This window comes from Rousettus aegyptiacus, unplaced genomic scaffold (assembly GCF_014176215.1).
Source record: "Rousettus aegyptiacus isolate mRouAeg1 unplaced genomic scaffold, mRouAeg1.p scaffold_m13_p_6, whole genome shotgun sequence".
In the NCBI taxonomy this organism is placed as follows: domain Eukaryota; kingdom Metazoa; phylum Chordata; class Mammalia; order Chiroptera; family Pteropodidae; genus Rousettus; species Rousettus aegyptiacus.
This window is the reverse complement of record NW_023416309.1, coordinates 108,959,727-109,102,722: the sequence shown is the minus strand read 5'-3', so window position 1 is coordinate 109,102,722 and position 142,996 is coordinate 108,959,727. Positions and strand designations below refer to the sequence as shown.

General features: G+C 49.0%; 1 protein-coding gene and 1 long non-coding RNA gene across 2 annotated transcripts; one reads left to right on the top strand and one right to left on the bottom strand.

Annotated features, from left to right (window-relative positions):
• Positions 1 to 48,845: 48,845 nt before the first annotated feature.
• SOX9 (SRY-box transcription factor 9) lies at positions 48,846 to 53,408 on the bottom strand. Its single transcript, XM_016143630.2, has 3 exons — positions 52,850 to 53,408; positions 51,644 to 51,897; positions 48,846 to 51,092 (listed from the first exon to the last, which is right to left on the bottom strand). Exons 1-3 carry the CDS (start codon positions 53,278 to 53,280, stop codon positions 50,248 to 50,250), a joined length of 1,530 nt encoding a protein of 509 aa, XP_015999116.2. The 5' UTR covers positions 53,281 to 53,408; the 3' UTR covers positions 48,846 to 50,247.
• Positions 53,409 to 53,871: 463 nt separating this feature from the next.
• On the top strand, positions 53,872 to 125,773 carry LOC107510274. The gene is made up of 4 exons (XR_004951492.1): positions 53,872 to 53,908; positions 93,144 to 97,403; positions 121,050 to 121,389; positions 125,171 to 125,773. It is a non-coding gene; the product is annotated as an uncharacterized LOC107510274 (long non-coding RNA).
• Positions 125,774 to 142,996: the final 17,223 nt, after the last annotated feature.

The window sequence follows — 142,996 nt, the reverse complement described above, 5'->3', positions numbered from 1 at the left end:
CCTCATCTCACCTCCGGTCTGTCTCAAAGACGTGTTTTCAGAACTAAGGAGCTGACACACCCTTGGTGAGTGCCGGGGAGCGGGGAGCGGGAAGTCTGTTTGACACATGCTCACGCAGAGGGCACGGAGGGCTCTCAGCAGGACACAATTAATGGTCGAGGAGGAGGAGGCGATTACAACAATGTGGGTTATTTTTCTCCCTCCCCATATCCCTAGTTCCCAGACTTGGGCAACAGTTCATGCCGGAGAGAAGAGCATCCTGGAAATCTATAGATAAACAGCCAGAGGAGCATCGATCTCAGGCATCAGCGGACGGGGGCTTAAGGGGCCCTCGCTTCTGCTGCAGTGGAAACTCAAGGGTATCAGAGAAAAAGTGAGTTTTAAACTGGAAACCAGAGAAAAGGCACTGGGACGTTTTCCTCGAGTTTAATCTTTTGAGCCTCCAGGTTAATTTTGAAAACGAAAAATAGAACAGAGACGTGAAACAAGATAAGGTGATTAGAAACGATTTAAAGTTGGCCGGAGTAATCCACAGACACCTACGCTTCAGAAACAAGAACAGGACTTTCTGTTCCACATCTCGAAAGCGTAAGTTTGGTTCCCAGGCATCCGAAGGCCACGGGGTGCCAAAACCTTACTCCCTTCGAGAAAATCCTCTTTATTTTAGAGTCTCCGGATCACAAAGCCTTTTTTTTTTTTTTCCCCCCAGCTATAAGGTAATTCTGAGCTAGAGGGAGTTGCTGATAGCGCTGCTCACACGTGGGCCAGGCACGTGCGCCCTGCCAGCTGCCGAGGAAGCCAATGGCTAGAAAAGGCACCAGGAATTCTTAGCTTCTCTGAAGCTAAAGAGGAAGCCAATGGCTAGAAAAGGCACCAGGAATTCTTAGCTTCTCTGAAGCTCCTCCAGGAAAGAAAAAAAAAAAAAAAAGGAAATTAAAGAAAACGAAACTGATTAGAAATTTGCTTAGGGGAAATCATATTTAAGATGATTGGAATAACTATCTGTGGAGAGTAGGAAAAATATTTAAATATTTTAGGAACATCTGTTTTTCTGGGGGAAATAACAGAATCTGACGCCTGTCTGACCCACGAGCACCTGCGTGAGTTCCTTTGCGGTTCTCGGCCCTCCTACGGGGATAAGCGGGGCAGATTTTTTGTTTGTTTGACTCCAGTCCAGCTTTCTTCCCTCTTCGTCATGATGGTTAGGAGCAGGGAGATGGGTTACGTGCCTTTATAGAGAGCAGGTAGGTGGTGCTTAGATGAGGCCAAGCTGGGGGGAAAAGGTCTGAGGGTCTGAGTTCTGCCCCGTTCACTGCCCTTCCCCCACCTCTTCTCTAGATGGGACCTTCCTGGACGCTGGGCGCCTCGGGCGTTCGGTTGCAAGTAATGCTTTTTGTACGACTCAAGGAAGTTGGGGGGAAAGAGACAGAGACCTTGGGCATCCCCCCTGCCACCCCGCTCCACGAGCGTCCTGTGGGTTTGCCCGATCTGCTCTTGAAGGTTGTTCGTTGTGTCTGCGACAGCCCAGCTGGCTCCGTGATCTTGCTCAGAGATCTTTCTTGGCACGACGCGAAAGCTAAGTAGGTAGGGATATCTGGGTGTGGACCCAGGAGAGCTTGGGCCAAGACGACTCTCTCCAAGCCAGGAAGACATGGGAAATGTCAAGGCTCAGCGCCGGGAGAGCCAGCTGTGGGCAGGAGGGTCTGTGTGGAGGGGCCCCGGGTCGACCCTGACATTGGGAGTTGGAGAGCGACTCTTGACCTTTGCCACCCAGCATGTCTATGATCTTGTTTCTCATTCGCGGACAAGGTGGACGACTTGAGGGCCGGCAGTTGAGAGAGGTTTGTAATCGGGAGGCTTTCGTAAGGCCTATCGCTGCTTAGCGGCTATCGCAGAGCTGCGGAGGTCGAGCTGAGGGAAGAGTTCCACATTCCTGCTTGCCCATCCCTCCCCTCGGCCAATCGAGTCGCAGCTCCGCCCTTTCCCCACGTGACATTGGCTGTCACAGAAAAACCTTCAACAAATATTAGCTCAACCTGGATCTGGCCGCAGTACAAGGCCTCCCGGTATCATCCCAGGGTTTGGCGAGGCCAGCCCTTGGGTGCCTGGCACCCTGCAGAGATTGATCGAATTCCAGAACTAGAAGCAACTTTTAAAATTCTTGCTGTTCAACCTCCCGTCCTGGGAGACAGAAATGGGTTACTGCACCCCCGGCCCGCACCCCTCGAGTCCCCTCTGGTCCTCCAGCATGTCCTTTTCACCTCGGCCAGTGCATAAAGAGCTATTTTAGGTGTCCCCAAGCGTCTAAACACTGCAAGTTGAACAGAACTACTGTGGGTAGGACAAATCCTCAACCTAATCTTGGCCCTTGAAGTGAAGGCTGCTTGAATACAATGTGCTGTTTATGCAAATCCCATGCAAATCAGGGCGACTGGATTAACTGAGGGGAAAAAAAAATCCCATGGTCTTTCTGAGCCTTCCCAGCACTGTGTTGGCCTCAGAAAAGGTGATTTTTTTTTTTTTTTAAGTACTGTTTTCTGTTAGAAACTTTTCTGCCCGCATAGCCTCGGCCAGTATGAAGTGGGTCTCCCGGCCCGGCTCTTTCCTTCTGCCCGGCCTTGTGTGAACAGGGAGGTTTGTTTTAAGCTCTGTCAACGGGGCCTCGTTGGAAGTCACCACACCTTAGACAGGCTTGCCAAAGTCTCTGTAGGCGCCGAGCGTGGGGAAGTGGCTGGCGGTGGCCGGGGAGGAAGGAGGGCCCAGTCAAGGGACATATTTGCTCAGCCAGGGTCTGAGTGTTGCACCGTACATAACCAGGAGAGAAAAGGGACCTTCTTTGGGGTGGGAATCTTCTGTTTGTAGGATCCTGAATATCCTATTTGAAAACACAGTCGGTTGCCATTTGACACCCTTGGAGACACCAGCTCAGCCACTCGGCTTGCATATTTATGCAAAACAAAATGCAAATGAGCCCGTTGAACCTTTTGTCTCTATCCAGCCAAGCTGGGAACCTGGGTCTCCTGACAAACTCCTCCTCCCAGCCTTTATCCTCTCCAGAAAAGCTTTTCTAATTAGGACATGGAGCCTCTGAAACTCCTCTTGTTCAGTGAAATTCAACTCAACAAATATGTTTACTGAACTACTAAGTGCAAAGTACGGTGTTAAGCTTTTAGTGGGCTGCAAAGAAGAAGAAGAAGAAGAAAAAAACTAGTTCTTGCCCTTGAACAGATTACGATTTCTTTGAATGAGATTTCCAGTCCTGGTGAGTTTTTAATTTAATTATTCATGCAGCTCAGGTATTGAGCACCTACTATGTGTCAAGCCGTCAGCTCGGCGCTGGAGATACGGCATTGAGCACGTGTAAGAACATTGCTGCCCCTGTGAGCTCACCTCCCAAAATGGAGGGGACGGGCAAAAAGAGGCGGGTAACACACGAAATAACAAGGGAGTGACGGACGGGGCTCAGGGCAGAAATAAAATGAGCGGGCGATGCTTTATTATGACAGACATGCACTATGTTCCAGCGTGGTAAGAGATCACGACGGAGACTTGTTTTTAAGTGAATGGAACACAGTGAGGCAGGAGGTATTTTTGCTTATCACCCGCATCCTCACTGGCTTTTGTTGGAATAATGATATTGCATTTACCGATGAGCTCAGTAAAGATTCATCGGGTGCCTACATGGGCACCGGGATTCGTTGTTGAACAGCACGTGCTCTCGAGGGCACGTGGTGCTGACATTAAGGAAGCCATGCGGGGGTAGGAGGATGGAAGGGAGCAGATGGGACATGAGAATGGGTGGGGGCGGCAGGTAGGGGGCGAAAGTGGCCTTTAAGGGAAGTGCAGCCCAGGTGAGAAGAACAGCAGGCGTAAAAGGTCTATATGTGAAGGACAGCGAAATGCCTCTTGTGGCCGGCGCGCCATCATCAGTAAGGGAGAAAGTGGCGTGAGGGCAGATGGTCAGGTCAGCAGAGGAAGAGGAAGCGCTGAGGCGAGATGTTGGGAATTTATCGTAAGCGTGGTGGGCATCTCTTGGCGGATTTCGAAGAGGAGAGCGACCTGGTCCGATTTATGGCTTTAAAGAGATTCTTCAGAGGTTGCTAAGGGGCGATGAGACGGGAAGAGGGCGGACGTGGAAGATGCAAGCACGGGAGACGTTTGCAGGTGTTCGCGCAGGTTTCAGCAAAGGGGCCGTAGTGGAGCTGTCGTGACGGGAGCCAGCTCGGTACTGTTTTGAAGGTCAAGCTTACCTGACTCAGGAATGGACTGGACGTGGGGTGTGGCCAAACTGGAAGGATCAAGAATGACTCCTGGGCTTTTGTCTTGAGCAACTGGGTGAACAGTGGTGTGCTTTATGATTCGGGGAAGGCTGGGGGGTGGGGAGTGGTGGTTTGAGGAGCATCACGAGTTGCGCGTTTGAGACATAATGCAATTCGAGATGCCTCTTGGGCAGCCGATGGGGACATCGAGGAGGCAGCTAATGTGTAGGCCTCAAGCCCAGAGCTCACAGCTAATTCCGAGCCCCTATCTTAACTCTTACTCCGACCTATCTCCCACCACTTTGTGAAAATCCTGGATGAAGAGAAGGGAGGCCGTCACAGTCCTTAGAGGGGCAGAGGGTCTGTCCGCAAGCGTGAGTGATGGGGGGCTACCTGGAGGCCAAGGGCCGTGTGTACCACTTGTGCTTTTTCGGGACAGGAGAAGGTCATAGCCCACCCTTAAAGTCTTCTCATTGCCAGTATCTTGATTTCCACTGATTTCTCAGGCTTGTGCCAGAGAGGTGACTTTCTGGAGACGAAGCAAGGAAATTCCAATTCTAATCTGAGGGAGTGCTCGGAGCCTCCCAGGTATTCACTCCTGGGAGAGTCTGAAATGAGGCCAGCCAAGAAGAAAGTGGCCTTGCCTTTTAGGCCATAGCAGCTCTGGGAGTTGCCAGTGGGGGATCAGAGGCCTGGAGAAGAGATATGCTTTGATCAGGTCCTCCTGTTCCATTGTGTGCAGAGCTGGCCTTGATACTGGGTCTGCCTTTGCTCTCCCCACCCCCCCTAAAATTCCTTCGAGTGAGGCTTTGTGACAGGACCGTCGTGAATGCGCAGTTGAAGTCCGGGGCCTGAGAGGGGAGCGGGCTCCCCGACATCCGCCCTCTGATCGTACACCTCGAGATGGGCTCAGGAGGGATGGCGGCAGGTGCGCTCAGGGATCGCAGCCTTAGTGCCGAATGGCGAGGTCCGACATCTGAGCAGATCATCGTCTGTGCCAGTGATTCTATCAACCTACCCGCGAATGCTCCCGAAGCGTAATAACAAACCAGACCATAAAAAAAACAAAGGAAAACGAAAGGAAGCATAGTTTGCGGTGACGATGAACTTTTTCTCGTTTGTAAGGCTAAATCCATTGGTGAGGCTGTGGCTGTCTGTGCTGGTTCTCTGTGGACAAGCCCACTGCCACCCCAAACAGGGCTGTGTGTCACGGCTTACGCTGATACTGCATTTGAAAACTTGAATTTTCTGAGTACGACCTGGTTATACATGTGGTTCAAGGACACTAAATACTCAAAAGACTTAATAAGCAGGTGCAATGCCTGCATGACACTTGATCAACTCCCAGTTAGGGTCACTGACTTTTGGTCCTAAAACTGAGACACATGTGGGCTCACCGGGACAGTTGTCACCTGACTTCTAATTCTGAATTTTTAAAAAAAAAAAAAAAGACACAAAATCAAAAACACATAGTTCTAAAAGACATTTCTAAGGCGATTGGGGGATTTTAATATGCGTGGGGTAGCAGATAACAATGGGCGACTGTGAGTTTTTCCTCGGTCCGTTAGTGGTAGGTGGTTATGAGGGAGAGTGCCAGCATTCTGGGCTTTCGAGACATGGGGTGTCTCGAAGTTTGCAAAGTTATCCTCAAATAATTCAGCAACAAAACGAAAATCAAAAACCACACACACACACACACACACACACACTCTCTCTCTCTCTCTCTCTCTTAATCTCTCTCTCTCTCACATATACACATAGACTCACCCAGACAAAACAAATATGGCCAAAATGTTATCAGTCACCCAGGCTAGGGACTAACTATATGGATGTTCCCTGTACTAGTCTTTCAAATTTCTTCGGTTTGATTGAAAATGTGTGGACCAGAAAGTCTAGGAAATGCTTTTGAGTGAAAAGGCCACTCACCGTCATGTCCTTTTAAAGGATATAGTGTCTTGCATCAGTTGAGATTTCATAACTCAGTTCTTTGTCACAATTTGGTCGTAAAGATTGCTAGATGCCAAGAGAATGCACACAGCCGTATTTCAGTAAGCGAAGGGCTGCTGAAGTTATTGATCAGAAGCAAAGGGAAAGTAAGACAAACCTCCAAAGGGCTAGATGTTTGGAGGTAACTAAGGGCAGATGACCTTTCTGGGCTCATGCACCAGGCGAAGATACCCAACACAATACTTTCTCTTCATCCTTCTTCCATGTGGAAGAGGAAGGAGGGCATCTGAGAAAGGACCTCCACGTGGAGAAATAAAACCATCCCAGAGGGGGTGCGATGGAAGGGGTTGGTGAGCGGCCCCGAGAATGATTCTCTTCTTTGAAGTAACTGAAGATAGTTATAGGTTTAGAGCAACTGCAATGCTCTTGAATGCCTGACCCTGAATGGGAACTAAAAAAATAATAATAATAAAATAACTAAAATCTTTAATCAACCTGACTTGAATTTCAGAGGTGCACAAGAGAGGTGTTCGGCTTTGCTAGACAAAATTGCAGAGAAATATTCTTATTAAGTCTGGGCCCTTAAGTCTGATCAGCTTGGCGACCCAGGAATAAAGCATTAATGTGAAAGTTTCCAAATGATATTTATTTAGATGTTTCTTTCGAGAGATGTGTTTCATCCTTTATTATTATTCTTTGCAGCTGTTGTGTACAATTTTCACTTTAATTTTAAAAGATAAAGAGTAAAACTATCTTATTCTGATGCTGGTTTCAGATTTAAATCAAAGGACCTGCGAAATAAATCTTGTTTTGGTTTTCTTGGGTCGTGGACAGAGTAGTCAAGAGACCAAGGCACTTTTGATCATGTCATTTGCAGTTAGGCCAAGAGCTCTGAAGAGGGACCGTCTATGAACTTGGTTCAGAACCTGAGCTCAGGATCGGACAGGCCCTTGGAAGAATCTCAACTCCATCTGCTCGCTGCTTGTGTAATCTTAAACCAGCTACGTAACCTCTCTAACATTTCAGTTATCTGTAAAATGAGAGAATAATAGAACATTCTTCAGGAACCTGTAGGGCTTAGAAGTATCCAGGCAGGTAAAGTAATTAGCATAATGTCCAAACTACAGTAAGCTTTCAATAAATATCTCCTGTTATTATGTCACTTACTGGGAAAGAGGTCTGATCAACTGTCTTAAACGTACAACCGTAGACATATCTCCCTGCACAGGAAGATGCCCTCAGGACATCCAGGATGCCCCCAGGCTAAATCCAGGAAGACTCCTTTGGAGGACCACTCTTCTCTGAGAACTTGTTTAGACTCATGCAGTGTTCTTCCGGGACAATGACCTTGGCTCTCGACACACAGGTTTGTTTTTGTTTTTGTTTTTGTTTTGTTTTTTCCTGGAACCACATGTTCTCATTTAGAAGGACTCGAAGAAGTCTACAGTCTTGGAATTAGGGGTTAAGTCCTGGGAATGAGGGGAATGAGAGAGTACGACGGGATTTGGGGGAGTACAGTATGAGGAAAACAGGGAAGTCTGGTTCTGGCCCAGCTGGGGGATGCCTGGCCCCAGCTCTCACGACGAAGGACAGGTGAGCAGGGAGGAAGGGTGCTGGGACACTTTATGGCACATAATAACCTCCGCAGCTGTGCAAGCAGAGATCAAAGATCAAATCAAATTTCAAACTGCAGGGACCTCAATCCAATCACCTGCAGAGGTCAGGGAAAGGAATTTTTCTTCCCCGAAGAGCCCCAAGATTGGCCGAATTCCCAACAGGGGGTTCGGTGCTGCCCTGAAGGATCGCATTACTGGCTACTGCCCAGAAGCAAGGGGACATGGCCTCGGCCTCGGGGTGGCTGGGACCGGCGGGGCCTCGCTATTGTTTCCTGGCAGAGTGTCTGCCAAGCGGATTGGAGACACCCAGGGAAAAGCCCAGGGACTCAGCACTCAGGGGTCCAGTGCGGTCAGTGCTCAAAAGCCTCCCTTTGAGAATCCACTCTCAAGGTAGGTGCCCGGAATGCCAAGTGTTGCCATTTCGTGGATGTGGGCCTCCATCTCATCCTCTGGGGACAGAAAGCGTATGGCTGCTGAGCCCAGGGCGAGATGGGACTTTTGCCAGGGGGAGGATGGGCAGTTGACTGCAGGGCCATCTGCACCGTTCACACGTCCTCCTGTTCCGCCCCCCAACCCCAACACACACACACACACACACACACACACACACACACACAGAAAAGCCGCTGGAGCCGGGCAGCTCAGGCCCGTGCCCAGCCCTGCGGTCCTCGCTCAGTGTGCCCCGCTGGAGACAGTGCCATCTGGTTGAAAGGGACACTCCGGCATCTCTGTGCAGCCGGAGAGATGCAGGTGGCCCCGGCTTCAGCTCTGAAAGGCTCCATGGAATGACCTTCAACTCCAGCTCTCTCTCCTTGCCTTGCCTTTTCCCCCATTCCCGCTTGATGACATTCCATGTTGGGAGAGAAATTAGGAAGATTTATTGCAATGGCGGGGAGAGGATTTCATTCGATGATAGAGAACAAAATTTAGTTCTCGAGAGATTTCCTAGATGGTTTTTTAAATATCACCCCAACGGTATTTCGATGGTCTTCATCCGAGAGTGTCCTTCAGGGTGACCAGGAGGCCTGTGTACGGCACGGTGCGGGGAGGGGAGGGCACGGAATGAAACCTACCACCAAGTGAACGTGGGGAACCGGGTGAGAGTGAACTTGGCCGCTGGACTGTGGATGTCAATCAAACTAATGTGTTGGGGGGAGGGGGGAGGAAGTTTGTCACCCGTTTTAATATCAGAAATTCCTTTACGTGGGTGGTAACTGGGGAACAGCTGCAGGTAGCTGAATCACAGCCCAAATCCTTGCAAAAACGCTGGCGGGCCCCCTGCCAACAACCGAGCAATGGCTTTTCAAGCTGGAAGGGAGCAAGTCAGACTAAGTGTGTGTGTGTTGGGGGGCGGGGGTGGAGGGTGGGGGTGGGGAAGCAAGTTTTGAAAAAGCTGAGTTTGGAAGCCGGTGCATATTTAATAGGATTAGAACACATGAGTTGGAGGCTGAAAATTCTCAACCCGCCTCGTTAAACAGCCGGCCTGCAGGAAGGCCCAGCTCCCCAGCAATGGCGGGAGAGCGGGGTGGGAGGGAGCAGGAACACCTGGGTTTCTGCCAGGGGCGCCGAGGCTGGAGGAGACGCTGTGGACGTCCTTTCTCTCCTACACTCTCTCTCTCTCTGTGGCCTCAGAGCGTCCCTCTGTCCCTCGCTGGGATGCATTCATGCACCCAGTTTGTCGTGATGGCGTCGGGAGCCCTGACCCTGTTTGGCTTGGCCCCAGCTGGTCCGCCCTCTGCCGCGGCCGGTCCTCCTCGGGAGGGAGGCTCTGCCTTCTGCCTCCTCCTGTGGGCGTGTGGGTCCAGCCGGCCTCCAAAGTCTATTCAGACGTGGCTCTGAGTCTGGGGTTTTGGGGTGAAGGATGGCAGGAGAGGATTAGGGCGAGCTGGAACGATTTCCTTCCTCTAAATATGGATCCTTATGTGCTGCGTGGTGACCTGAGCTCCTGGACTAGAAGGTCGTTCTAGTTCCCGGGTTCCTGAGCGCTCAGCTGGTTGGCCCCTGACGCCGGGAGTTGGCTGGGCTCTCCCTGACTTCAGGCTCTTGCGCTAACTTGGGAGGGGACCTCACACGCGACCTCTCTCCCCCTTGGCTTCTCGTTTCCTTACCTATAGACAGAGGTCATAGGTCATTCGAGCCTTTCATATGGTGGTTTCAACGCCACCGAAATGAGAAGCAAGTCTCAGCATGGCTACAAATATTTCATCCGAGACAGTCTGCAGATCACGTGATGAGGGTCGAGGTTCACCGAGGCGACCGTGTTTACGACCCTGAGGACCCGCTGGGCACCTCCTGCAAAGGCGCCTCTTCTCGACCACCGCTTGTTCTTCACGGCATCCTGGGTACCGCGGCTGGCAGCCGCAAGGCAGAGAAGAATTACTAGAAGGCGCGAAGGCTTAGCGACATGCATGTCGTCCTGGCTCGATATTGCACAAACTGTCCCCTTGCCAGCATTCGGAATTCGGGAACTCTTTCTTTAGTTTTATCCCTCGAACGTCGGTAGAGAGTAGCACAAAGCCACGGGGAGCCCACGTTTTAGGACTGGACGGTCTTGGGTTCAAATGCTGGCCGCCACTTATTAAGAGGGAGAACCCGTGAGTTGTGTCGAACCTTTCTGAACCTCAGTGTTCTGGCCCTTAAAACGGGTCAAAGTTAGAGAAGATCGGCCAACCGTGTGTGACAAACTAGGCACGCAGGTACATCCTCCATGTCCCCGGAGCAGAGTTGGAGCGGTGATTATTTTTAATAGCTGGCATTCAACAAGCTTACGCCACGGGTCACGCACTGCGGTCGACATGCTGGGCGGCTCGTTCGTTTGTCATCCTGAGCCCGGCGGCCCGCTCGGCGGGCTTGTCTCCCTTTCTTGGTTGGGGCGATGACTTCCCAAGCCCTCCTTCCCGACTTGACGCCCAGGCCCAGGACCTGGTCTCAATTAAGATCTGAACCTGGCCCGGGGAGGCCCCGGAGGCCCCGGCCTTTGGCCGACCCAAGGGGATGCTTGCAGCCCTGTGAGGGGCGAGGCTCCAGCTCCCGGATGCGGACGGACGCGGGGGCCTCAGGAATCTGGGGAAGCAGGGACATTCCGACAGCTCTGGGGAGCCCCGAGCGAACAGTGTGTGTCCTGCCGGCTGTGTAAACACAGTAACTCAATACGCTGATGGCTTCCAGGGCCCACCAGATGGCAGCGAGGACAGTGGGCGATGCGGTTTCTGCTGCTCTCCTCCCTTCTTATTTTTATTTGCTCCTTACGCCTCAGGGCAGGACAGCGTGCGAGACGCCCAGGAAGCCCTGCTATCATCCCGAATCTTTGCTTGATGGGTCTGTACCCGTCCTCACGTGGTTCTGCGGGGCGTTGCTCAAATGTCACCTTCTCAGGTTTGCTCAAATGTCACCTTCTCGGGTGCAGCTTTCTTTTTCCTCAGCATTCACTATCCTCCCGGTCTTAAATTTTCTTATTCTCTTTCCCCCAACAGAAAAAAATAAATTCCTAGAGTGTAAGCATTTGGGGGTTTTGTGTGTATATTATCACATCTCAGAGCCTATAACAGTGACTGTATTTTTTCCAATGAAAGAATCTACATATGTGTCCTTCCTGGGCCAGGCTGGACATAAAGTGAGTCCCGCTAAAATATGTTCTGGTGTCTTAGGGACATCACATGCCACATTTCCAGACTTTTCTAGGAGACCTGGGCAATAGAGGTCCAAACCGATGTCCTCACACTCGAGTTTCTAAGACAGAGAAGAGTTCCCAGCTCAAATGCAAGGAACAGTGACTACACTAGAGTCAAGTCAGTGTGATCACCCTAGTGTTTCTCTTTGGGGGTCTCAGCCCCAAACATCCCCTCCCCTGATCTCACCAGAGGCTATAGCTTCATCCTTCAGTAAACGATGCTCCAATCCGGACTCCCCTTGAAAGCTTTAATCCACCCCCCCCTTTTTTTCCCCTTTGCACAAGAATGAAATGTATCTTTATATTTTATTTTACGTATATTGTTTTTACTACTTTGGGTGGTGAGAGCCAAGGTAATAATAGTGTCTCGTGTCCCTGGACGTTAATCAATAGTCAGTATTCCCAGCTCACTCTCTCCACTCCGTGAGAGCTCAGCAAAAACAAAACAAAACAAAACAAACAAACAAAAATGACAGTAAAGAAAAGGAAACTGGTCTTGGGACAGATGGAGTCATTTAATAGGAAAGGTAGACGGAAGAGGAGAGGAGAGGAAGGGGAGGGGAGGAGGGGAGGGGAGAGGGGGGAGGGGAAGGGAGGAGGGGAGAGGAGGGGGCAGCTAAAGTAGGGTTCACAGTGGGCTCGCCTGCCTCGGCTTGGGAGACGGGTGACATAGCCTGGACTGGATTTGAGGCATCGTGACCTCCTAGCTAAGTCTTCCTGTCAATCCGAAAAAATAAAAATCAAGGCCTCAAGTGATGTTCAGTCCAATCGCAGACTCTTGCCATTCTCATTCATGGCGGGCGCGGCAATTTCGCCAAGTTCTCTGTCATCTGAGTTCGGGTTTCAGTTATGTAATCACCGTAATGTAAAGGCAAAAGCCGTCGATTTTTTTTTTTTCCTCTCACTTGGCTGAAAATGTCATCTCTCACTACTCTTTATTTTCCTTTCTTGTCCTCTTTCTGATTTCCATGTACTTTTTTTTTTTTTTCCTGCATAAATAAGAGATTGCAGGAGCGAGGGTTGAGGGATTTAAAGATTTTTTTTCTATATCTCTCTTTTTTTTTTCACAGTCTTTGTTTTATTTTATAAGAAATGCTCAGCTGAAAGATAAATGTGCCAATGCTAAAAACATGGAGCGTCTGCCAAAATATGGCGACATTAGGCTCCTCGCTTCCAGACTAGGGAAGGATACAAAGACACAAGCCCACCCTCTATACTCTGCAAGGGTCTGTAACCTATAACAGATGTGTGTTTGGCACAAGGTGCATCAGGAGACCAGGAGGGGAGGTGGGTGGAGGAGGGATGGCATTCCTGAGTTCGCCCAGCAGTCAAAGGGAAGATGGTCATCGTAGGCTCAGAAAATAGTCCTTTTGAAGGTATTGAAGGCAGACAGAGGATGGCATGTTCGGGGACCCCTCAGTCATGGCACACGGATGACATGTTGGGTGGGGGAGGCCTGGGCAGTTGCAGGTGGGTAGGGGGCGATGAGCCTGTGTAAGTGACAGGGCCAGGACCCGGCACACTGCGGTTGCCATGAGGCATGGCGGACTTGTTCCATGGGGCACTGGAAGGCATGGGAGCATTTGTCGTGGTCGAGTCTGAATTTCAGAAAGCGAGTCTCCTCCATGCCGAGAACGGACTGGAGGGACGTGTGAGAATGGCAAGAAGGATGCCTGTTTGTTCATTCGCTGAGCAAGTATAGAGTTCCTTCTGTATACCAGGCATCATTCCAAGTATACGATACGTCAATCCATGACATACAACTACATGATACACACGTACGCATGTGTGTACGTGGGATGTGGTGAGCGGTGTGACTCGGGTCTGTTAAGGAAAATGAAATGGGTAAGGATGAAGAGCGGCGGGGCATCCCACCGCAGACGCGGCGGCCAGAGAAAGGCTCTCGGGGCAGGTGCCCTGGGAGAAGAAACACCAGCCGCGCCAGTCTTGGTGGAAATCACGATAACCTTTTGGCAAGGGCAAGCGCGGCCCAAGTCGGATGGCGAGGACAGGGAGAGACGGCAGAAAATTTCAGGCGAAACTGAAAGGACGTCTCGCTTCGGAAAGTGAGAGGGAAGTCTCCAGACGGGGCCTGGTTTTCTGATTTGGTCATCTGGATGGGCGGCAGCATTATTAACGAAGGCGGAGAAAGAAGCGGGGTGGGGGGGGGAGGAATTATTTCTTTTAGAGGAAAAATAACAAATATGTTGCCTTTCAGTGGCTGACAGCATGTCCTAGACTCCTTTCACGTTTCTGGCTTTATTCTTAATGAGGAGTCACCCCAGACCTTGAGAAAAGTCAACGTAACATTCGTTCTCCTTTAAGGAAATGCTGGAAGATCTCGGTCCCAAACGTCGGGCGTTTAGGGACCGACCTGAAGTTGACTTGATTTGTTTCCTATTGTTCTTCCTTCTCCCTTTTTCTTTTTGATCCCAGCCAACGGGACCGCTTACTAGACAAAGTCAAATCTTTGTACGCTTTACAGGAATGACATTCAGACGGTATGTGAAAATAAGACCATCTACTTCTCGGGTCGGCCTGGGTCCCTCAGGGAGGAGCGGTGTGGAGACCCATACTCCAGCCACCAACCTCGCTTTAAACTGTTCTAAGCAGAGCCTACATTCTGAGAACCAGATGACACGCGATGACAAGGAGCTGGGTTCTTGAAGAAGTTTTCAAGCTCAAGGCTTGCCACTGTCCAGAGGTTTCTGAAAGACATTTGCACAAGCGCGCGGTCGGGTCAGACGCGGACACTTTCCTGGCCCCCGGGGCCCTGAGTGGCGTTCGTGTGTTCATTTAAGGGAATGCTGATGGCACTTGAACATTTACCTATTTTCCCATCATTTTGCTGGTTATACGGTGACTTACTTTGCTTCCTGTGCACTTACTAAGCTGGAAGGGGTGGCTGTTAGCAAAGCCACTTTTCCGTGGGGCGGGGGACCCACGGCCTGTGTCAGGGAGCGGCGGGCTCACCTGTGGCCTTGCCTGCCTGAGTGAGCATGCGCGGGCCCGGGATGGGCGGGTCAGCGACCCATCTCGGCTTCTAAAGAGTAATGTTGCGGCATCTTGACGGGCTTCCAAACAGCGGAGGGGAGGCTGGCGAGCTTTCGCTTTGATCACCTGTACACTTGTTTTCCAGCCGGGCTGAAATTCCAGTCCCGGCTGGGAGCCCTGACTCTTTCAAGCCTCCTCATGGGTGACGGTCAGACTTTAAACGCCCGCTCTACCTTCTTTGTGCAGGGCGTGAGGCGCCAGGGGCTGCTGTGGGTGGCATAATGTGAAAGGCGCGCTCTGGCTTGGGGGAAAGACTTCTAGAGGGGATGGAAAGAAAATTTTAGCTCAAACATGAAGGATGTGTCCCCCCTCCCCCCACCCAAGAGCAAGAGGAGGAGGAGGTGGAAGGCGTGACCTCCCACTGTCCCCAGGCTGAACAATAAAACCCTTTGCAGCCTCCTGTCCCTGGGGAATGGACCCTTAATGCCTCCCAGATCCATCGCGTACCCTTTCTTTCCTTGGCACTAAGCGCCATCGATGTTGGCCTTTGGTCATTGTCTGTCTCCTTGACTAAGCTGTGAGCGCTGAGAGGTCAGGGGTCATGTTTATGTGCTCACTATGTTTGATGGTTGAATGAATGAATGAATGAATGAATGCATGACTCGAGGAGCTTGAAGTTGGACAACTACCCTGGCACCGTGTTCGACAGCTCAAGCTTTCCAACTGGGGCTCAAGGAAAGATCCGTCTCTCATAAACTACCTAGGAAAAGGTTAAAAGGTTAAACATTCCTTTCATAAGGAAGATGATGCCTTAGACACCCGAATGACTTAATCTTGTGGAGACCGGGTAACCAGGGGTCTCGCACTCTGGGAGAGGCGTCACTGGGAAGAGCATGTGGGTCTGAGTCTCAGGCTGTGACTACACCATGCTTCCATGTCAATGTGTCCCGCACACAAGGTCCGGAAAAACATTTAGTGTCATGCCGGTCACCAGAACGGAACCCTGACAATGGTTTGGCCGTTCATCTTGTGAAGCATGACATGGGCTTCGCTTTGAAGCTTCGAGATGAGTAAACTCAAAAAGGGCAGGAAAATTAAAAACCGAACTCACCACGACTTCTGCAAAAGGAAAGGAGGAGTGGAAGCCGGCCAGAGGTTAAGCCCGCGTCACCTTGACAGAGCGCGCTTGACGTGTCCGTAGGCGACCGTGGTTTTAGGGTTTCGGGCCAGGAGGCTGCACCTGATCTGTGCTGGGAGGCGGCCAAGCCCCAGGATGGGTGGGAAAGACGACTCTGCTGAGTTCTCCAGAGAGGGAGGAGCCAGGTGTGCAACCCCGTAAAGGACGGCTTATCAACACCCACTTCCTCTCAGCAACTTTCATCTTTTTATGCTATTTGTCTTGCAGCCCTTTAAACCTTAAAAGGACCTTGGAGTTGAAAAGCAAATTTTCCGAAAGATAGGGTGTGTTTGAGTCTGAATTGCAGAAGCCGGGGGTGGGAGTGGTACCCGGCTGGCGGAAGAGCCCGGATCAGACCTGGCCTCTTAGTCGGTTTCGTAGACTCTTCAGCAGTGATTAGAACAGACACCGCGTGTTTGGCTGCCAGAACCTTGCATTTCGCCTCTGCTTCCCACTTGGATCTGTCTTGAGGTCGTCATTGCTGTTTATTCAGGATCCGCCCGCTATACATCCACCTGCGAGAATCCCATATAGGAGACAGGGGCTCTGATGGGGAGGGCGTGTGGCTGCAGTGGCTGGAGGTACTGGACGCTGGCCAGCCATCTGGGAATGTGTGTGGTAGAAAAGGCGCTGGGCTGGGACCAACCCCTGGAATTCAAGTCCTGCCACCCCCCTGAGCCCGCAGTGTGACTGACTGATTAGGACACTTCTTCTTTCTGGGCCCCAGGTTGGTGATCTATAAAAGGAGGCAACCGGATGGGAGGAGTTATCAATTTCAGAGCCCACGAGATGTCCCTGTCTGCCCTGGGGAGGTGGTCCCATGCGAAGGCTGCAGAGAGCTTCGATTCTGCCGGATCTACTGTCTAATGTGAGATCCTGATCAAGAAAAAGCCATACGATCCTGGTGTACGGGGACGCTCTGCGCCGTAGGCAGAGGTGTGTGTGTGTGTGTGTGTGTGTGTGTGTGTGTGTGTCCGTGTGTGCCTGTCCCCTTGTAAACAGTGCGTGTGCCGCAGATGTAGAGCTTTGAGTCTGAGCCTATGTTTGTTTCATTATATCACCAGGTAATCGTGAGAATTGCTGTGCAACCTAACACAGTCAGAGGGGCAGGAATTCAAAGGCAGGGCTTCTATGATGGCTGTTCGGGAGCTCCTGTTAGGTTTGTATCCAATGACTGAAACCGGCGGATCCGAGCTTGGGTGACAGCGGAATGCCGTGGGCGGAAGGGCGTGTGGTCCAAGGGGAGAGCGCCTGTTAGCTAACCCTTCGGCGGCTTCTGCTCCCTGTCTGTTCCCTCCCCTACTTCCTGTTGTGTGTTCCGCCCACATCCCACCGCTGTGGTTTAAGTTATCTTACCTGTGGCGAGAGCGCCCGGAGCTTCTGAGCATGGCCTTGCTCACTGCCACCAGCTCTGTGGTCGCTCTGGCCTTGGTGAAGCCAGCAGGCCTGAATTAAAGGCTGTTACTGAAGCCAGAAGGTTGCAATCAAGAGCTGGCTGGCGAAGCCATGGGTCATCAGAAGGGTCACCCCTGACTTATTTCCGTGTCCCTCAGTCCTGTCAGGAGGTCCGTGGGGGCACAGAAAGCAAACATAGTAGAGGCCCCCAATCAGAAACAGCCCGTGACCTTCTCTGGCCCGGAGCAGTCACTGGGGGTACTCTCCTGCAGCTCCCTGAGGACTTAAGTGGAAGCCCAAAGCTCGCCTGTCAGTGTCTAAGGACACGTCTTTGCACTTCACACACTTCCGCAGATGCACGCAAATCTGGACCGAGCACGCCTCTGCTGCCGTGAGCACGTGAGACCCGCGGGGAGAGAGCTCTCGGGGGATACAAAAGCATGCGAAAGGCTCGCGCGGGGTGCCAGCGAGTTCCAAGTGACCAGCCTCACGGGCTAGCTCCGCGTCCCTTGCTCTTTTGTTAGAAGGCTCGACGGAGCCATCTGAATAGCACGGCTGCTGGGCGAGCCAGTCAGACTGCCTCCCTGGTACTCGGTGGATCTGACCAGTCGATCAGTATCAGGTCCGATCGGTATGGGAAGACGAAGAAGGAGAACTCTCCCTGAATACAGCGATGAAAGGGATGGGCGAGGAGACGGACGAGGCGGCAGTTCCCATTTCTGTTTCTCCCTCCGTTAAGGCCTCGCTGTCCCTGCTTCGGGCTGGGTGACATTCTTTAGCAGCAATGTTCTCTCTTTGGCCATCAGCTTCCTTTTGGAATGGAGGGTCCCCAGCGAGGATTATGGGCCTCTGATGGGTCCTTTGGAGCTGTCCAGTCCTGTACTTTTAATATGCATAGTACCTCACCTATTGACTTCATATAATGGGTCCAATTTACATGTTGCTTTGCATGCGATTTGCATCACATTAGGTCCATTCCCCCTTCAATGAATATTTATCAACGGTCGCATACCATGGAAGATGCTGTATAATGAGGAGGAGGGCCGAGGATTCAAAATCCTCTGCTCTCAATCTTTGCTGCTTTTCACCAGCAGCCTCTAGCCCCTTTCCAGTCCGCTAATCCATCTCGCCGTCTATTTCCCTTTGACAGCTTCTTAATAAAAGTTGATCTTCTGGGGATAATCACTAGTTTGGCTTCTCAGAGCTTAGCCAAGGATGGAATGAGTACCCGAAGAGTCAGACAGAGAGAGTACTGAAATAATACACGCCCGCAGTTCTTGAAATCCTTCCTGCCCGTAATGCCATGGATTTCCTGGGTTCTTTTCCATTTAGAGCGACCAAGTGTGCGCCCGAGAACCTTTCAGAAGGAGAGTCCTGGGCCTGGTTCCACTGACACTGAAAAAAGGAGGAAACCGAGACACGAACCGTAGGAGACGCTTATCAAGGGCTATCACAGCAAGTTCAAGCCCAACCTGTGGCTACGCTAGATCAGAGTCAACGTGCGTCTTCTGGATTCTGTTACGTCTGGGTACTATGTCAGGTGAAGCGGGAGACACGCAAGAAAATTATATCTTAGAGAGTTCGTGATACATAGTGTGCAATGCTTCCGAACTCGTTTTGGGGGTCGTTTGACTTGCTTCCCTGTTATACTGGGCATAATGGACCTGTGTCATATTCAGGTCCAGTTGCTTCAAAGGTTCCTCCATGAGTCCATGGAGTAGTATGTTCCAGACCCTCTTTGAAGTAGGACCTTGGTGTAAGGCAGAGTAGAGATCGCACTTCAGCAACAAGTAACAAGTAAACGTAAAAATAGCAAGTTGCAACCCCGAGAGATGACCCAGCCACGTTGGAGTCTTTCGCTGCCAGTCACGGGAGCAACAATGTGTGCAAGACGGCTTGGGGGGTCCAGCCGTGCAGGGGCGTGCATCGCTCCTGTCCACACTCCAGAACTCGGTAACACGCTCGACACACTGGCAAGGAAGACCGGAAAATGGGGGTAAACACTAATGATCGCTGCCATACACACTCGACTGTAGGTCTTAGACACATCATCTGTCCTGTCCGAATCTTTCTTCCTTGTCCATAAAACAGGGACAATTTCAAGCTTCTGGAATTCTCATGAGGCTCAAATGAGATAACACTTAGGAAGGTACCTACTAGCACAGGGCCAGGCACAGGGCAGAGGCTACAGCAATGTCCACCCCCTCTTTTCGGTCCCATCCCTCCTCCCTACCAATTCGTTCTGAGAGCTTACAGTAAAGGGGTCCGGATGGTCTCGGTATGGTTGTCACTGGATAAATCAGGATGTGAAGAGATGTCATTTGCATTCTTTGCTGGTCGTATCCAAGTGAATGAGTAATATCTAGCTGTTTGGAAGGAAGAGGTCTTCCTGGCCCATTTCAAGTCCTTGCTGACACTTTGGTGGCTGTCTCCAGGCTCCGTTGGAAAGGATGTGATACAGTCTGACGCTGCTCACGAGCACAAGGGCACAGCAGCTTGCTAGGTTGTTCTTGTGAGCTGTGCCCAGAGAAACGCAGGCCGCGTGCCCTCCCAGTTATGAACACAGATGCTGGGGGCTGCCTCAGTCATACTCTGCTGACCGGAGAAGCCAAAGGTGGGTGGAAGTTGTATGTACAGATGGTCTTTCTCTCTGACTCAAGTCTCAAAGGCTTTGACACCTAGGGCACAGCTCTGGGAAATGATCTGTTTAGGACGGGCTGACAGGTGGCCTACGCTATGTTCTCATCATCGAGAAGATGCTAGACAAGTCAAGCAGACTGAAATTCTGGCCGCCTCCTTCCCATAGACCCCGAGCTCCTCCTCTCCAAGCCCCCGTTAGTGCCAGCCGGCATGGCACACATTTCCTCTTTGACCTCTTGGCAATTTAGATTTCTATATTTAGCATTTTTTTTTTTTTAAAGAATCAATGTAAGACAGTCATGGAAATCAGTATGGATACAATGCCTAAAAATACCAAATTATAGTATTGATATAAATAGTTGTATAGAAATATTTTCAGCTGCAAATAATAAAACTTTAATAAGAGTGTTTTAAAAATTAAAGGCATTTAACTGCCTCACCAGGAAGTCTGGAAAATGGTAGTTCAAGGCTAGTTCAGCATTCAGCGATGACCCCCAAATCTATGCTTTCTCCTATCTTTCTACATTTCCTTCCTTAGCTTACCTTGCTGGCCTTTCACGCTCGGGGATGTTGCCTCATAGTCACAAAACAGCTTCCGTAACTCCAGGCATCACATCTGCATTCAAGGCAAGAAGAGAAAAGGAATTAATAGTATTAGCTGTATCTTTTCCTTTAATCAGGAGAGCAAAAGTCGATCTTACGATCTAGCTTCAGTTCTAAATTCTGGGTTTGTTCATGTTTCTGAATCTCTCACTTTTCCCTTATTTCCTTGTAGAGGGAAACCTGGGCTATCTTTCAGGGTTATGGTCTCCTTCTTTCCTTTGGCATAGCTCTTAAAGATAAAGAGAGAGACTTCCAAAGACATAGAGACAGAGACAGAAAGACAGAGAGACAGAGAGACAGAGAGAGAGAGAGAGAGAGAGAGATCGAGAGAGAGAGAGAGAGAGAATTATTGAATTATCCAGGACATAGAGAGAGGTATTTAGATCTATTTCAGTCAATGTAAACTAACATTATGTCCCTGCAGCCACACCTTATATGTCACCTGCTGTGAATTTACCTGCTTCTCCAGTGAGGCCCTGCACCTCTGTCTTTCATAGTAAAGTTCCAGATTCGAGTGGGTGGTACAAGAATGCACATTGATAGGGAGGTGGCTGGATAGTCAATCGTACCCATAAATTAATTTAGGGAGGCGAAAAAATTAAGTCCGTTACAGATGTAGAAATCAATTTTTACTAAACTGTCTAGGACTGGACCTCGTATTTGGATAGGAAGGTTTCCACACCTGCTTTAACACTTATAAGTAAAAATTGACTTCAGACACCAGTTCCTTCAAACATCAAAAAATCATAATTCTTCCTTCTCCTGTTTCTTTTATAGTCTCAGAAAAACAAAAATGCAGGCCCAAGGATTTTAATAAATTGTTTAAAGACTCTTTGGAATGATCCTATTTAAAAAAAAAAAACAAAACAAAACAAGAATTTTATTTTGTATTATCCACGGCACACAGCCAAGGCCACCACTTAAGGCAGGCATTGCTAACCTATCACAGTTGACTTTCTCCCACACACATGGCAGACATTGCTAATCCATCACAGCCAACGTCATGCTGGTTTATGGTTTCACAATCCATCTTAGCAGAGTGCTTCAGGAATCTACTATGAAACCATCGGGGTTAGTTGCTGAGATGTGATGAAACCCACTGGCCAAAACTTTCTTTGAACAGATCTAAAAACCAGAACACCATTTCATTCATTCAGTTAAAATGTGTTTAATTTCTTTCTAAGACAAGATTTTCCTTTCAAATGCATTCTATCCCTATGCCCCTGTCATAAAGATCTCTGTTAAGCCATAGACTCAGAGACTGTGTGGGGTGCTCCCCAAACTCTGGGATTATTGCCTTGGGGGTTCACACAGCTGGCCTGGGAGATGTTCTGATGGAGACGGCATCGACTTTTCTGCAAGACTAGCCAGCGGGTGATGTGGAAGGGCCCCCGACTCTCCTCCCCACAGCTGGAAACACTTGTCGGTGCATGGGATGTCTTGTGTAAAGAGACTTCGCCCCAGTATTAGTGATGATAGCATAAACTCTTTCCCACAGGGCTCCGGCATAACCGAGCCTGACACCAGGAGAATCGATCCACATGGAGCTGGTTTGAAAAAACCTGAGCATTCTAGGTCTTTGGAATATGTGGAAGTAGGTAGGAGCCGATTTGGAAGAGGGGGCCATATTCCGACTATAGTAAGTGCCACCGGACAATTAAATAGTGGTTGGTGTTTCTAACCATCCTCGTTGTCTAAATAGCCAGTTAGAACATGGCCACGTCCGGAAAGTGCTAGCAAATGTGTTGACCCCTTTTTGAGGTGTCAAGGCAATCATTTTCGTTATTTTCGTTGTCATCAACCTCTACTGGATGTGTTGCTGAGCCTGACTTTAGATGGGAAGAATGAGGAATTCGGAATTCACATGTGTTTGCCCAGCATAATTTTCATTTGCAAATTACTGTCACATGACAGAGACTCTTTAAATCTAGAACCGTAAACACACACGCAGTGTGTGTGATCTCGTCTTCCCTGAGGGGATCGTTCCGCAGGATGTAAATTTATATTCTTACGAATTAGCAGCAAAATAGCTAACGTCGATCGAGTTTTTCCTCGTGCCGGGCACTGCTTAAAGCACATGATAGGTGCACCTTTAATCCTCGCAACCCTTGGAGACGGGTATCATCATCCCTTCTATTTTTAGACGGGAAAACGAAACCGAGACCTTCCTAGGATCACACAGCTATGAGGTGGCAAAGCCTGGCTTTGAGCTCAACTAACATGACCCCAAAGCCAGTAACCTGAAACCCTGTTCACTTTTCTGTCCTTTTCACCTTTAAAATGCACCGAGTGTCACTCAGCATCCATCTTCCTTGAGCGAAAGTGAAGAGATTTCCTCCCTGGGTGGCAGTGCTGGCTCTGGATGTCACTGTGCCCGGGTTAGTGTTTTCTGCTTCTTTGCCGCGATGCAGAAAACCCACATCCTCAAGGCATCGGAGCAATTTCTGGATCTTTAATTTTTTTTTTTATCTTCCGACTAATGCGGCACTTCCTAGTCTTCCTTCCACTTCCTGCCCAGGGCCGCTGAGCTCGCCTTCCAAGGGCAGTAAAAGTCTTCAGCGAGAGGGCCCCACTTGTTGCTTTTCCGCTTCCTTTGATCCTGTTTTGTGGTTGACTTGGCGAAAGTCCACATCTGTCACCGATGGGCTTTGAACGCGGCTGCAGCTCAGAGCCCATATCGAATTTGACCTCGACACACCCAGCTCGAGGCGGAGGCGTGCGTTTCCTCTCGGTGCTGGATGAGGAGACGGGGTTTTCTCCTGCCCGGCCTCCGCCTTGCTGGCTCCCCGGCTCTCGCTCTCCTCCCCCTCAGTGATCCTTCAGGCTCAGGAAGGACTGTCGCTGTGCGGCATATGTTGAGTCCTAATCCTTCCTGTGTTTGCTGTAGGTATGGCGCTTCTCCAAGACAAATTACTGATGTGCAGGAGGTCACCGGGCGTCCTTCTGACAGGGGGGGATGGGGGAGGGAGATGTCTCTGGTGAGACACTCCTGGGGCCGCCTCTGTTTGACGGGCTGAGCGCTGGGCCCCGGGACCCCAAGCTGCGAGCTGGCAGAGCGGGAAGGAAGAGGAGAGCTTTGCCTACTGACCCTGTCATCTGACGAAGGGGAAGTTTGTGTGGGGCAGACCTCGGGCAGCAGATGTTGGCGGAGAACCTGCCAAAACTGCGTGGAGAGTTAAGGGAGTGATGCATATGTTACTTGACACGGAGGGGGATTAGGGAAACCATGGGGAAGCATGCCTCATCCCCTCACGCGTGACACCTCGAGGAAGTGAATTATGAGAGGGGAGACGCGCGGTCCACGCACACAGAGAGGGCGAGCGGCCGAGGGCGGGCGGCTTGAACGATGCCTTCGCTTTCCTCTCTCCCACCAACTGCCCCCCGCCCCCCGCCCGCTCCCCCACTGGGACGATTGGCAGGCGTGGTGAGATGTATTGTACAAGCTCCAAAATCAGAAGCAGGAGTCGTTTGATGGAAGAGCTGCCTTCTGGGTTGTCCGCCCTCGTTCTGCCCAGTTAGCCTTCCCCGCCCATCCCACGTTGATAAGGAGACGTGATGCGATGCCCGGTCCTTTTCCCCTGGACCTTGCAAATGAAGTTATAGGGAAGGCAGCCAGAGGGGCCAACCATTCGTCTTTTGTTGATGGCACAAGGAAGAAGCATCAATGAAAAGGAGCGCTATTCAACGGGCTCCGGCCGTCACCGAAAGCAGGCGACAGGAACGTTGGAAATCTGAGACTGGGCTAAATGAGAACCAGGCATCGAGTTGGGGAGAAATGGGTTGGATTCCGCGGTTCCTTTCTTTCCCTTTTTTAGGTTTTCATGGGACTCTGCATGCTCCCGGCGGGGCTAGGGGCAGGTAAGAGGCCCAAAGCACTCATCTGCATCTCCCCACCTGCGACGTGGTGGTGGGTGGAGGGGACACTGAGAACGAGGGGGGCGGCGGAAGACTGGCCTTGGGAAAAGCACATTTTGGTAACGAAATGGCTTTCGGAAATGATTCTAGGATCGAAATTTCTTTCCCAAACCATTGAACTCCCAGAGGTCGGGAAAGGGCAGCCCCGTTGAAGAGATCCCTACAGAGAGAGATCGAAGTCATTTATCTCCCCCAAACGAAGCATTCCTCTAGACCACGTGTTGGTGGCCTTTTCTAATTCCAACTTATTCCCACCAGAGATTCGAGGATGGGGAGAGAGAGGGAGGGACAGGGAAGAGTTGCAGACCAAAGAACCACCTGGGGAGAAAACACGGTATTCGGAGAGGGACAGAGAAAGGTAGGGAGAGAACGAGGAGGAACGGGAGGGCTGGAAGAGGAAGGGCGAAGCGTTCCGCACGAGGGAGTGTTCGAGCAGGCGACATCCGGCGGCCGGATTCGTCTCGACATGCTTGGCTCCGAGACCTCGCATTGCCTTATTGCAGACTGATGGAATTGGCTCAGTAGTGAGGCGAGAGAAATTGTCAGAGCACGCACGGTGTGGCTCAAATACTTCCCCTTACCTTCCCTGCCCCGTTGGAAATCGGACCGAGGGCTTCCACGGAGAAGTCCTCGGGCCGCACGGTGTTCAGACCGTGAGCAACTGTACAGAAACGGAATGGAGGCCGCTTTGCGCGCGGCGGGAGCGGGCCAGGGGTGTTTCTTCTACTGCTTCTATCAGTGCAGGAGCTCTCCCATTGGAGACTGACTCCGTTAGGTCTTGCAGGGATTCTAGAAGTTGCTGTGAAACTTTGAAATACTCCAGGAAACTTAAAAAGACGATAAAGCTCAAGTAATTGCAAAATATTCCCAACTCTCTCTTCAGACTCATACAGCACACACACACACACACCCAACTTTTCATTATGCTTGTTTTTTATTGTCTCGAACTTTCCAGAAATTCCACAATTCTGGTGATTCTAAGTAGAAATGAATCGAGGTCTGGGCTTTACTGAGGCACCACGTACTGAAGTTGGAAGGGGGCCGACTTTGACCGGGGCCGAGCTATGGGTCAAGGCGAACGATCCTGATCATCTCCACAGCATCCCACTACGTGCTGGACTCTGGTCTAAGCACCTGGCCTCCGTGAAGTCATATCATCCTTTGCTATGCGACACATGCGCTCATTAGCCTGCCATCTCCATGCTACAGACGGCCCGACGGCCTGGTTAGTTTCGCCGTGCCTGCAGGGCTCCTGAGAGGAGGCGGGGCGTTGGATGCGGGCAGTCAGGGCCCACCGCTCACTCCGGGGGTTCTCAGCCTTGGCACCGTCGGCCTTTGTGGCTGGATCCTTCCTCGTCACGGGGTACTGTTCCGGGCATTGTAGGATGTTAAGCGACATCCCCGACCAGTACGCACGAGATGCTGGTGACACACACCCTTCTCCCAGTCGTGACAATCAAAAATGTCTCCGGGCATTGACACATGTCCCCTGGGAGGCAGAATCACTCCTGGTTGAGAACTACTGCTCAGCACCTTTGACCCCAATATGGTGCTGACTTTTGGGGGGCCAGGCAGGGTGTCCTCCCATGATAGATGCTTCTCTAACACACATTCTCCTCAGGGGTTCCTTCCACCTGCCAGCAGATCCCCCCCTGAGTTTTGCTCACCCATCCAACCGCAAGGCTTTAGGAGCCGGGTCACAAGGCCTGGATCCCAATTCTCACCCCATTATTAAATTAGTTAATAATAGTTACCGCTCATCAAGCTTCGGCTTTGTGCTAGAACCCGTGGCAGATGCTTAAGATCAATCAGCTTCTATCCTCCCACCACCCCCGGGCCTGGTGATCACTTTCAGTTTACAGATAATCGAGGACAGGCATCACAGCCCGGTTCGCAGTAGCGGAAAAACTGGGGTTGTGGGGAAAATTTTAAAAAAAGAAAAAAAAAGAAAAAAGGAAAGCTGGAAACAAAGCACATGCATTTGAAAATTGGAAATTCCTTAACCGTTTTGTTTGTTTGTTTGTTTGTTTGTTTTGGTGCATTTCTGTGAGTTCACTTTAGCTTGGACTCTGAGAAGTCAAAGCATGAACAGTTCAAATGTCAGACGCTGCCGGGTTGTAGTGCCGCTCTTGGACCCAAGAGAAGAGTTACCTCGTTGCTTGCGGACGCCCGTCTCCACGTCAGTGAGGCTGATCAGCTTTTCCCAGAATAACTGTGGCAAACTCTGGGGCACGCTTGCTCCGTAACAGGCACTATTCCGAGCGCCCGGCGGAGGTAACCCGTCACATGTACCTACTGACTCGTCTGTGTGATGAAAAGCAAACTCAAAACGTGAAGGGGCATTTGAAGGTGTCTCGGAGAGAGGCCTCACTGAGGGAGCAAGTGCCCCGCGGAGGGTCTGGAGCAACTGGTCTGCAGAGAAGAAGGGACATGTGTCCTCTCCCCTGACTGCTCGGGGTGGAGGAGAGGACAGGTCGGGCGTGGGCACATCTGTGGGCGTAGTGAGATGGCCGCTGTCCTCTCTGTGAAGCGCGAGTCATGATCATCACCCCCGGAGTCAGAAAACGGAGGAGAAACAGGAGTTTTGAGGCAAGCGGAAGTGTGATGGCCATTTCTACCGTAGAATGGGAAAGCGAGCTGACTAAAGAAGCAGGCTTTCTGGCCGTCGGGAGGGCCCTCCTGAGGTTGGGGGTCGTGAATTTATGATGACATTCTGCAGCAGCGGTGCCGGCATGAAACTCAGAGCAGGGCGGGCTCTGCGTGACCCCGAGTCGTCTCGCCTGTGAACTGTCTGCCTCGGAGACGCTTGGGTGACACACTCTCTGTAGCGGCTGGGACCCTGTCTGAAGCCCAGGAGGGACCTAAGGACATTTCGTTGAGTGAATGAATGAAGTAGCCATCCATGTGTTCTCTTTCCCACCCCACCCTTCCCACTTCCTTTCCCCACCCCCCAGCTAAGTTAGTACACGCTTCCTCCCAAATCGGGTGAAAGACACAAAGATTGTAAGCAAGATCTAAGAGAGTGAAAATTAGGCAGGGGGTGATTTTGGTGCCACAGGCCCAGGAAGGAGCAACCCAAGAGGCTAGGACACCCCAGCCAAAGGTCCCTGAGAGGTCTGTCATTGCACTGGCTCTTGACTGTGTCTTGAGCTGTTGTTGATGACTCTTTCTCTTGGCTCCAAGTCAGACTGGGCAGAAAAGTCCCTCTGGTTGGGCAAGTTAGCTGCAGGAATGTCTGCTTCCCAGGGATCTTCAGCCTCTGACCTCTGACGAGCAGGTGAAATGAACCCCTCTGGAGAATCACACGCACCTCAGAATCTTCATAATGAATTCCAAACCAACCAATCGGAAAACAAAATGTAGCTCGAGAAATAGGGGAGGAGGGAATGGGAACGTCTCCTCGAGGATTTTCTCCCCGGGACCAAAGTATTTACATTCAGATTTGCATATGATTTACATATAATTTGTGTCTGGCTACAAAGCCTGTCTGTTGTTCGGATAATATTTAAGCTAAAGTTGATTTCCAGAATATCCGTCTCCCCCCTAACTTTCCTTAGCCATCTCCTCAGAAGGAAGCTAGAAATATCAGGACTTTCAGGGGACAAGGGTATTCCCTGGGTCACATGCTTTCTGTGTCAACAGTGCTACACTTTATTAAGCATTTTAATGTCACAGCAAAAGAAACCAGGACAGGGCTGCCTAGAGAGTCGAAGCAGTAAGTAGAGGAGCGAACTCGGCTGAAATGGGAAGGGGAGAGTTGGCCAGATTAACCAAAAAAAAGGTAAAGTCTGGGAAAATCAATTAATGACACCTGCTCACATTCACGAAAGTGCTTACAATGTGTATGTATTATGTATCTAATCATCATGACAGCCCTAGGAGGCGAATACAATTGTTACCCCGTTTTATAGATGACTGAAGCAACATGTGCAGAGGGTAAATAACTCGCCTAAGATCATGCAGCTAGAAAAAAGGCAGAGTCGGGACTGAATCGGTCCTCAGGCTCCAGACTGTGATTTAATGAGCCTGCTATGCTGTGTGCAGAACTAGGAGGCGTGTTCCTGGAAGTCAGAGAGCTGGCCAGCTCTTAACTTTAAGCTGCAGGGTTTGACCCCGTGAGCAAGAAGAGAGAGTTGGGGACAAAATGCCTGGACACCCAGGGGATCAGGAGGCAGAGAGAGGTTGCAGAGCCCACGCCTGGGCATGGATGGGCGACGGCTCTGCCCTCGCCCCTTCCGGCTTTGTCTGAAGCCACCCGTGTTTACTGTATCTTTTGACAGAGAACTCCCTATAGGGCAAGAACTGATCTAAGCCTGTGGCAGTGCTGAGCGAAAGCCTGCTGGTGGACGTGTGGGGGGACACTTGGTCAGTGGCCTGGGGTGAGAGGGTGGCTGGTCATAGAAGGCAAGGACGAGTCACCTCCTCTGCAGTCCAGCTCAAAGAATCCATCTTATCCGGCCCCGAATGACCCATGGGAGAATGTCACTCACTGGGGACTCTGTTTAGATCATCTTACCCCAGTGGGCAAGGGACAAAAAGGAGCCTCTGTGGAAATAACGCCACCTCTCTGCTCAGTCAAACTCATTATTATTATTATTATTTTGTCCAGTACAGATCTGAAATGTGGATTTCCCTCTCGTTTTTATTTATTTTTCTTTATACTTCATTTTGTTTATCGAGGTGTTGTCCACTGCTCCGGAATGAAAAGTCGCCAGCAGCAGCTGGGAAATGAAGGGGACTGTAGCCCACAACAAACCTCACAAGGGCGAGGGGGTGGGAGGAAATAATTAATGGAAGATGGCATCGAGGCCTCCGGTCAGCATTGGCTGAGGCCCTGTGAGAAACTTTCTTGGGCTGCGGTGTGTTGTCGAGGAGAGAGTGTTGTCATCTGAATTGATTTGCATGACAATAGGCCGAACCCTCATTATGCATCTGGGGTGCTAACGGGCACCAGCCAGAGTGCATTTCCATGGGAAAAGGGTCTTCCTTGGAGGAGGCAACTTCTTCCTCCTCCCTGCTCCCCTCCCCTCCTCCACTCCCCCTCCCCTACCTCTACCTTCTCTCTGGTCCCCTCCTCCTTCCTCCTGGCTCCTCCCCTCCCTCCTCCCCTGCCCTTCCCCCTCTTTCCTCCCTCTGGTCCTCCTGCCCTGCTCTTGCTTTGCATTGCAGAGCCCCAGGCCCTCACCTTGGGGTGGGTGCTGTCAGCGGGAATTAAAGGGTGCTGGGAGGTAGAGGGAACGCTTTACAAAACCTCGCAGACCCACACGTCTCCCTCCCGCCTCTTAGGAAATGACCTAGAAGAAGGTGTGAGTGTGAGTAGTGTAATTGAAAACAAATGGACCTTCAGAGCTGCCAATCTCCTTGTAATCCATGACACTAGGGGAGGCGATACCGAGGTTCGGGGACAGGATCGCTAGAGACGAAAGTGGCGCGGGCTTCATTCAAGGACTTCGAAATTTATTTTGGAGCAAGCCGTTCTCTTGCAGCTTTGCCCTTGAGGAAGGACTTCACATTTGGCAGAGTACGGTTTTCTTCGGTCTTGCTTTCCTCACTGCACTCCACTGTGGGGGGCTGTACACTTCGGGGTTTGGAGCCAGATTCTCTGGGTCCAGGGCCCATCTCTGCTGTTTCCCAGCCACCTGACTTGGGCCTTGTGACTTAACTCTGTGTGGCCCAGGGTCCCGACAGGCAGAACTGGGATGAGAGTGTCTGTCCCGTTAGGCGAGGTGCTTATCACCGATCCCGCACGTCTTAGGCAGCCGCTGAATGTTAACTGTCACCTTCCTTTTACTCGGTGACCTCTGCTAATAAAATAATTCAAAGGGTCTCTTAGGCTATCCGATGACTGATTGTATTGACAATCGCCTCCCCCACCCTCCCCCACCACTGCCGCCATGGGGGTGGCAGAGCTGGCGGGACTGGATGACTCCTGATGAAATAGCGCCCTTGGGAAGGAACTGTCCCTGCTTCGTCACATTGTTTCTAATAGGTCGGCCAGGAGCCCGGCTCACTTGACTGTGGTTGCTGCCAGTTCTAGAAGACTTATCTACAATGTATCTCTTTCGTTCTTCCCCAGAACGAGATTTGATGGCCAGAGTTGAAAGGACTGCTTCTAAAGCTAAGTTTGAGTTGCTCAGCTTTGCGCCATGGCATCCCCGAGAAGGAGAAATAGAGCATCTCACTAATGGAGCTTATGACCCACCCGCTGGCTCGGAGAATGAGTTTTGGGCAGTTCAGCAGCATTTCTCTGTTTTGAGAAATATAAATATCTGATTTTCTTGCCCCCTCATTTCACAAGAGATCTTTTCACTGAAAGTAAATCAAACAGGTGGTAATTTAAATGTACTTTTGTGAGTCCTTTCTTCAAAAGTGTGGTAGTCTCAGCTCACGAAGCTCTAGCATCGTAAGTGGTTGGTACCCATGGATGGCAGGATGGCATTGGAAAACGGAGGGATTTGTGCTCAGCTGGCCACCGCGGATAAACACATTTCAGCTGTTCAGCACCCAATTGGGAAATTGGTGTTAACATGACAGAAAATCTCCAGATCTTTGTAGTTCTACTTTGTCGTGGTCCTGCTCAACGTCTTAATCAATAAAAATCAGATGAAGTCATAGAAGACATGCTTATAAAATATGTCCATGATCAATCATTGGAAGGGATAACTGATATCAATACCTTTACCAATCAAAATTCAGAATAATCTGAAAGTCATTAGCAGCGGACACGAATAAGCTAAACGATATTCAACCAGGTCAAAAATAAAGTCCCGAAAATTTTACTTTCAAAAATCAGTCGGTAAGGGTGTTCATGGGAATACAATGGGATTTGAGGTTAATGACAAGCTCAATAAGAACTTAAAGTCTTGAGAAAGCAGCTAAAAAGTATTGACTACGATCTTAATATCTTAATGAAGACGCATGTGACTTCCAGTTGAAGAAGAGACTGTTTTCCAAACCTTCATTTGTAACTTCGTTTGGAATTCAGAATGTTATTCCCGCCGCCCCCCGCCCCCACGCTAGAAACACTATTATCAATGAACCAGGCTTTGACATAGCTTCAGTGAAAATCCAGCTAAAGTGTATCAGTAATGACTTTGATTCCCATTTGCAGACGGGAAGACAGTCCTGGCCTCACTACTTGCAGGAGTCACACGTGTTTTGTTCTTCATCCTCCCAGTCCTGTCATGCACCGTGCCTTATTTGTACCTGAACAGCTGGGCTGTGTGAAAGAGACCTAAAGAGTAAAGGCAAACAGATGGATGACAAAATTCAAACGCAGCCCCGGCTCCCTTTTGAGGACAGACTTTCTACTTTGATTGGGCTGCGAAAGAGATTAGTAACCCCAGGTGGAAGATGATCACCTGTATTTAAATAGATTTCCCATAAAAGGTACAAGTTTAAGGTCCATGATGCATTCTACTGGAATTTCAGGACTTAGTAGTTTTTTTTTTTCTTTTTTTCCTCTGGAAATCTTTGCGTTGTTAGATTTCGCCATTAATAGTGTCATTTCCATGCACGAGTAGAGAAATCACAGCAACCTCCTGGTGGTTTTAAGAGGGTTGAAAATTTCTTCTGAATCAGAAAACATCTCAGTGTTGCTTATTTTGTGTGTGTGTGTGTGTGTTTGTTTGTTTATACACACACACACACACAAATACACACACATATATATTTCTACTTTCTAATTCCTGGCACACCTGAAGTTTAAATATGATTAAAATAACGATGTGCTGCTAATGAGGTCATCTCATAATAAGATCCCCTGGCCTGGGCACGTAGAAGTTGATGTATTTCTGTTACAGGAACGTACTTGCTGCCCTGCCCCCAACATTCATATATTCAATGCTAACCCCCAGTGTGGGAGGTGGGGACTCTGTGAGATGATTAGATCATGGGGGCAGAAACCACATGAATGGAATTAGCGCTCTTACGAAAGTGACCCCAGAGAGCTCTCTAGCCCTATGAGGGCACAGAGAGGAGATGGCTCTCTGCAAGTCAGGAGTTGGGCTCTCACCAGACGCGGAATCTGCTGGAGCCTTGGTCTTGGACTTCCAGCCTCAAGAACGATGAGAAACAAGTTTCTGTTGTTTATAAGTCGCCCAGTCTCTGGGGTTCTGTTAGAACAGCCTGTAGACCTTATTCCATAAACAAGGGGCGCTTCTGAAACATTTCAACATGAAAGATTGGTGTGATCGGAATTATTTTAGAACGATCACTCTTTAGGCAAGAATACTATTCCAAGTTCTAACTGCCATAAAATGGGATACAGACGGAATAACAGATGAATTCATGAAGGAGGTAACATCTGAGACGAGTCTTGAAATCTGGGTAGGATTTGAACATACAGAGATAGGGAATAGGCATTGCGGGTAGAGGGAGGAATATAAGTGAAAAAAAAAAAACCAAGAGATTTGGGGGAGAAGCTGGAGGAGGACGAGCCGGAGACAGGCTAGGTCATTCAGTGTGAAGGATACATAGAATGGTGGAAGAGAACAGTGAGAAAATCGAGCCAATAGTGGGTCAAGATCGTGGCCGTCTTACCAGTTTGTCTTTTATTTATATCAGTTCCCTGCCCTTTGGCTCATGTAATCTTCTGAGCAATAATCAGTCCTGCCCCATCCATTTTTCTTGGGGTGACATGTTCATTTGCTCTTGGCATCATTCTTCCTGGTGCTCGCTGATGGTACCCGTCTTCTGAGTTGGTGGCCAGGGTTCCAATGCCAAGGGTGAGAGACTTGATCTGTGCACCAGTATTTCCTTCTGCTTTAAGAGTCTGTGGTCCGTGCTGGGCCCCCAGCCATAGACAAGCATGTCTGTCTGGCTACTGTGTTATTTGCTTCTGGTAAATACACACCTGCAGGTGAAGTTCCGAAGACAAAGCAGACAGATAGAAAGTGTATGGGCTGGTATCTTGTAGGACTTACTTGCGTAACTACTCCAATAAAATTATTTGAGTACAAAAAAAAAAAAAAAAAAGCAACTGGTGGCTACAGTGGTTGACTTGTAACCCACGTGTACATAGGACTCTTTGCATAATGCTTGCCTCTCACAGCTGGCTCCATCTCCCATTTGAGGCTTCCTCCTGTCTCCATAGCTTTAGAGAAATTCTAGTTTTGAGACTCAAGGAACCTTCATGAGCCCTCCTTAATGTAAAGGAGTTCGGACGTGAACTTGAATGGCTAGTGAGCTAATTTTCAACTAACAGGAGATGGTTAGTTGCATGCTGTCTACAGAAGTCTTAAATATCTGTGTGGCCACATTAATAGTGGCTTGAAATTCATAACTTGAGACCATTGGGGGAGAGAGGTGATAAAAAATTCAGGGTCTCCAACTCAGGGTAATAATTCCTTCGGTGACCAATGAAGTCCAGTGGGCAGATCTCACAGCCTTGTAAACAGAGATGATCAAAAGTAAACACGGTCTTCATTTAGCCCGTCTAGTTGTATTATGTTCCATCCGTCTGGGATAGTGTCTATGTGTTCAAAAGCATATGCAGTCATTTGAGAATAGGACTATGATTTGGGGTTTATGGAATCATCTGCTGATCTGTGATAGGGAGAGGAACTCTCCATCATTTTCAAGAATCAACTTTTCCCTAGTTGGGTAATTTTAGTCTAACAACCGAAAACTAAGACAGGCAATTTATTACGACTGGATGAACGGACAGATCTTTTTTTCTCCCTTGAATCCTGAGTCAAAATGCAGTATTGCCCTCCATGGGGTCATCAGGAGGATCAAGGGAGACAGGTGCTCAGCACCAGGTGCTAGATAGATAGAAGTCCAATAAATCACATCGCCCTACTTCTCATTCGTGTGTTTACAGGGCACACATGCAATGGTTAACGAAGTTTTCCAGTAGGAGCTGGAGTGAGTGGGTTCTTCAACTTCTTATTCTACAGATCCGCAATTTGTTCATTGTTCACACCACACATGGTATTTTTACAGTTAAAAAGAAAAGCCTAGATGTCACATTAGTGGAGAAAATGGAGAGTCTTTTATCATAAATACCTATGCATGGTAAAGTAGCTCAGGGGAATCCACCTCATCCAGTGTGAATAGTGCTTTCTTGGGCTCACAGAGCACGTGAGGAAGATGCAATGGCTGAGTCCATAGTTTTCGGGGGTTCCTGAGCTCATGGTCTGAGCCGGTCTCATCCCATTCTTCATCAACCATGCAGTCTCCTCGACACGCATGCGCACGGTCTGCTTGCATTCAGCTGAGCGCCCCCCTTCTCTTTCTCCTAGGAGAATATACCTCCACCTGCAGGTAGCAGAGTTGGCCAAAGTCATTGACAGAAGCTCTGTGAAAGCTGACGCCGTGCTGGTGGAGAAGCCAGGCCTTCCGCACTTTGCTCCTGGCCAAGGGCTGAGTGCAGCAAGGATGCCTTGCTAAGGGAGAGCGAGCATTCTCGCGGAGGCTGGCGCTCGCCGGATAACTCCTGTGCAGTCTTGCCCTGCAGACTAGGATGCTTTTCTCGCTCTTTCACTCAGGGTCAGACTCGCACTGTGGTTTGACGATGGCTCTCCCAGCTTTTCCAGCTCCCTCCCTATTTCCCCTCACACAGGCATTTCCTCTAATAAAGTCCCTGCTCATTTATTTAAACGCATCTCAGTATCTGCTTCTCAGAAGACCCAGGCTGATATATTTTGGGTTTTGGTGTTTTTTGTTTGTTTGTTTGTATTTGTTTTTGTTTTCCTATCTGCAACCTCCAGGGTGTCACATAGGAAGATCCTTGCTGGTTTCTCCCTCTGAGGAGGGAGGAAAATTCCAGAATGCCCTGCATGGCCTCACGCAGCCTCCCTTGGAACCAAACCTTGAGATGCCCCAATTTCTTCCTTGAGTGACAGCAGGGCAGCCGCAGGCTTGGCAGTGAGATTTGTTCGTTTGTAGTAGAGCAAATGCAATTTTACTTCTTTGATGAGAGAACTAGATGAGACATTGTCTAGAAATTTTGGAGCTCAGACTTTGGCATCGAGATAAAGGGGGTTCAAATCCTGATTCAGCTGCATTGGAGTGAGGACCCGGGCTCGACCAACGATCGAATGTAAGAGAGCTCGCCTGTAACGTGGGAATCATAGTACCTATCTCACAGGGCTGTGGTGAGAATTAAGATAAAAAGTGTATGTGTGTGTGTGTGTGTATATATATATATATATATATATATATATATATATATATATATATATATATATATATATATCAGGTGGTTTGCAGAGTTTCTGCACTTAGTAGGTGCTCAGGCACAATATGCTTTGATAGTCTGTCATTTTTATATTCTTCCTCATTCATCTGTATAAGTGCTTATATTTTGTCAATATCAGCCAATATTTTGAACTGCATGAGTTAGGCTTTTAAAACTATGTAAGGATACATGTTTAGCTAAACATTTAATAAATCGAATACCTATACAAAGGTTCTTGAAGTCAGAAATGCTTACTCATTCCTACTATCAGTTTTTCATGTTTGTGCGGATATATAGTCTTGTGTGCGCATATAAATACCATCTCAGCACGGTGCCACGTTTGATGAGCACAAAGTTGACCAGCCAGAGGTCATGCCCAGAAGATTGTTCAGAAGAAGACACAGTAACTACGACACAGGTGAAATGTGTAGAAAAGATTCGTATCAGAACATGTTTATTTTATTGATTTTAAGAAGCACTTTTTTTGTTTTTGTTTTTGTCTTTCAATCCATGGCATCTTAGAGTTGATCAAGTCGAACAGTCCCTTCAATATGCTTTGGCGGTTTATCGGAAGGAGATGTTCTTTGAGCTTCGGCGTGAGGGCAGAGGTGGACGAGGCAGAGGAAAGGCTTGAAATATTGAGATGGACAGAAGGTGGATAGAAGTCACGGGGAAAAGGCATTTTGAGGGGAACAGTGCCATGAGCAAAACTCAGAGAGAGACGAGGAAGAAAAGCCACCAGAACTTGAGGCTGGCGGAAACACAGAGCCAGGGAAGCGGAATGGTGGGGAAAGGGGCGAGAGAGTCCAGAGGCAGTGGGGGACGCTCAGGAGTTTCTGCATCTTATTACGCAAACAAGAGAGGGCCCGTGAAACAACCGTTTGAGTTGGGTGAGACATAGCGGGGAGGAACTTGGGCTGTGCCCCAGGATTGTGGGTTGGATAGCAGCGTGTGAGATGGATGGCAGTCAGAGACGGAGGTGCTTGCTAAGGCTACGATGGCGGCCTGGTGGAGAAGGTACGACAAGAAATGGAAACCCTTTTCTCGGCTCCGTACAAGGCGCCGGGCATGATCTCATACGCTTTTTTGAAATGACCTTGGAAGTTACTGAAAAAATCCAATGAGTTCACTGCCTTCCGCCCTCCGGCCTCAGTCACTCCCTTGATTCTCGCTTCAAGCCTGGCGGCATCCCGCCCCAGGCCTTAATCCACAGGAACGTGCCGGTGGTTAGAGGCTGTCCATTCTGGTTCCTTGCTTTTCAGGCATTTTCACGCCTCCCATGTCTTTGCCACTGGTCTGCCTCCCCAGGCCATCTGCAGGTGACCTTGGTTTCTTTGGAGTTTGTAATGATGAGGCCCAAATTCTCGACACTGCTTATAGCAGCTCCTAATTGCACTTGCCAATGGATAAAAAGCACAAACGAACTAACAGAAACCACCCAAAACTGCAGATGCTGTAGCTTCTGGTTTAAGACTGTTCCATTTCAGGAGGTTCTCAAATTGGACGTTGTCATTTATCATAAGGAAGAATCCTATTCGCATCCAGGCCCAAAGCCAGGGTTCTCTAGACTTTAGCTTCCTGATCATGATTTCAGTGATTTGGGGGACAAGTACCAGTAAGGAGACAAAGGGCTACTTGGACAAAGACAGATAACAGAGAACCCCACTCATTCTCTCTGCTCGTTCTCTCGTTCTATAAGGAGCTATTAACTATTTTTCCTCCCTCCTCCTGTCTCCCTCTCCCTTCCAAAGTCCACTTTGAGTACTGTAAAGTGACAGTGTTCTCAAAGACCTAGTTTTGTCTTTGGGGCCCTGGGGCCTTTGGCTGGCTTCCATGGTGCCATTCTTGTTAGGAGTGACATTATTTCATTCCATCTTAAGGGGAAATTTGCTCTTTCAATTAGTTGCTAACTTTTCTTAAGCCTGATGAGATCATTTCTCTTAGGTTTTCTGGACTGGAGAGTGATTTTGCACTGTGGGCTTTCACCACAAAGCCTGCTTTTTGTTTATTTTTGTTTTTGTTTTGTTTTGTTTTGTGGTTTTGTTTTTTTTAATAAGAAAGTTTAAGTAAAAACAAAACAGAACAAAGCTCTCCTAGGAAGAAAACCTGTTGTTTTATTGAGACAGTTCGGGTGCCGTTTTGGAAGTTTCTCTTGTCATACACTCTTCCTGTAAAGCTTCCTGAGGACACCACCTCCTCACCCCCTGGCCCCCCCTTCAGCGGCCTCTTGTTCCAGGTCCCTGGAGTGCTGATGGGTGGGTGAGGTTCACTTCTGGTTCCTGTTCTTCGTTGTCCTCGAGGACTCTGTGGTGGCCCGGTGCGGAGTGTGTGTGCACACATGCCTGTGTGTGCTTTGCTTCTGGGAACAGGAAAAGGGCAAGAGAGAAACAGATGGGCCCCCTGAGCTTCCCCTTGGCCTGGAAAATGAAAGGCGAAGAAAATCGTAATAAAAAACGGAAACAGCTGTGGCAGGACAACAGCAGCTTGTGGGGTGGGTCGCAGCCCGAGGGGGGCATTGCAGTCTGTCAAGATTCTGTTCCTCGGCGCTGGGTATCGCCAAACACACTGTCGCCAGCACGCGCACGCCCACCCCGTGGGTCACCAGACCTTCCCTTCACCCTTCTTCCCCTTGTCGCTCTCCAAGCCAGGCTGCAAAAACGGAGATGGAATTATCTTTTAATATAACAGAGACTCTTTGCTGCTGGCGGTTAACTGTCTGTGCACCGTGGCCATTCTTTCTTCAACTTCACATAACTTTCTCCAATTTCGTTTAGACCTGGGTTTGTTGTTGTCGTTGTTGTTTTTGTTGTCGTTGTTGGCGTCTTGGCACAGAAAGTCAACAGCAGGTCAGCACACCGTATCATTTTTGTCAACGCCTGACCAAGAGGATACAGTGAATAGGACATTTAGTCATAACCGTTGGCTTCGTTTCAAAAGCCAGGGGCCTCTTCCTCCAGAGGGACTTTCGGGCTGGGTGGCTCTGAGAAATCAAGAGTGAAAATGTGGCAACTTGGGGCAAGAGGGCAGATATCATATCAGCACGAGCAGAGTTTCTGGGAAAGCGAGGAATTTGCCACCACCTCCACCACCATCAATAGTGAGTGGTAATTATAGTTTCAGTTCAATCTCTAAAGTTGTACTAAAGTATAAGCTTGCCAGATAGGGTAATCTACATGCTAATCAAATGGAACATGGTTCTACAAATCAGGATATTGATTTTTTTTTCAGTGAATCTATTTATCCGATGATATTTGATGAAGGATTACATTTTTCACACGGTATTTAAAAGCGATATACATTCAGATGGTCAATTTTAGAAGCTAGAAAACTCCTGACAATCAAGTCTTTATTCATTTGACTCCCTTGACTATATTTAGTCCAGGAACATAGCCCTCCATAATTTATTAAAATTACTTGTTTCATAGGGTTCCCTCCTTACTAAGTGTGGGGTCCCTCTGTACCTCTAGCTTCTAGCCTGGAGCCTGCCAGCTGGCGGATGAGGAAGAGACACTTGTTTTGGTGATTACGACTTCTTGAGCAATATGGCTAAATAGACCAAAGCAAGACAGTTCTTTCCACACTCTATGCCTCTGAGACTGTCTTGATTAATAGCTAAGGGTGCGGGCCTCTAGCTGGACAGCTGAATTTCATTTGGCCTCGTGTCCATTGATCAGCTACTGCTCATGGCTGATTTCTGATACTCTGTTGCTCAAGTTACTTTTCTGCCATCTTCATTTTGTCGTCTGGCACGATGAGAAGGCTCGGTTTCAACAGTTAACCACTTATATTATGGCTGAATCGTAATGACCAGATAACAGAATGTGAAAGAGTCTTGGTGGGGGGACAGGGGATCGAGGAGCAGGGACATTGAGGGGATTTAAAGATGCCATATTATTATTATTTTTGTCAGATCCCACAAAACAGCTGCAGGTGGAGGATAGGATAGATTTCAAGAATTCTCCATGGAGGCAGAGGTTCAGACAGGGGCCAGCTGGGTGTTGAAATCAACTCAGAGGTCAGATGTGTGCTCATGTTCAGTGAAGGCTTCAGAAATTTCAGGGACTTTCAAAATTGGCTCCGGAGAGAGGCAGATGTGTTGACTGGGGAGCTGGGGCCCAATGCATGGTCGTTCTGAGACGCAGAGTCCTCAAGCATCAGGGGAACGAGGCTCCAGGCTCCTTTCCCTATCTCTGTTTTGGGGAACCCTATAAGAGAAGTGCCTCTTTTTTTTTTTTTTTTTTTTTTTTTTTTTCTGAGATGAAGGACACTCAAGATGGGAACAAATCTAACCCTTTTTAGGGGCTTTCAGCTATAAAGTGTGAAAGCCCCACAAACATCATCTTTCTGCAAGGTCCTTTATCTGCACAGAAGTGGGTCAGCTCTCCACAGATGAGAGAATTTAGGATAATTTGAATAAGCACCATCCAGAAGTTCGGATGTTGATTCGGGATTTAACGTTCCCTTCCATTATCCTGACTTCCTCTGCCTCCCAAGCTGCCGGTAAGGGAGCTGAGAGTCTTATATTAGACACTTCTGGTTTCCAGTCACCTTTGTCTCCAACTGGACCCGGGGGACCAGTACAACTGGTTCCCTCACGGTGCTTGGCACACCCTGTGTGGGTCTGGCTGGATTCATACAAGGTAGAGGCAGCTGCGAACATGGAAAGTCGTAAGCAAAGTGCCTATCTAAACTCTTCCCATCCGAAGAGAGGAAATAAACACCTGGGTTCCGGAAGAGTATAGGGGGCCGTCAGATCTGATGTCACGTTACTTCTGCAATGCAAAACGATGGGCAAGGGAATGACAGTGAGGACGAGGGGTCATTGGAAATGCGAACTAAAAGCACGAGATGCCATTTCACACCGACAAAAATAAGTGTAAAATTTTGAAAACCCGACAGCAAATGCCGGTGTGCATGTAGAGAAAGTGCAGCTCTCCTATGTTGCCGGGGGGTGCGGGGAGGTGTCGCAGGACGGACGCCCTTTGGAAAACAGCTCGGAAGGTCCTTCCAAGGCTGAATGTTTATCTGTTCTATGACCCAGAAATAACATTTCTAGGTATTTTCCCAAGAGCGATTTAGAGCAGCTTTATTCACAATAGTTCCAAATGAGAAAAAAAAAAAGAAAAGAAAAATCCAAATGTCCCTCAGCAGGAAGATAGATAAATACATCAGTGGATCTTTATATGAGAGAATACTACCCAGCAAGAGAAGAGCATAAACCCCTGATACGTGCAGCTTTGATGATTTCATGAAAATCATGTTGAACGAAAGAAGCCAGCTGGAAATAAATGGGTGCCTATCGTACAATTCCATTCATAAGAAGCTCAAGAACAAGCAAATCTAATGCGTAGTGATAGAAACCAGACCAGTGGCTGTCTCTGGGAGGTGGGAGCCGACTGGAAGAGGGAATGAGGACACCTTCTGGGACGATGGTGATGTTCTCTATTCGATCGCTCAGACGTATGTACGCCTTTATCAAAAGTCACAGAGGGATGCATGTGAGATCTCTGCACCTCGCTGTAGGCAAGTTTTACCGTTTTTATTTTTACCTCGATGAAGCGAGGGGTGGGGCAGAGTCAGGAATAAGAAAGGAAGTCCATGGAGGGTGCTCTCTGGACAGTCGTTGCTGTGGCGTGGTGCTCATGCCCTCCTCACTGGGGGGGCGCGCTGGCGTTATCCACTAACCCCACGTTGAGCCAATGAGGCTTTCAAAGAGTCTGCTCACGAAGCTTTGCAATGAGTTCCTACAGTAAAGAAATACAGAGAGCGGGTACCTAGCTCAAACGTCCAGGGAACTTGTGTTGAACGTAAGGGGTGGTGACCTCTCTTCGGTGAGCGATGTGTTTCCAGCAACTCGGTGTGGTCTTTGGGAGGTAGAGCAAGCCCGGGGTCATCGCGGTCCCGTTTAGCAAGGTCGCCTGCAGGGGCAGGGGGACCTCGCAGAAAGAGGCTGGGCGTGGCCTGAGCATGCTCAGCAGTGGGGTAGGAGGTGGAAACTACCAGTCTGAAGAGTGATACACCGACCCGAGTCAAGACAGCTGCACAGTTGGGGAGTTAGGAACGTGTCCCCAGGAAAAAGAGTCTCCCTGATCAAGTGCCTGGCCCACCACCTACCAGGACTCAACAGTGAGATGCCATCCAGATAAACGAGCCTTTCATTTCCCTCCCCTCTCCTTTCCTGTTTGTCCCGCCTCCTCCGACTCTGCTGGGCAGACAGAAAACAGCAGCTAGCTAGTGGGAAGGAGGTGACCAGGGACCATGCAGAGGAACCTTCTTCTCCACTAAGGTTTTCATCCTGAACTAAGCATGAGTTGAAGAGGGAAGAAGATTTCATATTAACCCGCTTTGGTTATTTCCTAGGATGGGACATTTCGGTTACAGGAATGAGGCGTTTAGAAATGTTTTAATTTTATAACCAGAGGACTTTTTATTTTCTGAGAATGTTGGGAAAAGTCACATTCTCATTCCCCCACGTGGCAGTCACACCCCCCAATGATCACTCGGGGCCCAGAGAAGATCCCAGCTCCTGAATAAAGTCTAAAGAGACAGTCAAGGCAAAATAAAGCTGCGTTTGATCACAATCCACGTATTGTGTTTATTTTGCATTGTAGGTTAATCCACATACACATTCGAATGCCCTCCAAGCAGTTCCAACTACATTCCTATATGCCACAATTTGTTAAATGGCAACACCTCTCACCTTGTCACCAGAGGTCACCCTTGACCCCATCTCCTGGGTCCACGACCCACCAGCTCTTAAATTTTGCCACGTCTACTCCTAGAATCTCATAGCCACGCCCTTGAAGAGACGCCTAAGAGATCTCCCGATGCCCGGATTTGGGCAGCAAAGTCAAAAAGCTGGGCTGGCGTAGGGGGAATCAAGCTCTGGTCATTCTCCTGGTTAAATCCTTTCTAAACTTCCCCATGATTCCCCCATCGCCTGTCTCTCAACATATCCCTCGCCACTTACCTACCCTTTTCGAGTCCTGGGCACATGGAGCCAACTTGTAGGCACCCCTAACTGAGAACCTCTTCCATCTCTCCAATTGTCTTGCATAGTCCCTTCTCTGTTGCTGAGACGTCTTCCCTCAGTGAGCCCACTGGCCCTGCCTCCGGAAGGCTCTGTCTGCCTTTCCATGTTCTGCGTGTCTATAGCATTCCATGCTCCCCTCTAACTCAACGCTCAGTGCTATTGTTGGTTTAGTTACTTCCATCTTTTTTTTTCTTGTGAGCTCCTTCTTTTATTAGTTTCGGAGGTCTGCCTGCAATAGTGAACGCTCACCAAATGTTCACTTAATTGGTTATTTAATTATAGCGTATCTGATAACTTTTTGCCTTGAAACCCCTAATACTCAATTCCCGCCTGAGGATCTAGGGGAATAAAAGCAGCCTAATAGATTCATGAATTCATCAATAGCTATGGCGCTGGCGATAAGTTGGGAATAAGACGAAGTTCAAAGCCTTAGTCGGAAGGAACAGACGCATAAATAACACAGGTAATGTCAGGAAGCGATGGTTGATGTGCATGTGACTGGGGTGACGGCAGTGTGGACCAGTCTAGGATGGTCAAGTAAGGTTGACCTTGGAGGAGGTGATGTCTGAGCTGAGAACTGCAAGACAGAAAAGAGACAACAGGGAAAGGTCTGATGAAAAGGTGCTCTAGGCCAAGGGAGCAGCAATTGCAAAGGCCCTTAAATGGCAAAGAGCTTGACAGATTTAAGAAAGAGAAAGAAGGCAGAGGGAATAAGGCGGATAATTGCAAGAGACAAGGTCACAGACACAGGCAAGGGCTGGATTGTGTAGGGAAAGGGTGAGCAAACCTTTTCTGTAAGGACCGGCGAGTAAGTATTTTAGGCTTTGCAGGCCATCATCTCTGTTCTAACTACTCCATTCCGCCGGCATGGCGGGGAAGCAGCGTACATGATGTGTAAGGTAATGGGCATGACTGCATTTCGATAAAAATTTGTTTATAACGATAGGTGATGGTCCGGATTTGGTCCATAGGTGATGGTTGCAAACCCCTGGAGTAGGGCATTGCATCCTTGGTAAAGAATTTGGATTCCATTCCAAGTGAACAGGTGCACCTTGGAAGATGTGGAATAAGATGGTGATGTGTGTGTGTGTGTCGGGGGGGGGGGGTGGGTGGGTCATATGGTCAGATTTTGCGTTAAAACGTGTTTCCTGTAGCATAATATACAACATAAGAATGTGTTCTTCCTTCCCCATTATAAGCTCTATTTCGTATTCTCTTTGGAAAACCGAGGACTCAAGCGGGTTGGGGCCTGGGGGAGGCAGCTAGTGGAGTGAGGATCAGAGGTAGTTGCCTATACCGGGTTCTAGTTTACATGACCTTAGGTTAATGGCTTAATTTCTCTGAGCCTCAGTTTCCTTCTTAAATAAAACTGTAAGAATAACACCTGTCTCCGTGGGTTATTAAATGGATTAAATGAGATCATGTATATAAAACATCTGTCACTGTGTCTGGCAAAGTAAGGGCTTGATGATGTCAGTCCCTTTCCTCCCTTTCATGTATGTCATGCTCCAGTCAAGACAGAGGTAAATGTAAAAGCTGGTAATTAAGCTAAAAAAAAAAAAAATCAATTGCACGATTACACGATAGGTGAGAAATTTCTAACCATAACATAACTGGGTGATTTGGCTATGACAATAATGAATATGATTTTAATTTACATTAAAATTTCTGATCCCAAATTTCTGATTCCGAAAGGGCTGACTCTGTTTGTATTCCATATGAGTCAGACCAAAATTGGAGTCCTAGAAATGATCCTGGGCGCGCTAATTTGAGAGGAATGCTAATAAGTAAAATACATTCAAAAAAGAATGACAAGTTGGGGAAGGGTTTGAAGACCATGTCAGGTGTACAATGCACAAACAGCTGAAGGCCTACCGTTTGGAAGGAAGATGAGACTCACCTCATACTGGTGTAGAAGGGGGTTACCTCTTCTACCGTAGGTTGGAAGCCACAGAGATAAGATTTTTCTGTAATCATAGATCTCTGCGACAGAAGTGAGTTCCCAATTAATGTAAGCATTCTAGAAAAGACTAAGGAGCTACAACGGCTGAGATGTTGTGTAAAGGATTTTTGCAATGAGAACACAAACTGAAAGACCTCCCTACCTTCCAAATTTCCGATTCCATAAACCCGGGGGTGCATTAATCAAATCTCTGGAGATCAAGGGACCCTCTTGGACACCTGGGCTTAGGTCTTTCTCTGGAGGTCCCTGGTGGAAAGGGTTTTGTGAGATACACAAATCATGTTTCATCAAGAGGAAGAGGGAGGGAAAGAGGCTGTTATTGCAGTAGGAAGAGGGAATGGCTAGGGTGAAAACGCAGCGGGTTACTCATATGTAAATTGGATCAGAGTAGATTTCACGTCACTGAAAAATGGATGGAGCTTAGGAGAGAATAAAAGAAGTCAGGAAGTTCTCACCATAATCGTTTCCGAACCTGACCACTACTCTCTTCCTCTGCCCTCTTAGACGAGGCCACTGTCACTTCTCACCTGGATGACTTCAACAGCCTTCCAACTGGCCTTAATCAGTTGGATTTTTTTTTTCATGGCAGGTAAATAAAGAAATATCAAGGAAGAATATGCGTTTTTTCTCGACTTCTCTACCCTAAAGTGTAAGCCCCGTGAGGGCAGGCCTACGTCTCTTATTCACTGTTGAATCCTCACCCACAGGAGATGCTCCACGAATGATCATGGGAAGAACGAGGAGCAGAAGTCTTCCTCAGGTGGAAAATGGCAGCACGAAATCATGGTATTCGGACCAAGTTCAATGTAAACTGAAATGTCAAGACCTGTGCCTAGCAGTTGCTTCAAGGTAAAGTACATATTACCCGAATTTTACCTGGTGGTTTTGAACGAATGCAAATCCCACCTCACTGCCTGCCCCATGTCGTATTCAGTCTAAACATGATTCTTCTTCGGATATCCAGGGTTTTAAAAAGAGTTCTAGTCTGAGAGCTCAGTTAGGGCCCAGCAAACTTTTTTCGGCTGCCAGGGGCAATGGGAGACCCTAAGAAAATGCAGGCGAGACGTGGCATACGACGGGCAAAAAAGAAATGAGTGGAAAAAGGAAGTAAAGAAATGAGGTAGGAGAGGTAATGAACATCTCATGTGGGCTTTGCTTCCCTGAACCGCTATTAAGCCCATGAGACAGTATCTTTTGAGAAATAAAATTCATTTGTGTCTCAGAGGGGTAAGGAGATTATGTAAGGTCAAGTGGTAGAAATCGTGGTAGAGATTCCTGATAATGTACTCTGTGATGTTGCCATCAGGTCCACGGATATGATGAGAGGTTGGTATTTATAAAGCACCTACTAAGTGTCGGACGCTGTTGAGAACAGGAAGAAAAGCATCTTGCTTGCAGCTCTTGGTATCATGGCTTACTGTTCAATAACTATGGCCACAGGCAGACCCGCGTCTGGTTGGGCTTGGAGCTTATCTGTTTTTATTTTGTTTTGTTTTCATTGCTTTTTGTTTGTTTGTTTGTTTGTTTGTTCGTTTGATGAGGGTGTTCTTTAAGAAAAGGAACATAAATTTAAAAGGTATGAGATTAAGTACAAGGCCTAAAGCTTTAGCTTCTTTAGCATTATAAGATGTCCATCTCTGGCTATAGCAACTGTCACCGATTAATTTCAAAAGTGCCACAGTGGTGCCTCAAAAATGTCCATTTTGGAAATCAGGGGAAAGGAAAGCATGGGGTGGAGGGGAGGTGGGAAAGTCAAACACAGCTCACACTAGTCCGTAAGTGCCATTTTAATAACAGCCCAAAAGATTGGCTCGAAGTGAGTTTTTAAATTCTCCTTTGTTAAAATAGAAAAAAAAAAATTATTTTGAGTGCAAATAAACAAACAACCCTGAATGTGAACACAAGCCTCCTCTGGTCCGGAGGACTCTTTCCTGGGTTTCTAAGACGTTGTCAGGGCAATAAGCTCTGCGTTTCTGGATTTAGACTAAAAATTCCTCTAAAATATGTTTTAATCTGGTGATGCTGATTTTTGACAAGACCTGGTAGATGGGGATGAGTGAATTCAGAGGCATGCACTCTCTCTCTCCCTCTCTGCCGCCTCTTGTATTTTCCTGTGTGTCAGAACCATTTGGGGAACTTGTGAAAACCCCAAACATTTACCTTTTATTCCCAAGCAGTAGGAACCCTGTCCAGATCAGGAAACTCAGAGCCAGTCCATTCTCAGACTACCCCTTGTTAAAAAAACTGCTCTGATAACAAGCCTATTACATGAGGGAGGGACGATAAACATTCTCGACAGAAAGAGAAACTGAGGCATAGGGAAGTAAGCGGTTTGCTCGAGGTCGCCTATGCAAGTTCATGTTTTGACAAAATATTCTGGCTCTAAGAAGCCCTGCCGAGGGCCACATACTGAGGAACGGAGCGTATTTCTAGCAGTAGACAGAACGATGTAGCAAACACTGTGGATCCGGTAGGTAAAGGGTTGCTCATGGCGGGGTGGTGTGTGTTGATTTTAATACACAAAGGGATACGGCGAATAAGGGTAGACAAGAATTTGACATCACAGAGACTGTTCCAAAGGACTTTGTGAGCGTTGGCAAGGGGGGTAACACAGAGATTTTGTAAGAGTGGAGGGTAGACTCTGGGCCTGAGTGAATCGAATGCTGTGGCACCAACAAGCAGCGGAGTCTGACGCCAGAGGTGGGGTGGGGGGCGGGGAGGTGTCACAGGCCCTCAGCAGATGCGTGTTGAAGGAATTTGCCAAGGAGGCCCAGGGCTAATAGTGCCTCGATTTGATAACTAGCATTTTCCTGGTTGTCATGCTCCTGGCGTGGGACGCAAGCCAGCAGCCCAATAAGCGAAAACAGACAATGTGAGGGAAGACCAGAGAGTCTGGATGCTGGTGACAAGGGTCAGAGACTGCGGGCCCAGCAGTTAGACCAGTGAGAGGTGAGAGAGACCTGACTCCCTGGAGACACTACTCCCATCAGCTGGGGTGGGGGCGGGGTGTCTCTGTGTGGGGGTGGGAAGGAAGGAGTGATTTCATCTGTTTAATGAAAAATGACCTGAACGTTTCTCTGATCCTGGAAACTCCCATCTAACTGGGGCCAAGGAAAACAGGATTAGGGCTTATTCCTTCTGCGATGGCTTTGCGTCTTCTCAGGGTGAGTTAAACTGGAGGGAGCAGAAAAAAACATTTCACTCCATGGTCCCTGCAGAGAAACTCTGAACTATTTAAGGGGTTAATCGAACAGATGTCCCTCTGGTCTCCTTTGGACACTGTTTCACTGTGGTTTTCTTTGCCTTTTAAATGGACACTCCGTTTTGGGGGTATGTGTTCACAATAACAGAGAGTTTGCTCTGTTGACGTCAGACAGGCAAGTGGCCCTCTCCTGTGTGTCTCTTGAGAAGCTACTGATTTCAGGTGTGACATTCCCTCTGACTTCCATAACAGAGCAGCTTTTGCCCTAAAGCATGAGGTGACTGAAACCACAACAAGTGTTTTGCCTGCAACTGCTGACATGCAATTCTCTTTGGGACCCACTGTGGTGGCACTTGTCAAGATTCTTCTGCGTAGATTTTTGAGGACATGTCGTCTTCCCAGTGCCGAGTTTAGGACTGCCAAAAGTGCACACCAGAAACAAAAGCAACACATTGATCAGCGTGGAACGATCTCTTTTTTTTGTGCCCAAATTCTTCAGATCATCCTTTTAACAAAAGAAAAAGTCCATAGGGCAGTTTTCTTTTTAATGCAATGTATATTTATTGTAAACAATAATATACAAAAAAAAAAAAAAAAAGAAAAGAAAAAAAGGAAAGGTAAGTTTCACAGAGAGAACAAAAGGTTTGGGGGTAAACAAGGAAACAAACAAAACACAAACACAAACCAAACCTTACCTAAAGACAAAATATGATTTAAATGCCAGGTTTTTTTAAGTTACAGAAATATTTTTTAAAAAGATCTGCTTTTATACAGAAATTGAAAGATGCCATATTATACGAGTGCTTTAAGATTTTATTCTACTGACTTCTAAAACTGTTAATATATCTTTTTTTAAATAAAAAAAAAAAGTTTGCTGTCTTTTTTAAAAAGCAATCCTCAAACTCTCCAGCCACAGAAGTAATTAAGAATTAAGGTCTGTCAGTGGGCCGATCCCCTCCCCCTTTCCTCCCTCTGTCCAAGAGAACATGCAGGGGAATATCCATGACACATGCTTGCATTGTATTGTCAACACGCGCGCGCGCACACACACACACACACACACAAACACACACAAGCACACAAATTTAGGCAGCCCAAAGTTCCGTGGCAGAAAACACTGCAAATGACTCAGTGATATACTACATTTGCAACCTCTCATTTGTACAAAAAAAAAGAGAAACAAGTTTCCAGTTTGTTTTCAACAAAAATAACAAAGAAAAAAAAAAAAAGAACAGACAAAAGGCATTTATACAAATCTAAGACAAGGAATCCAAAGAAACTTGCTTTTAATAATAAAAAAGATTAAAGAGATAAATAAAAAAAAAAAACTGGTTACAGTTAAGAACATAATTTAACAACAGATGACCATAACCTTTTGAGGAAGGCTCCAACAACCTATTTGAATAAGAAGGTAAATTTTAAAAATAATTAAAAAAAAAAGGAAGTTTTGTTTTGTTTGTTTTTTAATTAAAACCTCTCCTTACAAAATAAATAATTTTAGCATGTGGAATGTCCTGAAGGTTAACTGCTGGTGTTCAGAGAGGCACAGGTGACAGTGTAAGTGAGAAGACTCTAGCATCTGTTCGACAAGGGGCCAGGCAAGCAACCAGGGGGCAGTGTGCTGGGGCACGAAGTGACTGCTGAAACATCCCCAAGACGGACAGGACGGCCTGTCTTCCGCTTGCCTCTTGCTTCTTTCTTAAGACTGCAGCGAACAAGCAAACGCGGGAGGAAAGAGCGCAAGTCTTTCTCAGCAGCATGGTTTTAAGGCTCAAGGTGTTTTTTTTTTTTCTCGTTTAAAAAATATATATATGATAAAGCTTACCAAATGCTTCTCTAGACTATCGTGTACTTCCATACTTGCAAAATAAGGCCTTTATTTTTCTAAGGCAGCGCCTCCTTGAATCAGAAAAGCCTGAGGCATTAAGCAAAGCTAACCCCCCAAACTGATCAAATAACACGAATTTGTGTTTTTTTTTCTATGTTAATACAACACACACACTTTTTTTTTCTTTTTTTTCTTTTTTCTTTTTTTTTTTTTGGTAAGAGAAAGCAAATCTGTACAAAAATACTCTGGTTGCAAGAAAAGCTAGGGCACACTGTTCAACTAAGTAGTTTAGCTGTTGGAAAAATAAGAGCATTTAATTTTTATCTAAAAATATGTATAAATCCCCTCAAAATGGTAATGAATCATACACAGTACATACTAAAAATATTTAAAATAGAGAATATTCCTCACAGAGGACTCTTTTCTTTAATTACTGCTAAAAAATAATTACAAAGTCCAAACAGGCAGAGAGATTGGGCAAACTGGTCACGCGACTCTCCATCGTCCTCCACGCTTGCTTTGAAAAACGTTTTCAAGTCCAGTTTGTCCATTTTGCTGGTCCACTTAGCCAAGAGCCGCCTGGCCACTGACTGATTTGCAACAAGGTGGTCATGCGTTTGGAAAGCTAATGTTTCTGTGTTTCTGCGTCGGAATCTAGGTACGAATTGCCTTTAGCTTAAATGTCTTTAAGAAATAAGAAAAAAAAAAAACATAAAACAAAACAAAACAAAACAAAAATGTCCAAAGGAAATTCTGGTTCTTTCTTTCTTCGGTTATTTTTATGATCATCACGCCAATCGTCGCCCTTTGCCGAAGGGACTCCTCAAGGTCTGGTGAGCTGTGTGTAGACGGGCTGTTCCCAGTGCTGGGGGCTGTGGGTCTGCGGGATGGACGGCACCCCGGAGGTGTCGGCGATGGGGGTGTACATGGGCCGCTGCGCCGGGTTCATGTAGGTGAAGGTGGAGTAGAGGCCGGAGCCCTGGCCGGCGGCGTGGCTGTAGTAGGAGCCGGAGTTCTGGTGGTCAGTGTACTCGTACTGCGAGCGCGTGATGGGCGGGTAGGAGGGGCTGTAGTGCGGGAGGCTGAAGGGGCTGTAGGCGATCTGCTGCGGCGAGTGCTGCTGCTCGCTGTAGTGGCTGGGGCTCAGCTGCTCCGTCTTGATGTGCGTTCGCTGGGACTGGCCCGGCTCGCTGCTCAGCGTGGTCAGCGTGTGCGCCGGCGGCTGCTGCGGGGGCGCGGGCGGCGGCTGCTGCTGCGGGGGCGCCGGCGGCTGCGGCGGCGCCTGCGGGGCCTGCGGGGCCTGCGGGGGCTGCTGCGGGGGCGGCGGCGGCGCCTGCTGCTTGGACATCCACACGTGGCCCGCGCCCGCGGGGCTCGCCGCCGTGCTGCTGATGCCGTAGCTGCCGGTGTAGGTGACCTGGACGTGCGTGGCCGGCACCCCTGGGTGGCCATTGGGTGGCAGGTACTGGTCAAATTCATTGACGTCGAAGGTCTCGATGTTGGAGATGACGTCGCTGCTCAGCTCGCCGATGTCCACGTCACGGAAGTCGATGGGGGGCTGTCGGCCCCCCTCGGGCAGGGGGCGCCCCTCTCGCTTCAGGTCAGCCTTACCCGGCTGCACGTCGGTTTTGGGGGTGGTGGGTGGCGTCGGGGGGCCCTGGGATTGGCCTGCAGGCGATAAAAGAGGAAGAAGCACAGGAAAATCAACAAAGGCCGTGCAAAGGCCCCAGGCCTGGGAACCCTCATGAGACCGTTCCCCCCTGCTAGAGCGTCACGAGGCGCTCCTCCGCCAAGGAAGCGCTCAGCAGGTCGATGACACCCCCAGTGGGGAACCCGCCGGTGCACACTGGGCAGTCTCCTTTTATCGGGGAGCATCTGAGCACCGGGAGGTCCAGAGGACCAGACCTCTACTTGTGGGGAGCCCTGTGCGTGCTCTCGGGGCAGGGGAGCGAGGCCAAGAAGGGAGACGCCCTGTAAACCTGTAAAGGTATTTTACCTGCAATAAATATTAATCTGCTCAGGAGGCAGGGATTGAGAGGGCAGTGTGCGTGTGCATGTGTGTGGTGTGCGCGCGCACACACACATTTAGGGGTTTCGTGGAGGATTAAGCGCAGGGGGTGGTGTTTCCCTCTTTGGGGAGCGCAAAGTCCCTAAGCAGAGCCTACCAGGCGCAGGCCTGGGCGTGTGCCAGGCGGCCCGCGGGCCGAGGGGGGACTCACCAGAGTGCTCGCCCGGGGAGTGCACCTCGCTCATGCCGGAGGACGAGTGCGGCGAGTCGGCCTGCAGCGCCTTGAAGATGGCGTTGGGCGAGATGTGCGTCTGCTCCGCGGCCTCCTCGGCCTCCGCCTGCCCGTTCTTCACCGACTTCCTCCGCCGCGGCTGGTACTTGTAATCCGGGTGGTCCTTCTTGTGCTGCACGCGCAGCCGCTCCGCCTCCTCCACGAAGGGGCGCTTCTCGCTCTCGTTCAGCAGTCTGGGGGCGGAAGGGGGGGCAAGGGGGGGAGAGAGAGAAAGGGGAGCGGGTCTGTGAAATTCGCAGAGCTGTCAGGGCGGCGGGTGGGGTAGGTGACCCCGTTCTCTTTGTGCTGCACGCGCAACCCCTCTTCTCCCTCCCCCCCGCCCCCCGCCACGTCCCGCTGTCCAGCCGCAGAGGCAGCTCACAACTTTTCTTAAAAAAAAAGAAAAAGAAAGAGAAAAAAAGAAATCTCGGTTCACTCCGCGCCCCGCTTTCTCCCCCTTTCTTCCTTTTTGGGAACCCTGCAGATAAAAAACAGCTCCCCACTGCTCCCGCTCTAACTGCCGCGGCTACCGCGGTTATCGCCCCGCTCCCTCCTCCCGCCCCCAGCCCCCTTTAAAAACTTTTGCATCTGCTGCAAGGAGCTCCTCCTGCACCCCCCCCCGCGCCTCCCCCGCCCGCAACACTGCGCCCACCTATTTCCAGCAACCGCCCTCCTCCCCTCCTCTGCCAGCCGCGGGGGCGCCTCCAGCCTCGGGGTCTCCCACCCAGGCTCCGAGCCGCCGCCGCGGGTGTCGGGCTGCACGAGAGCGCGCAGTTCGAGAGAGGGGGAGGCGCACCTTACTTCCCATGCGAGCCCTCTCTCGGGATTGAACTTCGCAGCAAGGGGAGACCGTGCCCGCAGCTGCCTCCCACCGCGTGTGCTACGAGTCATCTTCCACGCTCTGGCCGGCTCCTTCCTCCTTCGCCTAGCTCCCCCCCCCCGCCCCCCACCCCCAAACCTTTCTTTCAGCAACCCAAGAACTTTGTCAAACTCGGAGCCAAGTTCCACCTCGTCCCCACCCCACCCCCTCTGCGGCCCCACCCCGCCTGCTCCCCGACCACGACCTACCCCCTGCTGGGAGGCGGGGCGCGCGCCGAGGCCGGCGCCCCCGCCGCCCGAGGAGCCCACCCTGCCGCGCGGCCCTACCTCCAGAGCTTGCCGAGGGTCTTGCTGAGCTCGGCGTTGTGCAGGTGCGGGTACTGGTCCGCCAGCTTCCTGCGCGCCGCCTGCGCCCACACCATGAAGGCGTTCATGGGCCGCTTGACGTGCGGCTTGTTCTTGCTCGACCCGTTGACGCGCACCGGCATGGGCACCAGCGTCCAGTCGTAGCCCTTCAGCACCTGGCTGACCGCCTCGCGGATGCACACGGGGAACTTGTCCTCCTCGCTCTCCTTCTTCAGGTCCGGCTCGCCCTTGGGGAACGTGTTCTCCTGGGGCCGCGTGTTCTCGGTGTCCGAGCCGGAGCCCGAAGGGCAGGGCGAGCCAGCCGAGTCCTCGGACATGGTGGGGCTGGGGGCGCCGGACAGGCCCTTCTCCTGCTCGTCGGTCATTTTCATGAAGGGGTCCAGGAGATTCATACGCGGGCCCGGGACTGGGGGCGGGTGGCCGGGAAAGGCGAGAAGCCGCGGCGGCTCGGGGACTCGAGGCGCGGGCTCCTCTCCCCTCGGCTGCCGGACGCGGAGCGAGCGGCTCCCGGGGAACCTGGCGCGTCACCCGGCTGCGGCGGTGAGCACTTAGGAAGGCGCGGGGTGGCCAGCCCGCAGCTGCCCGCTCCACGTGGGGGAGGGCAAACTGGAGAGGAGAAGGAGGAGGAGAAGAAAGAGCTAAAGCGGGGGCGTTCGCACCCCTTCTCTTCTCCTCCCGCAAAAGAAAAGTTCCTGGGGGCGAAACTGGAAAAGTCGCGGCGCCACTGGAGTTCGCAGTCAGTTTCAAGCTCCGCTCTCCGCTCTCAGACTCTCGGCTCAGCGGCTCTTTAATAAATACTCCCCCTCACCTTAGAGACGTCCGACCAATCAGAGCGCGGCATTTCAGGGGCTGGCAGGCAGCTGATTGGCTCGGATTTGGAGAGGGGGGCCGAGGACGGTGGCACGCGGCTGATGACGCGAGCGGAGGGGAGGAGCCGGGCTCGGAGCGCTGCCGCTGGTCTCGCGGCGGGGGAGGGGGCTGTGCTTCGGGGAAGGCGGGGGACCAGGGACATCCAAGTGTGTAAGTTTGTCGTACTCTCGTAATGTCAGAATTTTGGTGCCGTCTCCGCGCGAATCTTTGCGTGCGTGCGTGTGTGTGTGTGTGTGCGCGCGCGCGTGCGTGTGCGTCTAGACTAGGATCTACCCCCACCCCCAAACATTTCTTTTCACTGCTTTCTCGGAGGTACCGGGGACTGAGCTGGAGTTTGCAGTGTTGGAAAAGCAGTTGCTCCCTGGAGCGCGAGGCCGCGTTTACGCGCCTGGAGCCTGCCTCCTTCGAAAGTGCTTAGAAATGGGCTTCTAAAGCAAATGTTTTGGTGACTCCACGCCCGCTGTTCCTCTGTAATAATCCATATAAATAGATGAACGTGCTCTGGTTCGCCGGGGCTGGCGCGGCTGGTCGGGATTCTGCAGCGCCCTTGCAAAGAGAATCAATGAAAACCAAAGTTGAGTCCCTGGCCGCGGCGGCGACGCCGTCGCCCGGTCCCGCTCTCGCGGAGCCTTCCCGAGCCACGCCGCCCTTGAACTCTGACAAGTCCTTCGCCAGCCCCTCCAAGCCCCCACCCCACCGGCGAGTCTCAGTGACAGGGCAACTGCGTTGACGTTCTGCCCTTCGCCTCCCCGGCCGACTCAAAACGTCAGCACAGTGGCCCCGGGAAAGAGTTTTACGAACTACCCTGGCTGTGAGAGATCGAACCTCGCGAATGTGGCGGTGCCGAGCCCCAGAGTCTGAGGCCGGCCATTCGGTTCGTAAAAGGCCGAACAAATGGGCACAGCCATAGACGAAGCAGCGTCGGTTGGCGGGGGTCGCTCTGCTCGCCCGCTTTCTCCCTCCTTGACAAACAGCTAAAGGGACGAGAGCCTGTCGTCCGGACTAATTCGGTCCTTTCGTGACTATAAGACATTTGGGAGTTCTGGGAGGAGAGGCGGGGGTGTCTCTGGTGTATTTCAAGTGGGATCGGAGCACAACCTTTGTGTTTACACGAATGCTTAGGGTCTGGTTGGGTATCTATACTAGGCGAAGAAGAAAAACCTTAGTCGCTTGCGGGTACCATGTCTTCAGAGTCACAAATAAACGCACGACTGTGAAAAAAAATTTTTTAGTTTTCAGCTCCCCCCTTCCTGGCTCTCGAAAAAGTTTCCTGGATTTAAATGATTGTTATTATGACTTTGCCTGCATCATATCAAAGACTTGTTTATTTCTAATTTGCAAATTGTGGACACTTCGACAAGATTCAAGATTGTTTTCCTTGAAGAATTTTTGAAAATCTCGTTTTCCCTGGTTTTCTTCCAAAGAAATCTACGTAGCCTATAGGAAACAGAATTCTTCCAAAGGTAGTAATTTGCAACCCTGTAAAATAGTATTTTTTTTTTCATCAAATGTAATTCACAGTGGATGCCTCTGGTACCTTATAGTTTGTTTCCGTGTTTAAGAGACTTTCATACAATCGTTTTGTATTCGTGTTCCCATGAATATGCTCAGAAAGTATAAAAACAACTTTGTCTTTTTGAGGGGAGAAAAAATCCTGCGTAGTATGGGCTGGTTTCTGTGTCCTCAGGAGGGGACATTTGTGGAGTGTAACTGTGTTATTCACAGACACCTGACCCAGGAGGAGAATCAGAGATGAGAACTCGGGGCAGAAGTTTTAACCAGGGAGTCTGCATGTAGCTGCATTTGTTGTAATTCTCGAATTTACTGGCATAAAGGCAGTGAAGATGACTGACTTTCAGATATTTGGAACTATTTCACTAAATATTTGTCAAGATAAATATGTACACATGTAAATATGTTTTAATACAATTATGCAATAGGAGATAATACGTAGCATTTTAAATCACAAGCTACGGCGCTTTATTCATTTTCTGTTCTTTCGATGCAAACAATTTATACTCTTGTATCTTTTTGAAAACTTATGATAAACAATTCAGTTGACTTAAAAAAAATGGACTGCAATTTTCAGCTACATCCAGAGGGGGCGCCAAAAGCCCAGAAACTGTCTAACTCACAGAAACTGCAAGAAAATTTTCATGGTGGTGGTGGGGGGTGGTATGTTCCACTCAGTCAGAACTGCAAAACTGCCGAGAGTTATCTCTGCAGAAATTCCTACACGGTATTTCCTCCCGTGTGGATCCACCTCTGGGCAGCCCAGTTAGGGGACCTGGGAGGTGTGTGTCTATAGGGGACGAGGCAGAGAAAAAGAACTTTCTAGATCTCTGGCGTTTCTACTCTGCACAGAACTTGGGGACCGAGGCCACGAGAAGGACCCCCTCCCCACGACCTCCCCGGTGCCAAGCGTTGCCCTCTGCTTGACATGCCGGCACCAGGCCGAGTCTGACGCGTGGGCACCTGGATTAGCCAGCCGGGAGGTCCCGCCTTTCTTCGGGGGGCCTGGGTGCCAGCTGCCCCACCCCCATTCAGGGGTCGGTTCGGTCTGGCATGACTTTTCTGGGTCATCCTGAGCTCTCCTCTCTGCCCCGGGAAGACGCTCGCAGTCCTCAGTCCTCGACCTGAGGACCCGAGTCAGGAAGAGCCAGAGGGAAATAAACCCGTCCCCAACGATGAGCTTACAGATCGGGAAACTGAGGCTCTTGGCTCAGCTTTAGCCGGAGTATTCTGCCAAAAGCTAAAGGCGCCTTTCCCGCAGTGTGGTGGGGCTGAGGGAGGGAAGGGGCGCTGGTCAAGAAAACGGGCGGGAACCGCCGGCCCCGAGCACGCCCGCGATGTGCTTTCGGTCCGGCTCTTGAGCCAACGCCGCGAGGTCTGACGCCGGCAGCGGAGACGCGGAGGTGCGAGCGGATCCCAAGGGGGACCTCGGGAGGCTGAGGTCTGGGATTCCTTCCCTCTCTCTCAGCGTCACGGCCCGGCGCCGGGCTCAATTCCCCCGGCCTGGGCCGCCAACCTCCTTCCGCGTCTACGCGGGCGCCCAGGCGGGAGCCCAGAGTTGTTGGCGCAGAGCTAGATCCCTCGGGCCGCAGCGCGGTGCAAACGCGCGGTGCCAATGCGCAGTGCGGGGGGCTGGGGAGGGGGGTTCTGTCTCGGGATGGGGGTGGGAGGAGTGGCGGATGGGGTTCCCTTTGCCAAGGGGAATTAAGGACCACGACATTTCTCCCCAAAGTTTCTTAGCAAAAGCCGGGGCCTGCCTAAATCTGTTTCCAGCAAGGATGCACGTCCTAGGAGAGTCTGGTCGGGGTGAGCCGCGGAGTGTCCCAAAGATCTCAGCTCTGGGCAACGTATTCTACAGAGGTGCCCAGAGACGCGGATACCCCTGCTTTTGCCAAGTCCCCAGGGTCCGGTTCCATAAAGGCCCCAACCCCCGGCGGCCTGCGGGTCCCCGCGCCTCGCACTCCCATCGGCTTTCTCCTCGGTGGTGGGCGCTTTTTGAGGGGCGTGGAGCGTGTTTGCACGTAGATTTCCTCGCCAGACGCCAGTCCTCTTTGGAAGGGGCGGCAGGTAAGCCGAGTGCAGGACAGGTGAGGGGCTGGACGGCAGCAGCGAAAGGGAAAAGAGCCAGGTAGCTTCGTAGAGGCGCAAAGAATAGATATTTGACCCGCCAAATAAGGGCGACCTTTGCGCATTGTGCCTGAGGGCGTGCCTGTCCCATCGCAGGCCCGGGGACCGCCTAGAAACACATTCCAGAAACACGGGTGACTCTATATACAATCCTACGTGTCCATTTCTCCCCAAACGGGCTCCCTGCTTAGGGAGACTGTGTCGTGTGTCACTCAGGACTGTAAATGCCGGCGCCCCCTAAAACTGCAGGGCAGGCCAAGAGGGGCTTTTGTTTTCCTCTCTTTTCAGAGAGGAAGAGGGACGAGGTGGACAGGCCGTGTCGGGTGAGGGAGGCCTGAACCAACAATGTGCGCCTTGGCGGGATCGAGGGGCAGCGGAGGCTCTAACCCAGCGGGGCGCTGGGGGGTGGGGGAGGTCGGGGTGGTACGCAGGCTAGGGCCAAAGCCAGAGACAGGACAACTGTCCAGTTGGACTGGTTGGTTATCGGAGGGAGAAAGGACGGATGGGAATTTAGAGTGTGCTTTAAAAAAAAAAAATCCTAACTGTCCCCCAAATATCTGTCTTTCGTCAGGGTATAGGGAGCTGCGGGGTCGTTGGGATTCCTCAAGGCGGCTCTAGAACGGCCTGCGGCAAATTTCTTAGGCCAGGTTGTTGGGTTTTTTCCCCCTTCCTCAATTTTCCTCTTTTAAAAATCTTTCAGGCGTTTTCAGCTGAAGGTCCCTTTGCCTTGCCGACTTAAAAATACGAATAAAACAAGCGCTCAGCGCAGCGGCGCCTCCTCTGCGGCCGCCCGCACCCGGCCGGGGCGCTCGCGTCGGCCCCACCCTGCCCCCGCCCTACCCCCCTCCCCGGCTGGCCCGCCGCAGATGGCGGCGTCGCACCTGCGCCTCCTGCGCCCTGGCGTCGCCGACTGCTCGGACGAGGGAGGGCATGGACAGAGAAGGGCCGAGATGCCCAGGACACTTCTGCGTGGTCCCCCGAGGGGGCGGTGGGCTTTAGAGCCATTGGGACACGTCTCAGCCTAAGGCGACTCTCAAGTGATTATTTTGGATTTTTATCCATCGGGGAGAATGTCTCCATCAAACCACGGAAAGGGAGAAAATCCATTAATATGTAATGCGGAAGTAACTGTCTGAATTAAAGACTATCTCATGTCTTTCTTGAGACCCCTTTCTGTCGCAGCAGGACCTGGGAGGTCCCCGGGGGCACCGCAAATCTCCCCGGGTCCTCGGACCTATCAGGGCCAAACCCGGCGTCCTTTCTGCTTGGAGCTGAGGTCGGCCTCGGGGCGGCGGAGCCAGGAGCTGGGGCAGAAGCGTGCAGCCTGGTCGCCTGCCCTCTGGTCGCCGCAGCCGTGGTGGCAGCCCCTTCGTCCATCCCCGCTCCCTCTGCGCGGCCCCGCCCGGGGAGGGCCAAGGTCATGAGGTCAGCCTCCACCTTTGGAGTTTCCCCAAGAGTGACATCTTGAGGCTGGGGGCTCTGGCCGCGGAGGGCTCTCGGAGCTGTGATGTCACAAAGAACACAGCGGGTAGGCAGCCCGGTGCCCGGTGCCACAGCCCCGGGGCTTCGCGAAGTCGTGGCGGGTACCAGCTGGGCTTCCTGCCTCGTAGCTGTTTGTTTCGGGGTAATTTCTTGGTGCGCACGCGCCGCCGTCTGCGAGTCCGCAAGACAGACAGGCTGTGCTGGAGCCCGGTTCCTTCCTGGGCTTGTTTGAACAGAAAAGGCAGAGGTGCCTCTGGTCCTCTGCCGGCCTCACACGGGCACGTCGGGGACCCGGAGAGGGCACGTGTTCCTTTCCTTCTCTACATCTTCCCCCGAGGCCTTTCCACAGATGGCAAAGATTAAGTGGAGTCTTAGATGCCCTTTCCCTGCACCCCCACCCGCCATTTATTTTTTATTCTTCTTCTTATTTACTTATTCATCCATTCACTTATCTATCTATCTATCTATCTATCTATCTATCTATCTATCTATCTATTTTCGGTGTGAAATTTGGCCTGGTATAGGAGAGGGGAACAGGTTTTCTTGTTCTTCTCCTCCCGTGAGTCATGAAGACAGGGACATCTCAGTGTCCCTGCCACTCTCTGTGGGATGAACTGTGTTTGCATGGGTGGGAAAGGGCAGGCCCCTCTCTCCCGGGGAGCCCTGCTCTGGAACTGGCAGTCCCCACATCCCTTTCCAGGTGGGCTGAAACGCGAGGGAAGGCCAGCAACCTGGACAGGTGTGGACTGACAGGGGCAACAGCTTCCCTCTGGGGCGCCCCTAAAGCCCACAAAACTCTCAGCTTCACGCTGTCTTTTCGGTCTCGTCTGCCTTATCATCCACATGCAAACCGGAGGCAAATAAGCAGCAGTTCCTGGTATAATTTAGGGGCCGGGTCACTATAGAGTCAAGTATCAGGGCATTTAGCCTTCTTCAAAAACCAGGTGCAGTCTGAGAGGGCCCTAGGTGTGGGCGCCTTTCCCTTACACACTCACGGAGACATCCCAAAGGTCGAGATGTTTCCTTCAGGTGTCTGTCTGGTACGAAGGGAAGGCAGGTGGGTGGCCTTGGTTCTGACGCCCGCCACCCAGACATTCACCCACTCCTCCACGGGCCACTGTCCCCCAGGGACCTGGCTCCAGAGTCTCCCAAAGGAGCCCGAGTCCAGCTCCTGTTTGAACTTTGACTATATTAGACCATGAGGCATCATGGACAGCAGACCAGGTGCTTGCAGATCTGGGAGGCGCGGGTGGCAGAGGCTGTGCGGGAGCTGGGTGGGGGTCCATAGGTCTGAGGTCGGCTCTGGGACCCTAGATGATGGAGGCTCCGGAGTTCTGGGCAGAGGAAGTGCATCAGCGTGGACCCAGCTCGTCCTCTCCATCTTCTATCATTCCCGATCATTCTTTCACTTTCCCTCTCTCTCCCAGTTAGCCCAGCATTAATCAAATATCGCTTGAGAGCTTACTATGTGCCCCGCATCCAAAGGGACAAGACTGGATCCTGCCTGTTACTGTCTCCATGTCTGGTATCCATCGGAGTTCAGCCTCTGCCACCCGCCCCCTGCTTTGCCCTCTGGGCTCCCTGTTCTGAGACTTTCTCTCTGCCTCTGCCGCAGATTCCCCTCTTCCTGCTCTGAAAGAACACGTGGTAGCTGCGTCCCGCCCTTGTGGCCCCAAAGCGTGGTTTGGGGAGAAGTGGTCTGGAGCGCCCCTCTGTGCCAGCGGCCTTGCTGCGTCCTACCCCCCCCCCCCCCCAGCAATCCCCTCTCTTATTCTACCCCTCATGGTCCTGGGCCTTTCTTTGCCTGAGCCATCATCTCCCACCCCACTCCACCCCCCCAACCCCCGCCCGTTTCTTGGTCCAAGCCCAGAAATGCCTTGTAGTGTGTGGTACACTTCCCTCTCTCTTTGGGGGACATCTGCCAACCGGCACAGTGGTGATGACAGTTTCCAGATGATTTTCCAGCAGCAAAGAAATCTTCTGGGGGAGGAGAGAGTGGCATTGGCCAAACGCTGAGTGGGCTGAACACTGTGGTTCCGGAAGCCGCCTAGGGAGGTGGAGTTCTGTGGGGCGCCAAGATTTCATTTTCCCCTTTAGATTCTGCCTAAAGCAAAAGTCACTAATTGCTTTTTATTTTCCTGGCATTTAGAGGTTCCCTTGATTCTAACCCTCCTCCAAGAACTTCGGTCTAAAGAAAGCAGGGCTTCAGGGTGATATTGGTGAAGACTGTGCCTTCCAGCCTACCTCGCTGGGCTCAGCTGGGTCTGAGACCCGCCACAGCAGCCTCTGGGTTGGTATCATTAGCCAAGGGGGTGATGCAGTTTAGGCAGAGGATGGAATACAGTGTGGGAGGTCCCCAACATAGGTGCCTTTGCTTCAAATACTCACTTTCTCAGAGCAATGGTGACGTCTCAGAGGTCAAGATGTTTCCCTCGGCAACTAGGAGAAAAGGTGGCATCTGACGGATGGTTGACCCTTCCCCCTTCTGTCCCTGGGCTTCCCTTCTGTCGAGCCAAGCAGGAAGTGGGAGAGCAGTTGCCTTTGAGACTTAATAAAAGATTAGATTCTCCTTTGGTTCTGAAAAAAAAAAACAAAAAAACAAAAAAACCCTAAGCAATGCTTCTTTAAGGGGAAGGGGTTATTGATCTGCCTTCATTTGCTCATTCCTAAGAGCTGCCCTAACTCTTCACGTCTCTTCCATGTCCCTTGGTTGGTTCTCAGCGACTCACGGATGTAACTAGCCTAGTCTTGGATTTCTGTACTCACTCACTCCCTATATTCAAGATTTTCCTTTCTCATGTACTGGGAAGACGTCCTTACTTTCTTGCACACACTCCTCTCCCTTTTCAGGGAAGGGCGTCTTTCCCAGATAAAAGAAAAAAGATGTTCTCTTCGAAAAGGTGTGAGACTCATTCAGACTATGGTGTCGATGACTACTAAGGCTTAGGATGTCTTCAGTCTATGTGGCAGCTAGACTTTAACAGGGGATAGAGATCCAATTCGAGTGCTAACGCCTCTATGAAGGCTCGAGGTCTCCCCCAGGATAGATAGTTACTGTGTTCTCTTTTTGCATGCTGCGGTGTGTTCTCATATGACCTTTTCCAGATATGCTCACCACTAAACTGTGATCTCCTCGAGAGTAAAGACAGTGTTACCCGCTTTGTATCGCTACTCTGTGTACCACATAGACTCTGCTAAGTTAAAGTTCTTTGAGGAGATGAATTACCAAAATTTAGCCAAAGCAATGAATACCTAATGGTAGATTATGGTTACCAGGTGCACAGTGGAACATCCTGCTCAGTGTCTTATAAATACCTACTTATGCCGCAGAGAATTCCGTCCTTGCCCTGGAACCCTCTTCTAAATTTTCTACTTTTTTTGACTTTTTTTTTCTACAAGAAAAACTGTCGGAGACCCGCCTTTGGAGAATATTTGGAGTGACAGATATAAAACTTTTAGATGGCAATCTTTAGACATTTCTGGCCTGGATTTACAGGTTTTGAGAAAACAATCAAACCGCAAACTGAAATCATTATTAACCTAACAGAACCTCTAAAAACCCCGAGACCTTGCTACCCAAATATACAACGATGATAAATATTTTTTTTTTCTTCCTGGTTTTCTTGCTTGCTTTTCTAAGCACAGTGCATAGCCTTTTCACAGGCTTTTCGTGGATGAGCCTGGTGCTGCTGACTGCTGAATGAGGGGTGGGTGGACAGGGGGCGGGGTGTCGCAGAGGGGACAGGCTTTCCTCTGCAGCTCCACTGAGAAAGGCCTTTTTTTTTTTTTTTTTTTTTCTCCCTCTGCAAACGGTGCTGCTGTTTGTTTGGAGAAGGAGGGCTGTGGGTATGGAATTAGGGGTGTCATGTGGGCTGCACGTGTGGCTGGAGCTACCTGAAATCTGTAGGCTAATCACTCCCAGATGGCCCCAGGGACTGCATTCCCTGGAGCCCCAGAAGCCCAAGTCCCTCCCCACCTCTTCCTGCGGGGGAGGAGGATTTAAAGGGAAAGAGAGAAGGAAAGTGTGTGTACCTGAGGATGTGATGCCCAGGAAAATCGGGGACTCTTGGACCAAATACTATCTCTCTTCTCCAACCAGAGACATTCAAGAAACCAAACCTCCTATCCCAACCCCTGCCTCTAGCTCCAAATTGTGATGTACATGAAAGAAGGAAGAAGAAGAGGAGGAGAGAGGGAGGAAAACTCCAAACAGGAGCAGAGAAACCCTCACTGCAGGAACCACAGCACTGGCTTGTGGGTGGGGTGGGGTGGAGCCAGCAGAGTTAAATTCAACAGGTTTAGTTATTTAGTTAAATGTCCAAGGGCCGCAGCTTTTTGCTGCTCCTGGGTGAAACTTGTTGCTCAGCAGGGTGGGGCATTGTCTTCCAGCCCCTTGCAGGGAATGTGGGGTGCTAGCTCAGGGAGGAGAAGCCTCAGGCATGGCCTCTGTTTGTTTAGAGCCTGTATTCTTTCTCCCTCCTCTGTCTGTCCAAGGCACTGTGCCCACTTCCGTCCCCACCGTGGGGGTCTATCCTTTTGTCCCTATAACCAGCGATTGCCTGGGCTCCTTTATCACAGCTCCACAGAGTTCCCACCCAGCACTCATTCACATGAAGGGATCCCCGGGGGTACCCATCTCTCTGAAACTCTCCCCCACCTACATGCATCACCCCAAAGCACTCACACCCCTCTGCTCTTGAGCCTTCCCACCTATTGTTGAAAAATAACGTGGTTGCTGATGAATATTCCTCGCTGCCCTGCCCCTTCCTGCGTCTGCATGTGACAGGGCCCTTCCTTACAAACCACTCATCAACTCTGCCCCTAGGCATCCGAGGTGGCAGCCAGGGGAAGAGATCACTCTTTGCTTTTCAGACCCAGAAGCTCTGAAAATCGCGAGGAGCTTGCTCAAGGCCACACAGTTGATGGGAGGGACAGATCTGCATGCCGGAGCTGGGGCAATGCGGCCGCCTCCCCCGCGCGCCCACGCACACACGGAATGCCACACGCGGCTGGCAGTTAACCAGGCGCTGGGGCCCGCGCCCGCGCGTCCAGCGCGTCCAGTGTCCAGCGCGCTGCTGCTCCTCCACGTTCTCACTGTTCTCTCTCTCCTCCCTCTCTCTCTCTCTCTCTCTCTCTCTCTCTCTCTCTCTCTCTCTCTCTCTCTCTCTCTCGCTCAGGCCCCGGCTCTGTTTTGGGTCACGGGGGAGGGACTGGGGCTCCACTCTTTGGCGAAGCGTGTCTCTGATCTTATCTCCTCCCTTCTCCCCTAATCAAGGTTTGGCCGCCTTTGTCTTGGGGGCGCAGAGAACAAAGTGTGCCTTGAACCATGCGCATCTGACGCGCCTTCCCGTCTTTTCATTTCCTTCTCATGGGTCTCTGGGCGCAGGGCTGCTGCCTGGGCCGACTCTGTTTCCTGGCACCGCTTTGACCGCGGGGCGTGCTGGGATTTCTCCCTTCCCCGGGTTACGTGGTACCCTCCTTACATCTTGATCCACGCTTGTCCTGATGCTCGAAATCATTCCGTTCTACGAAGCAGGAATGGGACATCGCCGTCCCCTGAAAGCTGGAGAAGTCCTCATCATTTTGGAAGTGTGGGGTCCTCTGTTGCCATCCCGCCCCTTCTCTGTTCTGCTCCATCGGGACCTTTGTTCATAAGAAATGTGTGCAGAGTCCTTCCTATGTGCTGGGCAATCTGCAAAGGGCTTTCCCTCGATTTACCACCTGTGTCTCCCCCCCCCCCCCCCCCCCCCCCCCGGAGAAAGCGTTGGCGGTAGTCTTTTTTCCTCTCCCTGGAATGGTTAATTCACTCGTCCAGACTCTCACAGCTCTAAGCGCTAAGGAGTAAAAAGCAACCCTTACAAACACCAGTGAAACAAGCAAACAATAGCTACCAACTCTTGGAGGCCCGATGCTTGCTGGGTAAAAAAAACAAACCAAAACAAACAAACAAACCAAAAACACACATTTAATACAAAGATCGAATGGGCTATGCCATCGTTATCTTTACCCTCCAGTGAGGGAAGCTATTTACCCGTGGCCTTGTTCCTTTTTGGCTTTGCCTTATTTCCTTTGGCCTCTGTTTTGTGGGGCAATGTTCCTTCATATCTGGGGAAGGACAGTCCCCAGACAAGATTGTTAAAGGAAGAGAGTGCGTCCGGAAGGAAGGGGGCGCTGCTGAGCATCCTGGCATCTCGAGGACTCTCTTGCCTTTTCCGTCATAGCTGCGGCTGGCTGACTGACGTGGTGGCCTGTTGATGACCTCATGGGCTGTCAGCACCTCCCCCTGGGGGTTTGCCGTGGGTCTTCGCCTCTACCCAGACTCCTGATTGGTCCACTAACGGTGAAGGGCTGTGGAGGGGAAACACACACACGTTCTTTCTGGGAGGAAACAAGATTAGAACCCTCTGGCGCAAACCTGCTTTGGATGGTGATGCTTCATTTGTACCAGGAAGGTTGGCGTTGAAATCTCCATGGTGTTCGGCACAGGGAGAGCGGGTCCTGATGCTGGTCTAAGGAAAAGCGGAGGCTGACAAGCGGCCGGGGCGTGCAGCGCAGGTTTCCTGAGGATGCTGGTGTCCCGCTCCTCAGAGTTTAGCTCTTTTACCCATGAAGAGCTGGATTAGAGTTCAGTTGGGCTCAGTCCCAATTTGGGGCATTTATTCCTGCATACTTAGTTGGAAGAAACGGAAAAGCGGGGTAAAGGCGATCTCCAGAGGCTGATACAGAACAGGGAACTTTCAACAGAAGGACCGAGACCAGTTGGTTGAACAGCACGTTTTATTGTCATTCCCTGAACTCGGACCCCTCTCAGGGGAGCCAGAGAGTCTGCCGGAGGCGAGAACAATGACGAACTCGAATGCTAGCTAGGACTCCGGTCTCTGGGAAGTCTCCAGAGTGTCCTCACGATGATGCGGAGCTCCTTAGAACAGCAGCGCACGTTCATTCCGCAAACACGTCACCAATGTCTCAAAGCGAGCGGGCTGGGCGCTGTGCCCCTGCCCAACGCGACCAGCGCAGGCACCTGCGCGCCTTAATCTGCCGCCGTCGCATGCCGCGCCGCTTTCTCAGCTCAGGCCCTTGTCGGTCTGGATTTTTTCTTTTTTATTTTCTTTTGCAAAGAAATGCCACTTTTGGGAGCTGATGAGAAAACGAGAAAGCCACACGGGCCTGCCACATAACCGGACGCTCCCGCGGGCCTTCCCTCCCTGTGTGCCTGACACTGGTCATCGCCGGTTCCTAATTTGGCAGCCGCGAATGTTTCCATGGCAGTCGTAAAACGCGTTGTGTATTGGAAACTGTGAATAAAAAGGTAAGAGGAGGAGAAGGAAAAAAAAAAAGAAAAAAAAAAAAGGGCCAACCATCAAGCTCACCCAAACCCTAAACCTCAGACTCTCGGGAGGAGCCAGGGGTGTGACATAGTCCCAGACTGCACACATGCCGTCAGTGGGGAGGGCGGGGAGGCCTCTCGGGGGAGGCTGGAGCTTCTGCCGCCCCCGGAGGCCGGGGCTGCCCGTCCTCACTGAGGAGAGGGAAGGAAGCCTTTTTCAGTTTCTGAAAGCAGGACACTTTCTCCCTGCCCCGCCCCCTCCCCTGGCTCCCCTGGCCAGGCCGGCTGGCCCTCTCCTCCTGGCTGACCCCTGGAGCCAACGCCCCCACCCCCTCCCCCAGCCTCCCTCCTGACAGCAGCCGCCTCTACTGTCAGCGCTTATCTGGGGGAGCAGGAGCCCTACCTTGCAGACTCCCCCGAGTGTCTGAAAGAAGGTATTGTTATTTTTCTTAAAACTGCGCAGGTTGGAAACAAAGGCGGACTCCGGGTCTTCTTGAAGCAGGGTAGACTTGAGCTGGCATTCCTCTAAAATGGCTCGTGATTACAGCCGATTTCTGCTAACAATTACCTGACAGCGTAGGAAAGGCTCTGACTCCGTTAGGATCTCGTCGAATTTTCCTCGTCTCTCTTTTTGTGGGGAGCCTTAAAAAAGTTGGTGCATACTAGGAGTTTAGATTTAGGCGGGTCTAGTCTATTTATATCCGTGATCTATATGTAAACCTTACTGGAGAAATAACCAATTTACGTGGTGCGCGTAGGTCCGCTTGTCTGTGTAGGCTCACTCTCAAAGGAAGGATGATCGGGATAATTTCTTTCCTTTCGTAATCAAGTCATCTCTTCTTGAACACATGAGTGGAGAAACAGGGAGAGTGAGTTGCTGTGTTTTGGAAACGTATATGGAGAGTATGAGAGGACAGTTTGTTTCACAAGCAGATTTAGTGTATATATTTTTAATTATTTCACTCGAGCAAACGCCTTCCATGTAACTGATGCTGAGTAGATATTTGTTGAAGGAGAAGAATTGCACCTGCTCCATTTGATCTATTTCAATGGAAGGGGGTCCAGACTATATGCTGGAATTAATTGAGTGGGAGTAAAATGTTTCTTTGTTGGTTTGGGAGAGATGCAAACTCTAATGCAGTGATGCTTCCGCAGGTGGCCAGGACATTTGGCTAAACCTAAAAGCCCATGTTTGTCAACACACTACAACCTTCGTATACCTTTCGGGTAATAATTCTGAATCTGGAGTTCCTTAGACCAAGAATGTGACCTCTGTGCTCCTACAAATAGTTTTGTGACCTTCTGCAAAACCCTTTGCTTCTCAACACGCCAGTGTCCTCATATTAAAAATGAGATGTCACCTTACCTGAGTTTCCAAAGGTATTTAAGATGCACCAACTCAGGCTTACCAGAGACCTCGACCTCAGAGGTAAGAGCTGGATGTAAAAAGCCAGTCCCAACCAAGCTCTGTTTGTGAGACAGAGAAGCTGGGGGTGGAATTGGTGGGGGCCCTAAACGCCCAAGCCTAGCGAGAGGTAAGAGACTCCTCGAATGTCCCTTGCAGCCTGACACACCCCCAGAGCTCAGCAGACAACTGAACAGAAAATTCTCTGAGACTTGGTTGTTTGGAGATGGATGGAGGCTCCCTCGAGACTTCAGACATGTGTCGACCCTTTCAGAAGCAACATGTGTCAAGAGGGGGTCGTGTCCATGCGATATTCTTTGTAACGCGAGCCTGATACCGGATGAGTGGACCTCTCTTTGATGAGGATGGATTCGAAAGCAGTGAGATAGGGTTTTTGTTTGTTTGTTTCAACCATAACCAAGGTGTCACCTTCCCCTTTCACCCCTTTGTTTCCACCTTCCCGATCCCTTTTACGGGCCCCACACATTGATTTCAATTTTCAACACTTAGCACCTGACTAAGTGATCTAAGATCACTGACTCAGAAAAACGGGAAAGGTCAGTCTGACTAACACCTCACCCAGCGTCCTGGGATTAGTATCCAAGACAAACAGATCGGAGATGGGCTGTAGACTCCCAAGAGATGATTCCCATGTGTGAGAAAGCCCAGGAGAGACGGATGGCATTTTCTCAAGCCCACTGACATCACTCAAGTTCACGATCCAGGGCTTCACCTTACTGAAGTTGGTGGTTGGAATTCTATGGGGAAGAGCAGAAGAACTAGGCCGGTGGGTTAGAAAGGAAGGTAGGAGGCAGGGAGAGGCATTCTTTCTGCTAATCGAAGGAGAAACCAAATAAAATGAATGAAGTCCAAGAAAAATAAAACTCTATTGTTCTGGGGGCATAAGATGCTGGCTCGGAGGCTTCCTTGAGCAATCCAGGTCACACCCTTTCTCTGTGGGACTGGAGGAATGTTGGCTGTTTCTCTGGAGGCCAGGTGGGAGGTGGGTAGACAGGTCTATGGGGATGAGAATTTCTTGGAGCTAGAGCTCTGAACATCCCTATGGCCTCGCAGCTGGGAGGCTGGGACGCAAGTGAGCAGAAACGTGGTACTGAGTTGGAGCCAGGGTACAAGGATGAGGGGAACCAAGAAAGGTGTGAGAAAACTCGGAAACAGGGAAGCATATTACCCTGTTTTTTTGTGTGTTTGTGTGTGTGTGTGTGTTTTGTTTTTGTTTTTTTTGTTTTTTGTTTTTGTTTGTTTTGGTTTTTTTTTTTGGTCTTTATCTGAACAGGGGCTTCTGTGTCCTCAAGAGCCCCTTGGCTCCCTTTCATGAAACCATAGGGTGGATACCCAGGGAGAGGTGGCGTGTCTGAGTCTGGGGTGCGACAGGAAGCAGGAAGTACCAGTCATTTCACAAGAAGGCTTGACAGTGAGAGAGAGAGAGCCAGCGAAAACTGGCAGACCCCCAAGGTGGGGTAGGAAAGTCTGGCCCGGCGTAAAAAACACTTGGCTTCACACGGTTCTGTGGATGTGTTAAAAAACAGGGCCGTCCGCAGGGCTCGCTCTGCCAGCCCACCTAAAACATCGCTTTCTGTCTCCCGTCCTTGATCGTTTCTCAACGATGACATGTCAGCTGCTGGCGGTGAACTTCCGTAGCTCGAGGGAGGGTAGATGGGCCCAGATGTCTTGGCAGCAAAGTTTTTCCCAACAGCAAGTTCGTGGACGTATGTGGGCTCGCGACGGACCCTGCCATCTTATTTCATCCTTCTCTCCCCCGCCCTCCCTCTCCTTCTCTTTAGATTTTAGCGAGAATCGTATTTGTGTAGCTACAGTTCTGGAATCGCTTGTCCCTCTACTTTTGAGAGAATTTTACTGTTGGACACGTCAGTGGCCCATTTTCTTCTGAACATGTCCATTCCTTTTTGGGTCACGGTCTCCTTCCCAGACTGGGGATCTCTTACCCAAACTCTGCCTCCAACTCCTCAAACGCGCAGTTATCGCCTTCGACCTCGAAAGACTCAGACTACGCTCCTTCTTTTTCATCTCGGATGCAAAATTGGTCTGAACCATCCACAGGGTTCTATCTTGGTGTATCAGAAACTGCATGCCCGTGAGACAGACGATGTCGTTAGGGTGCTTTCAGTGTTTTCCAAAGCGCTGGTTCGACACGTGGATTTGTTTCAGTTCTGGGGTCTATGGACTGCTACACTAATGGGCATTATTACTGATGTAGTGCCCAGCAAACTCTGGGTTTAGGACACCTGGGTTCTCTTTCTCTCTCTCTCTCCCTCCCCTTTGGTGGCCATGGTCTGTGACTTCTGAGCCATTCCACATCTCTGGGCTCCAGCTGCATCTTACTCAAAGGTGGTTCTTGATCAGGATTTAACACCCCCCCCCCCCCCGCCTTTCTCACGGCCGGGGGATGTGCCTTAGCAGTCTCTGACATGCTCCCTTATGGAGAGGTCTACTCAGGGTGAGTCCAAAGAAACTTAGGATGAGGGAAGGGTGGAAAGCCATCGAGAACTTTTTGGACTGAAACGTGGTGGTCCTTCGGCCCTTAAGGAATCCCATACCACACCCAAGAAGCAGAGAAGAGCTCATTATCTGGAACTTCCAGGGTTTAGAATCTCTCCGGCAGCTTCCATGGGAAATACCTTCTAGCCGAACAGACGAGGGACAAACCAGCCTGGAAATAGTTCCACGGCGTCGATAGCCATGTTCCGAGCAGAGAGTACGCGCGGAGTTCAGATGGAGTAGATTTCCATCACTTTTTACAAAGAAGATGATCCAGCCAATAAAAGGCATCCTTTAACAAGTGATCGTGTCTGAATTCTATTTGTCTACTATGGCACAGAGGGACCCAGTTCCGGCATTTTGACGTTTCCCAGTTCCTGATCACAGCCATACCGACTGGTGTTCCGAATTAAAAATCCGAGTCCTTGAAGCCATGGTTCTCAGGAGGGTCTTTGCCAGATAAACAGAGAACAGCTCTTCGGGCGAACCCTCACTTGAGGTGTGCTACTGTTAGTATGAGGTGGCAGCGGTGACCTCGGTTGTTAGTGAATGACGTACAGGAAGCCAGAGAAATGAGAAGTGCTTGCCGTTGGCTGTGTTCTCAGCTATGATTGGGTGCTGATTGGGTGCCCTCTCCCGAAATGTTGCTGCTGCTGCCTGTCATCATCGTCATCATCATCATCATCATCTTTGAGAATATGCATTGGAAAGCCACCGTGAGTAAGAGCTGGGAACAAATGTGCCACGTCCATTTCACGGTGACACCACAAGGCAGCTGGCCCGGATTTCCAGCCTTTGCGATGACCCCAGGGTTCCCCCCGTGAAGTTCCTGTGAGGATGTGAGCTGCCGGCGTCATGTGGCAGAGTCTCCGACATTTAATAAATGCCCGGCATAGGTTTATTGGGTTAGCTCTGTGCCCACGGTAGACTGGAAGGCAAACTGAGGCCCAGAGCAATAAAATGACATCTCCAGGTTCACACGTGGTAAGGGGAAGGGTGGAGATCAATGTCCAGGTCTGTCTGACACTGTGACCCAGGCTGGGCCCTGGGGAATGAGACTTAGAGAAAAGGTCACACGTATAAGAACCATGCCCAGGAGGGGAATAGCTTAGAAATAAGTATCGTGGGTTGTGATTATGCGATCCTTTCAGATTTTCTGGATATTTAAAATTTTCTTAATACAATTCTGGAAGAAAAAATACGGTACAGTGGAAACAAGATAAGGCTCATGCAAGAGGCAAGGTGGCCTTTGCCCAATGACACCCCACTGTGGTCTCAGCATGTGCTAGAGGCAGGAAGGGGCTGCAGGGGCCTGCCACTCTGAGCGCCTTTTCTGAGGGCACAGCCCCTGGGAGTCCCCTAGCCTGACTCAGAGCACATCCACCTTCCGTGGAAGACAGGTTCTGAGGAACAAGAAGCCTCTTTTCCCCCCAAACGCTGCTGATCTCCGCATTACATAAGACAGTTATGATTCTGCCGCGGGGTTGGCAGGAGCCTGAGCGTGTTGTGTTGATAATACAGGCAGCTGGCTGCACAGCCATCACCGGAACCTGGGAGAGTCAGCGTTTTACGGACACTCCTGTTTCTTTTGCTGTCTAACTATGTTCGCCATTGAGAGTTTGGTTAAAACAAAACACTGCGAAGAAGACAGGAGAAAGCATCCTGGTCAGATGGCATCGCATTCAGGGAGGGGGGCGGGGCCTGCATGGTCAAAAGGAGGCCAGAGCCCTGCTTTGATGTTCTAGTAAATTGCAAAATCCTAAAAATTTTTGCTTCTTTTTTTTTTTTATGTGAATGCCCATTTAAAAATTTTGCCAAGTTTTATGTCGAAGTCGGCTGCTGGCTTCTGAGAACTGCGATCGGGCATCCCGTGTTGGAGAGACGGCAGAGAGACACATTCTCATTTGTCACCTCCGAGCCATCAGATCTGAGTGGGAAAAAAGACCAGCCCTTCTCAAGAAGCTTTCGCCATCCGAGCCAAGAAGGAGCTCAAGCCTCAGGTCGAGGCAGGTTCTCACGGAGCAGCCAAACGTTTGCAAAACAAGCACCGGGATGAAGAGGCTCGGTCTGCACAGACGTCCCGAGGTTGCGACAGTCTTGGAAGATGTGAGCTGATGGCCGGGCCCTGGGAGCCGAGGCTGGGAGGCGACCTCCCTATGCTCACTGCCCGGGACGCAGCGCGCACGGAGCATGGAAGGGCTCGCTGGCTGGGCTAATTGTCCAGTGTTTATATTTGAAAAGGGATACCACACTTCCAGGATAATTCCCTCCAGCCTGGTCTTGGGCTAAGATTTCCAAGTGGTCTAGAATCCTGAAGAGAAATCAGGGGCTGATTACCTGGCCAACTGGGCTGCAATCACACCTTTCAATACTAATTATCTGCTCCTTGAGTTCAATGATATTGAGCATCCAGGCTCTGGCCGGGGCGAACCTGGCTCGGTGGTTTGCATCACTGGCTTAAGACAATGATTCGAATGGACAAAGTACCCGCGGCTGTGCCTTGATAAGCAGGAAATGAATGCTTGTTTGCAAATAAGATTGGGAAATGTGATCAGTTTCTTGTTCGGCATCTGTCTTTGAGTAACTGGCCTGATAATGCTAATGTAGGAATAATATGTTAGAAGACACCAGAGAGGGAACCTTTTTCAGTGACCTCCCCCACCCCAAATTTCTGTCCCTGAAGCGAAGGCAGAAGTCAATGAAATGTCGTTTGGGCTGTTTTTTTTTTTTTCCCCCCCTTGAAAATATTTGAGCCTGATTCTTTCTTTATGGGGACTTGGGGAATGACTGCATGTGAGACTTTTTCAGTGTTGAGTCTTGTTCACGTATGCAGCTTTTCCTAGATGCTGGTCTCTGTTCTCGGCCTTCTGTGACCCCCTCCCTCAGGAAGCCCTCCTTCATTAAATAGAATAAAAATTTTACTTCTACTTAGAGGATGCTTGACCAGGGTTCGCTAGTTACGTAAACAGCTTTGTTGCAGAGTCATTCAAGTGGGGTATTCCTCGGCAGCTAGAATGCATTGCGAGTGTCTGGAAGCTCACGGAGAAGCAATGTACGGGCTGGGTGATGGAGAGAGAGACGGTAGGCCAGTTATCTGTTGGAGCTGCCGGCTCTGATGTCCGTCTGTAACGTATCATTTCTGGTGAAGGAGTACTGAGGACAAGGAGTAAATGTTCATGGCCTGTAATCTTTTGGAAATGTTACTTTCAAATCCTGGCCTCTTGATAACGAATTAGAGAAGGGCCAGTGTTATGGGCTAAATTGTGTCCCCCCCACCCGTCCCCGCCCCGCCACACACACACACAAATGTTGGAGTCTTAACCCCCGGCACCTCACAATGTGACTTGATTTGGAATTACGGTCAGTGCAGGTGTGATTAGTTAAGACGAAGTAATCCTAAAGTAGGGAGTTGGGGCTCAATCCAATATGACTGGTGTCCCCTTCAAAAGGGGAAATTTGGACGCAGAGGCATACAGAAGGAAGGCACAAAGAAGACACCGTGGGAAGGTAGCCTTGGACAGGTGCGTCTACGAGCCAAGGAACGCCGGAGGCTCCCGGAAGCTAAGGGAATGACGTCAACAGGTCCCTTCCTAGTGTCTTCAGAGGCAGCAAGGAAGGCCCTGCCGATACCATGATTTCAGACGTCTGACCTCCAAAACTGTGTCAGCCTACTCAGGTCAGGGAACACATGGGCCCTTTGATTTTCCAAGTTGGGCAGCAGGAGGTTCTCAGGCGCCTTGGTCTGTCACCACGGAAGTCTCAGCAGTCCCTGGCTTATCTCGGAGGTGCTTATGTCTCAGGGAACTGAATCAGCCACAAGCACGCCCCAGGCCACATTACTAACAGAGGCCGAGACGGCTGTCGGCTTGACGGACTTCCGCCTCCAGTTCCCACCGCAGCGTCTTAGCTTCTCTCCCATCACCCCGAAAAGGCAGCCAAGGGGAAAATGCAAGGAACAGGAGGTCGCTTTGTAGCCAAGCACGGTGAAAACCCCAGACGGGGTCGTCCTGCCTGCCTGCCCGATCCCAGGGGCCTCTGATGCAGACCGTGGGGTGTCACCTCTGACACTTCTCCCATGCGACCTCCCCCAAGCATACCTGGAACCTGGGGGAGGTGAAGACCCCTGGTGACGGGATCTTCATGGAGAGCTGGAACCCACATTTCTCCGGGGAGGCTCTTTCTTCGGCCAGAGGAAGGGGACCACGCCCCCGGTGCCATACTCGGGCATGGTCGTCGTCAGGGAAGGGACGGTGAAAAATGGTACCTCCTTGCTACATTTCTTGCTGTATTTCAGTGCCCGCTGCCCCCTCCCCTGCCTGGGCTGAAATAGCACGTACTTCACCTCCATCTCTTTGTTACATCCCGGGAGTTGCTGCTGGGTCCGCGAGGTCCCGAAGAGCTTTGGTCTCTGCTCAGCTTCTGCTCCGTGATGAGAAGGACAGCCAGGGAGAAGACTTCTCTTGGCCCAGCCCTTGCTTTTTGCCAGGATCATATTTAAAACCATGGAACCAAAGAACCGTGAGGACCTCCAGAGATCAATACTATAACTCTCTCATTTTTGCTTGAGAAGGCTGAGGTCCGAAGAGGCGCTTAAACTAGCCCGAGACGCCTCCCCTTAAACTGGACTTTGAATCCACGTGTCCTGAGCCCTGTTCTTAGTGCCACACCATGGCCCCTTCCTCCCTCTTTTTTTTTTTTTTTTTTTTTGGAAGCTTCCAGACTTTCCTCAGGATTTGACAATTTCTTACTCCTCAGTCTTCCCCAAACCTCCCCCCTCCCCCCACCAGAACACCTAAGGCCGTTTCTCTGTTTCTCCATGCGGCCCATCTTCTCTCGTTGGGCTCCTTTGATCAGAAAGAAAAGGAGAGTTACTCTTTGCTGGATACTAGCTCTTGGCCATACAGCATGCTGAGGGATTTACCTACGTTAGCTGACGAGGGCCCTGTGGCCCAAGAAGGTAAAAGTCATGCCTAAGGTCATATAGCTATTCCAAAGCAGAGCTGGAACCCACATTTCTCCAGAGAGGCTCTTTCTTCAGCTAGAGGAAGGGGACCACACCGCAGTGCCATGCTTGGGCGTGGTTGCAGTTAGCGGAGGGATGAAGAAAATGGTACCTCCTTGCTACATTTCTTTCTCTGCTACTTTCTTCCAGCTCGACTGTTGCTTGTTTCCCCATCAGCAAGAGCATTTTGACTCAGCAGGAGCAATGCCTGCTATCTGCAAATGAGGCGATTTGTTTTTTCCCCCACTCTGAACTGTCCCAACGTAAATTATTCTCACACTCTGTGGGGGTGGCACGCACAGACTCCTCCAGTGCACGCTGATAGGGCCAGCATCAGAGTCAAAGCAAATGGACAAATATTTGGTGGGCACCACGAAGACCAAGCCGAGAGGGGTGATGTGTGAGCTCCTCTATTTGCGTTGGTTTCCGGCCTCGAGAGAGATGACTCAGGTGTCACTCTGCCAGTCAACATGCCCCAAATAAGGAGGTTCTCTGAGGAAACCAGCCTCTGCTCACCCCTCGGTTCACTTCCAAGCCTTTCCGGTCACGTCTCTCCACTCTTAGCCTAGTCCTGTTGCTAGGGACATTGCCACATCCCGCTCACTCATGTTGGTGCTGTGTCTGAAGTCGTGCCCTGCCTCCTCCTCGGATGGCTTGGATGACGTAGTGGAAAGACCAGGTAGGTGCCTGGGCTCCTGACTCCCCAGCCCGCTTCTGCTACAGGAACTAGGTGGGGTGGGGGGAACCCCACTGGACCTCATTTTCTGCATCTGCCATTAAAGGGGTTCTCCCAATTTAAATAAAAACGGGATACTGAAGGGAAGTCTGCACTCCCATGCTAAGCCAAGGTATGGAAACAACCCGAGTGCCTATCAACAGATGAATGGATAAAGATGATGTGATGTATATAAACTGGAATATTATTTAGCCATAAAGAAGAATAAATCTTGCCCTTTGGGACGATATGGACAAACCTGGAGGAAATTAGGCTGAGTGAGATAAGTCAGACAGAGAAAGACAAATTCTGTACAATATTGCTATATGTGGAATCTTAAAAAGCCAAACTTGTAAAAGTGGAGAGTAAAATGGTGGTTACCGGGCAGCGGGAATGAGAGAGATGTCATTTAAGGGTACGCACTTGCAACTAGTAGGTAAATCCTGGAGATCTAATGCAGAGTATAGTGAATATAGCCAATAATATTGTATTATGATCATTAAACTTGTAGAGACACTAGGTCTTAATTATTCAGCATTACGCAAAAATGATTATGTGATGTGATACAGGTGCTCTTGTATTATAATATATCCATATATGAAATCAACATGTTGTTCGTCTCAAATTTATACAACGTTATATGTCAAACACATTTCAATTTAAAAAACGCTTGGAGGAATGGGGTTCTACTTAATAATAAAATGAACCCTTCCAGTTCTAAAACCTTGTAATTTTTCTATGCGAATCTCCCTTCTTCAACTGAGCCCAAGCGAAGGCCAAATATCGGGGGCAGAAAAGATTGTCAGCTCTCAAGTGCAGGGCCACCTCACTCATTTATTTATAATCCCGAGTATGCAACAAAATCTGGATTGTATGAATAGAACTTAATTGTGAATGTTTATGTATTAACTTGTCACTCATTTTTTTTTTTTATTTATCCAGTCTGCTGTTAAACAATTTGATGATTTAGATCTTTTTATAAAAACATTTCATGCAGGTAGAGAAGATTCCTGGGCAGATGTGGGGAAAATGTTACACAAATCATGTAGTACACTAGCTCCAAAGTCTAGAATAAATTATACACAATAAAGAATTCGTGATGTCCTTTCTAGCAACAAGATCATTAGTTTCCTTGGCCTTCTGAGTTATACATCTTTCTGCCACTGATATTTATTGTTCACACAAGCTCAGTTAAAGATAAAAATTGCCCACTGGATCAGAGATTCTGGTTCTGGTGATGGCTATTGATCTCTCCGTCGAACTAATTAAGCCTGGACAAAGCAAAGACATTTATTCACTAGTTAAACAAACACAGATTCGACAGAGCAGAGAGCAGCCCCCAAAAGAGCCTCAAGTTTGAATAAGAACACAAAGTAAATGAAATTTATTAGAAATTGTGACACATGTTTGAAGACAACAAATGAATGGCCAAGACGGAGCATGACTGGGGTATGTCGGCGTATGGAGGATGACCTCCCTCCCATAGGGTGGCTGGGGAAAAGCTTTTTGAGTGGATGGCGTTGGAGCTGAAACCTGAAAGATGAGGGTGGGTGGGCGTCCATGAGGAGAGAGCGGAAGGTGGGGAGACCGAGGGAGCAACACCGTGGGCAGAGATAAGAGCCCAGCGGTCTTGAGGTGGGAAAGGCTTTCGTATGTTGGAGGGACCAAAATAATGCTGTCAAGGTTCCGGATGCGGAGCCCCTGGCGCAGAGGCCAAGTACGTTTTTCAATCCCGCCCCGCTAGAAAGCGAAGAATGGGAGCCGGCGCTCTGTCCCGCCCACCGGGCTTCGGGGCTCGCAGCTCGCTGGGTGGGTGTCGGAGTGGTGCGCCTGGCGGGGCCTGGGAGGCTGGGCTCGGCGGGCAGGATGCGGAGCGTGCACATTTCCTCTTGAACTTGACTCCCCTGCACATGCGGGCCTCGCTGCACGCGTAGTTCCCGAGCACGCCCACTCCAGCGTTCATCGCTCATGGGAAACCCTGTGAAAACGAGTCCATGCCCTCCAGACAGGCCGAGGCCCCGGCCGGTCAGGCCTGCACTGGCCGGGGAGGCTGGGAGCTTGGGAACCATCTGGTCCTCGGGAAGTGAGGGAAGAACATTAGTTTCCGGTCCCAGGCGCCCCAAAACTAAACCGTGCAGAGGGGCCTGGTGGCACCTCTGGGAAGGCAGAGGACGTCGAGGTTAGGGGCTCTGCTCGGGGTCGTGAGCGGTGGGGAGGAGGACGGGAACCGGGGGACAGGGCGGACAGTTTCTTTGTGCGAGCCTGAGTAGCTCCCGGAGTGCCTTGGTTTCCTCGTTTTTAAAATTATGAGAAGAGTAACATCCGCCCTGCCTCCCTCGGGAGTGAGGATGGCCTTGGAAAAGAGCAGCGTGCTCTTCAGCGGTCAGGGGCTGCTACAGGGGGCTGCGTCCCCTCTTGCGTGTGGTTGCTCATTCCCCACCCCCCAAAGATGTCTCAGTGACTTTCACACTCCCAGGCTTAACCGGGAGCTTCCTGCTCGCAGAGGTGAGGGTGGTGGATAGGTGGTCGTCGGGTGATCCAGGACACATCAACCCCACCCCAATGGGCTTTGGGAGCTGCCAAACTGCCAAACGGCACCAACCGGTCAACTTCTAAAGCCCCGGGAGCCACCAAAGAGGGATGCCGCAGGGCCGTTTCAACACTTGGATGACGACGACGGCCACGGCAGGATGCTATGACGGCTCTTGTTACTGAGCCGACTGAAAACTGCCGCAAACCTGGTGTCTCACAGCTCGGGCGACAATAACAGAAGTACCGAAGGCTGGGCGGCTAATGAACAACAGGAAAGGGCTCCCGAGGGCTCCGGAGGCTGGAGTCCGAGAGCGAGGCGTGGGGGGCGGGGGCGGGGCTTCCCGCAGACAGCTCTCTGTCCACGATAAGGTCGCATCGTGCAAGGCCTTAGGGGTTTCTCTGCGGTATCTTTCATCAGGGCGCGAATCTCATCCGTGATGGCTCTACCCTCATGACCTCCTAATACATCAGGGCTTGAGATGCCGATGTATACATTTGGGGGAGATATGAACGCTCGGTCCGTCGTCCCCGGTAAAGGGCACCAAGCGCCTCACTCCTAGTGTCTCGCTGGCTCCCCCCAGCAATTCCGTCAGGCAGGCGCTCAGGTGATGGTCCGAGCGCAGACCGAAGCACAAAGGAGCTGATCATTTCCCCAAGGCCGCAGCGCCTGTGAACGGCGGAGCTGGTACTCAGAGCCGCGCATGTCTGACCTCAAAGGGGATGAGCTACCAGTGATACATGGGTCGTTTCCAAGAAATAAATCCACAGTTTGAGTACTTGACGTTCATCTTTTTTAACAACTCGTATAAGCCTATATCATCTATACTTAACATTTCCTGGCTACGAATTCCCTGTCGTAAAGGATGGCTCGAAGTGTTCCTTTGTACATTGTTTAGTCCTTGAAGCTTTCGGAGAAACAAGAACGTTAATATAATGCGAAAACTCAGCTGAGGGCCAGCGTTATTCATTTTCCGTCGTATGCTTTTGAGTTCAGACAAAGGAAAAGTGGAGAAAATAAGTTCCAGACAGAAGGAAGAGCCGACGTGGGACCCAGGGACCAGGCAGGTCCGGGGAGCTGCGTCAGTGGGGCGGCCGGAGAGGGCGAGTGAGGGTGCGGGGTGGGTGAGAGGCAAAGCTGGGAACGCGGGCTGGTACCACATCAGAAAAGGCCTCATAGGCAATGCTAAGGACCTTGGCATGTACCCAAAACCAATGAAGCCGATGGAGCTGGAGGCGGACGTGATCTGACTCGCATTTTAGGAGGAGGATGCTGGCAGTCGGAGAGCCGTCCACCCCTCGCGTCCCCTGCCCAGGCTGTGAGGGTGGTTGCATTTTTCACGATCTGCTTCGATACTCCACGGGTCCCTCCGAAGGGCTGTGCCATTTTCCTCTTTGGTGACAGGGAGTGGACGTGACCACAGCCATTGGTGTGACCCTGCCCTAAGCCCAATGAGAACACATGATCCCCTCCTGGCCAGTCCAGGAGGATAGTCCTTCCATCTATTTATTCATTCATTCATTCATTCATTCATTCATTCATTTATAGGATACCATAAAGGTAGGTGCTGAGTTTCAGGGCATTCGGCCTATTGACTGTTAGACTTAATGCTATTTATTTATTTATTTTTTCCAATTACAGTTGACATTCAGTATTATTTTACATTAGTTTCAGGCGAGCAGCATCGTGGTTAGACATTTGTGTAATTTACGAAGCGATGCCCCTGGTTAGTCCAGTATCCACCTGGCACTATGCGACCGAAGAATATTTAGCTGAAGCCACTTGGGTGTGGACGCTGAGGTGAGGCCCCGGTGACTTCCCACCTTGGCTGTAAGTCGGTCACCCCATTCACGAGGAAAGTGAAGGCTGAAAAGAGCCATGACAGCTCTGTAAATGACAACAAACCAGAAACGTCGTCTCTTCATCTTCCGCCAGCACGTTGACCCCGAAAAGCGGTCTCCATCAGCACCACAGCAAGACGTACAGGTGAGCGGCAGGTAAATGGACATTTTAAAAACTGGCCACATTGGACTTGGAACGTCTCCAGTCCTCTGGCGTCCCTCCTTGACTTGGCTCTTCCCTGAAGTCAATGACAACAGCTCTTCTTTGTCTGGCCCACTCCAGACACGGCGGGTCAGGGTGGGAGACAGCGAGGGAGGTGCCCAGAGCCGGACTCCTTTTTACATGCCAAGTGCGTGTTGCCTTTTCCGATTCCATTATCCAGTTCATCCGGATCGCTAAATGCAAGTGTCTCGAGCTCAGCTGCGAAGCGTGGCCGACTGATGCCGGGTGATGGCCGTGCCAGGGAGCACTGCCGGAAACTTCCTTCCTTGCCGCTTCGTAGGCGTCAGGTCTTCGGAAGGTGGAGGGGGCGGCTTGTAGGGGGACCCCCGTCGCCGGAGGGGAGCTTGGGAAACTTCGCATCCCCACTTCGAGCTCCCCTGTAAGAAGTCAGAGCAAACATTGAAGTCGATGGCTCCATCACACCGTGAGCCCTTCCCGGGGCAGTCACATTCCACTCTCGGCTGTTCAAACAGGACATCTGGGGCCTGGATGTGAACGTCCTGACACCCACTTCTGAAGGGGTGGCCCATTGGATGATGACCCGCCACCAACCTCGGGCCAAAGGAAGAGGGGGACAGAATAAAAATGACAGAATGTGTTGTACTGCCTTTGACTTAGTTAAAGTGGGTCAACTGCTCCAATGGCATATGTGAAATCTGGTCCCTGAAGGATTGGTTAAATTCCAGATCTCTTTTTTGATTCTGTTAAGTCACAATTAACTTAGTCACAAGAACAACGTATTGTGATTAAGGAAACCTATGGAGTTTCTGTTTTCTACAGCAACAAGTTTACTTCATAGCTCTTTGTCTTAAAAAAAAAAAATATGGTGGAGAAATGACTAAAAATGTGGAAGCTTCACGCGCATCATTAACCCCTTAAATATCAGTAACCTGCGTCGGAAATAAATACGCCAAGGCGACTCCTCTAGGAAGTGCGAGATCCAGTAGCTGGATCTGGGCGATCTGATTTGCAATGCTTGATCTCAACATTCCTACCACTATATATGCCTCTTCCAAGGCATTTGTCTCCATGTGACAGATAGAAACGTTCCACTGGGCTTCTGACCAGCCAGGTCAGATACTCCCTAACACCAGTCTAATCATAGCACCTGGGATTTGGAACTGAAGAGCCGAAGGTTAAGAATTCTCAGGATAGCTCTCCAATAAGACAGATGTTATATGTCAACTCCCTTGGCATGGTCTTTTGAGTGACCGCTCCCTGGACCAGCCCATTGACTTGTCCATTCAACAAATATTGATCAAGCCCCTGCTATGTGCTGAATACTGTTCTCCATGTGGGAAACGTAGCTATGATTTACTTAATTACTGCCTCTGTCCTCACAGAGCTTACGTTCTAGAAGAGGAGGCAGCTCGTAAGCAAGCAAACAAACAAATATATGATATGAAGCCAGGAAGAGGGTAGCAAGTAACGGGTTGGAGAAGGTACTATTTTAGGGCGGGTGGCTGGGAGCAGCCTCTCTAAGGAAGCAGCATTTGAGCAGGATCTCGAGCAGCGACAAGAAGGAGAGAGGCAAGAGGCAGACCTCACCTGGAAGTACGGTAGTTATCTTGTGAAATAACTTCTTCCTACCGAGCCTATGACCCGACATCATAAAAGCATGAGGTCAACACGGACAGCAGCGTAATAATGAGAATACCACTTGCGGAGGCACACCTTCGCGAGCTGTCTTTATGGACTGCTGTGGCTGCAGGGAGCAGGCGGGCAGATGGTCTGTAAAGCTATTGGCTCCATGGGCATGTTCTTCCGACTGAGGCCTGGAGGTCTGTGGAGTGATTCCCTGTTTGTTCTTCTGAATGAAAACGGAATTGGGCGGTCTCCCCTTTGCGGTTTGGCTCTTCGGTCCGGCATTGCCGCATCGGCCAGTTTTCATCTCAGTTGGTTTATTCGGAGGAAGAAGTCATGTCGTGATGGAAGCTGCCCGACGTGGCCGAAATACCGCCATCCCGGATCCATGACCGCGGACTCCGCCTCCAAGAGCCTTTCTGGGCTGCAGCATTTTTTTTTAGGCTTCTGATGTTGACCATGCAGTGGACTGTGGGTCCCACCTCGGGCTGGGTGAGGACGAACCTGCAAAGACAATATTATGCGTAATGGATTCAGGTGGGACCCGGACCCCCTCTCCGTGAGGATGTACGATGTGATGAGCACGTTTGCTCCGAGACACGGATGGATGGGTGTGGGTGGCATCCCTCCACCAGCCTGGGCCTCAGAGGCAGTCGACAGCAAGGACGGGATCTGGGTAAGTGCCGCTGTGACTCGGGGTGGATGCTCCTGGGACGTCTTTGGCTGAAGGTAACGTTTTAACTCTGTTCAGAGCCAACTTCTACGTTTTGGCAAAAACATGTTTTGCAACTCAAAACTCCTCTTCCTGCTTTACGCTGATTAGTTGTTAGTTGAAAACTCTCAACACCTCAGCTCTGCCCACCTCTCCCTATTACCCCCCTCCCCGCCTACAACCACCAACGTCCAAGCTCAGGGCTCCTGCCAGAACCGACATTTACAGCAGAGAGCGAAGGGAGGGCAGAAGGCGAGGAAGGAGGAGGAAATGGCTCGTGATTCAGTCCCAGTCTTGGAGGTTCTGCCGTGTCGGACACGGAGCAGGCCTCGGTCAGGCTGTGCGACCTTGGACAGGTGACCGAACCTTTCTGATCCTGAGGTTTTCCTCACGTGGAAAGGAATCACGTGAGGGTTCATCTCTGTGAAATGACTTCGGTCGAGTGATGCTGCCAAACTGCTTAGCAAATTGCCTAACTCATTGTGAGCAGGCAAGTCGAGGGCTGTTTTGTTTGTTAGTTTATCTAGGCACCGAGACCCCTTTCCAGGGGGTGGCGCTGCCTGGCCTGGGGTCAAACTGTACACACGCAGCCAAGGTCCACGAAGTCTGTGGTTGGACGTAGCTAAGGGGTTTGAACAACCTCCAAACTTCTTACAAGACAAGAACTTCATAGGGATTCAGCTGCCGGCAAAGCCTTTGGACGCTGTGACGACTAATTTTATGTGTCAACTTGGCGAGCCTATAGAACCGAGCTGTTCAATCAAACATTCATTTCCATGTTGCCGAGAAGGTATTCCGTAGGTGTGGTTAAGATTTACAATCTGTTTGCTTTACCTAAGGTTACCTGGACAGTGTGGGTGGGACTCGTTCAGTCAGTCGAAGGACTTGGAAGCAAAAACTAAGGTTTCCTAGGAAAGAAGAAATTCAGCTTCTAGGTTGCAGAATCAAACTGTACCTGAGGTTTATATGTGTGTGTGTGTATATATATATATATATATAAAAAATATAATATAATATAATATATATACGCACATATATGTTATTATATATTTAATTATATATTTTATATATTTAAAAACATATATTTAAATGTGTATATAAAATATGAAATAAATATAAGTGTATCAAATGTTTTTACATTTATCTATAAAATGTCCTATCTGTTGCTGTGTCTCTGGAGAACCCTGCCTGACGTGGAAACTCGTGGCTCAAACACGTATGTGGACAGCTTTCAGCAGGGTTGTTTTTTCAGCTCATCTATTGTAGGAATCCAGACTTGAATTGTTAATGAAAACAAGAGGACCAGCAGAAAGTGTGAAGGCAGGACCTTCTGGTTCCGAGGGGACCGGCGTGGGCCAGGGGTTCCCGGCCTTAACGGGAACAGAGCGTGTCGGGGTGGACTGGGAGGCGTCCCAGCTCCAGGCCAGCGTCCGTCCCTGTGGGGCTTGGAGGAACAGGCGGTTTGGGTGGGGTGTGCCGTTTTCCCGGCTCCGCCGGTCCGTGTTCCAGGCCTGTCCCCCAAGCTTGGTCACAGTGGTTTGTTTAAAATTAGCCCTCGTTCGGCCTGTGGGGGAAGAGTGAATTGCAGTCTGGAATTTACTCTGAGCCTTCTGCATTTCAGGGTCTGAGGGCTGGATCTTGTGTCTATTTTAAAAGTGGACAGACGTGGGCCCAAGACTGCCATGCCACCAAACCTCTGTCCTCATGGCCAGCACTGGCTAGACGCCTCTATCGGGTCAGAGGCCGTCACCTGGTCTGATCTGGGAAGGATGTCTCCTGTCCCAAACAGAGCTCCCTGCCTCCTGTGCTGAGATACCTCCAACCTTCCCAGAGACCCTTAGGAATGGGCTGCATGCAGCTGCCCTGTGCAAAAGTGTCATCTGTCATCTCGAAGCACAAAGAACTAAGTGGCATCTCCTCGGGCAGGATCACCTGGGAGCAAGGCGCAGGATAGGTAGGCTTTGACGGGGGCCGTAGGGGGAAGGAAGACTGAGACGCATATTGCACACCTGGAAAATAAGTTTTGGCATTCTGGGAGTCACGAGGCTGGGGCCTGGAGGGCCCCCGGAGAGAGAGTTCTCTAAGCGGACCAAGGAGCGTCTAAGCTGGCCTCACTCCCTCCACAAGTGTGATTTCAGCTGCACGAAGCCTTCCTCGACTTTGGAGGTTTCTCTCTCTCTCTCTCTCTCTCTAAATACATTTCCTTTCTCCCTTTTCTGTTAAGTTGGTTTTCCTCCCATATCAGAGTAAGGTCACATGTGGCCGGTCTTTGTGGAAACGTCTAACCTGTTCTCCGGTTTAGGCCTACTGCTGACGACTGTCCTTAGTGGACCTCCATTGTGCGCTTTGTCTAAATAAAGAACCACAGCCACAAGCCATATCACAAACACATGTTGTCAGCTTGGGTAGTTTGGGACTAATGCCACATGCACTCAAGCAGACTCTCACAGACTTGCCCCTACACAGACTTGCCTACAAACAAAACATTTTGCTACATTATAAGCTGACTGTAGTTATATTCATTTCAATCTCATCAATGCTCATTTTACCACATATCAATGATAAAAGCATAAGTAATGAACAAGCAATTGGGTTTTTAGTCACTTGATGGTTTATATTGAAATCTCACAGCCACCAAGAAAAGCGAAATCCTTGGAATAAAAGTTGGCTTAATAAGAATGTCAGGATTTTCATACCTGTGATAAAGTAAAACAAAAAGAAGTTAGAAATAACTGGGACTTTGCTTTAAATTCATATTAAGTTGTAATAAGACTTCTACATACCTGTCATATGGACAGGAGATTCCTGTTCCAATTATAGGTAACAATATAACCTGTTATTTAGTTACAAAAGTTTATATACTTTGCATTCAAACAGATACACGTGAGCAAGGAAGAAACAACTGTAACAAGGCGAATGCTGGTTACCTACTCAGTGGTTACTACCTGCTGTGCCCTCCTAAGGTCACCCTGACTGGGCTGAGGTTTAGGGAAGCCATGTGTCGAGGAGGATGGGCTAGGAGGATGCTAAAGGAACTTGGTTGTTCTAAGCCAATCATGAGACTCTTGAACTTCTCTTTGCTTACAGGTCGGCATCCTAAACTTGGCATGTGACGGCAAGAAAAGATTCACTGAAATAGGCCTTTCCTTTTCCCCTTGAATGTTGCCATGTAGATGGTAACGCTTGAAGCTGCTACAGACAAATTGCAACCATTCGCAAAAACCAAGAGACTCTGAGAGAGACCAATTATTGAGCTGCCGGATCACCCATACCTCATGACTTACTGATCTGTCCTTGCCATGTCGACCACTTTTAACTGGATGTTTCGTTACTTGTAGCCAACATGCCACTGATACACTTTGCAATATTAAGAAAAATAAACAGGGGTGAAATTTAGTTTTCATATCTTCTTTTGGTCCTGAGTAAAGGGTAACGTGGTGGAAGAAACGTCGATTGTGCTTTTTGTAACTCTGAGAGCTGTCACCTAAGAATAAAGCAATTTGGAAGGCATACACATACTCATGGGCCCACACACACACACCCGCACACTCAATCCATTGATATATTGGAGATTCTAGGCATTTTCATAACTAAAAAGTCGACGAAGGATCTGAGAGACCTAGATCTGGAATTTTTTTTTGTAGTCCTTTGTATTCAAGTGTGATAAGTTGGCAATGCGTGAATAGGTGGAGAGGACAGCTCGGGGTGGGGCGGGGTGGACGTGGCGGTAATCACCGGTGGTGGTGGGGGAGCAATCCTAAACTTGGGCGGGGCTTACCTCCAGCCATGCGGCTTCCCAAGGCCAGAAGCCATGTTTGCTCAGTGCTCTACAGATGGAAAATTCAAGGTGCAGAGAAGTTGGGACCTGCTCACAGGAGCCGAATGATTCAGGTTTCCCGAGGATTTCATTACTGCGCATCACCTCTGGCCGTCGTCTGGCAGTGAGGAAGTGCACACACGTGCGGCCCTTTGCAGATCTTTTCACGAGCTTGAGTAGAAAAGAGATCGAGTCACTGCTGGGGCTGCTTGACTTGAAACTATGAGTTGATTACAAGAAAAAATGGTTTTCATTTCAATTAACCCAGCCATCTGGACTGCTCAGGTCCTAATAGCCAAATATAAGGAACTGCATTTGGAAGAGATTAATTTACCTTTGTAGTTTAGCAAGGAGGTCACACGGGTCACCCTCAGGACCTTGCCAACACCAGACCAGCCACTGATGGAGATCCTAACTGGGTGTGACAGATCTGAGCGTCACGCTTCCAATTTGCTGCAGGGACACACTTCCTGAAAACCACCTCCGATTGAAAACTTTCCCCTGACGATCCGGTTATGAAGGCGCAGTGTCTAGAACATCCACTGAAGATGCTGAAGAAAACATCCATGGGGTATCGTCAACATTCCTAGTTTAAGTATCAACGAGTGAACCCCCCAAAGAAGGAAGTGTATGAACAATGGCATCGACGAGGACCGAGATGGTTCAGGTGCCACTGCTGCTTTGAGATCGGTCATTTCTGTAGATTGAGAACTTCACAGGGTTAAGAACCATCATAACCAAACCCCCTCTCAACTGGCTGGGGATAAAAGGCGAGAAGCTTTTCATAGATGTACGTCTAGTGGGCAGAGAACGACAAAGCCAAGGGCCTCCCCCTTTCTGCCCCTTAACATTCTGCCTTCCTCTTGATGACACTCTGACGCAGTCACACCTAGTCCATGGTGACGCTGGTCCTTCTTCCTTATGGGAATCGGGGAGTGAGAGAAAACGAAGCCTTATTGTTTTGCATCTTTTTTTTTTAGAACGAGACCATCTAAAATTTTTCAAAAATGTCCCTGTTTTTAAAAATAGAATATTTTTATCGGGAGAAAAAGAAAAAAAAAATCATGTGAACAATACAAAATGATTGAATTTCTAAAAATAATCTTTAGGAAACTAAAATGTCACCTATAACCTAGCTGATAGGACCAACAGGCTTTTGTCTTCATTTTCTTGGTTCCCATTTCTGTCCCCTCCTTCTGGGCATTTTCTATCCAGAGTCTAAAGGAATTTGGTAACTGCTGCAATGGAGTAAAGTACCACCTCCTCAAATGTAGTCCACGAAACACTGACCTCCTATGAACTGGTATTTCACGTCCTGCCTGATAACACCCTCTAGGTCTCACGTCCTTTGGGACATACTTTGGGCAATGTTGAGTGAGGCAATATTCTGGGGAAACGGAAGTAACGGTGACTGATATTGCCTTGGAATGTTGGAGATTTCCAAGAGGAGGTGACATTTGATCTTGATCCTGAAGACTTAGTAAGTGCTCAGCCAGGGACTCAACTAGAGAAAGAGGCTAATGGCATCCGGTCTACACTCTGTGAAAGTATGGACAACTCAAATAAGTTGGCACGTTTGGGAAACTTTGTTGCATCCGCTGTGGAGAGTACCCATGAGTGAGGGTTGGGAGAGAAGAAAGGAGAAGTTTGGACCGGAGCTTGAAATGTCTACAATACTGCATCTTGTTTGTCCCTCCAGATTGCTCTCTGCTCTTATAGAAAGACAGCAATGGGATCACTTGCCCCTTGGCTTCTGGTAGGATTCATCCCTTGGCAGTCCCTGGCAGGAGATCGAAAGAAGGAAGAAAAGCGAGGTCGGAGTATTTGCTCCGTTGGTTCTTTCTAAGAGAAGTCACCTTGGGTTGGCCGCTTCCCCCAACCAAGGGTCATCAGCCCACTAAGGCTGGCCAACTCGGCTTGCCCTGTGAGGACCAGGTAACTGCTGCCACTCCTCATTCCTCTGGGTCTAGAAATGGAAAGCCCTGGGCTACCGCACTGTCTTTTGTGATTCCCCTGTACCCCCGCCTTTGTAAACAGTCCCTCTGTGGGTGAACCTTTCTCAGATTCTCCTTTTCCAAACAGGCTCTCCACTTCCTGTCGTGGCTCTGACTGACTCTAATATGCGAAGGACTTAGAACCCAATGTAAACAAGAAAGAACCAGTGAGCCTTTTTAGCCAGGGTGTGGTATTACCTGATTTACTTCGGCAAGAAGCCATTTGTTCAGGATGGATAGAGTAAATCTTTGGGGGGAAATAAGAAGAAGAATTATTTAGAAATCATGTTAATACATACGTTTAAGATCTGGCTACAGGTCCTTAGTTCAGTGTCCAAGGTCTTCCTCAAGATCTGTAGATAGAATTCAGGGAGTCCTTGCCTTGAAGGAGGATGGGGGGGAAAATTACATCTTTATGTTTTTCTAGCCTCTAATTGAAATTTACATTTTTTTTTCTAATTATGAACGTATGCAACATTATTGGCCATAACCTGAGACTTTGTCACCAATAGAAATGGCACACATTTTTGTGGCACACAGCAGTGTTGTAAATATCTCAGAATATTATCTGTACTCATCACTACGTCAAAATTATGGTAGTTAGCAGACCCAACGCCAGCTCTCGTTATTGGGGTTGTTAACAAAGAAATATATGACAATTTTGTTTTCTAAATAGTTGGATAACTATATTTCTATATAATTTATTTTTTTATAATGTTATGTTTTTCAGGTTATACATTTAAACATATAATTCTGAGGAGATCACAGGCTTCAACAAAATTTCAAAAAGGGTTCTCCATACACGAATTGTTAAGAAGCTCTCTTCATTCGTAGATACTAATTCAAGAAAATATAGCAATGTCTGGGATGTCTCGGGGAAATCTATGTCCAGAAAAAAATACCCTCAGTTGCTAGAAGGCCTAGGTAATTTCTATACGTGGAATTTCTGGACTAAATTCTTTGAGTTCAATGGGTTGACTATATGTAAATCATCTTAAAATGTGACTTGATTCTAGTTTTCTCCAATTCTTAGTGTGTTTCATAAGTGTATTTCCTATTTAGTGTTTGACTCACGCTAAATGTTAAGAAAGCGACTTGTCGTCATTGGCCTTATTTTAATTTTCATTAGGTAAACTTAGAACAAGTAGGTCACGACTTGGTGTCTCACAACTCACTTCTGAAACACCCGATGAGGAAAATGCCGAGTTTTCAATTGTTTATTTTGGGTCCAAGGCACTGTCCATACCCTGGTCGTGTACCTCGCCAAAGTTCCTCCAACGTATTGCAAAACCAATTGGCAGAACGATGGGGAAACCTGTTCGGGGCCAATTTTAGGCGACTGATGGTGCCGCCTCTTTCCCCCACCCCCACTTTCCACTAATCCCTCGAGCGTCTTGCGGATCTGGCCATTCTGACTAGGAGTGTAACGCTTTGGCATGCCTCCAAACATGAAAGAAACCCATTCTTCCTCTCCGAAGCCCACCTCTCCCCTCCTCTCCCCTCTGCTTCCTTCCTTTCTTCAAAACCGACACCGCCCCCTCCCCCAACACTTCTCTCACTGTAGAGAATGGTCCACCCGTCATTGCGACATCCAGACTAAATCTTGTTTTGAAGGTGGGTGATTGTGCTCTTATCGGTAAAGGAAACAGGAGATTTCAACCTCTTCCCATCAAGGTGTGAGTCTTTCACAGAGCTGCAAATCTGGGCTGTTTCCTGTGTGGTTGACATGGGTGGGAGGAGCTGCCTCGCAGAGCTTACTGAGATCAACACTAGGAAGTATCTTTGCAACCTGCTGACACTCAGAATAGTTTTATACTGAGGATGGTGCCTTTCTCACAGGTCGTAAAGCTCTCCCACACAGATTCCATAGTTCTGCTGCATTTTTAGGACAGAGGAATGGGCTGTGAGTATCTGCTCCCACTTAGGGTCTGAAGACTAGAGACTCAAGAAAGTTTTGCAACCTGTTTAAGGTTATTCGTTCAGCTAGTATCGGACCCATAGTGAAAATTATTTCCTCTGTTAGACTCTGCTGTCACATTGAGCTAAGAATGTGTTGGGTTGATTCTCAGATTTCTTCCCAGGCAATCGACAGAAAGGATCTTTGGATGTTGTATGTGTTAGGGCGGGAAAACCGACACTATGTTGGATATTTCAAGAGAAGGAACGTAATATGACGGCCTCTGAAGAGCTTGGAGGAGGGTCCTGTGCGTGAGGAATTCCGACCTCTGAGGAAGGGGTGATGGTGCCTTGCCGGGGCTTGTACCCCGAGAAAGCCCTTTGATGCTGGCTGCAGGGGATGCAGCTGCAGCCGCCAGCTGTCGTGGGGGTGGATCAAGGGCTGCTGCGAAGTGGCAGGGCAAGGACAAGCAGAAAGGAAGAGGGGCGCGCATTCCTCCACCCCCTGCTTTCGGTCTCTCTCCAGGGCCTCTCGATGCCAGAACCTATCGAGAAGCAGCTAGCAGAGATGCAATGTCATTGGCAGGGTAACCCTTAATATCATACGCAGGGTATACGAGGTGTTAGAGCTGGGAGACAATCACTTATTGCCTCATGCAGGTAGGTAGGACGTTTTCGGATTACCAGAGGATGTGCCAATTGGTATCGGGAAGAGGCTGATTTAATACGAAGCCTGCAGGTCCTGTAGGTATGGCCTGGAGCCGGCATGTGAGTCATTGGGACTCCAGATTCGCTAGGCCCTCTTTCTTGTTTGCACAGTCCTGTTGCTTGCTTGGGGGCAGAGAGTGGGGCTGGTGTGGACGAGGGAGATTGTGGCCAGCGCTCCTCGTGCAGCCATGCAGGGACTGGAAACTCCATAGGGATCAGGGCTGAGCTGGCCTGCGGTCAGGGGTCAGGTGGAGAGGAAACTGACCGGGTGTCTGAGGACCCCGCCGACATCATTTTCACCCGCAGTGCTGGCGCATCGTTCTAGAGAAGCGTCTACGTCCACCGATTGCTCGGGTTTCTAGAACAATGAGGAGTAGAAAGAATCTTGATGACATCAGCCTGCAGATTCACGTGCTCGTCGAATAGTTACGGAGTGTCGCCCACCACCACGGGGCCTGGGGATCTGAAGATGGCGTGGGTAAAACGTGCGTGCAATAGAGTGTGACAGTCACATGCTCTCTGGCAGCGTGGGACAGAGTTGAGGGGCAGGTAGCTTAACTAGGGTGCCTCGGGGACGGCTTCAGTGAGGACATGCGACCTGAGTGCTCACAGGAGGACGGACTCTCAGTGGGCGGCAAGAGGGGGAAGAGGCGGCGGGGCGAACAGAGGTCCAGAGGCGCAGAACGGCCTGGCGTCCGTGAGGACGTGGGGGGGGGAGGGCGCGGGCAGCTGCGAATCTGCGTTAAGGCAGCCGCTTCGGCCTCCTCGGCCGTCCAACACGGTGCCAGGCACCGGCTTGACCAGCTGCGGTTCACCTTTCCCTCACCTCTGATGAGAGCAGTAATCATCCCTCTCCCCGACAGCAACCGAAGGAAGAGAAAAACGCAGAAGATTTGGACAAAACACCGTTGGACAATCAGCTCTTGGACGATTGAGAGAAGGCGGCCACGTGAACAGTCTCAATGGACTCGGGAAGGCAGGGTCCACTGACCCTGGCATCTGCCTTTGGCTGTAACTCATGCACATTTCCTTGTGGCTTGCCTGGGTGTACAGAGGGCCTGTTGGAACCTTTGTTTGGGGGGGGGGGAGGTGAGGGAGGGATCCTCAGCCTTCAGATATGCAGAGCAAGATACACAAGTCGCTCTGAGAGCGCTGGCCACGAGAGTCACTAACTTCTAGGAAGCTGCCCTGTGCTTTAAGCCACGGAAGCTGCCTTCTCTCAGCGCCCCCTCCCCCACAGAACCTTTGGCTTCCATCTGACCAGCCTTGACACCCAGGGCGCAAACACTGGTGAGATTGATCCCCCTAAGTGTGGGAAAGTCCTCGGGCATCGATTGGCTCCTCCCCTTCACCCCCCGCCCAGGCTCTGGTATCAGCACTGTCCCAGAATGCACCTTGCTCGTTTGGTTGCAGGAGGTCAAAGCCCCGATGAAGAATGAGTGGAATTCCACAGGATCAGGCCGGTCCTGATAAATGACAGCAGGGGATGGTGTGGGCAGGGGACGCGGAGAGGGGAAGTGGGGACAAACGACTGGCTTAGGAACAACGGACGGCCGCCTCCCCTCGCCCTACCAGTCCGTCTCGTGCTCTCGCTGTGACCGAAGGCTTGCCATTCTAAATATTTGGAGTTTCAAAAAATGATCTATGGAATATGTTCCTTGATTTTTTTTTTTTTAGGTTAAATATTTTTCTACTATTCTCGAGAGTGTGATTGTTACACCACAAGGAGCTAGATGCCCCCAAGCAGGATTAGCTCTACTGGTTTGAGGCTTCTGTTCGCTTTGATACTTTTTCCCCTTATCTTATTGCTGTGAATCTGTTGGGTCCATTTTGAGCTGTGGACCCTCCCATTCTCCTCTGCCCTGTGTCCCAGTCTGTGCTTTGTTGTTAATGAGCCTCCGTGAGCCTCCCCAACTCACTGTACAAATAAGGGGTCGACTGGCTGGTGTTTATGCCTCTTCCGGTTTTGACTTTTACAATCTCTAACTATAAGGTACCTCATCGAGTCTTCGGGCGGACAGAGGCAGGTTCTCCCTCCAGATGCGCCGCCTGAGAGGTGGGACCAAGCTGAGATAAGAGTCCTCGCACTGTCCCTCACGTCTTCTCGAATGCAGACAGGGATCACGATGGCTACACACCATGCGGCATCGTGGAGATGTGTTTGGCTATTCTGTGATGGATGTGCTGAGATATCCCCCATGAAGGTAACTGCCCATGCTATGAGGCAGTTAGACAAAGATATAGATGCCCAAATTACAAGTGCTACTCAGATCTCCTCCGTAGGACCCAGGGTGCAGAGAACCCGATGGCTCCTGTACAGATGGCCAGCAGTCTTCCTGGGAAGGCCTTTCCCATTCAAGGCAAATGTCTTTTTATTGTTTAGCTTCTGCACAGACCAGGAGGGACAGCCATTCCTGAGACCCCAGGGCTTGAAGTCATGCTGTAAGCTCAGTGAGAGACCCTGGCGCGTGGGTGTGACTAGCATGGGGTCGCACTTGAGCACCCTCTGTTCCTTGAGGATGGAGAGTTTTGTCCGCTTAGGGAAGTGGTTCTCACCTGGGAGTCATTTTGCCTCCACTGGACATTTGCGAAGTCTGTAGATGTTTTCGATTGTCACACTGGGAGGAAGGGTGCTACTGGCACCCGGTGAATGGAGACCAGGGATGCTATCAAACATCCTACAATACATGGGAACCTCCCACTCCCACAACAAAGAATCATCTGGTCCCAAACGTCAACAGTGTACGACTGAGAATTCTTGATTTAGTGCTTCAGATTTCAGAGCAGTAGGTGGTGGTGGTGATTGGGCTGAAGCTCTCCTGCTGTTTGGCGGGAAGACCCAAATCCAATATTTGTATTCGGTTTTGCTTACGGCTGACGGGGCTGGTGGAATAAAAGGAAACCCCTCCTTTATCAAAATTGGCTTCAAAAAATATGTCCTCCTTTTCCGGTGAGTCCTCTGTCCATTCCCACGTGTAGAAAATGGGAAAGAGACCGCTCCCCCAAGGATATGATAACTGGATGAGGAAACTCTGGAACTGAAGGGGCCTTAGTGATCATTTCATCCATCCCTCTGCTTTGAAGCACCAAGCCCAGAAGCTGTCCAAGGTGAGACTGAATTTCCCAGTGTTCAACACTGCTGTCCATCATTTGCGCTCCTTTTGATGATACATCTTTTTTTCTGGATGCTCCCCACTCTTCTCTGAGCAATATTGTGGCTGTTCTAGATCACTGCATCTATGAGAAAACACGATGCAATGAGTTATTTCATGTTTGAATGTCAGCAGCTCATTGTGTTATGACTAGCAACTTTATTCGCCTTTTTAAATGGGGTTCTTGAGGGAAAAAAAATAATGTGTAGCCCAGTCTTCCAAGGGTGGAACCCAAAGTGTGATAACACATTTTCAGCCCGTGGCTTCTTTGATCCCTCTTCGAATTGACGTGCTCAGGCCATCATCTACTCTTAATAGCTGCTTTACCGATGATCAAATACTGAGCAAGAATGCTATAGAATCTTCCTTAGAAATACGCCTGAATATTTAACAGGTTGAAGACCTCGAGATAACATCACCATAGGTGCCTAACTTTAGACTCTTGAATGTAAGTAATAAGTATCCCATCGGGACTGTCTTGGAGCATCATGGCTGCTAACCTGCAGCCAGTTAAGTCCCCTGTCACTCGGTGGCGCTTACTTTCCTGCGTGCCTTATGAACTCTCTTCCAGTCCTTTCTGATGTAGAGTCCCAGCCTACAGATGAGGGCAGATGTTAGGGCAGGGGTTGGGCTGTTCCTCTGTTTCCAGAGTTTAGCAGAGGAAAGGGAGGTGGCATCTTCTTGATTAGAGAAAGTCAAGTGACACTCAGAGCCTCCCCTGCTTCCCTAATTCCCCAAAGGAAAGGCTCGGACTGGGGTCCTTGGCGATGAGCCACTGGGTCCTGTCCAGGCTGTTTGCATCTCCTGGGGCCTCTCTACACCTCTCGTGATTCTGCTTTGGAGAAAGAAAACCACCCTTCAAAGGCTCGGCTCTATCATTTCTCCCCGCCGTATGTTCTTATTAAAATATTTACGATACTCTTTGTCTTAGGGTTATGCTGTAAACTGCAACTTAGAAACATACTGTAAACTACAACTTACCATTTAGATTTTTAAAAAATATCGGAATAACACATAAACCATTTCCATCACATATTTCGACTGTCCGATTACTAAAGAAATTATGCTCGTCATAAATATTCTGGAATTGTAAAGAAGAAAACAAATATTTCGTGATCCCACTACCCATTTATAATGCTACTTTTTTAATATTCATGTGGGTACGTTAATATACGACTGTAGCACACACAAATACACATATAAATACACATAAACGCATACTTACAAATATGATGTGTAAGTATTCTGGTAATTCTATTGCATACACAATTTTATATATTTCCATTAATAATATACTTTGAGTATTGTCTCCTTTCAATATGGAATTCTTTATGAACAGTGCTTAAGAGTCTGGAGGTCAAGCATACGTGGGCACAGCGTAATGTTACTCTCACTTCTAGCCATTACACAAGAAGGCCGTTTTCAATTTTTCACTGTCATAAACAATGCCACGATGAGCATCCTTGTCCCGATCCCATCGATTTTGTGAGGAGGAAATGAGGTGATCCGTGCAAAGCTCCTAATACGATAGTAACAAACATTCAAAATGTCCTTTCCTACTCTCTCCCTCCCCCTTCACCTACCATGCTCTATCCTTAATGCCTTTTTTTTCCCACTTAAGAATACGATCCTAGAATTGTAGCTATTCAGTTAAAGCATCTACACGTTTCTCGATCTGGGCTACTAGGTTACTTTAGGTTACTTTTCAGAGTTTGTACCAAATTTTCTTTCTCACTGGGTGCTGTTACTTGAATCCAGTTCTTGGTCGGGGTGTGAAGCTTCCTTATCCTCGGTTCCAGTCTCAGTTTATGGTATAACGGAGGAGGGAGGGAAGGGGGATGTGCTTTGAGCCAACTACCTCTGAGCGGGAAGGCCCGCGAGCAGGCCGCCATGGCAAACCCTTGCCCGGTTCTCACTTTATCCAGCCAAAACCCCCAGAGAGTCCTCCAGCTGCCTCCTGGGCCACTCTCGACGAGACGGGAGGTACATCAGCAGTTCCGTCTGCTGCTGGTGGTGAGGCCCCAACATCTTCCTGTCCACAAACCCGTTTCGTCCCGCCATGTATCTAGTCCCCGAGAGCGAACCTCTGCTCCCCAAATTCCTGACTTACAGTTTCCGTCCTCCTTGCCATGGGAACCCTGTCCTGAACACTCGCCTGCTTGGCTGGGGCCTTGAGGCCCCGTCTGACCCCTGACTCCTGGGGAGACGCAGTCTGTTGTCACCGTGTGGGCCGCGTGGAGGAACCCTGCTGTCACTCTGTCACACTGACCTAGAAATGTTTGCTCCTCTCTCCCACCCACACACCTCTTTGAGCGCTGACAGGATTCCAAATCGAGATCAAATGCTCCACTCCTCCTCGGTGCCTGGCCACTTCTCATCCCGAAGTATCGGTGCCGGGGCTGCTTTGCCCCACCTGCTCAGGACCCACATTCCCAGCATCCTTCTCCCGTCCCTGGCCAATGCCACCGCGCTCTGAGCCTGCCCCTGGGGTGGACTCCTGCCTCGTTCACGGCCACGAGGAGCAGCAGCAGCTGGCAGGAGACGCGTTCCTCAGACCCGGCTCCTGTGGGAACCACAGAGTTAAGCGTTCCCATCCCTTTGGTCCACCTTTCACATTTGATTGATTTTTTTTCGATTGGTTGTTTGCCTGACCTGATCAGAGAGTTTGGGCAGCAGATTCTGTTGACACTTTATTCCACTTTGGGTAAAGTTTAAACACGCGTTATCACAGTCCTGACACATCTGGAAGGCCGCGTTTGGCCCCGTCCTGCTCTTTACCTGTTTCAGTTATGAGAACATAACTTTTTTTTTTTTTTTTTAATATATAGGAAGCAAGTTTACTGCTTTGAATCTTTGGGGAGAAAAGTCTTAGACTTTCAGGTCATAATCTGCTAGATGATCTCTTTGGTTCTAGAGTTAAAAACTTTCTTATTTCTTTCATGTCCCACCGGTGAAAACCATCCATTTCTTGGAGAATCACCGCGGTGAAAATGCGGGTCTCAGGCCCACGATGTCCACGCGTCTTTGTGCAGTGAAGCGGCTGGTGATCTGGAGCTGAAGTTGCAAATGTCATAGCGTCCTTGAATCTCACATCTGCAAAGGTGTGTAAAGGTCCTCTGGTCCGGCCTTCTACTTAATGTGAAAATCCTTTCTACAACACTTTACGTGGCAATCACAGGTCTCTGTACCCGTCTGGCGCCGTCCAATTTGAAACTTATTTTCATAACGAAAGCATCTTTCTCTTACCAGATAGGAACTTGCCTCCAGTTTTTATTCATTCCACATTCGTTCGAGACTTACTATGTGCTAGACTTGCCTTTAAGGGGTTCAGAGTCGAGCGATAAAAATGGGGACAGGGTAAGATGCACGAAAGTCCTGGGGGACGTAGGTAGAAGAGGGCTGAGCTACACTAGGGGAGATGCGAGAAGGCGTTGCAGATGGAGCTACCTCAGAGCTGAGCCTTGAGAGGTCAGGCCAGATTTCATTAGGCCGAGAAATTAGCAGAAGAGAACACCGAGTAGTAAAAAAAGCATAATCATTCATCCCCAAACTGGAATCATCCATCCCAATCTAGAACCATCCATCCCAGACTAGAATCACCCATCCCATAGCACACCTGAAACAGAGAGCAGGGGTGTTATGGAATAGAGGATTCTGGAAAAGTAGGCTGGAGCGAGGTCCATATGGACCTTGAATGCCATGCCCAGGGTTTTGAACTTTAGTCTGCTGAGAAGAGGAGCCATCGAAGTGGAAACCGTGTGGGTATTAGCATTGTGACTCGACTGAACCAGGAGAACCAGGAATTTGGGGTCTGAGGCAGGGCCGAATTCAAGAAATATTTGGAGGCAGGATCATAGAACTTTGCGACCAGCGTATCCGGAGGGAGACAGAGAACACGGTTCCAAATCCTGTGGTGCCCTGAGCACGGTTCTCCTGCTTCCCGGGGGGGGGGGGGGGGGGGTCTTCTCGTTTCCGGCACTCGGTGAGGTTGCTGCACCCCACACACTCCAGGGACCTTCAGCATTTTCATCTCTTCTCTCAAAGCACTGAGGTTTGTTGGGGCCTCTCTTCACTGTGGTTCCCAAATACCTGCACCAAAACACGCATAACCCGGGAACACGCAGCGCCCAAGGGGACAGGACAGTTCTCCCCCTCGATTCCATGTCCTACTGTTACCTCTCCTAATGCCCAGGGGAGGGTTCTCCCCTCGGCTCCCCTCCCTAAATCTCATCTGCTCACCTGCACGATCCGTTAAATAGGACACGTGATCACTTAAAGGGGAAGTTGATAAAAATTATTCCTGAACATTCACTTGTTAATTCAGTAAGAATTTCTAATATTTATAATGAGCAAGGCATTATAAACATTGGAATTAAGTACTCTCTATTCACCAGGCACACCATTGAGCCCATAGGGTGTAATGATGGGTGCGTTCCAGGATCTGCCTTTAAAGAGTTCAATCTGAACATCTAAATATATCAAAACATGTCTAAAACAGGTTTTCTAGTAACAAGCGACTTGTAGTTTAGAAAGCAAGGAATGGCAGCCACCATACTTATACATATGTTGTAATAATAACATGCGACGTTCATTGACTGCTTTCTCTGACATTTCTATGTGCCGGCCATGAATTAAGCCACCGAGTCCTCATGAGAACACTGTGAGGCAGGGAGATGCTCTTACACTCTCATTTTACAGAGAAGGAAACCGAGGCACAGCTGCTCAAGGTCACACAGCTAAGAATAAGGGGAACCAGAATTCGAACGTAAGAATTTTGCCTCCCAAGTCCGCACCCTTCACCAGGATATATTTTACAATCTCTTGCAAATAACTGAGATGTAAGGTAGAGAGAGAGAGAGAAAGGCCGTGAGAGAGAAAACGCGAACTCCTGAACCTGGGAAAGGGGTGCCTGTTGCGTGGTCTTGTAAATGATTCATTCCCCGGTGTGGGCTTCTCTCGCGTGAATGTCCGGGTACAGGGACATGAGGGCATAACTGTCGTTCCTTTGTGCATCCGTCTGCTGCCCCCTGTGCCTTACAGCAGGACGGCTCGCACCCAACTGGACCTCGGTGTTAGGGTGATAATGTTTTATGCTTTTGCTTTTAGCAGGTGACAGTAAAAAAAAAAAAAAAAAATCAATGCATTATAATTACAGGATCTTGAAGCTGAGCGTCGCTCCAGACTGTACCATAAATTCATTTATGGTATGACAGCCACAGATTAGCAATTCATCTCTCCCCAAACGGCAGGGTGGTTGGTTATGTTGCTGGTTTGTCACCTCTTCCAGAAGGGACCAGATCATGTGCCAGGTTGCCCCGGTGAGTAATAGCCCGGGTTTATTATACGGGATAAGTCAGTCACGCGGACTTCTTGCGTTGGCTTAATGAGGTTAGATCAGCAGGCGCTGTGCTTGGGAAACAGGTGTTGGTCAACAGCCTCCAAGTGCTGACAGAGGGCCCTAGGAGGGCTACGTTTGGAGTGAAGGCTCAGCCGTTCGCCTGTAGGTGGGTGGTAAGAATTTAGGATTCGGTCTGGGAGCTGGTTTTTAAGAGGACAGGAGTTCTAAAATGTAGCTGAACCTGCAGAGAGCTTTTGCACGGTGGATCAATAGCTAGATAAACAAAGCAAAATCAGAATCGGTCAAAAGTCTTTTTGTTTTTTTTTGAGTGGTCATCCTTGTCATTTACCCCATGCAGTGACAGCTTTATTGTGGGGGAGCGGGGTGCAGAGTACAGAAGGGGAATGGATTACAGAATGCCACAGTGACTTCAGACCAAAGCGGCCTACTTGTCTCTGGCTAACACAGGCTGGGGTACGGGGAGCTGTTTGGGCACAATTTCTAGTGCCTCCTTATCTTTCCGAGCTCGCAGGTGTTGCAAGAACCGGCCTTCGCTGCCCGAGCTGGGGTCATGGCACGGAGAGGCATTACAGGTTCCTCCTGCCCTTCGCACCCACCCTGGCTTGCCTCCAGATGAGCGGGAAGATTCCTCTGAATCTCTCTCGGGCACTTGCCGGAAGGGGACAAATCGGAGACCATCAGGAACTTCTTCTCCTTCGGGGGTGACTGGTCCTGCCAAATGTCCTGCGAAGCTACTCCATTTGCCTCTCTCAGTGTGTGCAGTGGGGGGGGGGGGGGCGATGCCTGCGCCGGGGACTGAAGTAACCACGAGAGCCTGTGTGGGGGGTGCCGAGGCAGAGCCGTGGAGCGGGAGAGAAGGTTCCGGCGACGTGCGCTATTCGGAGCCTCCGTGTCAGGGTCGCTCACGTCTTGCCTGCTGAAATGCCGCGCGGTCCCCGAGGAGATTCTGGACGAGAGCGCTTCGCAGCCTTCCTGTGCCAGCTGACATCTTCCACATTACATTTCATGTTTCTACTGCGTCCTTCCCATCCTAAGGCTTACACCGACTGGGCAAAAAAGGTTTCGGTTCTCATCTCAGAAGACGGAGATGTTGAGATCTCGAAGCAGAAGGGGGTCTCCCTAAGACGTAAGAAAGCACTGCGTGACGGGGGCCCTGCCGGTGTGTCAGTCCGGGCTGTCATGGTGTGGTGACAAACAGCCCCCGCGTCCTTTTTTTAAACATTTTAGTATAAAATAAAATGCAGACACGGAAATCCATACGAAACGACTGTTTATCATAAAGCTGTTATTATAAAGCTAACATCCTTGTAACCAGCACTCAAATTAGGAATCGGGGCTTAGATGGGCACCCCGCAAGTCCCTTTGCATGCCCTGTCCCCCCTCCCCCTTCCAAACTAACCACCTTCCTCATTTTTATAGTAATACCCGCCCCCCCCACCCCAGATCTTAATGGATTTAAATGATTAAAGCGTATTTCTCATTTGTGCTGTGCATCTATCACCAGAAGGGGAAGGTATCGATCCCTTATCATTGTTGTCCTTATTCTGGGCAGATAGAACTTTCTGGACCCTTGCCAGGGAGTGTGGCAGAGGGAGCAGTGCATTCTGGGGAGATGCACGTTGGTCACCACTCATTGGCCAGGGCCGGTTGCCGGGACCCGCCAAGCGCAGGAAGTGCAATCCCGCCCTGTGCCCAGGAGGGGGCGTGGACGAGGGCGAAGCCCTGACTTCACCCTCGGTTCTGGCTTTGGACTCCGGGTCCCAAGGTCAGTTCGACCAGTGGCCGGCTGTGTGCTTTGGACCCGTAACCGTTCCCATGCTTAGATACCTCGGTTATAAAATGCGTGAAGCCCTTCTGAGAATCAGAGCAATGCTTTAAAACCTTAGGACAGTGCCTGACAATCGTAATCTTTACTCAGAGCTCATTATAAAAACTACTTCGACGCTTCCCCCCATTCAGGTAAGATGCTCGAGATCGAAAGAGCTCCCTCCAAACACTGTCTAAGATGGGGTGCGGGAAAGGGTCGATGACCTCAGTGGTCTGAGCGTCTCTAACCCCAGGTGCGAACGCGAGGTCACGGGGCTACGGGCTTTTCGGAAGCACGCCGGGGTCTTTCCGTTTTCCGCTCCACCGCTGACCCGTTAGGGGTGGATGTGGGGGCTGGGGGGTGGGTTGGGGGAGGGAAGGGAAAGGCCAGATGAGCGCTCTGGAGGTTTCTTATTTTGTTGTTATTGCTTCAGGATGTTGACCACCCCCCCCCCCCCCCCCCGCCCCACACACACGCACACTTTTTTTTGGATGACAAGAAAGTGATTCATGTCCGGGGGCGGGATCCCAGCCTCTCTTCCACTGACAGCGAAACTGTCAAAAAGCCCATCCTTATAAACACGGATCTGGCAAAGGAGGCCAGGCCTCCGCACGGAAAATCAAAGTAAGGGGTCTGGCAGGGAGTCGCAAAGATGGTTTGAATCAGAGGCGGAGACAGCCCATGGATATTGGGGTGGGGGCGAGGGGGCTGTCTGCACCCTCATGCCAAGATGGCTGGGAACCTGGGCCAGTGAGCTCCCACTGGCTGGGGAAGGCCCTGTCTGCATTGCAAGCTGGATCATGGCCGGTCTCTGGTTTAAATTCGGCTCATCGGAGGGTCCTCCGAGCTAATTGGGAGGGAGCCGGGCTGTGTTTTCTTTCCTGCTTAATAACAAGGGGAATTGCTTACAGCTCTGGAGTTTATTAGGGGGGAATCTGACATTGTTTCATTGGACAGAGGCTCTGGCCAGGGAGCTAATCTCTCACACCTGTTTGGCTTTGTTGAGGAGCCAAGGGGGCCCCCTGGCCTGTTTGCTATTGGTTACTGTGGAGACTGATACAAGGGGAAGGCGAGAGGAGGGGGATTTTCCTCCTTACTTCTAATTTTAAAAATCTAGTGCTAAAGATGGTGCGAAAGCCAGTGACCAAGTTGATAGATATAATTCGTCCAACAGCGCAATTCCCTAAGTATTTATGAAGCATCTGCTAGCTGCAAGGCACTGTCCTGTGCTAGCCGCTAGCAAGAGAGGCAGAGCTCCCACTCCCTGGGAATTTATATGCGAATCATCCCAAGAATAATGGAACATCCCACATGGTTCTGGGAAGCCCGGTCCATGGGGGAAAGGCTGCCTCTAGGAACTGTTGTGCTTTTTCCTTCGCTGGAGTAACTTCCAACATCATAGTTCATTTCACAAGCCCGGGAATCTTGCTCTTTATCCTTAGGGGGAACTTTATCTTCGTTAGTGTTCTTGGCGTAATGACCGATGGGGCCTGAAGGGAATACATGTGGGCCGACATACCTGTGCGGGAGGTGAGCCCTCTCTCTCGTAGGATGGGCACAGGACAGACCTGGGGCCTTCTGGTTCCCAGTCATGCGTACCCCCTCTTCTTGTTGCACAGCTGCTGGCGAAGGAGGAGCCTGTGAGAGCTGGAACAAGAAGCCAGCTGCACACTGGAGGGACTCAGAAGAGGGCCGAACCCTCATGGATGAGAAAGTGGTCCAGCGCAGTGATCGACGGCTCCATCTCTTGACTTGAGGCGTCTGGGTTTGAACTTTAGCCAGGTCCAGCTGCATAAGGCGTGGGGTCAACTGCAAAATGGAAATGCAAGATGCTGACCAGAGCGGGGACGTCATGGGCCCACAGCCCAGACCCTCGAAGGACACGTGGCCTTGAAAAGACTGCGGCCTTCATTCCAGGACGTGCTCAGAAACTGCATTGAGAGGGAGAGGTGGGAATGGCTGGGGGCTCCCCCACTGGAGGAACCCAGGGCACGCACTTGACCCCATCCCTCACGTGTCTGGGCCCAGGCCCCCGCTGGGTGCAGAGGGCGATGACAGAACACGAGATTTTCCTTGTGTGCAGGCCCCGGGTGCTGCCCCGGGTGGGCAGTGGTCAGGGGTGGCTGAGGGGGTTGGGGCGCCATGGAGCCTTGGGGGTGGGAAGCACGTGGCTAAGAGTCCAGCCCAGGGAGGCCAGGAGGCAGGACCACATGCGAGCAGAGGACCCAAGCCCTCTGGACACGCTCCATCCGACTCCGTTTACAAAACACAAATTCAGAGATAAAATTATTAAGAATTTTAAGACGAAGCCTGCAGACCATTAAATCAAAGAATGGCCACTTACATGCCCAGGAAGACACTGCTGATTTGGCTTCACCACTTACGAGCAGCAAACACTTAACCTCGTTAAGCATGAATTCCTTTATCTACTAGGTCAAGATCAGGAGAATGCCTTTCTCAAAGGGATGCTGTATAAAGCATTTAAAACAATACACACAAAGAGCTCAGAGCAGTGCTTGGCACTTAAGCTCTGGTAACTGTGATAATAATTAAAGATTCACCCGCTTGCTTTTTCACGGTATGACGTATGCTTGGAGCTTTATTTTCTTCTACCCACTTCTACCGAGGGGCCGTCACTCTTTCATTTTGCCTTTTGTGACCAGTGGCAGGAGATTCCAAGGTATCTAGCCAAGCTTCAGAGGAGACCCCCAGTATAGAATGCGGGACCCTCTGCCCCCGCCCCCCCCCCCCCCCGGCGCACGCACACATGCGCACACACACTGCCCTCACTAACATTACATGCTAATTGTGTGTGTGTGTGTGTGTGTGTGTGTGTGTGTTTAAGTTCAAGGAGACGAGGGTTCTTTGCCGGTGCCTTCAGGGTCCCCATGAGCAGATAGCAATTGTAACCATAATTGGCCCCTTCTCTCTATAGCTCAGAAACGTGTCTTTTGGTCTGAATTATATTTCACATAGGATTTTGCTTGCAAAATGAAAAAGTTTGTTGTTCTAAAAAAAAAAAATAAGATAAAAGTTGAAAGTCAGCACTGTCATTCATGGAGTTGCAGCACCTGGGCTCTGCCACAGCTGTCTGTCTGCTGAGTTTGATTCTCTGGCCAGGTGGCTGCTCACTTGGGGTGCAGTGACTGTAAGTGATCGACAGACAGATCAAAGCCTGGACGCCGACATTGTTGCCCAAGGAGACAGAGCTGGCAAGTGTGACTGAGGTCGACAACGTGCCTTTTCCCCCCGCTGGACTGCCTCTTTGCTTATACTCACATTGAAGAGGGATGGAACTTTCCAGAAGAGCTGCTCCAAAGGGGAAGTCTTGAACCTCGCTTGAGAAATAGGGGGCTAGAGATCAGAAGACCTGCGTTCTAGGCTTATTTTAGCCACCCTCAATTGTGTGACTTTGGGCAAGCCACACATGCCTTCTGAACCGAATTATTAGGCTCGCCCATGCAGTGGGGAGACTCCCCATTTCACCTTTATCTCAAAGCCTTTATGAGGCTCACATGACATAGTTTGTGCAGAAATGCTTCTGGAAACTATAAAACAGTAGCCGGACATGTGAACAATTTAAGGGCGGGCTCTTGCCTCCTTTGCCTGCCTTTCCGTGAGCCATGTTCTTGGTGGCCTTGATCAAACAGTAGGACAGGTAGGCATAGCTCACACCATGTCATTTTTCTACCAATAGCCTTCTTTCAATGTTTTATGATCTATCTCCATTAAACCAAACTAAGTGATGAATAAATACATGTACGCACATCTACACATCTACTTCTACTCGTCATTCTGTAAATCATTAAAATCCCCCTCTTTCTTTACCTTTAGTTATGCTACTAGACGCTGGTATGCTGATAAATGTTTAACAAACGGCTCTCTAATAAAACGTATTCATGTTTATACATGCGTAAGTTAATTACAAATCTTGATATAAAGAATGTATCGCACATAATTTGCAGACGATTATAAAATATGCAATACCCTTTCTTGTAAATTCCCAATAGCGAATTGATTCTCAAAAAACATTTCGCTGACTGTTCTTTCGCAGCCAATGAAAGAGTATAGTTCCAATGTGAACGCTGGTCAATATTTTCATTTTGGTTAGGAAATAAGATAAAACAGTGAAGACATATGTTGGAACCTAACTTCTTTGTGGATGACACAAGTAATTTCTTCGCTGGATCAAAGAATGATTTTTGAATACTGGAAGAACACTTCCTTAAGACATATATATATGTTTTTGGCTTCGCACAACGTGGCAACTGTAGACGTGATGTATTTGCACGTTTAATCTGAATTATTAGCATTTTCTTCATCGCTCTCTTGTGTCCGGACAATACAAAACCATCAATCAGACCGTGATTTGTAGGAGTTTTAGATTTCCATCGTGTTCATGTCCCTGCCCTGGCCAATGTTAAGCGAAAAATGGGACGTCATACAGAGCAGGAGAGAGACGGGAGACAGGTTACCATTACACAGTATTTCCATTCCGTGGATACAATAGGCATAAAAAAACCTCGAGAGCATAAATAATAGTGAAAACACTGCGAAGTAGTAAAGGAGTGATAAGCTTACTTACCCTTGTTTTTAGTATAACTCATTTGATTGTAAGTTTATAGAATTTAACTTTTAATAGCGGCTGTGTTTAACGACTGGCTCACAAAACTCTTGTAAACTTAACAATCGGCCCCTGCGAGTGAGTGAGCCGGGTCCAGCACACCACGGCATGGCTCTTTTTTTTTTTTTTTTTTTTTTCCCTCTTCCTTGTGAGTCTGAAAATTTTCAACACCCAAAAATTGTTATTTGGGACTTCTACGTCCTCGATGCCGGGGCCGTGTTTGGGTGCGGCTTACGGCCCTTCTGTGAAACATGTAAATGAGGCAAGAGTTGAGAACAGTTTTCTAAGTGCGTTTTTGTTTTTTTAATTACAACGGTAGAAAAATCCTGGTTGAGGCTCAGGTGCGAATTGTCCCATTCTCATTTCTCAGTGACCTTCTGGGCCTGGCTCTTTCTGCCTCTCCAGTTTTCTGGCTAAAAGTTCTTTCTCTTGATGCAGACTCCGGCTGAGCACCGTGGAGCTAATAAGGGCCAGTGAGGTGTGTTCTCACGTTGGCCTCTGAGGTCTGACTATGACGCGCATGGCGCCCGCCCTGGTTAGAGCAGATGTCCTCTAAACACCCCTGTGACTTGCTGAGACGGCAGTAAACCCCTTTCCTTTGTCATCTGAACTTATTTTGAGACCTCCACCCACTTCCATGGGCAAGTGCAATTTCTGGATCCCAAGCAGAAATAAATACACGGATAAAACAAACAAACACACATCAAGTGCCCACTTACTCTTTGTTAAGAATAAAATAGAGTTCGTGTTGAGAGGGCTTCCTCATTTTGCAGATTCCCTTCGAAATCAGGGACTTTCTGAGCAACGGCGACACCTCTGCTTCTGGGAGAGGCGTAGGGCTCTGAGAGTATTGGTAACATTTTGTCCAGGAATAGAGAGATGTGTGTGCATCCATGCACGTGCACGTGTACACACACACACACACACACACGCACGCACGCACACACAGAAAGTCTCTACCTATGAGCAGAGAATATTCATCAAAAGGGGCTAGCGAGCAGTGAGTTCTCTGTCATCATCGGTAATAGCTCCTGCAATGACTTGGAAAACTTTAATTACGTTGGAGCCTTATTTTCAGCCCCTGTTATCTTTTGAACTCCGGGAGGGTGGGGACTGGGTCACCCTGAAGCCTGGGCTTTTTCTAAAGAGCCTTTGTCTCCCTGCCCAGGTATTAAGTTGGTGGCGCAACAATCATAGGTACATTGGGTCCGTGTTTCTCCCCCCGCCCAAGCGCCGTCCTGGGTCTGAATGTGGCCTTGTGTTCTCCCGGTCCACCGTCCTCTCAGCCCAGCACAGGGGACTGGAAGAGAATGGGCCACAGGAATGCACTCAGAACAGAGCCAAATTGTTCAGGCTGTGTGAAGAAGAAAGAAAAAACGGGGAGGGGGGGGAGCAGGGAGAAGAAGAAAGGCCTTCCTTGTAGGTTCAATTTCTGGAGATATTTGGAGGATCACACAGCCATTTTTTTTTTTTTTTTTTTTAGTGGTGGTGGGGGGTGGGGAGCAGGGAGAGCAAAAACGAGAGAGCAGAGTTTTATCGGCACAGTGGCCCATACAGAAAGGTGACATTTGAGAGAACAATTGCTAGGTTGTTTGGCCGCGTTTGCTGCTATGAATGAAGCTTAAGAAAAGCTGTCTTTGGATTGCTACTAATAGTCATCTTCATCATTCCTGCTCTCTCTCTCTCTCTCTCTTTCTCAGTTCCCTTATGAAATAAGGGCACACAGGTAATAAACAAAGCACTATAAAAGATCCGATCGAGGTATTCCACGGGCTCATTCAATGTCGAGAGCGAGCATTCTGCACACATCCGGGTGCCTTCTGCTTCCGAGGCTGGTTGGAGATGGAGGGACAGGGCCGCGATCAGGCCAGACCCCTTGTCCCTTTTTCCAGCCCTGCGGAGTTTATCAGTGCCACGTCCCCGGTCAGCTCCCCTACACCTGATGACCGAGAGACAGAGGAAACGGTGGCAGGGCAGAGACCCTTGGACTCGCTCATTCGGATTTTGGATTTTGACTTGATTTTCTTTGTCCACCCTCACGCCAGCTCCAGGTGAGTGGTTAGTTGCCTGGGTTGAAAAACTCTTGTCAGTTGAATCTGGCTTTTTTTTTTTTTTTTCACTCCCAACTTGAATAGATGTTTCAGTTCCGATTCTTATTTCTTCTCCTGTTGCCATTAGTTCAGACACGGGTGGGGACCTGTGATCTTCCTGCGAGGCCCCATCTGGCTGCCCGCGGTGTGAGAAGCAGGCCAAACTCAGCAAAGGAACTGATTGTGTCAACATACAGGACTGAGCTGGGTGGCTCCCTTGATTTCGGGGGATAATCAGTGATGGGTGGATGGACAGACTGTGAACGATTCTTCTCCCAAGGGGCAATCTTTCTTGCGATGCGTCTTTCTGCTTCTGGCTGGGCCTCCCTGTCTTCTGCCTCTGCCTTCTAATTCTCTTTTGCTTTCGATTTGCAAGATTCTCCATCAGAAGATGCAGAAAGGGGGAGAAAGCACCGCTTAGGTGAGGGAGCAGCTATGGATTTGGCTTCTTCCTGTGAGCCGGTAGTCAGGGCCCTTGTCTACAGTTCATCCACATGCAGATGCTGCTGAGCTGGGCTCCTATAGGCCAGGCCTCTGGGTAGACAAGTGACTAAAGATGAAGAGGGGGACTCCGGGGTTTGGGGGCTCTGTGCTTCACCAGAGCCTAGCTATTCTTTGCTCTGCTATTTGTTCTTCTTTTCCCAGATCACGATCACCATTACTGAGGATATAATTTAGTCATAGACCAGAATGAAATGATTTCAGTTTTGCAGAGAGCAGTATTATGTTTGAATGAGTTTGTGCCATGCTTGTGCGCAGACTGGCACAACTAAATGTGAAATGCATGCTTCAAAGATCTGCTTTACGGACCCTCGAAAATGCCCAAATTGTTTAGGGACATATAATTATCTCAGGTGCTTAGTTCTAGGCATCCTAAGAAGAAAGTTTTTCTAGTAGCTGTGTATGCGTATCTATCTTTTCGTCATTGAATAATACCAAATAGTGGGTCAGTGTGTACATTCTATAGGATTAGGGGTCTCTTATGTTTCTACAATACCTTTAGCCTCAGGATTTCAGCTACTTTCAAAACGATCTGTTGGTTATTTATTTCAACCTCCGTTTGGCGAGGAGAGAAACTGATTCATCGGGTTTCAGTTATCTTCCATTTGTCTCAAAGGAAGTCTTTCTGGAGTTTAACTAAAACCTTAGACTTCGCAGATGCAAAATACTCTGTGTGTGTGTATGTGTGTATGTGTGTTAGCACATACACTGTGAAAGCATTTATGTATGAGAATGTACAACATGAAAGTTGTATACAAATGGTATATTGCTTGTTCTATTCAAGTGTGTGTGTGTGTGAGAGAGAGAGAGAGTCTATAAAATAACCATACTGAAGGAGACTGCATCGTTGTGACTTGGTATTCAGACTCAGGCTCTAGACCTTTCGACAGAGGCTTTTCCGACAGCCTGCCGCAGGAGGAATGAGGCTGAACCCTCCAAAGGCTCACTATTAATTCGTAGGAACGGGGTTCTACTTAATACCTCATAAACGTGCCTCACAGACAAAGTCATAAACAATGGATGCCTGAAAGCTTCCCCAGCTAGCCATCACCTGAACGATGTCCCTTTATTTGCTTAGCTTTGAGGCTTTTTTTTTTCCTTCTTCTGTGCCTGTCTGTGTTTTCTGAGTGGCACTGATTCCTCTGGAAATGACAGGGCTTTTAACGTGGCTGCACCAAGAGAATCCTACTGAACACCTGGTCTTAACCTGTACCAGGAACATAGTAGGGATTCAGTAGCTGTTGGAAGATAAAGGAATGAATGACTAGTTCTCTGACCTGTAGGTAATGCTCACCTCTGTATTTCTTTACACATATATGTACTCTCTTGAGTAGAATATTCACAGAGTTATTGAACTAGCTGTCTTCTGGCTCCATTGACAAATTCTTTAATGTCTCATTTAATTTATCAGTAACATAAATTCAGTCAGTCAATCGATTGCTTCAGTGTTATGTAAATATATCACCAACATTTCAATCTTTCAACTTTCCTTCTTTGTGTGTCTTCCAGCATCACGTATATTTAATCAATCTACATTATTAATTTATATATATATATATATATGGGTAAGCAAACATTAAGACTTCATTTTCTTGGAGACTACGGTTTGAAATATGCATGCAATATAAGGACGCGTGTAACGAGTCCTGGAAACAGAATTTAATTTCCGTTCCAGAAACACCCATAGCTCCTGACGGGAGACTAGAGTGGCCAGCGGAGTGGCAGCATGGGGGTTATAGATGGTCACTCAGACATGGCGACAGGAGGAGAAAGCGCACCATTGCTGGAGAGTTCTATAATTAACGCTAACCACTAGTCATCAGCCACAGCTCTGGTCTAACAAGCGTTTCATCCGAGCAAGGTTGGATGAAGCAGTTCCCAGCAATGCCTGGCCCTGGACATCTGCCTCTTACAGGCCGTGGGGGCATGGGGACTCAGGGCTCAGACACAAGCATTATGCTTGGTTCCTGCCCCTGCTTATTCGCTTGGTGGGTGAGGGAGCAGTAAGCCCGGCCTGGCAGTCTTCGAGAACAACATGGCAAATGCAGGAGAACACACGGTCTTGTGTTTGGGGCTTTAAGAGACTCAGAGGTGACTTGGTGCCCAGGGGGATTTGAGAGCAGATTGGCTTATCGCCATTACTGTCGGCTAATAATTTCGCTAATCTTTTCGAGGGAGGTTTTGAGTGTGTCCATGTTCCTCTTCCCTCAACCTCAGAGTCAGAGGACAATAGGAGAATTGTGTCTGCACTGTTCCATGAGATAGGGTGGGGGCTGCAACTGTATGGATAAGGTCTGCGATGGGTGACCCGCCAACCTGAGCGCCACGCTCTCATGGAGGGACCCAAGACCTGGGCACCGTGGCTTTGGCCAAACCGTAGGGAAGCCTCCAGCCAGCTAAGGCATTTAAGCAGCAGGTGCTTTGGGGTTGTCCTACGCCATGTTCTTTGGGAGACCACAGAGCACGTACAGTGCTTGCTGGAAGGGAAGGCGGACCGTGTGTGCGCGCTCGCGTGTGTGCGTGCGTGTGCATTCCTGCTCACGCGTGCACTGCGTTTCACCCGTTTTTTCTTGTCTAAAATGCATTTGACAAAACTGTTCTGTGTTCTTTAGAATGGATGATATTAAATGTGACCTTGGAGCAGAGAAGCCAAGCAGAGCTGTTTCTGCAGAATGAACTGCGAGTGTGTGCGTGTGTGTGTGTGTGCGCGCGCGCGCGCGTGTGTGTGTGTGTGTAAGGGGAGTGGTGCACATGCTTATCCTTAACGTTAAAATCACGTTGCCAGTTCTACGAGGATTTAAACTCATCCACGGACACAGCCTCCCACACAGAAAGTGCTCTTTAAATGTCCACTGTGCTGAGCCTGGGCCCGGACGCCGGGAACCCAGCGCTCAGTCAATGTGCGCGTGCAGCAGGTCAGAGCACGGAGCTCGAGGGGCCTAGCGCCCCAAGGGCAGTAACCCCGCGGTCCATCTGTCACCGCGCGTGCTGATTTCTCGCACTCTCCCCAGAACGGGGCCCGGGGTCATGTCGGACGCCCGGAGCCCACTGCTTCCTTTGGGTGACTGTCCCCGGGCGGGGGGGGGGGGGCGTTCACGTCTCCGGCTTCGTGAAAGCAGAGGCCTCGCCGCCGCGCGCTGGAGGTCAGCGCAGGCGTTTCCGTCCTCCGCGCCCCTCGGGCCAGGCCTCCCTGGTGCCGGCCTCGGGGCTGTCGCGCGTCTCTCTCTCCATCTGCTCCCTGTTAAGCGGCTGCCGAGTTTAGTAACAGGGCGGCCGGCGGGGCTGGTGGATGGAGCACGCCGGCAGTGTAACTTGGCAGGAGGTTGCGTGCTGGCACCGAAGGGCAGTGAAAACGAGAGAAGGTGAGGGTGTTTCCACGGAGGATGGGGGGAGGGGGGAGGGGGCGGGGCTAGGCAACCTCCCGCCACCCGTGGCGGGCGCCTTTGGGGAGCTGCTGATCTGAATTAGATGGAGATCCAAGCAGAGACACGCTTTCACCTCCCCTCTGCCCCCCCCACACACAACCTCAAGCCCCAGGAGTTCTCCAGCCTGCCTTTTCCAGCTCCCCACGAACATTTCCAAATTAAAAAAAAAAAAAAAGGCAGAAAATACGTGTGGAAAAATACAGTAAAAGTGACAGCGCCTTCCCAGTTTCCGACAGTTCTGTTTAGACTTCGCGATCAGCCAAACTGGAGCCCCTGAGTAGCCGGCTTAATTTGTCACCTTGAATTATTAACCGTTTCCCTCCCTCTCTTGGTGGGTGTCCTGGCTCCTCGCCGCTCCCCCCCAGCCCCCAGCTGGCTCAGTGGCCTGCTAATCCCGTGCCCTTTCTCTCAAGCTCACGGCTCTGACCGAAGGGACTTCGGCGTCCCACGTGAGTGCGCCTCACTATCACCTCCCTGTGGGTGATGGGTCAAGGCCGGAAAGAAGGAGCCCAGCCGGGCTCTGCTCTCACGGGGTCGGGGCAAGCGTCTGAAGTCTCACAATTTAGTCCATTTTTCTTGGTGAGGGGCCAAAGGCAGAGAAAGACTCGTTTTAGACATGGGATGATACCGAATGCCGTCTCCCGGGAAGCAGAGGGAGGACCCGTTCGCCCAGACTTCGCGTCAACAAGGTCGCTCTTGGTGGCAGCTGATCACCTCTGGGCCTCTTGCTCTCTCCTCGCCTCATGCTCATCCTCTCCATGGCACCTTCGCGTTGTCTTCCTGGGCTATGAATACCGTGTGTTTAGACCATCTCCCCATGTTCTTCTCCCCCTCGAAACTTCCACGCCCCCCATAACAGTCTCCTCGGAGCTGCATACCTTTGGGAGCCATCTAACTTATTCATATGGGAAATTAACCCAAGTTAATGAATTCTTTGAGAGCCATGTTTTAATGTAGTACTCAAAAACAATGCGTTTCAAAACTACGCTGTTTTTTTTTTTTTAGAAACGCACTTAACTTGGATTAAAAATTGTTTTGTTTTTGTAAAATGTAAACTCTCATTTTTAAAGAGGCAGTAAATTTGTATGACTTATAATTCAAAATATGAATGTGCGCATCGTGAAAACCTTTGCCTCTGGTAACCCAGATCCTCCCTCACGGGCAACTGAAATTATTTACTTCAGTTTATTGCCTATCCTTCCCCAGATGTTTTATGCACGTGTGAGGAATCAGATAACCTCTACTCCTTTTCAATTTTTAACGTTTTATTTTAGAAAAGTTTTAAAATGAAAAAAAAAAAAAGTCGCAGAGAGAATATAGGCTTCCTGTGTACGCCATCGCCCCGTTTCTCCGTCTGTTTACCTCGTGTGTTGCTCTGGTCCATTTGCCGCCGCTAAGGAACCGACACCGGTCCGTTGCTGTTAATGAACTTCCATCGTCGTTCAGATTTTACTAGTTTTGTCTCATCGTCCCTTCTCTGCCCCAGGATCTCATCGAGCATAGCACATTACGTGCAGTCATCGGGTCTCAGCCTCCACCGGTCTGTGACAGTTTTCCAGACTTTTCTCCTTTTGATGTCCTTGACAGTTTTGAGGAGGGCTGGTCAAGTATTTTGTAGAATGTTTCCGAGTTTGAGTTTGGCTGACTTTTTTTTCCCTAATGGTTATCTAAGGCTTATGGATTTTGGGGAGGATGGCCTCAGAGGTGAAATGTCATTTTCATCATCATATCACGTAGTATCTGGGATCCACATGGCTTTCTGCAGATAACATGAACCTTGACCACCTGGCTGAGGTACTGTTTGCTAGGTTTTTCCACTGTACAGTTACTGTTCCTCCCCTCCATCTGTCCTCTTTGGAACAAAGTCACTAAATTCAGCCCGTACTCAGTGAGTGGGGAGTTATGTTCTACCTCCTTGAGGCCCCTTTAATTTTTAACAATATAGCAGCATGCTTTGTAGTCTTTACTGTGCTTTGCCTTTTAAACAAAACAAAACAAAAACAAAACAATGCATTTTAGAGGTCGTTCCCTATCAGTATTTAAAGAACTCCATATTCATTATCAATTTGCATTTACTCCATGAACGAATTAATACCAAAACGATCGAACTAGTCCCCTTCGAATGGGCATTTAGGTTGCTTCGGTGTTCTTATCTTGTAAACAATGCCGAAATAAATAACCTGGTCCGCGTTCAAGTATTCCTGTGGGATAAATTCCTGCAGGTCAAATTGCTGTTTAAAGGGAACGTGATTTGTAATTCCTTGAGCTCTTGCCAATTGCCTTCCATAGACAGTGAACCAATTTATGCGCCCCTAGTAACATGTAATCCAAATGATTCCGTGGACAGAATTTCTTATTGGTAGAGGAAATACTTTTAAATTGGTGGACCATTCAATGCTTCTGCACCGAGCTCCTTAAATCACAGCACCGTAGAAAACACTACGGGAAACCCAATTACTTCGGTGAAACCTGGCTTGTCAGCTAATTTAGTAAGACTAGAGCCCAACCTACACACTGAAGGCTTCACCGGTCTCTAGGTTAGCTTGTCATTAGGCTCCCGCTTGTGACCATTCCCTGGCGTGCTCTCGAAACCTTACTATGTTTGCGTAGAGCATTCTTTACTCTTCCCCAACTACGCATTTGCCTATTGAAAGCTCACATCTTGGTTAGGCCCATATAGCTCATTTTTTGTCATTTTAGCACAAATGCATTCCATCTTGCACCTGTATGTTGCTACGCTCAGCCTCTTAAGTCACCGCTGTATTGAAGAATAATGCCGCCTTCCAGGTGTGTTGTGACTATTCTGGAGTAGGGGGCTGTATCTCCTCTTTTTTGCATCATTCCTCCAGAGCCTCCTGAACCCAGCAGAGGTGGGCCCTCCATTGTTAGAAGAGCTGCTGATGGAGCCTCTTCTCCTTCATCTCTTCTGTCACCTGACATGAGAAAGAGCTGCCTGGGAGGAAACCATTGCTGTGAGGGTGTCTATCTGTCTAGCTTCTTGGTGCCTGCCCACACTCTGTCTTCAGAATAACATGAGAGGGACAAATATTTTCTCTGTAGCTAAGTGATAATTTCCCAGGGATGGTGAAAAATAGCTATAAAGGTCACTAGTGAAATTTGAAATTATCTGGAAATGTCACAAATCATCAAAGACCTTGTGGCTTGTGGGGACCATGCCTTCTCTGATGTGTTGGAACTAGGTTGCCATGAATTTATTGGCTGCAACTGGGTTGGCTGCTTCCAGGGAAGGCTCTCCTGTTCGGCCTTAGAAGAGGCTCCTTCTGGTGAAAATCCGAGCTGAGGCACACACTCTGCCCTCGTGGGGGTTGTATGTTCTCTCACGGGGGTCGCATGTTGTGTCTCTGAAAACCCAGCCTTCCTAACATCAGAGCCTCGAGAGGACTCGCATCTTGCATTTGAGGACGGGCTTTTCTATCTGTCAAATGAAACACCCCCCATCGCACTTCTACTTTTTAACCGCTTTCACGATTCTGTTGACATGGTTTTTATTCTCGTTTGGTTCTCATCCATTCACTCTATTACATTATGGGATTTTAGAATTGGAAGAAATCTTGGAAACCCCGCTACAGTCTCCCTCAAGGCCACGGAACTGGTTGAAAAAGGCCAATGGTTAGCTCAGATGGGTCTCTAACACTCATGAGCTAGTTCCTTTCTGTCACGCTCCCTTATTTATCAAGTACATCATCATCATCATCATCATCATAGCTAAAATTTGCTGAGTACCTTCCATGAGCCTAGGATACAATAAATGTCTTAACAATATGGTTTCGTAATGTGAACTCTCTTAGCTAGGCAACTTTCATCTTCCCATTTAGCAGATGAGTAAACTGAGGAAACAGCGATTAAGTTACTTGCCCAAAATCACACGGCTAATAATAAGTGAATCCAGGACAGTCAGATTGCAGAGTGTGCACACGTATCCCCATTATGATGCCTTTCATGGCATAATTATTCATGGCAAAGTAGCAGGCGGAATGAACAACTAATATTCAGTTTTGTGGGAGGATATGGCAGAAACGGTCTCTGCCCTTGGGGGTTTCCATTCTAGTTGAGGGGGCAAGACAAAGCGATAGAATTGTGGATAAAATATAGTACACTTATTTATATTTGAATTCCAGATATTGCATGGGACATATTTATACTGAATTATTTATTGTTTATTAAAATTTAAATTTAACCGAACATTACATTTCTGATAATTTTTTTTTAAAAGTAAAGGGGCTGGGAGAATGGGGCGAGGGGTTAAAGAAGTACAAATTCGTAGTTGATAGATGGCCACGGGGATGGGGAGCACGGCATGGGGGGTGCAGTCAGCATTAATATATTGGCTAGGTGGAAAACCAGAAGAAAGAGGAGCAATTAGGGGGATCGTTTTATAAAATATATAAATGTCTAACCAATGTACTGTATATTTGAAACTAACAAAATAAAAATTTTTTAAAAAAACATACGTATAACCAAATACAACATTTATCTTAAAATATGTATTTGTTCTTGATCTGAAATTCAAATGTAACCGGCTGGCTTGCATTCTTCCGTTCAAACTCTGGAGAACACTCAGAAAACGCGACGAACTTAGGCGGGCGTGGTACACACCACGCGCTCCTCCTCGTCCTCACCCCGGGTTATCCTCTGCCCCTTCCTTCTCTTCCCTACTTCTTCCAGCTGGAACCCTCTCCCCACGGCGTGCACGCCACCTGGAAAACGCAGCCCTGTGGCACAGCAGCGAGTTCTAGAACGATGTCACAAGTCGTCTGTGAGGAGACATTTTTCTCTCTGCCCCTTGCCCAGCCCTGGAGTGTGTCCTGTAACTCCTGAGGTCCCCCGACTCTCCTCCAGGAACACTCTTCCTCTGGGCTCTCCCCAGTTGCTGCGCCCAAACCTCGACCCCACCCCGGACATGTGTTTTACCAAGGTGCCCCCCCTGCCCGAGGCCGTGCGCAGGTTTGGGTCAGGTCACTTCATGTTCATTAATATTCACCCAAGTCACGGGTTTGGGGTGTGCGGGGGAGGGGGGGCAAAGCGAACGAGGCAGCAAACTGGCTACCTCTTTGTCCGCTCTCTGAGATAGGCTTTCACGGGAGTCGGGGTGAGCTGTTGGGGTGGGGTGGGCGGGTGCTCTCGGCACACTGGTTAACAGTCACTGCCTGTGTACTCGCTGGGATGGGGGCGTTCCACCTCCTATTTTAAGGCCAGACTGGTGAATGTTGGGTTCCCCTTCGTTTACCTAGGCTCTCAATATTTTCCCTGGCACGGTCTGAGGTGGTCACAGAATGTGGGAAGCCAGGCAAGGGAAAAAATTAATGCTCTGTGATGACGCCCCTGGTAGCTGCTGCTACCTTCCATGGAAAAGGCAGGGGGCTGGGGGCCGCGGGGGGCTCGCTATCTGTGTCTCCGGGTGTCTCCGCAAGCTTTGAGCTGTCCTGGCACCAACTCAACTCTAGAGATGGTGGAAAAAGAAAACTGGCTGCAGAGTCGGTCCGGGGCCTGCCTGGTCGCCCCCACTCCACCCACCCCCTTGCCCACAGTGAATGCCCCTTTATCGTCAGCGAGCGATACTGACTTTTCAAAAACACTGTGTAGGCCTTGTGTCCTGGATGCCTGTGGCATGCAGCCTCTGCTTCCCTTTCAGGGGTGTTGGCTTCCAAACCTACCCAGAAACCTGAGAAAAAGGTCTCTCCTTGGCATCTCAGGAGGCTGACTTCAACTACTTTCTGTTGCCGAGCCCACCGGCCACAAGCTAACTAGTGGACGGTTATTACACGGGAAGGAAGCAACTTCAGTACTGGGAATTATGTAACAAGCAAATCACAGTTAATTAAAAGTTTCAAAGGGAGCATTTTTTATATCGCTCAGACTCCCGCGGTAAAGATTTAATCCATCACCCTCCGCGAGCCGCAGGACGGCTTTGCAGGAAAGTTCCCGTCGGCCTTCTGCAGGCTTGGCCATCTTTATTCTTCAGCACTGTGTCACTGAAGCTAATAGGGGAAAGGGAGTCCAAGTGTAGGGCTGACGCTGGGTGTGTGGTTGGGTGTTGGTCTTTGAAATGGAGCAAGCATTTGCTAAACGCTTACCGTGTACCAGGAACGTGATGAGTGACTTTGCATACGTTAGGCTACTTGACCATCACAATAACACCATGTTGTAAGTGTCACTGAACCTGCTTGACAGGTGCCAGGTTAAGTGCGAGCCTGACTATGGCCACCAGACAAGGTCAGCCTGAAATACCTCCTGGGCCAAATCTTCCTTTACACCAAGTCTCAGGAACAGAACTTTCTCTGGAGTGCTCGCCCATCTACCCGCGGCTTTGCTTCACTCTTTCTGGGAAAAACTGATGATACCTGAAGTCGAGAGGTCCACTCGAAGATTTCTCAGAGTTGTTTTTGACATATTTACAACTGCGTTCTGTTCAGATACAGGTGACGCATTCTGACTACTCTTTAGTCAGATAAAGTAACAAATCCCTCACTCACAAGCTTTGCCCTTCTGTCCTGTCTGGTGATGGGAGGGCCACATGCATCTTTAAATGATCAGAAGACAGAGACTGTTAAACGTGGTCCCCAGTTGACTCACGATGGATTTCAAGATGCCACGAGTGAATCACTCGAGACTATTAAGAGTGGGTCCAGAGGGTCCATGAAACGATGCTTCGTTTGACCTTTCATGCCTGTGATGGTAGCGTCTAGCACACGAGCTCTAAGTGTTGCTTTCCAACGCCCCGGGTGGAAGAGCGCTGGGGATGTGCTTGAAGTCCTTGGTCTTCAACTAAGTCTAGGCAAAGCCATAGCTCCAGTTTCTGTGATGACCAGGGGCCCATCGTGATCCCCGGTCCCCTCCCTTATATCGTCTATCAATCAAGACATTCTGCCCTCAGTTGGTGTTATTGCTTCTAATTGAGATTGCTGGCTTGTTTTCATTTTGAAAGCCCCAATATCCTCTACGAGCGAAAAAATCCATGGGTGTTGGCATGTGGCCATTCCCATTAGGAATATAAGTTATGATTTTTAATTGAGTTCTTGACAACCCCCCTTGAAAGCCTCCTCATTATAGGCAGCCCTTCCCCCTGCCTGAGAGACAGAAGTTAATAAAGTACGACTATCTGGGAAAAAAGCTACTCCGTTTCTTACTCCAGAAGACAACCCAGCACCCCGGAAGGTAAGACGAGGCGACAGTATTCGCAGAGCCGGTCTATGTACTGCCATCCCGGTCCCCAGGCTTGCTCATTATTCCTCATCTGATGGTTTTCCCTCACCCTACAAACATTTTATCTAACCTTAAATGTATTTGGGGACAAGTTGCTGTTTTTCACTTTAATGATCGCCTTTACTCCAAAATCTTGTACCTATGCTCTTTGTATTGCACAGCAAATAACGTTCATTCCAAAAAAATTTCTAAAGCACCTACTGTGGGCAAAACCCTATGGTTGGTGCTCTGAAGAACATGGTTAAGTTCAAGTGTAAACAAGAGAAACTCAATGACCATGCCTGGAACTAACCAACAACTGCAAGACAATCGACAGGTCGTGCAAGCATGATACTGACAATGTATCATAAATATGTGCTTTTGATAAAATATGCAGATCAACTAAAGCGCATAGAAATGAATTAGAAAAATACAGTCGTTCATTCATTCTTAGGTTCATTCAGCGTATATTTTCTGAAAATCTTAATTATCCAAGCCTCTGAATTGAACACTAAGAGGAAAACAATGAAAAACAGATAAATTTCCTGCCCTCAAGGAGTCCACAGTTAAGCTACTTGGAGGGATTATAAGTAGCTCTTGTTAATGTTTCTATTGTAAAACATAAATAAGGAGCCTGTTTTTTTATTAGGAAATTTGTGATTTGTGAAATGCCCACAAACCTGTCATGATTCGGACATCACTCGTTCATAGCCACGCTTAGATTAAAAATTATAAAAGTTTAAGATAAGAGAGAAAAACACTTAACACCGACATGCATTTTTAAAAGGCGTTTCTCTGTGCTGAGGTGTTTAATTGACACGGTATGCTGACCGTGCAGGAAGGCGGCTGTCACGAAGTGTAATTCATCAGGGAAACCTTCACAGGTAGCTTGGATTCAAGACAGATTTCGAAGAACTCGGAGGTCACAGAGAGAAAGGCCCCGGGAAGGGAAGGTTTTGAGCAGAACGCAGAGGGTGAGCGAGGCAGTCGGCAGGGTGCTGGGTGGCAGGAAAGGGGACAGAAGAGGATTCACTTCACACGAGGGGAATCGCGAAGCCGTCCGGTAAGGAAGGGAAAGAATAGAGAAGAAGGGATAAGCGTAGGGTTTGAGTGCTCGCTCGTCTTCATTTTCTTTAATCGAAAGGCTGACTCTTTTCCTTAATTAAAACTAATTTTCATGTAGGTCCATCAAATCCCAAGGCTGTGATCTTTCCTTTGCCAAGCTCATTGGGCGCGCTTCAGGGGGATGGGGTGAGGGGCAGGAAAAGCCACAGGATGGACAGGGCTCAACATGGAGGGTCCATTGAAACGAATGAGAAAAATTACTTGAGCATAGACAATCAACTGTGCGTGGATGGTAAAGATGAAAATCGGAGATGGAGAGACATTTCGTATTTTCAGCTGGCCACTCCCAGTCCGCTGGAAATCTTTTTTTCTCCACTTTCCTCTGTGATTGGCACTTATTTAGCTAAAACCTTTGAGGAATGCCGCCCTCCACGTAGTCACCAGCATGCCCCTCACAGTTCGTCCACTTCACACAAGCCATGAAAAATGTTTGTACCTTCAAAACGGTGCGGTGGCAAAACACCTAAAGCAAACAGTGTTAGAATGCGCAAGAACAATTTGGGCAAAAAACACGCTTGTAAGCCCAAACACGTGTGAAACCACGAAAAACAGCAAAGAAAGTAACATCTGTTAGAGGGTGTTTTCTTGAGCGTCTCTTTTCTTCCTTCCTCAGGTGCGGGCGGTGGTGGCCTCGGAAATCTCCAAGAGTGGTTTCAGGAGTTAACTCTACCAGCAGCACCTACGGCTGGAGAACTTACACCAGTGGAAGACTTCACAGCGTCCCACAAATCTATGAGGCCAAGGAGTGTACCTAGTCCCCGGAGCAGGGCAAAATGGCGACTTTTTCCTTCCAGGAAATATTCACGGAAGAGGGTGGATTTCCTAATGCTCCGATATCAGATGAATGACCTTGCCCCTTTTTTTGGCTCTTTCTTTTGAAAGGGTGCAGAAGTTCAGCAACGTTTTCAAGGATTCAGTAAGAGAAATCTGTCACCCATCAGGGTGATGCTGCTGTTAGTAATGATTTCAATGATAATAAAAATAGCATCTAATATTTATGAACTGGGGACATTTGGAGAAGTGGTGGCAGGTGGGTGGGGCTACTAGTGTCTGGTGAGTAAAAGCTGGAGATGTTACGAATTCCTGTAATGCACAGGACGTGCTACCACCACAGAGAATTATCTCACCTGAAATGTCACGTAACCTTGCAGTAGACTCAGCTTTTTATGGACATTTAATCTCCAAAATAACCCCGTGAGGCATATATTATTGTTTCTACTGTACAAATGAGAACATTTAGACTTAAGTAATTAGTTCAAATGGTTTTGACCTTTAAACACTCTCAGCTTTCTGTTTTGAGATTTATTTGGTCCTACGATAACTGTAGAAAACTTAGGTTCATTCAATGGCTGGGAATTGGTTCCCTCAAATGTCAGTGTGAGAATTATTCAGCTCGAGCTGACCCCAACCCCCACCCATTCTGGGATGAGACTGGCTAACTAACAGCTAGCTGGTGACTGGGGTGGAGGAAAAAGATATTATATAATGTCTACAAAAGTAATGAAAAGTTGACTTAACTGCTAAGATAAGTGAACAAACAGTAAGATAGCAAATGAGAATCTACAGTGATTTAAGAATACGTTTGCTAAGCAGAGCGTCCAGACTGTTCTCCCACATCCTCTGCTCTTTATTCCTAGCCCCTGATAGTGATGTGGTATGTGCTGCTGAGAAAAACAGAGAAAGCAGATGCCACGAGGCTCAGACGAGAGTGGCAATCTCTGTTCTGCAACCTCATACAGAATTAGGTCATTGAATTCCAAGAGCGTTGGGTCCTCGGGAAGACCATTTCTGCTTTTTCTTTTTTCCTTGCTGATAAAGGCCAAGCCCCTTGTCAAAATAGTCATGACTAGAGAGAGGAAAATCAGATGTTTCCTTTCGAACCATTTCTCTGCATCTGGCTCGAGTGTTCTGACCACTTCTCTTTCTTCTGCTCTTTTTCCTTTCCTCGTCTCGGTTTCTTTCCGACTTTCTCATAGTTCTCTTTCCATCTTTCCCTCTCTCCTTATAGCATCTCTCATTGCTCATATGAAATGTGAAGGGAGGGAAGGGAGAGAATTGCTTGCATAATGAGGCTGACCATCCAACAGGCATGTTGGTGTGTCTGGGTCAATGAGGGTGAAGACCTCTTTGGCATAGTTAGGAGGCGCCAACGTTGAGGTTTCTTTAAAACGTAACCTGGGCACCATAGGTACAAATCCAAGTGATTTTTTCCCTTACGGTTCTGCCCTAACCAACTTCCTGCTGTGTCTTACCACTGACGCATATTTACATGTTATTGCCATTATTTAAATTGACTGCATTCAATGAAATTCAAAGTACAAGTTAACATTCTGTTAAGCATATATCATGGGACAAGATGAATGTGAAGTAACTAACCCCTACCCTGCAGGAACTTGACATTCTGGTAGGGAAAAGGAGTAAATATATACCCAATTGTCATGTAGGTAGATGTATTAGTTATCTGTGTAACAAATTGCCCCCAAACTTAGTGGCTTACGATAGTTCACATGTGCCATTGTATAGTTCCTGTAAGCCGGGAATCTGGCATGGCTTAGCTGGGTCCTCTGCTTCAAGCTTTCTCACAAGACTAATCAAAGTGTCAGTCTAGTCTCTCTAGTGGTCTTATCTGGAGCCTCAACTGGAAACCCATTTCCAAGTTTGCCCATGTGGTTGTTGGAAGGATTTAGTTCCTCGATGGTGGTTAGACTGAGGGTCTCAGTTGCTCACCAGATAGTGGCTGATGGCTACCTTCGGTTCCTTGCCATATGAGCCTCTCCAACAGGGCAGCTTGCCAGAAAAGCGTGCAAACTGAGAAGGCAACAGAGAGCCCAAAACCCAAGTCATAATGTCATCTTACATAATGTAATTTTGGAAGTGGCAGCCCACCACTTTTGTATATTCTACTGATTATTAGGTGAGTTATTAGGTCCAGTCTACACTCAGAAAGAGAGGATGGCACAAGGGGGAATCCCTGCGTCAGGAGCTGAGTATCGCATAAAGGTTAGGGAATTGTTAAAGAAGGGGTCATGATATTGAACTGCTCTAGAAAATTCTGTCATCATCCAGTGATTTGCAGAATAATTCTAGACTAGCAGGATTTGTGACTGGCACTGTGGGACCTCATTTAAGATATTATATCCCTAATTAGCATGAAGAAACATGGAATTTTAACAATGTCCCAAAAGTCACATTTATAGCTGTTTTATTCAGTATCTGTCTCAAGGAAACTTTTGTAGTCCACTGGTCATTTAGTTGTTTTTATTCACTCATGTTATGCATCAGTTAATACTATCTAGTGAAACTCAAAGAAGAATTACTTCTGAAAAACTAGATAATGAAACTCAAAAATAGGTAAGATTTACCTCTGAGGGTCACTCCTTAGTCTAGACCAGGAGTTAACAAACTGTACCCCATGGGTTAATTCCACCCCTTCCTTGCCCTTTTTTATATAGATCATGAAGTAGCATAGCTTTTATGTTTTTTAATGTTTGTAAAAACAAAACAATACTAATATTTTGTGACACATGAAAATGACATAAAATTCAAACTGCAGTGTCTACGAAGCTTTGTTGAGGCACAGTAATGCCCACCAGGTTATATTCGTCTACGGCCGCTTTCGCAACAATAGCAAATGTTGAGTAGAAGCTACAGAGACCGTATGGCCCGCAAAGCCTGCAATATTTACTACCTGGTCCTTTAAGAGAAAATTTTCTCACCCCTGGTCTAGAGGAAGATTGACAGGCAAACGATAATGACTGCATTGTGACACGTGACACATCACACTGCTCATACCTGTTGCTGCGTTGGTCAGCAGAGGCTTTGTGGGGTTCTCCTGAAGGATTCGCAGGGGTTTTCCTAAGATGAAGGTGTTAAAGAAACACTTATTCACAGCACTCATTAAAGACAGCGAAAAAGACCTTATTTAAGGGAGATGATTGCAAGGGTCTTTTGTAGTGGGAGAGGGAAATCAGGCTCAACTCCGAAACGTCAGGAGTAGGGGGTTCTGACTGAGCCAACTTGCCAGGGTTTTTGGTCTTTGCGCTAAAGTGGCCACTCATCAAAATCAGCTGAAGGATGGGCAAGAACTCGGCCGCCCTACAAAGAGGTCATGGGGTGGCAGTTCACTGTGCTGTACTAGGAGAGTTGGCCAGATGTCCAATTCCTTAATCAATCCCCAATCAAATCCTATCCCTTATCCCCCTCCAAACCTCTGGCCCTGAGAAAGTCCGGCCAAACAGTGAGAGGCTGGCACCATACCCAGCTTCCTCTTCGTGGGTCCGTACGCCCGATTGTACTGTGGGCACGCAGAACACCTCAGAGCACCCCAGGACTGGGCGGGAGGGTCCTCGGACTGCGGGGGGATGCAGGCCGTGGAGATGAGGTGTGTGTGGAGGAGGTAATGGTTTTCACTGAATTCCTTTTTTATATTTTATTTAGATTAAGTTCTGCTCAGCAGGGTGATTTCTTAATTAGAGCCGCCCAGCCAGGCAGGCCTGCCGCCCCCGAGCCCTGAGCTGCCTTCTAAGGTTTCACGAGGGACCTCGTCCTGCCTTATTTCCTGAGTTCTAATATTTGACTAGGATGCAGTAGATTTCAATGGGAGGAAAAGACATGTAATTCAATCATCTTTATTAGATTTGGCCTGTGGACGAGGAGAGGGGAAGGAAGGAGGAGGTTACATGCGTCGTCTCTTTGTTAATTTTTTTTTTTCCTTTTTCTCTACCTTTCTTCCAGTGGTCAAAGAACAAGGAGGCTCGCTGGCCTTTTGCATCCCCTTCATTTTTCAAACAAAGAAGCTAAATGAGAACTTAAAGCCCCAGAGTGAATCGTGCTCCTTGCAGGACTTCTCAAGGCTTGGTGGAGAGGTTTACATAAACAACCTCTTCGGTTCCTCCTCTGGTAACCTTGATTGACCTTAAGAGTGAATGGGACGACCCTACAGCTTTTGGTCCTCTCCCTCACCACAGAAGCTGCGGACTGTGCTCAGCAAGACCTCACGAAATGCAGGAAAATTAAAGAGAGAAATGGTCCGTGGTGTAGTCTCTTATCTGCCATAAACTGGTGTCATTTGGGGCCATCATCCGGGGGAGAAAAAACAGCCTACAGACACAGAGAAGGAAGATTAGACGATGATGTAAAGACGGGCGGTTTGTCACGCCGCTGTCCTCAGGATGGGACAGGTAAACTACAGGATTTCACAAGCGCAGTAGTCAGCAGGGGCTCTTTTAGAGGAAATACCTCTATTGGAGTTTTCCAAGAAAGAGCAAGAATTCAGCATGGCACATAAAAAGTAAAAGTAAAAACAAAAAACAAAAAAAAAATTGTGTCCAGCACTCTCTTAATTGCTCAGCTAAATACAAAGACACCTACCCCTCTCGATGGCCTCCCACACCTATGGACACATTAGACGCGGTTTTGTTTTCTTCCATTTCCATTTCATTTCCCTACCCCAACCCCACGAATGTGTGTGCGTGCACATGCGCACACGCACGCACACGCACACATACCCACCCTGCAGCCTAGAATCCTCTCTCATGCCCCCCTCCTGTTGATCTTTCTTCACTTAAAAATTATCAGCAAAGAATTTATTCATTTGGGAGGCTTCCAGGCACTACATTTACATTCGCTTCAAATGAAATGGGATCCAGACTTCTCAAACGGTGCCGTTTCGTAGATAAAACACAAAGGCAGGACCTCATTATCTGGAGACGCGGCCCTCTCTCCTCCTGCCTTTTGTTTCTAAGCAATTTTAAGCTCGTTGGGAAGGGGCAGGACTTTTTCGCCACGTCTATTTCAGGAGGGTTTTCAGTTAAGAATAATGAATTTGTCTCTAAACAGATGGGAGAGTTTTACCAAAGCTAGAAAAGACATTTTAACTAATATTCCCCATAGGCTGATCTTAATCCTTCTCGTTAAAAATGCTTGGTCTCCGAGAGCCTTATTTATGTGCCAAACGTCTTTATTAAATCATTATATGAACACACACACAAAAAAATCCTATTATAATGAGTTACTCTGTATGATCGAGAGTTGTCCATAGTCTTGCTGATAAGTCTATTTATTCCGCAATTTAAAAAAGGTGAAATTCCAGGAGAGCCCAATGTTTGGCCCAAGTTTTCAAAATTTATTGTACTATGGCCAGAGGAGTTACGAGGTCCTAGTTAGGAAAAGGCCTACGTTTCATCAAGGCAGAAGTTTGTGACGAAAAGAAGATTCTTTGAAGAGTAGGCTGCTTGTTCCCCCTTAGAAATAAATCTTTGGCCACACTGTAATGTGATTTGACCTGTACAAACACAGAGTGTACGCTTTGATTTCAAAAACCCAAGTGGCGGATTCCAAGGCAAACTGCACCAACAAATCCGGGCCGGTGGGCTCTGAAAAGAGTTTAAAAATCGAGAGAAGCAAAGTGTGGCGTGTTTGTATACTGGATTTGGAAAGCGACCTAAAAATAATAATAACAATAATGTGTGTTCATTTGGAGGGAAAAATTCACTCGTAGGTCTACACCTCTGAGAAAGTCCATGTGTTTCGGATCCCGGGCTTGATTTCTGCCTTCACGTGGAAGTGAGTGTTAAAGGCTCAGTGTTGGGGTGTGGCCTAAACGCACGGGGCTGGAGGGACATCGGGGGACCTAAAACAAGAAGAGACTGAGCTCGGAGCATCCAAGGACTGTGTCCTGACGGGGGATCTGCAGGGCCAGCTCGGCCAAGTACGGAAAGTCAGCAGGAGGGGCCAGGTTAGGCAGCAGGCGCCGTGGGGCTGTGCGTGGCTGAAGGTCTCCGAGAGACACGAAGAGGCAGCCACAGAGGTGGGACGGGTGCAGCTGATGGGCGAGAGAGGACGGGGAGCACGCGAAGGCCTCGGCCCTGGAGGTACACTTAAAATCCCGTAGCCTTTCCAAGATTCTTACCCCTAATTACTTCCCTTGCTTATTCCAGATGCCTCAGCATCTCGTATTATCACTGAGGACATGCCATGTTAAAAATTAACATTTGGGAGAACACAAAACTTCTCTCTTTTTTTTTTTAAATTGCAGTTGTGGTGTACTCATGGCCTCACGGTCCGTGAGGTCTGGTGTAGGTCAGCCCCTGGCTGAGGGACCCTTGCTAACTTAGTGACTGCTGTTATGTCCGCCTCCAATCCGGTTTCTTCGTTGTGGGACGTGCTTTTGGAGTCGTGTTTCTCCAACGGAAGCCATGGTTATGCTAGGCCCTTACAAGTTCTTGCCCCAGGTCCCTTCTGACACGCGCTGGTGAGCTAACTGGCCAGAGCGAGGGGTCTGATCTGTGACCCCGCAACAGAGCGAAATTGATTCTGTGAATCTCATCGGCACTGTAAGTGTTCCAATAAAGGACCCCACTGCCACAGGTGGGCACCTGCCTCCCAGCCATGAGCACTCTTCCAATAAAGGAGGCAAAAAAAGGCATCGACGTACAAACAAACTTTTCCTAAATACTGGTGCCTTTGCTTGGGGTCTCACCAAGCCACGGGCTGCAGGTAGCACTGTGCGCGTCAGCCAAGAGTCAAGCACGATCATCGGCCTTTACTTTCAGTCTGCTGAGGTTGCAAAAGACAAGACAAGCTGTACAACCGAGCACCGGCAAAGCCGGAGGGTGAGTGGGCAGCTGGCTGGGTTCCCCTCCTGCTGTAGTAAATTAAAAACCTGCAGAAGTCCCCAGTCTGGGCTTTACATGACAGTCTGACCCCCAAGGAAAGATAAACACTGTACATTCAAAGCAAACCAACTCTGAATTAGTTTCAAAACATACATGAAAAGGCCCTTTTCCTCTAGCTCATGTGAATTACTATCATTTATTAACAGAAAGAAGAATATGGTGCATACTATCGATGAAGCCACCCTCATGCTCCTAGAGGCACAGATGACCCGGGAACAGCACCCCGAGGCTGGAACCTGTGCCTTTGGGGGCGCGGGAGGCGGAGAGCGAAGCATTGACAGATCACGCTCACCGAGCGCCTCCTTCCTGAGATGCAGGACGTGGCCGTGAAGCCACAGGAGGCTGCGGGGGTAGCGGCTGGGGGCAGGAAGAGGAGGAAGTGAGCAGGAGGCATGCCTGGGGGGCTCCGGGAGAGTAACCAAGACCTTCACTGGGGGCAGGTGGACGTCTCCAGGGTCATTACCAGGCGACCTGCGAAGGCCAGGGAGGAAAGGGACTTCGGGAAGTCTCCCGCCCGCCCTCCTGCCAGCATCCCTCCTCCTCCTAGTGGCTGACTGCGAGGAGCAGGAAGGACGGATGTATCAAGCCCAGAGAAGGAGGGACCCCTGCCTCTCGCCCCACGACGCCGACTCTGAACTGCAGCAGTCCCGATGCCGGGGCAGCGGGGCGTTGCGGATCAGCAGCCGCGGAGGGCAGGAGGCGAATCGGATTCCCAAAGAGCGGCCTGTTTTCTTCAGCACGGAGAGCAGCTCGGGGGCACAGGTCCCACATCAGACGGAAAGGGGACCGAGTCTGTTCAGGCGCACGTCGGGGCCTGGGCTGGGGCTGGGGAGCGGGTCCGAGTCCCAGAAGATGTCGAACCCCGGCCGAGTGTCTGGACCTCGTTTCTGCGGCTCTTCTTCGTGCAAATGAAAATACAGTGGGAACCGCTCTGCTGCCGTCGGCCCTGGGGAGGGCTAAGCCAAGGGGCTAGCGGGCCTTGGACCATGACTCTTCTTTTATTCTGCGTGCTTTTCACTTGCACAGAACTCTCCCTGGGAGAGAGGGTGTTTTTTTTTTTTTTTTTAAACTCACTCTCAAATGAGTTTTATACCCCCTGAATGCAGGATGTGAGGGCTTGGGAGAAAACGCCAGGGTGAGCGTCAAAACATTTTGGGGGATAATACGGGCCTCTGATTTTGCACATAATGGGGGAGGGGGGCGGCTACCTACAGCAGTGACTGCTGGTTTCTTGTTTCTAGCTCCGTCTCCCTGAGCAAAGCTTAGAGGGCAGCCAAGCGTCTTGGTCCTGAATTCTCAGGTGGCCCTAGAGGGCCCACTCAGGGGACAGGATGTGCTCCCAACGCTCAGGGTGAGAACGGGGCCCTCGGTGGCAGGAACGCCTCTCTGTTTCTGCACGTCCTGGCCTGGGGAAGGAGCGTGAGAGAATGTGCTGGAACTGGTCCTGCCTGTTGTCCGCCCTCGTCCCCTGCCCGTAACATTTTCTCCAGTCCCCAGCCCTGAGAGAGACTACGGCTTGTTATCAGGCGTCCTCCCGCCTCCGTGTTTCTGGGTCTTTCTGCGTCTGCCGCTTCCCGTGGAGCCGTGGCTACCATCCTGTTCCCGCTTGCATTTTCTGTGAAAAGGCTGAGACGATTTCCAGAGCTGGTGACCGCCAGAAAGATACAGAAAAGACAAAGGAATCTTTCGTTTGTTCTCTCACATAGCTTCTCCTCTTTCCAGTGGAACTCGTGAACTTTCGCGTGGAGACGAGGAGAACTTTCGTCTAGGGTGGAGGGACAGCTGCTTGAGGCGGAGGGAATCTCATGCCCGCCTCTGTCGGCCTAGTCGCCGTCCGTCCGTTTGTGCAGCTTCACTGCGAAGGGTTCACTCACTCACTCACTCGTTCCCTCACTCCTCATTCTCTCACTCACTCATTCACTCACTCACTCAGTCACTCACTCACTCACTCAACAAAAATGTATCCAGCACTTACTTTGAGTGGAACAAGGCCGAACACTTTTAAAAGGTATCAATTTCTCTAAAGATTGCATCCCCTCCCCACCCCAAGGCCCTGCAAAGCTTTTGAGAGCGTGCTTCTTCGAGAAAATAAATGGGCAAGGCTCAGGTGCATCCGAATGCCGGCTTGCATCTCCACTCGTCCTGAGCTGGAGGCCATCGTGGCCTCCTCTGTCTGAGACACGGGGGGCTGCAGAACCTCGTAAAGCGGTTAGAGGGTGTGAGTCTGGAATGATAGGAATGACAGCGTGTGTGGAGCCAGCTCATCGCGGTCCACACAACGCCTCTCGTGCTTTAGCGGGATGAGAGTTAACTTGAGGATGAGTCGGGCAGGAGCTCAAATCCCCGATCCCGCCTTGCTGGACCCCGTCATCAGTTCCGGGGACGACGATGCCTAAGACTGGCCTCCCGATTACCGGGTGGCATGATAGTGCCTGTGAAACACTGGACACGCAACGTGTTTCAGCAAAAAATCAGCGATTGCTCCCAGTTGTACTATCTGTGACGCACATCCCCAAACAATCTGGTCATCACCGACAGCACACAGGAGGACGGCGTCGGAAACTTGCTCTCCTGGCTCAGACCGCCCATTAGCTGCTCACCTAGTGTGGTTGTCCAGTCACAAAACCAAACCAACAGGAATGAAAACCCGATTTAAAAAATCAGAAGGACAATTATTTTAGGGATCAGCGTGATTTCTAAAATTTAGGGTTATTTCCATTCCTTTGGGTGTTTCTCTGGACCTAGAATCGACATTAAAACAAGCACACACACAAATACACACACACACAAACACACCTCCACCGAAACTACACTGGTTCTCAAGTTTTCACCCTTGTGTCATTTGTCCTCAGAAGTCACAGGATCCCCAATTACAGGACGCAGAACTGAGTTAATCTCCGAGGGACAAATCGTGGCACATTCTGTTTTCTCAGGCTGTTTCAAATCTAAATGTCATCGTCAGTGATTTATGATCTTCTGTGATTGTTTATTTAGTTTCCTACCTCTTAAAAAAAAAGAGAGAAAGAGAGAGACAGCTTTTAGGGTCAGCCGTCCTGCACAGCGGCTGGACATCGCCACAGCATCAGCTGGCCTCTGGCTTCCACTGTGACCCAAGCATGGCCACCGGGAACGCGACATAGCCACAGGCAGCCAGTCGCGAGTCACCCTCGGGATGTATGCTACTCCCTCCATTGTAACTGGGGGTGAGGGGGGAGTGTGGGAGGGGGCAGGGGGTGGGAATCAGCAAACCTGGCTGATTCGAATGGATTTCCACTCTTCACGTTCAAGTATTTGGGGTTTGAGAAAACCCCAAACAGTTTGAGCCCTGGGCACTTTTTCCATTCATTTTTTTTTTTTTTAAACTGATGTGTATGTCCAAGGAAATTTAATACATCGGTTTCTGATTCATTTACACTGAACTCATCAAAAGATTGTTCTGTCAGAGGCATTCGGGGTCCAAGAAATCTTAAGAGCCTTTTTATAAGCTTTTAAACTTCTTTTAGACGTTGAGAAGCAGAAGTTGCCGGTCTCCCCAATGTAAACATGAGTGAATCCGCGGTGGGGGAGGGGACGAGCGAGAGCGGGAGGGAGGTGGAAAGAAGACGCCAAGACACACTGACCTCGGTCCCCGAGGGACAGGAGCGGTGAGCCCAGTACTTTCCAGTCCCCTCCTGGTGCTCCCTGTCTCACCCACGATCAGGGGAACGGTCGGTGGTTCTTCCTTCTGGAATTCCGATGGCAAAGGCTAGCTCTTTTAGGGGTCTTGCTGTTGGCAGAGAAAGCTCCCACGTATTCTAAGAGCAGGATATAAACTCCAAAAAAATCTGACTTCCAGGCAAGACCCCCCTCCCTTTTTTTTCCCCTTCAAAGAAAGTGCTCATAATGTGTCCTTTCACTTATAATTTTATGAAGGTCTCAATTGAACATGTAAAGAAAGTGGAAAAATTCTAAGTTGCCATGGATATTTGGCATGTTTCCTACTCTGCTAAAATCTACTTTCTCCCCCAAGTGGAGCGGTTTCAGTGACTCCAAAAACAGGGGCTTGGGGGGACAGCGAGGGTAGCTGTCTGGAGTCAGAATCTTCGCGAAGCACATTTGTATTTTAATTACTGGAGTATAATCTGCTTAGTTTTTCACCCTGTTTCACTTGGCTTCCTATGTTAAACCTCCTTCACATCCCATAACGCCCCTAACTTTTGTAAATGGCGCTCACGAGCTTTATCTCGTTTTAGCGATGGTGGTGCATGTCGCAGAATCCGGCGTCTCTTGTTTAGGTTTGTGTGTTTGTTGTGTATTGTTTTTTTCCTCTCATTTTCTAAAAAGAAGAAAAATACTCAAGAATAAAAGACGTCATCAGTGATAAAATCTTGATCCCTTAACTCTCATAGGTTTGAACAAACAGAAAGCATTCACGCCCAGAAAAGGCGTCAAGGAAACATGTCAGGCGCCTCCTCTTCGGAGCCATCGCACATGCTCCGAAGTGGAGGCGTTTTTCTTGGTCTCAATGTTAAGTTACTGGTATCAGCCATATGCGTTTTTCTCCTGCCTTGTTTTACATAGAGTCAGGCCTTCCAAACACTGATGTATATCACTCATGTCGCGGGATACTTTCTTCCATTCTCGAACACGATTTCGGGTGCAGAGACCCAGATCTTTCACGTGCTATAGCCCTTGGCGGTATCAGAGCTGGTCAAGACACAAGAAGAGCTGGGGGTGGAGCCAGGGAGACCCTGTCCCGGGGTCCAGGGGGCGGGGCTCTGCAGGGGGCGGGGTGCTGCAGGCCTCTGGTCTGCTCTGGGCTCGAGGTCAGCGCAGGTTCCCGGCGCGTGTTCTGCAAGGCCCTTCCGCTGGGCGTCCCTGAGAAACGTTTCCTCATCTGGCGGACTGCGTGTTGCTCAAGACCACAGCCTACCGGGTGAAGAATGTCTGACGCCTCTGTGCTGCCTAGTGTAGACGTGGAGATTTCTTAGGAAACTGGATCTAGAAATTCTTCCAGGAGTTCATGAAAAGCATCCTTCCGAAACACAGGGTAGACTTCCAACTACCTTAAGATACTTGTCCCCCACTTTTTAAATAGCCTCTTTGCTTGAGTAAAATTTCAAATGGCATTATTATTATATTCTCTTCATCTATACTATAGTTTCTTTTTACTGTTAATTAATTGTATTTAATTTTTTTTTCTTTTGAGAAAAAGTTAACATGACTTATATATCTTTATGACTGCTTTGGCTTAAAAAAAACCACTTTTTTAAAAAATGGTTAACTTTATAGCATTACCCCAAAGCTTAGGTGTGGGGTGTACCTCTTAGTAGCATGAAATATCTGTATCATAAGCTCCAGAATTACTGTTGTGCTACCTGAATTATCAATCAACAAAGGAAATGCTTGTCCATGGAAGGTCAGGCTACACATAGTTTCAGCAAGTTTTCTTTTTTTCTCTCTTGAATCAAAGTTCCCCTTAAAAGAAAAACCAACTGAGGTTAATACAGCTGACACCGAATAATTACTCTCAGATTTATGATCATTGCATTTAACTGTCACAACTGCCCCATTTCATAACTGATTAAACTGTAGCTTAAAAAAGTCATTTGATGCAAGTATTGATTAGATAAACCAATAAAGCTGCTTGCCGGGTTACGTGAGAATGTTGTTTGGACAGTCTCCTTGTCATGTTGCGCGTATTGACCCAGCCTCAGAAACGGGGACTTCTGCATTACGAACATGTAAAAGAACTGTTCGCAATTTCTTTGACATAGAAATTTTTAAGTGCCTAGGAATAATTCTTATACCCAGAGGCATATTTGCTCATTTTGGTTGTATATGCATAGGTCTGGTTATTATTGATTCATTGATTTGCTCGCTTACTGAATGCTGACTATTGGCTGGACAAGGCTGGGAATAGAAAGATAAAAAAGACAAGTTACGGCTGTGGGTGTATAATCTGGTAGCAGAATGTACAGAGAAATAATTAGAAAACAATGTAAGAAGAAGAAAGGTGTTTTGCAAAGCACTTAGCTTCATCTAATGAGTTTCAACTTGGATATAATTTCCTACTTAGAAAACTGGTACTCAATTTTACCAAGAGGGCAGAAGGACCTTTATAACATGTACAAACACCCCAGAGTTGAAACCTTTTTTGATCTACACACGTCACTTCAGGTAGGTCTTTGGTTTTGCCACGAAACATCAGATTAGCTCAATTCAAACCGTGATTGCTAATTCTGGAAATATGCAGAAGATGCCAAAAAATCGGCTTGTGTTCAGGTCCTCCTCTGGCTCTCTGCCACCACGACCGGAAACAGTGAGTTTCCAGTGTAGCTTCAGGTCCAGAACCTTTATTTGCACATCACTTTTTCATGCCGGTCAGATCTACAACCCTAAACCTTCCACAGCGATGGCAGAAGCCCCTTCCCCAAACTGCCCTCCCCTTTATGGGCCATTAAACAAGCAGAAAACAGTAATTACATGATCCTTAGCTTGAGGACGAATAATTATACTTAGATTTGCACGTTGCCTTTTACGTTCAAAGAACTGCTTAGGCATCAACTAATTAATCTACAAATGAAGACTACTTTCAGCATTTCTCCGTAATTAGACAAATTCAGGAGGAAACAGACGACTGCCAAGGGGGAGTTACTTTCGAAGGCCTCCATGTCATTTGTTTTTTCCATTGCTCAGGTAAAACGGCCAGATCTGAATCCAATTGGCAACTCATTACTCTTATTTACAAGCAAATTCCTTTTTAAATGACTAAAATTACATAACTGATAAAGAGTTGGAGAGAGACACAAACGAATAACCCAAAGTATTGCCTTTCCCTAAGCTTTCTGGATTATTTCTTTAAGGCTTTCTTCCCCACGAACTGTGAACTTAAAGTGAGTCTGTTTCATGATATGTAATAGACTATACTTTATTTCTTTTCTTCACTTGCGTACTCATTTGCAAAAGTTATCGCTCTCTCTCTCTCTCTCTCTCTCTCTCTCTCTCTCTCTCTCTCTCCCCCTCTCTCTCTGTGGTGGGGGGTAGAAAGTTAATACTTCTTTCTTGATTTTCCGGGTGTTAAGGATTTGACATAGGACAAATCCTAAATATAGATTGAGAAATTGGCAAACAGCATTTTGCAAATGTTTTGGGAAGCAAATGCTTGTGACCATAAATATCATTTATTTTTTAAAAAATTTATTTATTGGAAGTTGGAAGTCTCTTTGGTGTCCTGATGGACACAATGAAGTAGAGTACATCTTTATAAGTACATGACCAAATTATTAAAAATGACAAGAACCTTGAGTCATCACACAAGATGAGCTTCAATGTGGTCATCTACATTTGTGTTGGTGGATAGCTGATGTTAAAATATCCATCTCTGTGGTCGGATGATTGTTTATTAAGCTTTCCCTGAAGCAGAATCAGAATTCTCAGCTTCAAGAGATAGAGGGACGTAGCAATATGTGAATTTAGTTTTAAGGTTTTTTGCTTGTTTGTTTGTTTGTTTTTGTTTGTTCATTTGTTTCGTACTGTTTTCAAATGAGCTTGAATGCTAACCTTTCTCCAACTGAGCAACTAGCTTGTATATGAAGATTTACTGTTTGGAGAAAAACTTTCATTTTTGAACTTGCAGCTCAGTGTTTATTTGTAGTAGCTTCTCTTCCCCCCACCCCATCGCTTACTTGCAGCAAATTAAAGTGATGACCTGTTTTTAAATCACAGTTTGGTAAGTGGCTGTCTTTGGGAGTACTAACTTAATTTTCTTGCTGCAATCAGGCCTTTTCCAGCCTGTCAAGCAAGCCCAGATGTACCATGGCACACAGGCAGTCCGATACGAAACTTGGAAAGCTGAGATAGTTAGAGGAGTGAGAGAGCATAGATGGCACTGGGTTTGGACAAAGATAAACAGAAAACAGGCTTTAAAAAAAATGAAATCAGAGATTAAATGAGTCGATGGAATCGAGCCTAGACAGCCACATAAGCCAGAGTGGAAAATTATAGACTAAAATACGTCTGATATCAAAGAGAATGACTCTCTCCAAACACTCTCACTTTTTATTCGAATCAGGGATTCTTTATAAGCTCAGCAACTCCTGGGATTTTAAAAAGGAAAATAAAATCCTCAAAACAGCATGGTTCTTATCCAATACTTTCCTGATTTTCAAATGATCAGATTTGAAATTTTAATCACCTCACACCTAGAGATGTGTGTGTGTGTGTCTGTGCGTGTGTGTGTGTATTTAATTTCTGAGGCATGTCCACAGACAAAAATGACTCATGAAAAACAGAATCAGCCTAAACTCCCTATTGGCCCTGTTTCTCTCTCAAATAAAGAAAGCCAATTTTTCTTTGGGATTTTAGAGTGTCCCTAAGTAGCCCTTAAATTCATGTAGTATTCATCTTGCAGTTATGATCACCGATTTCTATTGAGATGTACTTAAGCTCTTGCTTAAGTAAATCCACTCAGGGACAATTATTTGGGAAGTAGGAAAAACCGCTTCCCACATGGAACTTGTCTTCCTGGGCTTCATTATAGCGTGAAATGATGGTTCATACAATCTATTGATCCTGCTCTGTGAGCCTGTTTAATAGAGGCAGTGGAGTAGGTAGCGTGTAGGCTTGAAATACTCTTGGAAAGTATTTAGAAGCTAAGATAATGCCTTTTGAGAGTCACTGGTGACCTTTGAAATTACAGTTCATAGGAAGTCATTGCTAGCTCAAACCTCTTTTGAAGGGGAAGTAGAAAACCAATGGAATAGAACTCATCTCTTAGGAGAGCAAGTCTTGATTCTCTTCGAGTTGCTAATACTAATGTCACTGTCTATTTTTCCTCAAAGAGAGAATGACATGGGCTAACAACTAAGTCTGTGACTTAACCACAGGACTAGGGCGAATAATCCTACAATTGATATGGAATTACGAAAGACCCCGAATCGCCAAAGCAATCTTGACAAAGAACAAAGCTGCAGGTATCATGTTCCCTGACTTCAAACTATATTACAAGGCTATAGTAACCAAAATAGCATGATACTGGCACAAAAACAGGCACGTAGAGGAAGGGAACAAAATAGAAAGCCCAGAAATTAACCCGCACGTATGTGGTCAACTAATTTACAATGAAGGAGGCAGAAATATATAACGGGGGAATAGACGGTCTCTTCAATAAGAAGTGTTGGAAAAACTGGACAGACACATGTAAAAAAATCACGCTGGACCACTTTCTGACACCAATAAGCTCAAAGTGGATTCAGGGTCTAAATGTAAGACCTGAAACCATAAAGCTCCTCAAAGAAAACATAGGCAATCAAGTCTTTGATATTGCTCTCGACAATTTTTTTTTTTTTTTTGGATATGTGTCCTTTTGGCAAGGACAACAACAACAAGATAAACAAGTGGGACTACATCGAACTAAAACGCTTTCGTACAGCAAAGGAAACTATCAACAACCTGCCACAGAACGGGAGAAGATATTTGCAAATGACATATCAAGTAAGAGGTTAATATCCAAACTATACAAAGACTGCATATAACTCAGCATCAAAAAAAAAAAAAAATTAAAAAATGGGGCAAGGGCCTGAAAAAACATTTCTCCAAAGAAGAAGACGACCAATGGGCATATGAAACGATGCTTAACACCACATCAGGGAAATGCAATCAAAACCACCCCTGTCAGGACTATCATCAAAAAGTCAACAGACAACAAGTGTCAGTGAAGATGTGGAGAAAAGGGAACCCTTCCTTTTTCACTGCTGGAGGGTGTGTGAACTGGCACGGCCACTATGGAAAAAGAGTATGGAGGGTCCTCAAAAAATTGAAAATAGAACTACCATATGAGCCAGCAATTTCATTTCTGGGCATTTATCTGAAGGAATCCAAAAACTAATTTGAAAAGACGTGCACACCCCTATGTTCACTGCAGCATCACTAGTTATAGGCAAGATATGTTATCAACTAGGTGTCCATGGGTAGGTGGATGAATGGATAGAGAAGGTGTAGTATATTGCTCGGCCGTAAAAGAGAATGAAACCTTGCCATTTGCGACAACATGGCTGTTAAAAGAATCCGGCGATTTGGTGTGTGTGGAAACATGTTATCAGCTTCCAAGTATTAGGCAGATGTAGCCTCGTCTGCACACCCTGGCCTCACAGTCTGAAACCGCAAACACTCTGAGAGATAACAAGACGTCTCTGACTAAGGGTCCCTTTTGTAATCAAGGACACAAACCCTTATTCCCTTGCACTCATCCCCTTGGGGATGAAATTTAAAGCGAAGAATTGTCCCAAATTTCTCAGGTCAGCGACGCCCCAGCCTCCTCCCCTCTTTCAAAGAGCACTTGTTGCTAGGAGACAGAAAACACAAATGAGGGCCCCAGCATACTGTTGTGCAGTACAAAAGTGGACCACGCAGCGCTGAAGATGCGAGAGAGATGATAAAGGTTGGGCAAGGATCGCGTTACCGTTGTGCAGCCCTAACAGCAGACCGATTAGAATTCTAGGCCCGTCTCTAAAAAGCCAACCAAACAACGATGTCCTCAGAACACAAAGCAAAGGGGGCAGGACACTGGAGCTCGGGTTTGCTTTGGATTAGAAAGCTCGGCAGAGACGATATGTGCACGCCATGCAGACTATTCACTCTTCCCGTCCCTGCCGAACATGCACCCACATGACGCTCGCTCTGATTAATGGGGGCCGCGTGTGCACACTGACGTCGCACCAGAGCGCCAGAGCATTACGGATCTCGCCAGGTGGGGCTCGTTTATTTTCAGGTGTGGACAGGATGGTCATTAAAAACAGAGCCAGATCTGGTCTCCTACCTAAACTCAGCACCTCTGCCGCCCCGCCCCTGGCAGAGTTTCCGTGCCCAGAGAGCCTGTCTTTTCCTTGTTGGGCATGCAGGCCTTTCACTCATCAGAGGCCCAGAGGACTTTGGAAGGCTCCGATGTGTCAGTATCAGTCAACTAATGGAAGCCATGTGTTTGCAGAATGGAAAAAACCCAGCCTCTTCAGGATCCAGACATGTCTTGCCATAAATGGGTCTGAAATACAGTCTCTTTTTTTTTTTTTTTTTGAGTGCTTTTCTCTTCTTAGTACATGGTTGGCCACCCTGCTAACTGTCGATAATGCTATTCTGGATGACCCCAGTCCTATGCAGGAAGGGCCCTTCCCCCGAAGGCAAAGAAAGCAGCTAAGAGTTATCGAATGCAATTTATTAACATAACGATGATCCCAACAATTACATCAATTGCTGTGTATTTAGTGCACGTATCTGCTAAGACCTCTGTGTTGGCTGATTTATTTAATCCTGACCCCAGGTGGGGAGGTAGGTTGTCACCCCCATTTTATGGAAGGGAAATGCTGTTTTTGGGAGGGTCGAGTAACATTTCTGCTGGCAGAGAGGAATGGGGGGGAGTCGCTAGTTTGTATATACTCTTTTCCCCCATGGCAAAATAAATTGGAAATAAAGAGATTATGATGCTAATTTTATAGCTAAAAAAGCTAAGATTTAGAGAGTTTGAGTAAATTTTCCAAGGACATGTGGCTGACAAATGACAGTGGAGGAATCTTAGGACAGTACATAAAAGTCATGTCCTCTGTTGTGTTTTACCCGACGGCAGAGCTCCGTCGGTGAGAAGGGTTCGCTTTCCCAGGAGACAGACGAGGTACATGGCTAACACACACTACGACAGGTAAGCACAGACAGAGCGAGAGGGACTTCTGAAAGAACCCGGTTATTTCACGGAAATGCCAGGTTCTTAAAGGAGTCATTTAGGCAACGACCAGAAATCTTTTAGATGTCTTCTTATTTCATATTTTTGGATCTTCAATAAAAAACGATGTCAAAATCTCAGCGGCTGAACATAACAAAGGCGCGTTATTTCTTTGTACTACGCGTGCACCGTGGGTCAGCCAGCGGGGGCAGCGTGGGGGCGGGGCGGTTGTGTCGCGTGGTCTTCACTCAGGAAAGCAGGCTGGTGACCGGAACAGCGCTGGCCTCAGGGCATGAGGGAGACAGCACGGGCAATTGTGCGCTGGCTCTTAACATCAGGCTTCCCCCCGAAAGTGTCTCATTTCTCCTCCGCTCAGATTCCATTGACCGAAGCAAATCTCATACCTCACTTCTACAAGGAGGGAAGGATTCTACTATGTGCGTGAAAGGAGGGACCTCAGCATATTGGGGAAGGGCCTGACAATGACAGTCCTTCAGATGGAGAGATGATAAAGAGATGACAGACAGACAGACAGACAGACATGCTGAATTAGATAAGGACAGTAACCTTTTCAGAGCTCGGGGCCCCCCAATGTCTCAATCCTTCCCAGAAGGCAGGGAGGAGAGGCTGGTGGCCCCGCCCTGGATCTGGGTAAGCACGAAGGGTGAGATTCCACAATCCCCTCTCCTCCTCCGGACCCCGTGAGTCCTACTCTTTCTTTTCTGCCTCCCACCTCAGTCCCAACTCATGAGGGCCCGTCTTGTCACTGGAGGGGCAGTGGGGCTCATGACGTCTTCCGCTGACAGCCTCTGCGCTGCCGTCTCGGACAGTTCTGTCCGTCACCGAGACAGCTGGATGGTCTTCGTCTCAGAGTGGAGCTAAGGCGCTGCTCTTGGAGCGACCATGGCTCCAAGCAAGGTCTCATCCTCTACAGGGTGACCGACCTGACTCAGAGCTCCCCTTTTCCTGGCTTCTTTCTAAGTCCTTCCCATTGACCTTCTCTTGTCATATTAGCATCCAAATCCTGGGGAGGGGGATGAGAGTGGCCACCGGGGCGGGGGGAGGGGCACAGAGTTCTAAAGGCTCCAGTTTAAGAGGGCAGGTCAACCTTGGGAGTCACCTGTGGGTTCCGTTCTTTCTCGCTAGCCTTTAGACCGCCTCCCCGCCCCTTCTTCAAATACATAATTGTAAGGACAGACTGCTTTCCCAACAGTGCTCACTCTGACGGTTACCCACGATGCACTCTGGTACCCAGGCTCCAAGGCCCCTCCCCTTGCTTCGTCCTTCTTGGGATGAAAAGATGTATCAGAGAGCTCAGTTCTGATGGATCTGGGCCCTTTAATTAAAGTCACCTTAACTGTTTTATCACTGTCACCCTAAGGCCTGGGTTAGCTCTGACGTGGCTCCCAAAGGAGTAGCTGACATTTCTTCAAAAATGGGTTGCACACCGAGCTGTTTTCAAAACTAAGGTCTTATTTAAAATACATATATACACTTCCTTTTCTTTTGTGGTTCATTAGCATCTTCTATTTCTCTCTCTCTCTCTCTCTCTCTCTCTCTCTCTCTGCTGCAAAGTAGAAGTATTTCACCCTGGCTTGCCAAATGATTTTTATCTCAGTAGAAAAAGAACTTGCTATTTCCTGAAAATCTACCGCCATTACACCCCCACCCCCCTTTCAAATACATTTCGTGCTGGGAATCAAAGTCAGGTAACTCGATAAGGAGTTAATGAAAACAAATTAATTCCATCTGCATCTAAAAGAGAGACAGCTTGGCCTCAGAGAGTTATCTTATTTGCGTCCCTGGACTTTGTACTTTTTTGATGTAATGCCGTTGGAAAGGCTGGGTATCTGGGTGAAATAAACAAGGGCACGCTATTTTCCCACTGGAGTAGGGCGATTATGTATGTGTAAAAGATTCAGATAATTTTGGGGAGTGGGTGGGAGAAATTCCATTTCAACACATCTGGCTAATTGCACCTAAATTATCATTCTGACCCTCCGTTATGTGGACATTTTGCATTCAATCCTGGGATACAGAATAGGAATTTTAAATAGCACTTGTGTGACAGCTGCAAAAACAGTATTTTAATCATTCTGGATTTCTTCTTCTGGAATGGGATCGAATAGCATGAGGGGAGGTGTCCTGACCTTTGGGCCCTCCCTTTCCTTTCTGAGCCCTGCGCCCCCAAGGACAGAAGATGCTCACTCCATCATCTTTCTGGACTTCTAGGAAGACTTCCCACTTGGAGGAAACGCACACCTTTCAAAGTTGACAGTGTGCTATACTCTTTCAGAGCCACTGAAAAATGGTGCTCTGAAAGTGACTCAGAAAGGAGGCCACACCTATACATCTAGTCCTGTCGACTCACGTACCTCTGTGCCTTTGGGAAAGAAAGAATGATGGTGATGTGCTGGATGGAGATCGTTTTTGTGTGTGTGTGGTGTATTGATAAAGAGCGCAGGCTAGAGGTCCAGGCTTGCCACTGTCAACGTTCGAGCGTCTGTTCTTACTCTTGGCTTCCAAAGAATAGCGACTCATAACGTGGAGAGAACCAGAGGCTAGTAAATGATGGCATCCCAAGAGCCTCGTGGGAGCTTCGTGTGGCCAAAACGTGACTGAATATCAAGACGCCTTTTTCTTCCTCCACCTCCTCTTCCTGCTCCATTAGCGGCTCTTTCTAGCTTATAGAGAGTGGACGATGTTAGAATCGGACAGCGTAAGGCGAAGCTGGAGATGAGTCCGATGCTGCTCCATCTCTTGTCCGAGCACATTCTCTCTCTTGCCTGTAGACCTCCAGTGAGGCTATAGCTTTTTATCAGTTGAAGGATTTATCTTAAATTAGGCTCAAGATTCCAGGGCCCTCAGACCAAGCTGCAATTCTTAGGCTAAAGTGTAAATATTTACAGAAATGCCCGAAGCGGACATTCCATTCCCATTGTATTCGGAAGATGCTTTTCAGATCCTTTTGCTTCAAGGGCATTCTGTTTATGATCTCGGCCAAGACGGTGTACAAACCACTCCACTTTTCTCTGGGGGTTCCCTTCATGTGCTGGGGAGCTTTCGGCCAGGAAGTTCATAAGCCACTCCGGCTCTGGCTGTTTTAATGAGGTGACTTGTAGTAGGGATGGATCTGCGGTCTGGTTCTGAAACCCAGCAGACTGCAACAGTTATTTGCCTCAGGATTTTGGG

Excerpts from the sequence above, each read along its gene's own strand:
- SOX9 (XM_016143630.2), bottom strand. The coding sequence starts at position 53,280 with ATGAATCTCCTGGACCCCTTCATGAAAATGACCGACGAGCAGGAGAAG. Across the intron at positions 51,898-52,849 it reads ACCCTCGGCAAGCTCTGGAG|ACTGCTGAACGAGAGCGAGA; the intron begins GTAGGGCCGCGC and ends TTCCGCCCCCAG. Across the intron at positions 51,093-51,643 it reads CTCCCCGGGCGAGCACTCTG|GCCAATCCCAGGGCCCCCCG; the intron begins GTGAGTCCCCCC and ends TATCGCCTGCAG.